This window comes from Monodelphis domestica, chromosome 1 (assembly GCF_027887165.1).
Source record: "Monodelphis domestica isolate mMonDom1 chromosome 1, mMonDom1.pri, whole genome shotgun sequence".
NCBI lineage: Eukaryota > Metazoa > Chordata > Mammalia > Didelphimorphia > Didelphidae > Monodelphis > Monodelphis domestica.
In genome coordinates, this window is record NC_077227.1 from 541,268,308 (window position 1) to 541,412,486 (window position 144,179).

The window sequence follows — 144,179 nt, forward strand, 5'->3', positions numbered from 1 at the left end:
AAAAAAAGAAGGAAAGAAGTGGGAATTGGAGAGGGGAAGGGAGGTATTCTGGGAAATTATACAAACAATTCAAACTTGAGAATTGAGCCCAGAGAGAAATGAAAACTTGGCTTATCTGGACACTGTCATTAAAATGGAATTTCTGGAAGAAAACAAAAGAGCCAATCAGAAAAAGAGGCCATAGGTAAAATTTCAAGTTGTGGAGGATAGTGTGTGGAATTTAGAATATCAATACTAAATATCCCCAAAGTCTTTATATATTTAAAACTATGTACCCTTTCCTTTCAACACATTTGGGAAATAGATAAGGATGGGGAGTAGGGAGATAAAGTCTGAGGGAGAATGTTTTTTTGTAGAGTTTACTGGAAAAATGTACTCCTTCCTTGAAAGGTAGATTGATAAAGTTAAGGGATAAGAAGGATGTCCAGAGTTCAGGCAGCATGATTTGCAAATAGTCAGAAATATTAGACATTTCCTTAAAAAGTAAAATACAGAAGTAACATGAATACAGCTACAGAACACTTTTTATAAAAAGATAATGGGAGAAACATTAATTACTTTCAAGTAGGTTGAAACAATATTTTAAAAATGGTAATGCCATCAAAGAAAATTGACTTTTTTGGTGTCATATATGTCAAACTACCAGAGGCTTACATTAAAAAGCTACAAAACTAATAGTAAATTCATCTCTATAAATAGGTAGTCAAGAATCCCAAAGGAAATTGAATTAAAAACAACAACCACAACAACAAAATGTGAAAAGGGGACCTAGCAGACAAATTGTACTAGAAAGCAACAATCATAAAACTATTTGATACTGGTTAAACAATAGAAAAATCAATCACTGAAACTTTTTAGATATACAATATATAGAAGGAAATTAACATAGCATATACTGATATAGTTATTGTTCAGTCCTTTCCGACTCTTTGTGAGCCCTTTTGGAGTCCTTCTTGGCAAAGATATTGAAGTGCTTTGCCATTTTCTTCTCCTGCACATTTTAAATGAGAGAAAACTGAGGCAAATAGTGCTAAAGTGTTTTGCCTATTCAGACAGCTAGTAAATGTCTGAGGCCAGCTTTGAACTCACAAAGATGAATCTTCCTGACTTCAGATCTATCTATCGGGCCACATAGTTATCTTTACCACTATGTTATTCATGTTAGGGTTTTAAGGTTTGTAAAGCAATTTTCCATATATTATCTCATTTGCTCACAATTACAGAAAGAAGAAATAACTATTCTAAAAAAATAAAAGAAATGAAAATTATTAGGAAAACTTGAAAACAATTTTTCAAAAATTAGGATTAGAGAATTATCTAAAAACACATATAAAGATAAATTACAAATGCAAGCATGATTTAATTAGAAAAGGCCACATAATAAAGAAATTAGACTAGAGGTTCTTAACTTGAAGGCAAATAATTTTTAATGTTTTGATAATTATTTCTCAATAAAATTCATTTCCTTTTTAATTTCTTAAGATTCTTTATCTTTAAAACCATTATTCTGAGAAGGGGTACTTCATCTTTACCAAGCACACAAAAAAAGATTATGAATAGAATTAAAGGAATAAATAACTAAACATTTTTACAACTATGGAATGCTAAAGAGTTTTTATAAAAAAGATAAGAGAAGATAATAGCAAGAAAACATTCATAATTTATATTCCTTAAAATGAAATGTTTTTTTTTTTACCAATCAAAATGTAGTTTTATTTACTGAGTAACAGCTAGATGGTGTAGTGGGTAGACCTAGGAACCTAGAATCAGGGAAAATATAAGTTCAAATCCATCCTTATACACTTTGTGATCATGGGAAAGTCATTTAACTTTTGTCTATTTCCTCATCTGTAAAATGGGAATAATAATAATATTTATTTCCCATGGCTATTGTGACTACTAAATGAAATAATATTTACAGGGTGCTTTGCAAGTCTTTAAATTGCTATAGTGTATATAATGAAAGTTAATATTGTTGTCATAAAAGAAGAAAAACAAAGAAAATCTTTGTAGTTTCTTTTATGAATGTAAATGTAAATATGTACATATGCGTATATATGCATACATGCTTGCATACACACATAAGTGATGATTCAAATATATAGGAACAAGAATCATCCCCCCAAAAGTAAATGGTCAAAGGATATATACAGGGTAATCACAAAGGAAGAACAACAAGATACCACTAAAAATGAAAAAATGAAGAAAAAGAAAAAGAAAAGCAATGTATCAACTCCTAGATTTCATTTTATACCCATCAGATTGGTGAAAATAAAAAATGAAAATAAAATTTTGGAAGGAGCTATAAGAAAACAGGCCCAATAATATGTTCTTGATGGAACTATGAAATTGTCTTCATATTATAGAGAATGATTTTAACTATATCCAAAAAGTTAATAACTGTACATACCTCTGACATATTTCTAGAACTATATAACTGTTAGAACTGTACCCCTAAAAGATAAAGAAAGCATGAAGGTCTTAACACAAATCTATTCAGAGTAGTTCTTACAGTAAAGTAAAAGACTGAAAACTAAGGGAGGGCCCTTCAAAACTAGGGGATGGTTATTAAAATTATATTTTATTATTGTAAAGGAATAATATTGGGAAATAAAACATGGTGAAACATTTTCAAAGAAACCTGAAACTTAAATGAATTAATGCCAAGTGATATGGCCACAATCCAGAATTTTGTTTTGTTTTGGTGTGTGTGTATGTGTCTGTGTGTGTTGTGTGTGTGTGTGTTTAACAATAAAAACATTATAAAGAAAAACAACTAAAGAAACTCAAGAACTTTGACCAACTATGACTTCAGAAAACCTGAGATGAAGAATCCTCATCACTTACTCACCAAAAGGTTATGAACTCAAGTTGCATTCCTACTTCTTCCTTTTTCTTTTTTTAATTTTTTTCTTTTTTTAACTCTATTACTAGTCCCTCTCCTCCCCCCCCCAATATTGTTCACAAAGGAATAGCAAACATCTTGTATGAAATATGACTCATCAAGCAAAATAAACTCATATTTGCCACATCAAAATACATGCTTCTTTCTGCATCTTGGTTCTCCATAAATCAATACAAAATATGTCCAAATCAAATACAATTTGGGTATGGCTAGCAGTTATAAGGAGGGAGTACCATGCCTAGATTGTACCTTATGCATAGTAAATACAAAATATTGTGCTGAAAAAAATGAATGATTGAACCCTTGAGGACCTCTGTGCTAGCTATCTTCTATACATTTATTGAGTAATAACAATAATTCAATGGATGAATAAACAGGGATCTTTGCAGCTGGGTTCATGGCCCAGGGGGGGCTAAAACAATGTTATAAAATAAAAATCCTTATAGTGTTGTATTTTTTTTTTCATTTTCATGCCAAATAAGCCTGAGATGGTCAATTCCTTTAGATAATGCTAATAAACATTTGTATTCACAGATTACAATCTTGGTTGTATCATTAAGGTGATTTGAGTCCACATTATGGCATCTATAATCATTCATATTTCCTGTAACACCCACTGTAGAAATGGAATTATTAAAGAGGATCCTGAAAAATCTTGGGGGAAAAAGGAGAAATAGCTAATTATAGTAAAGTGGAACCATCACCAACAAACCCAGGAAATCCTTGACTTCTGAGCTGAAATAACCCTTAAAGAATCCAATCCTAAAAGTCTATAGATAGCCTTTAGTGTCTAAAAAACTTGGATGAAGGGAAATTACTTATTTATTTTCTTAAAATTTCTGCAATTATATATTAAAAAAGAATATTTTGAAATAGCCTATAGTTTTCACCATACTGTAAAAAGGGTGCAAGATACACAAAACACTAAGAATCTCTGATCTAATCAAGCCAACTCATTTTGCTTTTACTTTGCATTTTTATTATTAACTTAATGATAAACAAACATAAATTGGGCAGCTATTTGGAGCAAAGGAAGAGTGGTGATCTCGGAGTCAGAAAGACAACTTTTTCTGAGCTCAAATATGGCCTTTGATATATACCATCTATGTGACCCTGGGCAACCACTTAACTCTACTTGCCTTAGTTTCCTTATCTGCAAAATGAATTGGAGTAGGAAATGGCAAACCATTCTGTAGGATCACACTGCTGGGAATTGTCTGAATTTGAATTTGAACTCAGGTAGATGAGTCTTCCTGACTTGAGACCCAACATTCTAACCAATTACCCACCTAGCTGCCTAGAGACAAGAAAAAAATATACCACCCCATTTACCATGTCTCAAAATAAATGACTCCTTTTGTACTTTGAGTCCATCATCTCTACCAAGAAGCAGGAGGCACCATTTCTCACCATTTTAATTTTTTTTCTATTTTTCTATTTTTATTTCTATTTTTACTTGCATTCTTGCAATCACTGTGTAAATTGTTCTTCTAAATTCAGTTTTCATTTTTGTCAGGACAGGAAACTGAGGTCTATAAAAAAGCAACTTATCCAAACTCAAGAAGCTAATAAATGTCAGAGTAGGTGCTCAATTTCAGATATTTTGATTCCAAAGGCAGGGAAATCTCCCTTGCACCACTGTGCCTCACATGTCCTACTACATTAAGAATAGATACCACCTTTAAGAAATAGAGGGAAATCAGCACATGCCATAGTGAAAGAAAACACAAGTTTGACATTTATCTATTTTTTAAATGCTAAAAAGCAATTGTCTGAATGGTTTCCAGAAAGTTGCCTTGGTGAATGTCACACTTCACCCCTCTTTCTATATGTATCCTTATAAGACTGCCATTTTATGCCACATTTGCCAATGGATGGCATCCAGCGTTCCTGCCACCGAATTTCACACCTCTAACCTTTGAGCTAAATACAGCCCTGCACTTATTCAAGCTGTTGCCTCTGTTTAAAGAAGCAAGCTGTTGAGAAATGATATAGCTTTCACCATCTATACAGCTCCAGGATGGGGTCCTATCCAATGCAGAATCTGTGCAGGCCTCATCAAAGATGCATAACAGTTCCTTGCAAGGAGTAGGAATCCATTCCTTGTTGGTTGATTCATGTGTGTGTGTGTGTGTGTGTGTGTGTGTGTGTGTGTGTGTGTGTGTGTGTGTGTTGATGCTGGGTATATGTTACTGAAATAATATTCTGATGATATAGTTTTTATCCATTAAAATAGGTTTTCTTGAAAATAATCTCAAGGAATTAAGATAGGCAGGGAAGACCTTTTGGATGGCTTAATATTACCTAAAACAAATTTGCATAGGGGTCTAACAATAAGGAAAGAGGCTTACTTTTAGACAGGATATAACTATTATGAAAAGAAACAACAAAATTTATATGGGATGATCCTTCTTCCAACTTCTTCTATTTTCCATGTTTAACAAAGTTAGAATTGGCATAGATCTATTCAGATACTGTGTTGAACTTTTCTATGGTAGCCTATGAGTTTCTCCATTCTTACCATGAGCATTCTCTCTCTCTCTCTCTCTCTCTCTCTCTCTCTCTCTCTCTCTCTCTCTCTCTCTCTCTCTCTCTCTCTCTCTCTCTCTCTCTCTTTCTTTCCTTTCCTTCTCCCCATCTACCAGTGATTATAAACACCTGACTTCTGAAATTTAAATTTGAAAAAGTCAGAGCTGATGTTTCATCAACCTGCAAAGTGTACCACTTTAGGAAACAGGAAAATGTAGTGTTTGCATGACACATTTCCCCCCCAAAAAAAACAGTGAGGTAAAGGAAAAAAAAGAGAGAAGAGACTGGTTAGCAGGAAAGAGTTTATTTTTGGATTTTTAAAAAAGATCTTAAATTAAAACCTCTTAGTTCCATGAAACTGGCAGCCACTTATGGCTGCTAAGAATGAAATGTAATAAAATGAAATCATAGAATTTTTAGAGCTGGAAGGGACCTAAGAGATCATCGTAAGAAGTCCAACTCACTCATTAGACAATCTAGGGAACAAAGACTCAGAGAGATTTTTTACTTGCCTAAAGCTGCACATGTGGTCAGTAGCAATTCAGATGTAGTGGACAGCAAGATTGATTTGAAAGTCAGGAGATCAGGGTTCAGGTACCCACCACCCCTGTGTAGGCTCTGATACCCTCGCACCTGAACCATTCCAACAGCTTGCTGGTGGTTCTGCCTCCCTCAGGGTTCTCCCAACTCCAATCCATATTTCTACCAAAGTGATTTTCCTCAATGCAAGTCTTAGGACACCATTCCTCTCATTCAGTAAAACTCCACTGGTTTCCTATTACCTCCAAGGTGCAAATATCAAATGTTCTCTTTGGCATTCAAAGCCCTTCATGACCTAGCTCCCTCCTTACATTCCAGGTTTGTTTTCTCCCCAATATGTACTAACTCTTCAATGAAGTGATACTGGCCTCCAGACTGCCCCGGGAACAAGACACTGTACCTCAGCTCTGGGCATCCTCTCTGGTTGTCCCCCTTGCTTGGACTGCTCAATCTCTTCCAGTCTGATGATTTCTCTGACTTCTTTTGAGTCTCAACAAAAAGCTTACTTACTGGGGTTATCTTAACTAAACCATCTTAATTTCTCTTCATTACCACTGTTATTTTCTATTTATCTGTGTATCACTGTCCATGAATATATATGTTTGCATGTTATTTCCATCAGATTGTAAGCTCCTTGAGAGCAGGCATCCCCACTGTTTAGCCCAATGCTTGACACATGGTCATTACTTATAGGCATATTGAACTGAATTGAAAAAATCCATAGTAATGACAAAGTCTTTATTATTTTCCAGCATTTCTCTGAAGTGTTAAATCTCTATAACCTCCTGCCCCTTAAATGAACAGGATGGACTTTCCTTCTGTCCTAATGCCTGTTGACTTCTGTGTGCTATCTCTCTATTAGTGAACATACATACACAGTAGTGTGTCCAATTATTTTCTTTATGACGACGATTCCCACTTCTTTATCTCTGCTGACAGTCTCTCCCCAGAGCTTCGGTCCTCTTTCCAACTGCTTGCTGAATATTTCCACCTAGATCATAAAAGCATTAATTTAGACCTAAGGAAATAAAACCTCAGAAATAATTTGTCATATCCTTGGACTTAATTTATAGTTGAGGGAAATAGGGCTATGAGGGGTTGTGTGATCTGTGCAAGGCTGTATGGCAAGGAGCAGAGGGGAAATTTTAACTCTTGCCCAATCTCAAAATCTCATGTCCTTTATACCATAGTGCATGCTTATCTGGCATTTCAACCCCAGTTTTTCAAAAAACAACTTCTTCATTTCTTTCCATAAGCCAGATTGCTTAATAGATAGCACAAAGTCTAGAAGGCATGAGTTCAAATTTGACCTCAGATGCTAGCTTCAGGAACATGGGCAAATCACATAACTACTGTCTATATAATGCTTCCCTACTGTAAAATGAGGATAATGATAGTATCTACAGCCCAGAGTTTTGTGAGTATAAGATGAGATACTTATAAGGTTCCCAGTATAGACACTTACAAGCCTGTTTCCTTCCTTCCACACCATTAAAATATCTTTGTCAAGAATTAACATATAGAAAATAAATGAAGCTTTTGCAAAGGGAGAGGTTTGCAGTTGTCACATATAGCTCATGCTATGGAGCACAAGAAGGTCACAAGTTATCATTGTCCTTTCACTTTCCTAGACTTATAATCTTGGATTTATCTTTTACCATGACCTCTCCCCTGCTTCCCCACAATTCCTTTTGTTTCCAAGTCCTGTGGAGTCTACTTTTGAAACTTCACTTATATTTAGCCCCCTTCTTTATCCTTACTCTACTTTGTTGAAATTCATCTCTCCTTTCCTAGAACATTGTAATAGTTTCTTTTTAAATTTTTTAATGTATCTAGTATCTCCTTTTCTAATTGTTTAATTTGTTACCCTAATACAACACAACTCTCTGCTCAAAAACCTCCAGTAGATTCCCATTACCTATTAAATCAAATATAGATGTCTGATTCCATGAAGATTCAATAATTTTTGTATTTTGAATCTAATCTGTTTTGTCCCATATTTGTGTCATATTATTCACCTTTACAGATTCTAAGGTCTAGTGAAACTGCATACATTTTTTAATCCCCTACCTTTTTGTGCCCGTATCTCATTTCCTTGTCTTTTTCAGTCTTTCCTCCATACCTAGAATAGATTATCCTTCACTCTTGATCTAAAGAAGGTCCTTTTTTCTTTCAGAGCAGAGTTCATCTGGTATCTAATGCAAGAATCCATTTAAGACTATTCAGTACAGCTTAAAACAAGCTCTTCCACCTCAAATTTATTGTATTAGATTGTATTTCTCCATTATATTTATTACTCTCTACAGTGAATGAGAGTTTTTTGTGCCTTTGTATTTTCTTCCTTATTAAAGCATAAGTTCCTGAATGATGAGATCATATCACTATTGGCATATCTTCAAGTTGAGTACAGTGCCTCGCCATAGTAGATGCTTAATAAATGTTTGTTGAGTGATTGAATTAAACATAATTTTATACTGCTATGAATTATTTTCTGATTATTTTATGTATGAGAGACTTTGTCCCTAAAGATATCTAAAACTCCTTCAGGGAAGAATTATAATTCATATTCCTTTCCCCAGTGGTCCCTAGCATAGTGCTAGCGACATGGAAGGTATTTAGTGAATACTTGATGAATTGAATTTTCCCCACTGTATTTAGATAGAGAGCCATCAGATCTAAACTTGTTTGAACCTCCCTTTCTTCAGCCACTGGCCCCTAGAAGAAGCAGAAAGTATAAATCAGATACTCAGGAAGAATCAAAGAAATGGGGGGAAAAAGACAGAATAGCTCAGTTCTCATTTCTTTCAAGATAGCAATCTGTTGTGCCAAGATTTCTCTATTCATTTTTTTACTTTAAAATGTAACCAAGTAGTGCTCAAACTCTTTTTAGATCCCAGAACTTTTTTATTATCTCAAAAATTATTAGGCCTACAACCCCTTAAAATGTTAGTCAGTATTTTTATCAAAATAGTTTTAGCTTCACGGCACCCAGTGGTTCTTAGCCAAAATTGCAGCCTTCTCAATTGTAAAATAGGAATATAACATCTCCTATCCCACAGGGTTATTGTGAAGACCAAATGAGATAATATTAGTAAAGGTTTAGCACAGTGCTGGGGACATAGTAGGCACTCCATGAATGCTTATTCTCTAGCTCTCTCAGTGGGTAAGAATGAGGTTGGAGAAAGAATTTAGAACTCAAATAAAAGAAGAATGTTAAAAATTAAAAATACTAAATGAAGTAATTTTTAAACTGTTTTATTATTGACAAATGGTCAAGAGATATGAATTGACTGTTTTTGCATGAAGCAATCAAATCTATATATAATGCTATAAAAAAGTTCTAAATCATTATTGATTAAAGAAATGCAAATCAAAACAGCTCTCAGACATCATCTCATACTTCTCATATTGGCTAAAATGTTAAAAGGGCAAAATTACAAATATTGAAGGGGATTTGGGAAAGTAGGAACACTAATAAATTGTTAGTTGAACTGTGAACTAATCCAACCATTTTGGAGAATAATCTGGAATTATACTCAAGGATATAAAACTTCTTATACCTCTTGATCCAATAATACCACTAAAATGTTTATTTCCTCAGAAAATAAAAAAAAGAAAAGAAATTGCATCATCTAACATATTTTTAGCAGCTCTTTTTGTGGTGACAAAGAACTGGAAACGGAAGGGAGGAGCATCAATTAAGGGGTGGTCTAACTGTTGTATTATATGCTTTTAATGGAATACAACTGTGCCATAAGAAATGACAAAGAAGATGATTAAAAAAAAAACTTGGGAAGACTTATACGTAGAGATGCAAAGTTACCTGAGCCAGGAGAATGTTGTACATAGCAGAAATAATAATGTATAGTGATCAGCTGTGAATGAGTTAACTATTACCTACCAGGCAAGGATCCAGGACAACTCCAAGGAACTCATGACAGAAAAGGACATCCACCACCAGAGAAGAACAGATGGGATCTGAATGCAGATTGAAACAAAGCATCTTTCAGTTAATTTTCTCCATGATTTTTCTCTAGTGTAAGCAATATGTGTCTTGTTTCATATCATGGCGAACAGGGATATATGTATTATATGATAATATATGTACAACATATATCATATTACCTGTCTTCTTGGTGAGGAAGGGGGAAAAAGAATGAGATATAGATTTTTAGACCTACCTAATGTGAGAATTTGTTTCTCTTAGATAAACACATATATTATAATTTACTATGTATTTATAACAAATTATATGTATATATCATATTATTGCTATGCTACATATGATACATAAAAATGAAAATAAATAACAATTCAAAAATATTTAAATTGCTCTAACACAAATTAGAAAAATGAAGCTGGAAGAGCTGAGAGATAGGGGGAAATAGTGAGAAAGAAAAATTCTGAACAATCTCGAGGTACTGGATTATAACTTGGATATAATTGAATAGCCCTGGGGATAGTGAGGAAAGGCTGAGAACAAAGAAAACATTAGTATGGAAGCAGAAGGTAGATACCTAATTCAATGGTTATATCGGTTTAAGAAGTCATTTTTCTTTCAATTAATAATAATAATAACAATGATATTCCTGTTATTCATGCAACTGCTACCAATAATGAGACTGAGGAAGAGGATGTAAAGCACTTGCACACAGGTTAGTGATTTATATGGCATGAGGTAGGTTGACTGGAGCAATCACTTGAAATAGGGGCCAAATGATAGAGTTTAGAACTCCAGAATTCTCAAGACAACTGTGAGGACTAAAAGATATCCAAATCTTAAAGAGCAGAATATAAGCACCCCATTGTAGAAAAGAAGAAGTCAAGAGATCCTGAAATAATGGTGTCTGTGCACAAAGTGAGATCCTCACTTCCACAGTCTTGAATTTGGAATTTGAAGGGTGGGAGCTTTTAACAAATAAGTAAATTGAGGTCCATAAAGGGTGAGTGGTGGTTTGCTCCAGATCACTCAAGTAGTATCCTAGCTGGGATCCAAAACCCCATGTGATTTGCGCCATACTCTAACATCTTTCCTAATGATATCTATTCTGTCTATTCACAGGATCAAATATAATATGAGGGTCAAATTAGAATGTCTGTGACATAATATGAAAAATTTATATCTATATAAATGGTGGTTGTTTTATCATCATCATCATCATTTTAGAAAAAATCACTTCTCTTTATTTGATGGAAGTCAGAAATAATTTTCAGATAAGTTGTTATTCTACAATTATTCTTTTATGTTTAATGTTCTGCAAATTATTACATAGATGGATAAAATAACTGGTTTTATAGTTGAATAAAAGTTGAAAGTTTATTATCTTATTTTTATGATTACTGTTAATTCATTCAATAAGCATGTACTAAGCACCTACTATGTTGGAGTTTTTGTGCTAGGACCTGGAGACTTAAAGACTAAACAACATCAGTACAACATGATTTCTGACCTCAAGAAGCTAACATTCTATTGGGGGGGGGAGAAGAATCCATCTACATATAGAAATATACTAAATATTATGTACATATTAAAAATAAAACATTCATATTAATTATACATTATACTATATGAAAAATTATCTATATTAAATATAGGTTATATAATAAAATATCTATATTTATTGTATTTTATATTATAAAATATCTGTATTAACTTTATTTATCTTATTAAGTAAAATATGTACATATTTATGTACATTATACATATTATAAATACACATGGTAAGTGTAATATTTTTAGAAGTGTAGGAATAAAAAAAAAATCTCCTGGAGGAGGTAAAACTTAAGCTGAGTTTTGAAAGAAGCTTGGGATTCTAAGGGTCAAAGAGCTGAAGAGGGAGAGCATTCCACTATGAGAGATAGTCTTTGTAAAGGCCCACAGACAAGAGATGGAATATCATTAAAAGGAAGGCTGGGTAGAGCATCAGAAAGAGCTCTTGTTTTGGAGAGGATTTACATCTCAGCTTTGGCACATGGGCTGGAACTCAATTTTTCTATCTGTAAGTAAAGGGGGTTGTTCTTGATGTTCTAGGACGTAGTAGTAAGACTATTAATAAAATAATAATAGCTTTTATAAAGTGCTTTAAGGTTTATTATTAAGTGCTAGAAAAATTATTGACCTCAGTTGACACATTTTTTAAAGATAATTGAAACTTGTTGAGGTTGACATATTTGTACTTCAAACTTCATGACTTTTTCTATATTTTATTTTTTAAACCCTTACCTCCTGTCTTGGAATCAATACTGTGTATTGGTTCCAAGGCAGAAGTGTGGTAAGGGCTGGGCAATGGGGGTCAAGTGACTTGCCCAGGGTCACAGAACTGGGAAGTGTTGGAGGCCAGATTTGAACCTACATTGTTAATGATGATGATGATAATGATAATTTCATACGTTGATATCATTCTGGTATTTTTGCATATAATAAGTATCTCACTTAACACAGCACCATCTGAGAGCAGAGTTGGGAGGAGACCTGAATAGTAATGTTCTCAATTTGTCCTTTTCAGCCTTATTTCCCCTGCACACTATTATGGTAATAGATGGTTAAAAACAAACAAACAAACAAAAAATAAAAAGGGAAGGTGTCAATGAGGATGACATTTACATAATGCTAGTAAAGTACATGACACACAATCATAGAGACATGAAGGCAATGTCATTATTATTAGCCACATTTTTAAAAGGAGATGAAATGATCTCTTAAAATAAAGCTAGAATGTTTTCTAGCCTCGATACAAAAGAGGTCTCTCCTACTTCTGAGTCTTTCTTCTTTCTGCTTCACTATTGGATCTACCAGATGACTTATCATTTCCTGAGTATTTCTTTTCCATTCCTTTCTCTGTGCCTTTGATTAATTGGTGCCTAAGGGAAAGTAGCATCCATCTGCTGAATCTTTTCCCATTCTCCAACCCACAACCACTACCTCTGGATAGACTTGCCTATTCCTCCAATTGGAAGAAATTGGTCCTTCATTTGAACTTACTTTCCTTTGTTTCTCTCTCTCTTACCCATTCATCATCATCGAGGTTCTGTTATATCTGTTGGTGGAGTATGTCTTATCACCAACTCTTACCACATTAGACTTTTAGTTCCTGGAGGGCATTTGATACGTCTTATTTTCCTTTGTCTTTCATTGGGTCCTCAAACATAATAAAATAGAATCAATGTATTGAAATCATTTTATTGGGTTATATAATACAGAAGCAACCAAATGGGGTTTCCATTTTTTTTTTAGATGTGTTTTCAGACACATACACAGTAAGCCAAAATGCATGTTGGAAAACACCTAATTAGCAGAGCAACTCATCTTCTATACAAGTTAGGCCAACACTGGGTTACTTCAAGTTGGAGTTTAGCTCCTGGGATAAAAACCTGCCAACCCGCCACAGGAACAGCAATTTCACCAGAGGAGCAGCTGTAAACCTACCAGAAAGAAGTCCCTCGTCTACAAAGTATTGAGCAACATGGGATCTGAGGCCAGGCATATTGTCTTTGGAAAGCCTTTAAAACTTGTTGTTTGACATTCCTCCCAAACTTATATGTATGACCCCACACATTTAACTGAGAGCAGAAAACTGTACTTGCTGCCCTAAAAATAGTTAAAAACAAATGTTCGTGCTGATTTTGCAAACTCTCCCCTCATCTACCAGAGTAACTAATTTTTGACAGGGAGGCTAGGATTTGAGAGTTGGAGGGGACTCTAGAGACTGCTGCATCTAGCCTCTTCATTGTAGAAATGAGGAAACTGAGGCCCACAGAGAGGGAATGACGATTCAAGGTGGCACAAGTAATACCTGCTAAAACCAAGATTTTAAAAAGATTGCTTTGCCTTAAAATTCTCTGCTTTGAAGACCCAATAGTGTAAAATAGCCAGAGAAATTAGACACTTTTATATTTATATATAAAATAATGAGAGTCACTGTTGTCATGAATATAGACCAATAAAACATAAATTATAATTTCTGGAGGATGGGAGTGTGACTATCTTCAGTATTTAAACCATCTTGGAGTCAATGTGATTCCTAATAATTCTTCTTTAGCACGAAGAAAAGGGATTTTCTTTCTTTTCTTCATCATCATAACCCCCCCTCCACAGTTTTTTTTTTTGCTTGCTTGCTTCAGTCATACTACTAATTATTTAGTGGTCTTTCAAACCTTTTGTAATCTCTACTGGAGAAAGCCCTGAAAGATATTAATTCTTAGCCATGTGTCGCATAAATGGAGGCCATTCTGCTATACTTAATGACAAGGCTGAGGCAGCAAGATGTCATTTGCTTTTCTCTCGGTTTTTAAATTGCTTTCTAAATGAACTACAGCTGTGAGGGCCAGGTGCTGTGATCCCTTTAGAAAGATCAGGAAATGATGAAATCCAAAATTTCAAAGTGTGATGGATGTCAGCTCCCGATTTGGTGTGTGTGAGGTCACCCCCATGCACCTGGTCCTATCTCCACAGCAGAATCACTTCTCTGTGGAAAAAAAAAAAGCGAGAAAGCAAGCGTGAGAGAGAGATGCACATGTCTAATGTGAGAGTAACAATAAGAGAAACAGTTTATAATTATCCCTTTGTTTTCCCGTCGGCTGGATGAGGATGGCAAAAATAGGCTATTCCTTCCCCCTTTTTTCCTTATAGGTAGCTCCCCTGAATAAAAATCCAAGTTTGCACGAATAGAGAAAGTTGGCTTGTTGGCAATTTGGCCAGCCGCTGCAAAGGAAATGCTATGGAAGAGGTGGGGAGGAGGGAGAGTTTATGGAGGTTGGTCTTAATTAAAATATACACAGAATTACCAGAGCTACAAGGTCAAGGATCCTATTTGCTCCAATGCTGAGTCAGTCCTGGACTGGGAAGGGGGTCATGGGGTAGAAACTTTCCTGGCAATAGCTGGAACAAATCAGGTAGCATTGGGTGTCTGAGAGGATGGAGAGATTATTGCATTCATGTCCCTATTTTGCACAGGGGAAAACTGGAACTCATCAATGTTCGAGTATTTTTTGGATCACGGTATATTGATTGGCAAAGGAGCCTTTAGGAATACACCACCAAGCCAGTTATCATAAGGACAGTAATAACAATAAAAATATCCACGTTTTAAAAAGCACTTTGTGGTTTGCAAAGTACTATATATAAATGTGATCTCATTTGACCCCCCCCCCAAATCCTGTCATTTCACAACTAAGGAAAATGAGGCTGAGAAAGGCCAAGGAACTTTTCCAGGATCACACAGCTAATAAAGGATGGAGGCAGGGTTTGAACTCCTGTCTTCCGTCTCTAAGACCAAATCTCTTACTTACTGTGTTGCCTCCATGTTCCCAAGTGAAGGGAAGTGACTTCATCAAAGACATCCAGTTAGCAAAAGCACATTTTTGAGCCTTGTCTTTTGGACTCTATATTCTTGGCCTGTGCATTTTTCCATGTGACATGATATTACACAGCTTTTATGGCAAATTAGACCTAGAACTTCAGGTTTCCTACGTCATACTTGAGCAATCTACTGAATATATCACATTATTTGTCATGCGTTATCAGGTAAATAATTTTCAATCATCGCTGTATATTTCTTTTTGTTGTTATTCTTTAAGTGATTAATTTCTTAATCCATAGTTTATATCGATAGTGAATAGGGAGCTAGTCTTTTTTTTGAAAATTTTTATTTAATGGATCAATTTAGAATATTTTTCTATAGTTACAAGATTCATATTCTTTCCCTTCCCTGCCCCCAACCCCTCCCATAGCCAACACACAATTCCACTGGGTTTTACATGTGTCATTGATCAAGACCCATTTCCATTATTATTAATAATAATTACACTAGAGTGATCATTTAGAGTCTACAACCCCCATCATATCCCCATCAACCCATGTGATCAAACAGTTGTTTTTCTTCTGTGTTTCCACTTAGGGAGCCAGTCTTGAAGACAATCAGAGCCAGGTTTGAGTTATGCCTCTAACATGTCTCCCGCTGCCTAAGTGCCTGTGGGTACATCACAGCATTCCAATGGTGGAGGAATCTGCAAGTCAAAGAGAAGGCACTGACCTCTGGCAGAGGGAATTTCCTCACCTGGAAGGATCCCATGCTGATTAAACCATTGTCCAGCCTTAACCTTGGCCCCTTCGGATCTACATTGCTACAAATTGATCTGGAAGATGAATTAATAAATGAATTTACTGCATGATCTTAAGGCAGTTACTACCCACTGGGACAAATAGATGCCAACTGAAGACATTAAGACATCAGTCATCCTGCTGATGTAGGTAGTCAACTGCCAGAGACTGCAGCCCATTTACACTTTCTCATCTTCTGTGAATTGTATCCATACATATATGTCCATAATTATTTTAATCAAATAATTCACCCAGGACTTACTGTACTTTAGTCCTTCGTTCCATTTTTTTTTTCATTCAAAATTGCATGAATACCATTGGAATACTCAGGCTGTTTTCAATCATTCATGCTCACACTAGGGGATAGGCATGCTTCCTTTTCCAATCATAGTCTCTGTGATGTCTTTTCCAGAACTTTTTACATAGAAGTCATCAGTGTCAACTTGCTTCAGCCTACCTCTGCCATGTTATTTTTCATTATTTTGGGGGCTGTCTGCAAATATGATTTTTCAAAGGGTATAGAGTTCCATGAGGAATTTGTCATTAGTACTCAGAAGATAAGACTTTTGCATCAGTGGACAGATTCAAATCAACAAAAATATTGGACAGTTAAATCATACAAAGGATAAATAATAGCTCCTCCATGAGTCTTCTCAATGTGCAGTGATATCACTTTTTCTGAATTGTCTGTAACAATGAACTTGTGTAATATTTTTTAATCTTTATTTTGTATTGCCTTGTATTCTAGACAGTTTTAGAAGATTTATATGTGCAGTCCCTCAAAAAAAGTGTAAGCATTGTGATGGCTTACTCTTACTAGCTCTGTGGCCCTGGGTGGGTTATTTTATATCTCTGTGTCTCAGACTCCTCAGTCGTGAAACTGAGAAAATAACAAAACCTATCATAAAAAAGTGATTTTAAGGAAAAAAACTTGATAAACCATAAAAATGTTATAGAAATATGACTGGTGACTACAATAATTGTGATTATGATTATTCTACTTCCAGTAAGAAATACCTTCCATTTAAAAATAATTTTATTTAATTATTATGTGTTATTTTATATCATATGTATTATATATTCCTATATGTGTAATCTTTTAGAATGAAAGCAATGAAAAGATAAAAACATTTAGCAAAATTAACTAAGATTTTTAAAAATCTAATACTATATGTAGCATTCTATACCCATATTCACTCTCTCCAAATGAGCATATCTTTTCTCTTCTTTGGAACTAAGGCTAGTGATGATAATTTTTAATCCTATAGTTCTTGTTGTCTTAATGTCAGCCTTTTAATTTACATTGCTTCAGTTATTGTAGTTTGTTGCTTTCCTTGTTTTGCTTAATTCTTTATACTTCAGTCCTTATAGGTCATGATCTGCTTCTCTGAAATCATCCTGTTCAACATTTTTTCCATAAATAGAGTAATCTTCCCTTGCATGGGCTGCCCTCATTCTGGCCGTCCATCTCTATGATGACATCCCTGCTATCACTCCTGCTCCCTTCTTCCTTGATGATGTCCTGTAGTCTCTGCTTGCCCATCATATACCCTTCCACTGCACTTGAAATAGATCAAACTTTTACTAATAAAAAAAAATCCAGTACCTGTTTAATGATCCTTTTATTCTTATAGAACTCTGAACTAGTGTAATAAGGACTAGAGTTCAAATCTTGCCTCATACACTTCTTGTCTATGTTACTCTGGGTAAGTCATTTAACCTCTGTTTGCCTAAGTTTCTTCATCTGTAAAATGGGGTTAATAATAACATCTACCTTAAAGTGGTCTATCATTATTGTTTATATACATGTATAAAATAAAAGTTGATCCCCACTAAAAGTTTTCAAGTTAAGTATTAAAGAAGATATTATTATCATGGATGAGGAAATTGAGATTGAGATATATTAAGAAATTTGTTATTGGCCACACTGTGTCTGATGCAGGATTTGAATATAGGTCTCTCCTGATTCCAAATTCAGCATTCTAATCGGTCTACCTCTCATACAAGATGGTTTAAAAAGAATTCCACTAACTAGAGCTAATGGATTGGGAAAATAAATTCTCTTCATCTATGACTTGTGGGGTAATGGGACAAAGTTTCATTTGCATTTTTCTTTATAAACTATTCAGCATCCACAATGTCATATGTGGAACTACTGAATTATTCACCTGTCTTTGAAGGACTTATCTGATAAGCAGAAAAATATGTTCACTAGGGTCAAAGTTTTTAATATTTAAAAATATATGTTTGTGTTTAAACTTCTAATTTTATAGGTAAAATCTATTTTGACCAATCTTTCTTTTGCTCCATCCAAGGACTATGTTTTTTTTTTAATCTCATCTATTATGAAACTTCATTGGCTAGGCTTTAAAAATCCCCTTTATCTTAGTTGCAATATATTTTTTGCTTTGATCAAATCTTTTCCTTGGATGAGGCATAGTAATATTCACAGAAAACAAAACAAGTAACCTAAAATAATCAAAATGATAGTCATGGGATGATCTTGGAACCAAATTCTGAGCTGCCAATTAAGAAGCAGAAAGAGAGCAAGAATTCACCATTGGCTATTTCTTAATGGTGGCCACTTGATATGTTGATATAGTAATCCTAAGGGACAATAATATAATAATAATAATAAATACCTCATCATTTCCTTGTCTTAAAAAAGTAAGAGTGATTCATCTACACTTGAAATATCATGAATAGTCCTGAGAATCATACCCATGACCTAATGAAGGAGAAGATCAGGGAAATTATAAGAGACCTTGTATTTGGGACTAGCAAGGCCAGATTCCAACTATATTTGGCCTTGGTTAGACCATCTATAGAGCCTCCATTTCACTTCTGGACATAGTAGTTTAAGAAGAACATTGAGAAAATGCAGAATATATAAGGATGGCAAAAAACTTTAAGAGCAAACCTTGTGAAGACCAAGTGAAGCCAATGGAAATGTTTAATGCTGAGACCAGAAGGTAAGAGAAGCAGGGCATCTATAATTGCCTTTAAGTATTTTAGGGCTATAGCATTAATTAGGGATTTAAATTAATCCATTTGGCTACAAAGTACAAGACTGGGAGTAGTGTATAGAAGTTAAATAGAAAGAGGGTCAAGTGGGTGGCTCCATGGATAAAGGGCTAAGCCTGAACATGAGAGGTCCTAGGTTCAAATTTGACACTTCCTAGCTATGTGACCCTGGGCAAGTCACTTAACCCCAATTTCCTAGCCCTTATCACTCCCCTGCTTTGGAATTGATACTTATTGATCCAAAGATAAAATGTAATAATTTAAAGAATTATTTAGAAATGTATTTAGGTTTTATGGAAGAGAAAACAAGAAAAATAATAAAAAATAAAACTTGTCAACTTTGTGACTCAGAATGGACTACCACAGATGTTAGTGGGTCTCTCTAATTCAAGTAATGGTTGGATGATAATATTGTAGAGAGAATTTATTTGCTTATGGCTTATTAGATGGCCAGCTAGGTCTTTTCACAGGATTAGAAACTTATAGGTTTGTCCTGAAAGAATCACCAATTTTACTCCCTCATTTTACAGTTGGCATATGAACACACAGAGGGTAAATTACTTTCTTGTATTCATAAGGCTGTTGTCTAAGAATGCTTTGCTTTATTTTACACTCTTACCTTCTAACACAAAAGAGTGGTAAGGGCTAGGTAATCAGGCTTATGTGACTTGCCCAGGGTCACACAACTTCTAGATTTGAACAAAAGTCCTCTAGACTCTACGCCTGCTGCTCTATCCACCATGCTACCCAGCTGCCCTTAAGAATGGTTTTTGAACCTAGGTCTTCCTGCCCTCGAGTATAGCCCATAATCCCCAACAAAATTTTGACTTCCTACTGTGAGATCTTAGACTCTCTGATTCTGTAAAGAATTGTAAAATAATCTAAAGAGAAAAATAATAATTTATTTTTCCATTACATTTTTAAAGTTTAAAAAATATCTCCCATGTAAGTTTTTAATTTTCTAGGGTAATATTCCCCAACTCACTCATAATGATGTCCTGGTAGCCAGAGTTGTTACTTTCCTGGCTGATCCCTTCTTGAAGAGTTCCAGTTTCACAGTGTTCATTTTGTTTTTCAGACATGGCGCCAATCACCATAATATTCCTTTGGTGACCTGGCCTGCGCACAGTCTAGGAAGATCTAAACAGCGCATTATGGGGTCAGATGTAAAGAATAAGGGATTTCATATCTAGAAACCTGGTTTTTAGTCCTAGATCTAACAAGAACTGGTCATATATTTGTGACCAAGTCACTTCCTGTGCCTCAGTTTTCTCTTTTGAAAAATGAAGATAATAATCCTTTCATTATTTACCTTCCAATATGATTTTAAGAAAAAAATTAAAAAACTAAAATGCTCAGCAAGGTGTTTTGTTGGTGTGGATGTTGTGATTATTTCCTAAAGTTATACTGTTAAGTTTCAGGCCCAAACCAGGAATTATAGGTGGACATTGCAAAGGGTCTCAGCAATAGGAAAAACAGAAAGAAATTTAAAAAAATATTGGTGAAATGAGCTTCCTTGAAAGGTTGTTGGCTTCTCTTTGTATGGTCAAGCAGTTGCTGAATGACTGTTGAATATGATGTGTGGGAATTCATTTTTTGTATGTTAGATTAGATGATCTCAGAAGTTCCTTCCAATTCTGAAATTGAGTGTATCTGTTATATGTAGCAAAATCAATTAAAAAAAACAACAACCCAACAACACCTTAGTTTCTGTCTTAGAATCAATACTAAGTATCAGTTCTAAGAGATAAGAAAAGTAAGAGCTAGGCAACTGGTTAAGTAACTTGCTAAGAGTCACATAGCTAGGAAATATCTGAGATCAGATTTGAACTCAAGACCTTCTGTCTCCATGGCTGGCCCTCTATGATTTTTGTTTTTCTTAATAAATCAGTAATTTTACATTGATAACTGACACATGGGAATGGTCAGTAAGTGGCAAGCTATATATTTCTAAAGTTTATTTTTTTGTAAGTCACATGTATATTGCCTTATTAAATGTCATGTTAATTTCAGCATACTATTCCAACTTTTTGAAATCTTTGAAAATCTTGGTTATCTTGTCAGCACATTTGATATCCCTCCAAGTCATAGTTATCTTCTAATTTGATGAACATGCTTCTCTGAATTTATCACGAGCTGTGATAAAAAAGTGCTAAACTACTTTCAGGAATTAACGCTACTGAGAGGTAGCAAGTTGTAGCAGAAAAAAAGAGGGCCTTGGAAATAGGAGAGATTTGGATTTGAATCCTGCCCCTAATATTGTTATCTGTATGGCTATGAAAAAGCCCCCTTATCCTTTCTGTCCCTCTGTTTTCTCAATTGTAAAATGAGGATAATAATGTATGAAGTAATTACATGAAGTATTTCTTGTGGAAATAAAATAAAATTATATATGTAGAATGCTTTATAAAACTTAAAAGAACTATGTAAATGTCAGCATTTTTCCTCTTCCTGACTATCAGGATCTAACATCTGGCATTTGAGTGAGGGATGATATTCATTCATTCACTCACTAATTTACTCCACAAACATTTATTCAGCATATACTAAAAGTAATATACTGTGCTAAGCACATACATCAACAAATCCATCAACAACCATTTATTTAGTAACAGATATTATTCTCAGGGAATTTACAGCCTAATCTGGGATTTGGGCTGCATGGGAGAGTCATGTACAGAAATAATTGGATGATACAAAGGAAAGTAAGATAAGTGCATTGGAGAGTCTGGGCAAAGTGCTATGAGGTCAACGAAGAGGAAAAATAAATTTCAATGAAGAGAAGAGAAAGAAATCAGGTAAGGTTTCATTGAACAAGTGACATCTGAGTGAATTTTTAAAAGAAAAAAAGTGATTTCAAAAGACATATAGTAGAATCAACCAATCATAGAGTGGTCAGGGTAACCCTAAAAGGTTTCCAATTTGAGTTGGTTATTAAATATAGAAAATGGCTAGAAATTTGGAAGAAGCCAAAATGTTATTATTTTAATAGCTCTATTAAGAGTTTAAATATTAAAGGGAAATAAATGGAAAGTCACTGAAAATTTCTGAGTAGAAGACCAATACAATAAAGTATATTCATAAAATTGGTCAAGCAGTAATACAAAGGAAAGATGGAAAACATCTAGAAAGGCTGAAAGTTTAGGTACTGGTTAAGAAATGTGAATGGCATAGTATAGTATGTACAGTGCATAGGCTACTGGGCTTTGGATCAGAACATTTGGGTCTCGGTCACAGAATAACAAAATATTAATGTTGAAAATGACCTTAGGAAGACATTTAATCTAAACCATATCAAAACATGGATTTCTTTTCCTAGCCTGGGTTCACCTGCCTCTCCTACATCAATGTTGCAGATTCTATTCTCTCCCAAGAAGGTCCATTTTATTATGAATAATTCTAATTGTTAGAAAATGTTTCCTACATGGTGCTAAGATCTGCCTCTCTGGAAACCCTCCCCATCACTACTGTACACACACACTCTGGAGCAAATGGAAAAAGTCTCATGTCTTCTCTATATGAACATTGTATTTGATACATTTGCACCTGCTCTCTCCATTAATCTTCTCTTCTCCAAGACTCACATCTAATTCTTTCATTCAAAAGTCAAATGGCACAGTTTTCAGTTATCTCACCAAGCAATGGTCTTTTTTTGTCAATTTCCTTCCCAATGTGGTATGACAATTACAACAGGCACAATATTCCACAAATTCTGATTGGAGCATAGAATAAGTACAGTGTGATTGGCTCCCCTATTTTGGATTTCAGGGCCACCTCAGTCTCTTCTTTGAACAAGGCAGATTTGAAAACAGATGATTCCCAATATTCCTTAAACAAATAAAAGCAGGGACACAAAGGAAATGTAAGTTGCCATTATTATGATATAAACCAGAGATTTGTGATTTTTCAAGGGCAGTTGTTAAGAGAAACTATGTGCTTTTAATGCAATATTTTCATAGACCTCAAAAGCACAGATAAGGGTCCCAAATACTGAGCATTATAACCCCTGAGTCACTTCAGGCAGGATACTACAAATGGTAGAGTTGGAAACAAACTATATAAGCTCCCACCCTCTCAAGTTGTGAAGAAAGGGCTTTGCAAATCCTAAAATGCTATAAAAATAAATTAGGAGGCACAGTACATAAAGGGCTACACTTGAATTCAGGAAGACATCAATTCAAATTATGTTTCTAACCCTTACTAGCTGTGTGAACCTAAGCAAGTTACTTAAGTTCTGTCTGAATTTCTTCATTTGCAAAATGGGAATTAAAAGAGCACTTATCCTTCATGGTTTTGAGAATATAAAATGATTGAATTTATAAAATGCTTTGCAAACATTCAGTAGCTAGAAATAAAAATGCTAGTTATTATTATGTAAATAGGAGTGGTTACTATTAGGACATGTCTATGCCAATGACCTGTTTTCCAATGACATTATCCACTCTGACCCTCCATTACATATTTGCCAGGAAAAAAAATTAGATGGAAATCTAGATTATTCATCAAGAATCCTAGAAGTTGGGGCATTCAACCCTCCCCAAAGGTAGTTGACTCTCATATCTAGATTTTTCTGTTTTCTAGTACACTGGCCATGAATCACAGGAAGGGAAGCCAAAAGGTCCTTTTAAACAGGCTTAATCTGTAAAAGAAGAAAAATCATAATGTTGAGTTCCAGAGCAGAGCTGCAAATGAGTGGAGAAATAACTCGGCATATAAGATAGAATATATAATTCCAGGGCCCAGCTATTTAATTTTATTCATTCTTGTATCTAGTTTTTGCATCTCACAGTTTGGGCGCAACAGGAGGTGACACTGTTGACTGTTACTCCTTTCACTTACGTTTTTTCCCCTCGCTGAACATAAACATATCATTACACAGTTACACTGCTCTATATTTAGAGCTGATTTTTAACTATCTATTAAATCCAAGACTGGAGCCGGCCTGCATTACCTGAAATGAAAGGGGACTGCTGGGAAGAGATGGCCTGCTCACTAAATCAAAAATGAGGAGAAATAATTTCTAAACCACAGTGTTTCCCAAGAAACCAGCTTCCTCCTCTTCTCTGAAAATGCTAACACATCACTTTGGCTGGGGGAAGACAAGCTTCCTTCTTTAGTTATACTGAAAACCTTTTATTAGCCAAAGATCCTGCCTCATCTCAAGCTAAACTAAGTAAAGAGACAGGTGCTTGGCATTTGGCACTGGGGAGAGCTTATTCTTCTGGATTGCTTTGTGACTTTTGCATAAGCAACTTTTGTCTTCTGATCTGTAAAATTCCTTCCCAGCTCAAATAGGTTGTAGTGATGATGACATCTAACAAATTGTAGAATCATAACATTTTTAGAGGCAGAAGGGGACTCAGATTATTTCATTGAGCCTCCTCATTTTAGCTAGTATTCTATTATTGTTTATATTATTATTATAAAATATACGGATGAGGATATTAAAAGCAGGGAGTGGGGGTTGGTGGTAGTGAAAATGACATGTTTGAAATAAATCTGAAATAAATCAGATAGTTTGCATCAGATTTGGTGGGATGTCTCTTGCCTCATAGTTTAATGATGATTTCACTAGATCAGAGAAACAGAACCTAAGAGGTGCAAAGAATAGAAGGATTTGGGTAGGGTTAGGACTTGGGGCAGAATTAGTTTGACTAAAGGGAGTGCTGATGAATGGGGAAATTTCTGAGAGACAGAATGATTGCTGGGAATGAGAGGTAATAATAAGGAGAGGTGGACCTCCCACATCAATGGCCACGGCTATACCTCTGAGTTTTCTTTTTGTCATTTGATTATTTGATCAAGTCTAATTGTAAAGTGATTAGTTATATTGGGACCAAGTGGTCCAACTTACTTTCTCCCATTCCCTGTTAGTCACAATAATAATTGACTATCAGCTTATCTGCCAGTGAGGTGGTGGTTTATAAGAGCTGATTTTCTAGTTTGTATTTCTTGTCTTAGAGTAAAAGATTGGATTCCATCTTTAGGGGGTAGAAAGTAGCATTCCTGGTCCTTTCTTTCCCTCTCATGTAGACTAAGCCTTGTACTATACACGCATACACACATGTATCTATGTGTATATAATATATGTGTGTGTGCATGTATAAAAATAAATAAATATATACATAAATATATATATATATATATATATATATTATTTGTCTATACAGGTGAAGCCTGTTTCTACCACAAACTTCCTCTCCAATAGTGTTGATTATCAGACAACTTCCTATTACTTTCCCAATTCATGTGAGTTGTTCTCCTCACCAATTTGGGAGGCTTTGAAATATAACAAATGCTATTTTTAAAAATATCACTAGATAGAAATATAGAGAATTAAAACAACTTAAAGTAACACTGGTCCTATCAAGTATTTTATAAATAAGGAAACTGAAATACAGAGAAGAGAGACGATTTGTCAGAAGTCATTCGAGTAGCCAGAGATGAGATGAACCCTGTTTTCCTAATATATAGCCAAGCACTCCTTTTGTTAAATCAGGCTATTTGACATCTGAAAGGAAAGACAAGAAATGAGAAAAATATACTTGTCAGGGAAGTGAGCTTTGTTTATCAAAACAGATATGCACAATTAGTTGGGAATTAGATTAATCCTGACAACTGGGGATTGGGTCAGTAAATCAAGAAGTATTTCTTAAGCTCCTAACCAAGGACCAAATACACTAAGAAGATAACGTGAAATAATCCTTCTTCTCAAGGAGCTTACATTCTATGAAGAAAGACTACATATACACACACATTTATATAACTGTATATTTATATTTGCATACATTTGTATATATATGTACATGTGAACATACTTTCACATCTATAGTTTTATAAAGTTATATTTAAACTTGTATTATATAGTTTATCTAAATATTTATGAGTATATTTATATAATATAGTATTTATACATAATATATTTATAAATTCTATACTACATATAAGATATGTATACTACATTATAATTCTATATGAAACTGTATGATTATTATCTATTATCAACTAATGCATGATATATATATAAAATATGTGTGTACAGATGCATACATATACAATGAACACATATTATCTATCATCAATATTATATATCAATAATATATAATACACAAATATATCTATATAAATACATGCATATATGCATATATAGGAATGTATACAATATATTGTATGCGTGTGTGTGTATGTGCATGTAGACACATACTTTTTGGTGAATAAGGAAGGGGTTAGCCTCTGTGGGGATTAGGAAAGGCTATTAGCTGCAGTAGGGTTCTAATAAATGGGTGGCCTTTGATTTGAGACTTGGCACATACCAACGACTGTAAGAGGCAAGGTAAAGGAATAATTAATCTAAAGGCCAATGTGGTGGAGTGTTTATTATCCTTGCTTCACTTTTTAAAGGAGAGCCTGAAGTCAAGCATCCAGTTCAGAGAAGATACATAATCTTGTATTTTAATTTATTAAAGTCTTGGTTTTGGAATATCCAAATGATCAAAAGAAATCAGGTCAATATGGTAAAGTGAAGAGAACACTAGACTAAGGTTTTGAAGATATGTTTGAATCCTGGTTCTATAACCATGTCTGTGGCATTGACTCACTAGCAACTACTTTCTTTTTAACTATAATAGTAAGCACCTATACTAGATAATATCTGATATTTGCCTCCATCTCTCAGTATAGCCCATGGTCCTGCTTTGTTATTTAGACTGAACTATTTAGCATTTTAAATGTTTTCCATATTCATATTTAAAATAAATTAATGACTTTTGCCAAATAGTGTGAAAGAAAATCGTGATGCATTAAAATCTGTCCTTTATACTGCTATCTTAAAACAAAATAATTATTGCTAATCTTCTGAAAATTTAGCAAGTTGTTAATAATAAATTCATGTTATAAAACTATTACATATAAGATACTCATTTAATTTATGAGATATAAAGTAAGAGAAAAATATGACCTCAACCCTCAAGTAGTAATAGCAGCATGATAGCATTTATATAGCATTTTAAATTTTAAAAAATACTTAAAAATCTCATCTCATCTTATCCTCATAATAACAATATCTTCACAATAATCATGCTATTATGATCCCAATTTTACAGATATAAACACTGAAACAGACAAAGATAACTTACTTGCCCAAGGTTACACCATAGCCAGTAATTAATTATCTAAACCTAGATTTGAATTCAGGTCTTCCTAATTCTATACACTGTATAAATTATCCACTAAAAATTCCATTCACTTTATAAATTAGCTTACTATTATTTTCTTGGTGAGAGAAGACATGAAAAAATAAAATTCTGATATTAGCAATATTTCTTGAAAGACAACTTTATTTGAGAAATAATTGGAAAAATTGTGAAAGTAATGAGAGATGAAACTAGAAAGAGAAGTTGAGTATTGATTGTGCAAGACCTGAAATTGCAAGAATTTAAGCACCAAGTAATAGAGAAACCTTTTGTTGCATATCTATATTATAAGAACAAGGAAAAATGGTTTGAGCATGTATGTTCAATGGTTATGAGATAATTGATTTTCATCACACTGGCCTCAATGGTTCTCCATCCATTGGTCTAATGGTTCACAGGTTGATCAACTCACATTTCACTTCCTTGTTAGCTAGTAGAGCAGCTGCTTCCATATAATGGCCAACAGGTCATGAATGGGGAACCAATATAACATGCATTCTTTGCCTTTTTAATTTAGATTTTCCAATAGGAATCAGGAAATTTTTTGACTGAGCTTTTTCTGGAAATTCAAAAAGAACTCCATATATCAGCTAGTTTTCCAGCACTAAAACTGAATTGTCATTCTGAATTGCTAATTTGATAAGCCCTTTTGCATTGCCTCTAAATACTAAGGACTGACCACTTTAAATCCACCACAGAGTCCAGACCAAGCTGCAAAACACTCTGGATGCTGGGCAGCCACAGCAATTGAAGCATGATTAAGTCCCCTGAAGGCTATAGGAACAGGATAAAACTGACTTGACATATAGTAAGACATTTCATCTGAGTTTTAACCAGGTCAATTGCTAGCATAGAAAAATTGAAGGTCACAAATTCATAGATGGGCCTCCATCCAACCATAGGTGCCCTATAGCAACCTCAGTAAAGCCCATCTCAGATATGGACTTGTCAGTGATTCTCTTGCCTCCATGCTTCTTCCATAGATCTAGGCCCTGTCATACTGAGAGACTTCTCTGAGCAAAAAGACCTTCTTGTCTCCTTCCAATTCTTCATCCATCCCTTGATTCAAGGCATCTCAGACAATCACTTCCAGCAGCAGGCACCGAGTGGTGGAAGAACCTCCTCAGCAGCCAGGTCACCTGCTGGCCACAACTGGAGAGCCCATCTTGCCCAGCCCTGCCACCAGCTTGTCTGTGTCCTCTAACAAGGACAGAGGATTGGCTCAATCACAAAATATTTTTCAAGTATGATAGAGAGATGAAATAATATCTGATTTTACAATCATCAGGGAGACAGGAGTTTATTAAGTAGGAAAGTAACAGAATCAGAATTGAAATTTAGGAAAAATCTCCTTGGCAGGTGTGCAGAGGATGCATTGGAAAGAAGAGAAACTTGAGTCAGAAAGGGTAATAATTAAAATAAAAACTAATTTTTAGCAGAGCACTTTTTTAATATTTGCAAAGCATTGTACATTTGAACCTCATAACCCTGTGAGATGAGAGCCATTGTTGTCCCTCTTTACACATGCAAAATTGAAGGTGGAAGAAAGTTAGATGACTGGCCCAGGGTTATATAGTAAGAAACTTGCCTAGTAAGAAATTGAGGCTGAATGAGGTTAAATGAATTTGCCTTGGAGTCAGGAAGTTTTAAATTCAAATCTTGACTCAGAAAGAGGCATTAACCTCTATGTGCCTCAATTTCCTAAGCTGTAAGATGAAGAGTGGCATCTGCTTCCTAGGATTGTTGTGATAAATCAAATGAGATATTTGTAAAATACCTCACTAAAAATAAGGCTCACTACTAATCCAGATCAGTCTTAATGACGACATTTTCTTTAACAATAACTGATCTTTATTTAGAGTTATAATGTTACAAAATACAAAATACTTTACAGGGGTTATTTCATTTGACTTTCATAAGAGCTCATAACACCTTTGTTGAATATGGAAATGTTTGTCTCAATGTCCCTAAACAATGACAATCACACCTATTCTCAAATATGGACAAAACCATTCATACCTCAAATTTCCACATCAACAGATATGTGTGTTTCAGGGAAGTTACGACCCTTTTTGAAGGGCTACCTCAGTCAATTCCATAGAATGCCGTCTGTTCATCTTAGGAAGGTCTCACTACCCTATAAGGGATTCCATTTCCTGGGACCTGAATCATTTTCAATTCAATGGTTTCCCCTTCAAAGAGCCTTTATATTTCACCATTCCAGAGAATTGCCTTGCATGCTCCAGAATAATCAGAACTTAATGGATAAAAAGATGACTATGGAGACCTTTCCAGATATAGTTTCAAATTGACAAGTGTAGAGAAACTTTGTAATTTTACTTAAAAACAGATGAAAGCTCTGGTACCATGGCAATATTTGGAAAGGAAGCCTGGTCTCCTTTAACCAAATCTTAGGCTTGATTGTTAAGGTGCTGATTTTCATCCTTCAACTATGGCATGGCCTGGAAAAATCAGAGGGAACAGTGAGCATATGTCTTCTTTTTCATAAAACTGTGTAAATAGCAATATACCCTTTATAGTAGTACTGGCAAACCTTTAAGAGACTGTGTGCCCAAACTACATCTTCAATCCAACTCCCCACAGTGGAACAAGGAAGTGATCACTTTTGGCTACTGGGCAGAGAGGTGGGGCATGCAAAAAATGTCTTTAGTTGCAGTAGAGAGGGGGAACAGAGCATCCCCCTCTGGCACACTAGGGCATGGGTGCCACATCTTTGCCAACATGGCCTTCTAGCATCATTGGTGAACACTTCCCTTTTAATGTTTTTTTTTTCTCTTCAAAAAGTTGTATCAGACAACAGGCAGGATTTGAGCATCCCAAAACTTAAGAGAACTCAGAGCGTTCAACACATTGTTGGAGGCATAACAGCTTTTGATAATGAATTATTGATCACCTAGCAGTGGAGCCATATTTGGGTTTCATTGTGGTGCCAGTGGGTAAGGGAGGGAATGAGAGACAGACAGACAGACAGAGACACAGAGAGACAGAAAGAGAAAGACAAAGACAGACACAGACACAGAGACACACAGAGAGACACACAGAGACGGAGAGATGGAAGGAGAGAGTGGGAGAGAGACAGAGAGAGATACAAAGGGCATAAAGTGCTATTATCTGGTTATGCTGTGTAAACTGCTATAACTTCCTCACTGGTGATTCCTTGTGTGATAATGGAACTTTGAAATAATATTAGAGGATGTGTGAAAGATTTATGGCCAATTTAGCCACTCAAGCAGGGCTCAGAATCTCTGGGTTAAGGCTGCAGAGGGAGATAACTTGCTATAAGATGAGCTGACTGGAACTCTGTGAAATCTATGCTTCAGTGCCTCTCAGAAGAGCCAAGAGCTATGTGTACATTCATTGGGGAGAATGGAATCCACAAGGCAGATGCCAGTGGCTGCAGATTTTCAGTTTGGAGTCTAATGACTGATCTGATGGCTGCTTTGTTAATTTTTCAAAAGCAATTCTGGGGATTGCTCTTCAGCAATCCATGTAAGCCAAGTAATTCATGGGGAGGTCAGGGGCTAGATAAGGCACTGAACTTGGTTCTGAGAAGAGGAATCAAAGAATAACACTTTTAGAGTTTCAAGGGACCTTAAAGGTCATCTTGTCCAACTCCTTATTTTTACAAAGGAAATAAAAATGGTAATGAGAACCCTTAAATTACTGCCTCTGGTCATGAGAATCCAGGTCCCCTGACTAAATAAGATCATTTTTTGTGGTGATGGACAAGTTATTGAACATCTTTGAGAATCAGTTCCTTCAACTGTAGAATAAAAATGACTGCATCATCAGATAATTGATTTATAACTTTAAAAGACCTTAAAATGAGCCTCCCTCATTTTGTAGATAAGGAAACCAAGGTTTAATTATTAGAAGTTGTTCATCACTGAGGTAGAGGAGTGAATGGATTGCTAGACCTGGAGTCAGAAGAGTTTCAGTCTTGTCTCAGAGACTAATTATCTTTGTGATCCTGGAAAAGTCATTTGTTCTCTTTGTTTCTATTTCTGTCTCTGCCTCTCTTATTTTTAAAATAAGGAAAACAATGATTCTTGCCTCCCAAGGTTGTTATGAGGATCAAGTGAAACAATATTTGTAAAACACTATCAAAAATTGTTTTCTCCAGATCATGCTACCACAACTAACATGTATACCAGTATGACTAACTAATAGATTGAATATCCATCCAGATCCTTTCACGCCACATCTGGTACTTTTTTCTGTATTACTAGGCTGTCTCTTATAATACATCCATCAACACATGGGAAAGTCTTTTAAAAACATATTGATCATTCTTCACTTTATTTCCTCCATGAATTTGTCTCTATTATGAGCAATACGTGTCTTTTTCACAACATGACAAACATGTAAACATGTATTATATTATAACATATGTATGTATATAAAACCTATATCATATTCCTAGCTTGTTTGGGGGGGGGTTGGGAGGGAGAGAGAGAGAACATAGATTGCAAAATATCAGAAAATGAATATTAAAGTCTTTATTAACAGGTAATCTGAAAGAAATAATAATAAAAAGCATATGGAGGCACTAAAGAAATGTTAACTGTTATTCCATGAGGTAAAAGAGGTAGAGTGGATAGAAGGTCATATTTGCACTTAGGAAGATCCTAGTTCTCAATCTCTTTGACACATACTGAATGCATGATCTTGAGCAAAGTATTTCCAGCTTTCAATGGCCCCTGGCAGTACTCAAGATCATGTATTGTAGAATTCTTGGCCATCTTCATTGGTGGAAGGTTTGGTTTTTTTTCCACTAGGAGTTTCTTATGCCCACTCGTATATACTCACACAAAAAGACACAGAATGTGAAATAAATAGCTCCTTATTCTAAAGAAGATGAAAAATAGAATACTCAATTTTTAAACAAGTTTAGTGATGATTTTTTAAAAAAGAAGGACTTTTTCTATGGCGCTAAGTACAACTTTTCTCTTTTCCAAATATTCCTTGTAACATAAAAACCCACAATTATAGTCTGATTTAGGGGCAACTAGGTTGCACAGTGGATAGAGCATTGGGCCTGGAGTTAGGAAGATTCCTCTTTGTAAGTACAAATCTGGCCTCAAACACTTACTCTATGTATGGCTCTAGGGAAGTCATTTAACCTTGTTTGCCTCAGTTTTCTCAACTGTAAAATGAGCTAAAAAAAGAGATGCAAACCACTGCAGTATCTCTGTGAAGAAAACCCTTAATGGAGTCACAAAGAGTCAGACATAACTAAAAAACCACTGATAACAGGAAAATTTTAAATGGTAAGGAAACTCACTTCAGTGAGAACATGAAAAGAACAGGCTTCTCTTTACGTTGGGTACAATTATTCCTCCTTTTATTGAATCACATAGCTAGAACCATAAGTCAAAACCCCTTCATCCTAGATGAGGGCAGGCAATCCTTAAGTAAGAAGAAAATGGTGTATGTGTGTTTTTAGTGAGTGGAGGGTACAAGGGTGAAAGTTTTGGGAAAGTAGAAGAACAATGGGTGGATAAGGCAGCAACAGAGAAGATAGTCCAACAACTGATGCATTTCTTTCTTGAAAGGATGTATATCATTCTGTATCCTTAAGGACTGGGTCAGGAAAGTCCATGGCAATCTTAGATTTGCAGCCATTGGAACATTTCAAGCAAATGCTAGATGAATATTGGTTTGGTGTTACATAGAAATCAAACTAAGTTGCCACTGAGGTCCTTTTCAACTACATAATTTGGTGATTCAACCTTATTGATTTCAAAATTTCTACTCCAGCCACAATAAAAGTTTAACAAGTGACTTCTCAGGAGGAAAATGTATACTTAACATACTTTTAGTTTTAATCTGAACTAAATTTTTCTCCAAATGTTCTCAAGTGTAGAAAATCAAGGAAATAAGAACACAACCCACAAATTGTAGCATTTACTGATTTCTAAGGTTTGAATTAATGATCCCAATGGAAATTTAACAATTGACTCGCATTGATTCAAGTAAGTTGGACTGTTCACTAATTCTATTCCATTGACCATTCACAGCCTAGAGGGGATGCTATGCTCTTATCCTACAATAAACAAGAGATATGAAAGGTCTTACTGAACTGAAAAATTTGGGGGGTCATAGAAACACTCTGAAGCTTATCTACTTAATAGAAGAAGGATTTGTAATCTGTCAGTGGAGAGAGTATTCACTGATGAAGACCTTAAATAGTCCATTTAAAATTTCTCTTATTATATCTGAACACTCCTGTGATATTTTAAGTTTATTCTTATCTTTCTTTTTGTTTAATCCATACCTGGTACAATAGTTGTTGGCATTTAGTAGGTAATTAATAAATGCGGGTTGATTGATTCCTTAAGGATAGAGGCTATATGTTTTGTACATTTTAAAATGTATGATTTAAAGAAGAAATTTGTGATTCCTGGCAGATTTTCTTCCTAAAGGACTAGAAATCAGAGCTGTAAATCATAGATATGTCATGGGAAAAGGGTCATGTAATCAATATTATTTGCAACCACATTTTTACCTGTTATCAATAAAGTATCAGAGCAAACCAAAGGCTACTTAAGTTAATAATTTCATCTGAAGTAAAGTCAGACTGAAGGGATAACACTTAGTATGAGTCAAGTCATTCCATCATTTGCCATATACCAGATGGCAAAAAGTAAAATCAGTATTTCAGACTTTGTAATGTAATTAAACACAGAACTACCAAAGACCAGGTGTATTTACATAGCTAAAATTAGTCACCTTATACAGTATAAAACAATAGAATTTTGGGGCCAGAAGCAACCTCAGAGATAATCTTGTCCACACACCACTTCTTTTTTTGCAGCAGAAACAGGTCTAAAACTAGATTCATAGGTTCATAAAATGTAAGAGAAGGAAGAATGGAAGGAAGGAAAGAGGGAATGAAGGAAGGAAGCTTAATAGGTAGTAAATTTAAAAAAATTATTCTTGATCTTTAAAGAAAGAGTGTGAGATATTATTACAAAAGGAAAGGAAAAAGGAAGAAAGGAATGGTAATAATAGTTAAAATTGATATAATACCTTTTATGTTTCATTAGTCTGCTAGGTGATGAAGTGGATAGATAGAGAACCAGGCCTGGAGTCCAAAAGATTCTTTTTCCTGAGTTGAAATCTGAACTCAAACACTTACTGGTTGTGTGAGCCTGGGCAAATCACTTAGCCCTGTTTGTCTTAGTTTCCTCATTTGTAAAAATGAACTGGAGAAGGAGATGGCAAACCATTCCACTATCTTTGCCAAGAAAACCCTAAATGGGCTCACAAAGAGTCAAACATGACTGAAAAATGACTTAACAATTATGTCAGGTGCTATGCTAAGTGCTTTGAAACATATTATCTCACCTCCTTATTAGGATACCCACCAATTGGGACTGATGAAGGAGACACAAATGATGTTTTCTCAGGTCAGTCAGAAAGAATATACACTTTGATATTAAAGAATGTCAGCTTCTTGGTAGAGGGCATTGGTAGAAATGGAGTCATACCACTGACCTGTCCTTTATTAATAGATTAGATGCTCCTATTAGTAAATTATATTACGCTCAGAAAAAAAAATCTCATTTAGATCCTACAGTAATCCTGGGAGGTAGGTACCATTATTTCTATTTTATGGTTGATGAAACTGAGGCAAACAAAGATTAAGGTGATTTGTCCAGAATTACTAGTAAGTTCTCTGAATATTAATAAGAATCTGAGTATCTGAGTACTAATAGTGTCTGCTAGTATAGTATCTAAGATCAGATAAAAATTCAGCCCTTCTGAAACTCCATGCAGAATTCTTATCTACTCTATCTCCTAGCTTCCATCTAGTCCATAAAAGGTCCAGAGATGGAAAGTGCTTGTCAATGTCATATAGATTATAAGGAATAAAGCAAGAATAAAATCCAGCTCTTTAGTCCGTCCCATCTTTAAAGTCTCCTCCCTCTACACAACTGCCAGGATTAACTATGTCATTGATCTGCTAAATAAACTCCATCAACTCCCTACATTCTCCCAAGATCAAATACAAACTCTTCATTTTGGCATGCAAAGCCCTTGGCTCCAATCTACCTTTCTAGCCTTATTATACATTACTTCTCTTACACCCAAATTGGCCTATTTGTTATTCCTCCAGCACAGAATTCTATCTCCCTTTTCCATGCCTTTACAAAGGCTGTGTCTCATGTATCGAATGTACTTTCTCCTTAATTCTGCCTCTAAGAGAACCCTGCAGTTTCTTTCAAAGCTCAGTTGAAATGCCATCTCTGACATGAGACTTTTTCTGAACCCCTGTATGCTAGTGTTCCCCTTTGATACCTTGTAATTTATCTAGTATGTGATTTTATATATCAGTATCTCTCTATGTAGATGAATATGTTTTCTTCTACCCTTCCCTTTCCCTGAAGCCAAAAATAATCTCCTTCAAGTTGGAGATTATTTCATCTTTTGTCATTTTGCCCCCAATGCCAAGTACCGTGTCTGACATATAAGTAAGCACTTAATAAATGTGTGTTGATTGACTAATTCAGACTCCAAGTACTTTAGTGTTTTCTTTATCTAGCAGGTTTCTTCCACCTAACTCTTGGACTAATGCTCTTGTGTGCCCTAGCAGAAATTGATGTGTTTTGATAAGCATAAAGGCAGAGGAAATTTGCATTTTAAGTGTTTCTAACATCTCATAATTTGTTCAGAAAGTGAGTAAAAACACAATGCTTCAGATGCATGCAAACAGTCTATCAAAATGATGTTTTCTATTTTATCAACCAACAGCATTTGCTCATTCCTGTGACCAATAACTGTCAATTTCAGCTTCAATCATTTGTTAGATACCAGGTCTGAATACACAGTTCTACATGTGGCAGGGAAGAGACAAATATTGATTTAAAATTCCACAGTCCCTCTTGCCTCAAGGAATATACAACCTATTGGGATAATTAGAATAATAGATCCAATTGATAATTTTGTATCATGGTGAGATCTCAATTTTTATATTGGCTCAAGATACATTCATCAGTTTTCATTAACGGTGACCCTTTTTCTCTTTTTTTTTCTTGAGGTTTGATAATAAAAAGTAATTCATTTGGTAAAGAGTTAATAACCGTTCATCTGAGTAACTTTATTTTGTTCAGGGAAATTCAGTTAAATTTAAAATACTGTAGAGAAAATTCACTTATTATGGAAAGCAGAAATCTGCTGAACTGCCCAAAAATAACTCAGGCAGTTAACATTCACCAGCTTGCAAACTCTATTGATACACTCAGTTTACTACTTTGAGCCCATCTGCCAGATATACCTGGTTTCAGATGGGGATGTATTTGCTAACTGAATTAATGAAGAACATACATTCCTTTAAAAAAATAAAACACTCAAACATATTCTTTTATACCAAGGTTATTATGCACATCAGCATGGTGCTTGATTTTTCCTTTAATTATTAATAGAATTTATATCCAGGACCAAATACTTCAAATAATGCAAAGATATTATTTTAAATAGCAATGTCTAATATAGCTTAAAATATCACACTATTAAAGAAAAGATATATAGGTCTAAGAAAATGTAAACACTTAAAGACTTTATTTTGCATTATGCAGCAAGGACAAGTGATTCTATAATGCATCCCTAGATAGAATTTAACTTTCTTAAGGAAAGGGACTATTTTTTTTCTTCTATGCCCCAGTGCCTAACACAGGGTAGGTGTTTAATGGTTGCTGATTGATTGATTAAAAATAGAGGGTCAGCCTGAGGGGTACATTGGTATCCACAAAATATTCTTAGACTCTAAGGAAGATCAACAATATATCAGACTACTAAGTACTTAGGTTAGCACTCATGAAAGAACTTAGGTAGCAATCACTGGGGATGAAAAAACATGGGTGAGATGAAATCTATTCTAGAGGAGGGTGTGAAAAAGAATAGCAATGGTCCCTCAGAACTATCAAACTATTACAACTTAGAACAGAGGAAAGTAGATCTTAAAATCCAAAGCTTTGAACAAAAATCAAAAGCGAGGAAATTGCCAAAGGGGTGACAGCATAAGGGAACTGTTGTTACTAAATCTTTTCACCCATCTCCGACTCTTCATGACCTTATAGGAGGAGGGTTCTTGGCAGAGTTTCTAGAGTAGTTTATCATTTTCTTCTCCAATATAAGGAAAACATTAGGAATGCTCAGTATTAGCTGACCTAATTATAGAAATAGAAGCAGCTTATCTTGAAGCTTCTGTTAGTACTTTCATATTCCCCACAATTACCTATTTCCTTTGAATATGTTTTTATTTATAACTATATATCTTATCTCTAATCCACCAAGAGAATATAAGCTCCTTGAGTATCTGGACCATTTGTGTCTGTATGTGCATGTGTTTATGTGCTTCCAGCATTTAGCATGGTCTCTTGAACATAGTAAGTGTTAAATAAATGGATGTTAAATTAAAATGTTGGGTGAGGCAGACTAATCTCTGAAAAAGTATGCATTTATGTGTAATGGAAAGGAACAAGAGAACTGAGTTAGGAAATAAAAGTAAAGTTTCTTGGAGGTAGAGCCTTTTATTTTTTCCATATATGCTTCTGAACTAGTCCAGAACCTAAAACCTAGTAGGTGCTTAAAAATGTTTAATTGACTTGGTCATCTGTTTCCTGACAAAGTGGGAAATGCAGGTTTCAGTTGAGCTGGAGAACTTTTCCAGCCTAACTCTAAATGGAGAGGCAGTCTCTGAAGTGGAGAAATATAATGAGGAAAAGAGATATTGTAAGGAAGAAGCAAAGACAGACAAGGAGAAAAAAACTGATGGAGCCCGAGTGGAGAAGGAAGCATATCACTCTTCACTTCATTTTCTCCATTCATTTTTCTTTATGTGTCTTTTTCACAGTATGATAAACATGGGCATGTGTATTGTATCATAAAGCACGTACAACCTACATCATATTACTTGTCACCTTGGGAAGGTAGGAGGTGTTGGAGGGGTGTAGAGAACATGGAAAATGTCAGAAAATCACTATTAAAAATTATACCAACATGTAATTGGAAAAAAAATTTAAGAATTAAAAGTTAAAAAAGAAAGAAGCAAGGATGATATTATATTCTTTTCCAGAAAAGGCTTAGAAGTAGAATTATATGCCTTACATGGCTTAAATCTCAGTATCATTGTTCTTATTCCTACCAAGCAGGCAATTAACCAGCATTTCTCAAGCACCTTCTACTTGTCCAGCACTGGGTTGGTCAATGCACTACTATCTTCTCACTTATTAATGATATTTTGTGATTTTTCCCCATATGAATAGTTAGTCATACCTAGATTTCCCAAGGCACTATTTGTAATTAGTATATGTAAATGGAGCCTGCTTGAAGCTTTAACAGGTCTACTGGTACCTAACCTCTAAATTTTTCCCAACTTTATCTCTGATCCTATGAATTAACTATAACTGGTGAAACTTAAATATTTTGTTCCTTATAAACTCTTGGAATTCTCCCTAAGATACATCAAAGGGTTTAGAGCTGGGAGGAAACTTAGATATAAACTACATTTTACAGAAGAGAGGGCCCAGGAAAAGATAAGACAAATAATTTGTCCAAAGTTGCACAGTTACTGGTAGTCAGCAGAGGAAGATTAGTAAGCACCATTGCCTTTCTTCAGTGCAAAGACTTAAGGGATTTTTCTTCCTCTAGTCTATAATTTTTAAGAGGTACAATAATAAATAATAATGAGAATTAGCATATTTTATTGTTTCAAAAACTGGCCTCAATGCTAGGAAGGCCTATATTTAAGTCCCTTCTATAACATATTGATTCTGGTCAAGTCCCTTAAATTCTTAATGTTCCAGGCAACTCTCCAAGATTATCAGTTGAAAAGAAGATACTAATCTTAAGTAATGGGGAAAATTTATCTTTGGGAACTCCCTACATCAATGAAAATATAGTTCGGATTAATACTTATATATATATATATATTTGAGTACACATTGTATAAATATATCTTATGTCCTCAATATATTTATACAAATGTATATAATTCCATATATACATATATATCTAATATATGACACCATAATTAAATGTTTCAAATAAAAAAATAGTACTTTGAAAATTCCAGGCATGACTTTATCATTTCCTTTCCTTTTCTTAAACATTTCGTTTGATAGGCTTAATATTTTCCAGAAGTATCACTTAAGAAAAAAGGAGTGATTTTTAATCTCTACACCATTCCTGTAGATAGGCCTTGTAAAGCATTCTCTTCTATACCCTTTCCCTGAATTTCCTGGATTTTATAAACATCACAGAAGGTCCATGATTCTCTCATAAACCTACTACAAAAGTCTTCAGAGGTCCATAATGTCTTCTACAACGCTTGGATCCATGCCCTGGAGCAAGGACAGTGAGTGGGGTAAATAATGGGACAGTTGTTCTTTTTCTTTGGCTCTTAGCTTAAAGTTACAAGGTTATATCATGGAAAAGACTTAGGATTTGCAAAGGAAAGAATCCATAATTTTTAACTATTTCTCTTCCCCTAAACTGGGTAACTCCAAGAATACAATAACAGGAACAACAATAATTATTATGAGGATAATAATAAGCACTTTACAATTATTATTATCTCACTTCCCACAAACTCTGGAAGTTAGATGCTGGTATTGCCTCCATTTTTCTTGTTAGTGTTCAGTCATTTCAATCATATTCAACCCTTTGTTACTCCATTTGGGGTTTTCGTGTCAAAGATAACTGGAATGGTTTGCCATCTCCCTCTCTAGCTCATGTTACAGATAAAGAAAATGGGCAAACAGTTGACTTCCCTAGGATCACAAAGCTAGTAAGTGTCTGAGGCCAGATTTGAAGTGAGGAAGAGGATTTTTCTTGAATACAGGCCCGTTACTTTATCCACTGTGCCATTTATATGCCCTAAGTGTCTGAGATTGGATTTTAATTTAGGTCTTCCTGACCCCAGGTCCAAAGCTCTAACCATTGTGTGCACTAACATATGTCTAGTATCCCTATAGAATGATTTAAGATTGAAATTTGCATTTTAAGTCAAGGGCACATGCTTCCCATTTCAGTTCTTTTTTTTCTTTTTTTTGCTATATCAGTTTATTTTATAACTGTTTATTTTATGTGGTAAAATTTTATCATCACAAGAATCATATCTATTTAACTTTTTTTTTTAAGGAGGCTCAGAGCAGCATCTTGCACATATGAACAATTAATAGCTGCTTTAGTTGGTGGTGATGATTATAGAAAGCTGGGTTTGTAGGAAAAGTCTAGCATTAACGAATACATTTTCCCCCCTAAGGCATAAATATTAGAACAATCTGTGGGAATAGCAAGTGGTTAGTTAATTATGGAAAGTAGATTAACAAAAGTAAATTTTCTGTTACTTTTAATTTAATATGATTAGACAAAGGAGATTGGGTTTTGAAAAAGGTTATTAATGAGATAAAATAGAAGGATTTACAATCCTGGGAGCTGTGCAGAAAGCTATTAAATAAGTATTCAGCAAAAGGAAGTAGAGTGAAGTGAAAAACAGAATTCAAGGAGAAAAGGTGATATATGCACTTAAGGGGGATGAGAAAAGCAGAAGAAAAAGGTAAGATTCTATAAATAGTAAGGAGGGAAAGGAACTGAAAAAGAAGACAATGCCACCCAATGCCTCTAGCAGAAGGGAAGACTCATATCTAACTATTTCACCTTCATAGAGAATCAGTGTTTAAGGGTCCAAGATGGACAGTCTTTATTGAAATCTTTGAGGTTAGAAAAAAATAGCTTAAATTTCATTTTGAGTGCCTCCTTCACTAGGGAAGAACATCACCAAATAAAGATGCATAGAAAACAATAACTGTAGTTTTTGTCCTTCTTCAATGGCCAACACACTTGAATTTCCTCACTGCCAAAAAAGGACATTATGGGTATTTCTCTTAATGCCCTCTAGATTTGAAGGAGCACATCCTCAGAGTGTTTCAAAGATTTGGGCCTGATTATCACAAACTCATTTCTTCCCAGAAGGATTGACCAGTCACGCCTAACCACTGGGAATAGATAAAGTTTAATATTAATAATTAATAATAATAGATTACTTTTATGAAATTCTTACTATGTGTCACACATTGTGCTAAGCAGTCTATAATTATTATCTCATTTGATCCTCACAACAACCTTGAAAATCAGGTATAATTATTATCCCCCCTTACAGATGAGGAAACTGAGGCAAACAGAATTTAAGTGACTTGCTAAGGTCAAATTTGAACTTAGATCTTCCTGACTCTAGCCCCATTATTCATTTGTCTGTCACCTAACTGTGTCACAGACTACACACAAAATGCAGATACCCAAGGGCAAGGAAAAGAATATATAGTACACAGGGCAGCTGGCACTATTGTCAGGTTATTATACCAAGAGAGGCAATGAGTAGCATATCCATAGAGAATGCTCACAAGGATCTTGAAAAGCCAGCCCTGATCTTCTCATGCCACCAAAGTTATCCTGGATCAAAATCATAGCAGGAACCAGTGTTGCCCAAGATTCTATATACTGGCAAGAGGCATCACTTTTCCTCCTTAGATAATTTGAGAATACCAAATCCCAAGCATTCCTAAAAATCATATAATGAATCCCAATCTAGCCAGCCCTGCTGCTTTCTAGAGTCAAGGACCTACCTATGAACCATTCTGTTGCAGCTTAGGGAAACAGGGCAACCAAAGAAGTGGTATCCTCTGGTTAGTGAGGCATTTAAGAAAACAGATGCATTATTTGTCCTCTGGGAGCTTAAATCTTAAAATGGACAGTAGTGATAAAGGCAAAGGTAGGAAAAGATAAATCCTTTACCAACAGGGACAGATAATATGAGAGCATAGTCCTAGATGAGCCATTGGCTTAAGTAAATTTTGAAATCTCCTTCTTGTACCTCTTTACCTTTTCTCTCACCAAAATCCAGAATCTCCAAAATAAGAATCTCTGCTACAGAGTACTGTGGCGAGAATGAAAGAATTAATTCTTGCAAAGTATAAAGAGCACTTTGGAAGAAAGGAAATATAAATGCAGGCTATAATTATCACATTAATATAGCTAGGATAATGAAGGCAGAGACAACTAACATATGGCACAAGGTGCCGGCCTTAGATCTACAATCAGAAAGAGAGAAAATGTTACATAAGGAAACAGAGTTCCCTTTCAAAGATCTTCTGAAGAATATGCGTTGTCCTCTTGAGCTTCCAGAGTGATTGTTACCTCCCTTTCCTCAAAAGGAAGGTAGCAAGTCCTCATTATGAAAGGGGGATCTTCACAGACAATTTAAGGCAAACTGGTGTAGTAGAAATTAGCTTTAAGTATAGCTGGGAATGTTGCTCTTCATTTGTGATGGCTCCATGATAGAATAATAGACAGCTGGAAGAGACTTTAGACCTTGCTTTCGAAGTCCACCCTCAGAGGTCACAAAATTTCAGAATTAGAATTGATGTCAGAAGTTATCTATTCTGAACAAGAATCTGTCCCCACAATAATCTAGATCTGTGTAACATCCAGCCTCTGCTTGAAAATCTTTCGTGCAAGGTAAACAACTGCTTTTTGAGTCAATCCATGCTACTTTGGGACAGTTCGAATGCAACATTTTTCCTCATATAGAAATGAAATCTTTTTATTAATATTTTACTGGCTCTGTGTTCTTTGAGAGCAAACAGAACAAGACTAATCCTCCTGCATTTATTTTGTTTAAGCTGTAAAAGAATTTAAAAATAACTGGTACTATTCATGCATACTTTCACATATAAGATGGCTAATTGGCACAATGGATAGAGTGCTGTATGGAGTCAAGAAGACCTGAATACAGCTCTGACTTCTAACATTCAGTAGCTGTGTAACTCTTGGCAAGTAGTTTGATTTCTTTTCCTCAGTTTCTTAATCTGTTAAATGGGAATAATAATAGCCTCTTCCTCACAGAGTTGTGAGGATCAAATGAGTATTTGCAAAGTCCTTAGCAGTAGTCCTTACTAGTAAATGGTAGGTGTTGTAAAAATGTTAATCATTAATATTATTATAGCTTTGTATTACTTTGTTTTCTCTATGAAATTCATTTGCATTTAAGTCTTTTTTTCTTCACTGAGGGAAAGTTTGGTTCTTTGCTAGAACAGATTTCAGCTATTGGAGCTTTGGGAGGATTTTGGATGACAGTCTCCCTAAAAACTACACTGTAAGCAGCCATCTATTTTAGCTGAAAGGTCCTCTGTACAATTCTAACCCAGCAGTGATGTATCTTCCCTCAAGAAGTTTACTGTTTTGAGGATTGGATAGAAAATTCAATAATAGATTCCTCCCCCTCTTTTATAGCTTGAGGTTACTGACTCTAGACAGATGGCAAATTTTTGTTATCCCATAATAAAACTTCATGCATTAAGTTTCTACTGTATCAGTGTCAAAGTCACCCAAAGTCTTTATCCTATTCTCTTTTTTCCCAAATGGAATAAAAAAAAATAATTCTTCAGATGAAACCAAGTCTTGCTTTCTGACTTTTTCCTCACCATTTAAAAATCCAATCAAAAAAGTGTTCTTTAAACTTCTACGATGTGTAGGAAATCATATAAGATACTGGGATTATGAAAGCAAAAGAGTAAATAGTTCCTTTTATACAAGAGCATATAATCTTTTGGAAGTATGTATTATCTAGAAGGATAAGTATACATTCGGTTATATGAAGAGAGATGAGAGTGTATAGTCAAAGATAACATCAGGAAACTTTCCACAGCAGGTGTCATAGGAGTTGATCCTTGAAATAAATGAAGAATCCTAAAATGCAAAAGTGAGATGATGGTACATTCAATACCCAGAAAATAGATCATATAGAGAAGTGAAGGTGAGAGGTAGAATAGCACTTGAAGGAAACAGCAAATTGATTTCAATGTAGAGTGTAAGAAGAATGTTCGGTGGTCCTGCAAAAAAAAAAAAATAGAAGTAAATTATGTGAGTTTTTAGCTAGCATTTGTATTTATTTGCAGCACCATTTGGAAATCGACAGAATCATAGAATGTTAGATCAGCTCAATACTTTAGAGAGCAAATTATCTGCTTCAATGCTGTTATTTTATAATTGAGGAAATTGGCTTTCAGAGAGGGAAATAAACTAGTATTGGGTCAAAAAGCAAATTATTGTTAGAGACAGCTTTAGCATCAGTTTTATGACTTTAGTGCCTTTTGCAGTAACCCAGAAAAATCTTAAGAGCTTCAATCTGACTCCTCCCACTATGGAAAGGAAGGAAATGGATACTTTTAAGCCCTACATACTTTACCACCTTGCTGCATAATTTCACAGGTTTGATACAATCTTTTTAAAAAATTTAAATCCTTACCTTCGCTCTTAGGATCAATATGGTGTATGGTTCTAAGTCAGAAGAGTGGTAAGGGCTAGGCAATGGGGGTTGAGTAAGTAACTTGCCAAGGGTCACATACCTAGGAATTATCTGAGGCCAGATTGATGCCATCCATCCCAGAATCTCCATCCCAGAATATGGTGTTTTTGTACCCTAGTTAGGCATAGTCTTCTTAGATACTTATGGCATAGCAGAAAGAGAGTTGGATTTAGAATCACAGGAAAACAGGGCTATAGATTTAGGGCTAGATGGAGCCTTGGAAGCCCTCTTATTCAACTACATTCATTTATAGATAAGAAGATTGAGAGCCAAAGAATCTGAATGGCTTGTTCAAGGTCACATAGGTAAATGACAAGTTTAAACTCAGCTCCTCTGACTCTAAATTCAGGGATCATTCCAATGTCCCATGCTATCTCTTAACTGATGTGCCCTAGGTCTGCATCATGAATTTAATGCTATGTGACCTTGATTCAGTTTACTCATCTGTAAATTGGGGATAATACATGAACTATTTATTTCACAGGGTTGCTATAAGTATAAAATACAATCATGCATGGAAAAACCTTTTTAACCTCACCATAATATTTAGAAATCATGTTTCTATATATGTATAGTACATAAATAGAAGAGAATAATACTCCAATACACATATGACCTACTTTACAGGATTGTGAAGAAAAATATAGCAAAGCTAAAAGCTCCAAAGACATGGTGGTCATTAATTTTTTTTTGCCTGATTTTAAGATTCAGTATGACTTCACTACCCACAATCCCACAGCTCTCTTCTACAATCACTACCTTCTTAATTTTGATGACTCTTTCCTTGATTTTTTGATATTTTATATTTAAGCCTAAAATCATAGAACTCCAGATCTTTATAGGATCCTAAACTTAGTACAGTCAGACCTGAAGCATGACTTTCCAAATAACACCTTCAGTAAGGAATCTTCTACCACCATTACTTTTTTAATTTTTATTTCTTTTCCAGATTGCACGTTGATGCAATTTTCAACAATTGTTTTCTTACATTTTGAGATCTGTGTTCTCTCCCTCCCTTCCACACCTTCCCAAGATGACAGGTATTGCAATTTAGATTGTATATGTGTTATGATACAATATGTATTTCTATATTCATCATGCTGTAAAAGAAGACCCATATTGCTTAGAGTAGATAAAAACTGAATGAGGAAATAAAATGAAAAATGGTTCTACTTCTACTATCATTACTCACACCTATTAGCATTGGCACTGTGCATTTTTGAAAATTATTAGAACATCTTTTATTATTATTAGAATATTTTTATTAGGACATCTCCCTTATATTAAATTAAAAATCAGATTATTTACTTATACATAAAATTTACACATTTATTCCATGCTCCTTCTAGGTCAAGAAGAATATAGATATCTAATCCTCTTGCCCTATGGCAGTACTTCAAACACTGGAAGAGTAACCATATTCACCATTGCCATTGACTTTTTGAAGTTGAAAATACCCCCCAGTTCTATCAAGTACACTCTAAAAGATGTCACAACTGATTCCCTCTCAGCCTCCTGATTGTTCTCTTCTAGTCTTCTTCCTGTTTGTCTATATCCTTCTTAAAATATGGCACCCAGGATTGGACGAAATAATGTAGATGGCATTTGACCATGATGGTACTGCCAATGGCATTACCACCTTCCTCTATCTCTTTTCTTTTCTTTTTTAATTTTTTTATGTTTTGGTTACAATAATCACTTTATTTCCCTCCCTTCCCTCCACCCACCTTTTCTAAAGCTGACGCACAATTTCATTGGGTTTTACTTGTGTCCTTGATCAGAACCTATTTCCATGTTGTTGGTGTCTGCATTAGGATGTTCATTTAGAGTTTACATCCCCAGCCATATCCCTTCGACCCATGTAATCAAGCGTATTTTTCTATGTTTTGACATCCACAGTGTTTCCTCTGAATGTGAATAGTGGTTTTTCCTCATAAATCCCTCTGAGTTGTTCAGGAACATTGCATTGCCTCTAATGGAGAAGTCCATTACGTTTGATTGTACCACAGTGTATCAGTCTCTGTGTACAATGTTCTCCTGGTTCTGCTCCTCTCACTCTGCATCACTTCCTGGAGGTTGTTCCAGTCTCCATAGAACTCCTCCACTTTATTATTCCTTTGAACACAATAGTATTCCATCACCAACATATGCCACAATTTGTTCAGCCATTCCCCAATTGAAGGGTATCCCCTCATTTTCCAATTTTTTGCCACCACAAAGAGCGCAGCTATGAATATTCTTGTACAGGTCTTTTTCCTTGTTATCACTTTGGGGGTGCAAATCCAGCAGTGCTATGGCTGGATCAAAGGGTAGACATTCTTTTGTCGCCCTTTGGGCATAGTTCCAAATTGCCCTCCAGAATGGTTGGATCAATTCACAACTCCACCAGCATTGAATTAATGTCCCTACTTTGCCACATCTCTTCCAGCATTATGTTAGCTATGTTATATTATGTTAGCCATGTTAGCATGGCTAGACCAACAGTCATGTTAGCCAATCTGCTAGGTATGATCTAAATACTTTTAAAGGAGACTATAGTTTGTACTTTTGGATGTTTCTAACATATGCAAAAATTCATTTCCTCCAGCTTGTCATATATGCCAGGCAGGTGACTGAGCTGTTTCAAGTGTGGTCCTGTCTAAAAATTAAAGTGTAGGGGGAAGAAAGTAAGAGAAGGACTGGATTAAATGACCTTTTAAGATCTCCTTTGAAACTAATTTGATAACTGATTTTCAGGAATGATTTCACACCCTAAAACATAAATTAATAAAAAAATCTTTAATTGGTTTATTTGGTGATTTAATTTGTCTTAATTTAATCTTCCATATTTTAAATCATATTTTCAGTAAATACATCCCTACTCTTTCCTCTCATTATTAGTTTTCCTAATTAGTGCAGAACTGTTAATACAAAGTAATGCCCACATGTCTTTACTTGAGATGTCTTACTGATTTCTTTTCCCTGCATCAGGGGATAGGGCCTTCCTTTTCAGGAGAAACCCTGGCAGACCCCTGCCTTTTATGCTTTCAGTCATCATCTGCTGAGCCGTTAGTCCCCCATCGTGTAGAAGGCCTTGGTTGGTCCCCTAGAGATGACAGCTCCTGGACTGAAGGACTCTCTGGCTCTAAGCTCCCTTTGCCATCAGCTGCTGTTTATTTCTTCATCTCCTCATTTGGCTCTTGGGAGGATGTTTCAGCAGACTTTTTAGAGAGAAAGGGAAAAAAATACAATAGCTCATTAAGCTAATGACCCTTAGCCAGACTGGCTGCAAATGAACGGAGGCAGAGACAATCACAAAGCTTTCCAGTGAGGTTGTTCTGCACAACAATTTTCCACACATCCTCCCTCCTCCTCCTCCTCCTCCTCATATCTTCCATCAAGAACCATGCAAATGGCTGTTGTTACCTGTATTTAGTAGAGGAAAACCTTAGGGAGCAAGATCCACTTACCTTCTAATTCAGAAAGAGATTAGATTCTTTGTGGGGTGGTGAAAAAGGACAGCATAAATCATAACTCATTTTATATAGTGCCATAAGGTTTATAAAACACTTTCCTTACGACAACACTGAAGTAGGTAGAATCAGTATTACTTTACCCATTTTACAGCTGAGGAAACTGAGGCTTAGACCCTTAATTTGTCCATCATCTGAAATGAATTGTCCATGATGTCACAATTGGTAAGAATAGGAATTAGTATTTGGACAGAAGTCTCCTGATTCTGACTTCAAGGTTCTTTAATCTTCTCCAGACTGAAATGTCTTCCCTTCTGGATAATAATTAATAATAATAATAATAATAATCCCATGCTATTTTGTCATCCCAAAGCACTTCCACATGCCTTCTCTCTCTCATTTACTACTGACAGCAGCACTGGGAAGAAAGCAAGCTTAGTGGGTATTATTCACATCATCATTTTTTAGTTTAGGACATCGAGGGTCAGAGGGGAAGATGGGATTTGCCCAAGGTCACGCAATTAGCAGGTGATAGAGTTGGAACTAGAACTTATTTCTTTTGATTCCTAGAGCAGATTGCAATCTATTGCACCAAGATGCATATCAGAGAAGCTAGCCTTATCCCTGAGACTTCACCTTGGATACCTCCCTTTCAAAAATTCTCTTTATCTTTTTTTTTCTCCCACAATACCCGGTGCTTCTCATTTTAGATTAGACTTTTCATGAGCATAACCCTCCCACCATCCCTGCCAAAGCTCTCTACTATGTTAACAAAGAATGCATTTCTTGGCTTCTTTTCCTTTTTCCCATCAGTGAAAAGCTGTTGGGAACTTGTTAGATTCCACTTCACATAAGCACACATTTAGTGGCTGATTCAGCAGCAGGGGCCGATCTAGTGGCTCAACTCAAATGTCAGCTTTTTCACAAAGTCCTCTTCAGTGGATCTCCTGATATGAAATGGGCTTTAAACTAATATAGTTTGTTTTCTAATGCATTATGATGTACACATTCTACTTTCCTGTGTATTCATTTGTGGACATAATGTGTCCCCCTTCCTTAACTATAAGCTCCATGAACAGTGATTATAAACTCAATTCAATAAACATTTATGAAGTGCCTACTATGCGCCAGGCACTACATGATGGGAATAGAAATAATAAAGACAAAGATAATCTCAGACGTCAAGGAGTTTACAGTCCAGTGGGGGAAGACTATACAAAGACAGATGCTTGAGAGAAAGACCAAGAAGCTGCAGATGGCAAGTGAAGGGAGCTCAAAGGACAAATTCAGCCCTCTAAAAAGTCAGATAGGACAAAACAACAATAAATGTTATTGAATGAATAAATATCTTCTAATCAAAGATATTTTGCCAAACCAATATTCAAATTGTTATTCAGCATTATCCAGACCCATTCTATGTTTCATGCCACTTTTCTAGACTATATTCTGGAAATAGCCTCCAAATGAAGGACTTTGTAGTCATGTCATATGGGATTGGAAATAAGCTAGTATGTTTAGCTTCCAAAAGGGAAGACTCAGGATCTGGTAGGACAGCTTTTTTAAAAAATATTTGAAGGACTATCACACTGAAAAGGGATTAGCCTTATCCTTCTTGGCCCTAGATAGCTAAACTAGGGCCAACTGATACAAGCTAAAAGGAGACAAATTTAGGCTCTTAGTGAGGAAAAATTCCTAACAATTTACATTAACCAAAAGAAGACTGGACTGAGTTGATAGCTGTTTCTCCTCATGAAGCTCTTCTAATCAGACTGTATGAACACTTGTGAAGTTATGTTGAAGAAGAAATTTTTGTTCAGGGAGAAGTTGGGAGAAGATAGTCCCCCTGAGGTTTATTTCAATTCCACTTTCTGTGATTCGGCAATTCTCCCTCTTTCCCAGATATCCAGAGCCTTCCAGGTGACATAGATCAAAGAATTTTGGAGACTTAAGAGAACACTTAGTCCTACCTCTTAATTTTAATGTATGTGTGTGTTTATGTATAAGGACAAGTAGATAGTGAGACAGGTAGACAGACAGATAGACAGTGATATAGAGAGATGTGTGTATAGGCAGATGTGTCTCTGTGTTTATGTGTATAAAATATTAATACACTATTGGTAGAACTATGAACTGATTCAACCATTCTGTAGAACAATTTGGAATTATACCCAGAGAGTTATAAAACTGTGTATATACCCTTAGATCTAGCAACCCCATTGCTGGTTCTCTTTCCTAAGGAGATCAGGGAAAAAGAAAAAGAACCTATAGGATCCAAAATATTTATAGCAACTTTCTTTGTGCCGTCAAAGAACTGGAAATTGAGGAGATGCCCATCAATCAGGGAATAGCTAAACAAATTGTGATATGTGATTGTGATGGAATAAGAAACAAAGAACAAGCTAAACTAAAAAAAAAACTTAGAAAGAACTATATAGGATAATTAACAGTGAAATGAATAGAACCAAGAGATATACAGCTATAGATATGATACTTGAAGAATGACTTGTGAATGTCACCTCTAAAGAATGAACTAAAAAATGGAAACATGAGAGACATCATCTATATATACATAGCTTTCTTCCAGATGATGCCTTCTGTGATTCAAAGAGGATAGGGAAGTGCTGAAACACTTATAAATAAATTCTATTAATTAAAAATAAAAATGTATATATACATAAATATATATGTATATTTTTGTAGTTCTTAAATAAGACACAACTCCTCTAGGCTTCTGCTTATCATATATCATTTATTATATATTTACATGGACAGTGTAGATATTACTTGCTTCATTTATATTTTATATTCATGGTTCATTATGCACATACATAAATTACATGCAAAATATGTAAATATTTCTCCTAATTACATATCTTCCTTGGACATCCCTAGAAATGAAAAAAAATTTTCCTTAAAAAAAAAAAACATGTAAGTAAGTACTCAGGGTTCCTCAGTTCTCAAGTCCACTTTCCCTTACCCCAGACCTCATCAAAACTTTGTCCCGAACTCTTAAGGTCCTGATAAGTGACTTAATCCTTTCAGTCAACAAAGGTGCTAATGGATCCCAAAATATTTCTAGACTCTTTCCCCAGGGCAACATGTACATTTTTAAATGGTCCTTCAATGCCTTAAATCACAGGAGTAACTAAAGGTAGCAGTTCCTGAGACAGAGGCAAGAGAGATTTCTGGGAGGCAGCCCAGAAGCGTCAGGCATCAAGTTTTCCCCTGACAACTCCCGAGCTGCTTCTCCCTGCTGGTTGGGGTATAAAGAGAATGTAAACTAATTTTAACATTAGCCTACACAAAACAGGAAGGGGAACCTGCCTTAACAAAATCTGCTGCTTTCCAAAGATAAATACACATTCAAAAAATTGCTTCCTGTTTTAGATCATCCATGCCACTGTTTCCTTCCCCTCCCCCTGGTTGTGTGGATTATTGAGAAATAGATATATTAAGTTGCTTTCATGAAAGACACAGACTATGGTTCTGCATTAAAACAAACAAATTCACTCCCACCTATGTGGTCATTTGTATCTGAGAGTAGGAGATGGACTGCTTGATAAACTCCATCATGAAACAAACCTGGACAATTTTTCATCACCTGCCTTTATTTTTTGACCATGTATGCCCCCTCCTGGTAAGGTAACCATTTACCTGCCTAAGACCAAGAGTAAAAATTCATATATCATTATCATGTTAACATTTCCAAAAGGTTTTACTCAATAATCCTGTAAGGCAGCTAACATAAGAGTTGTTTCTCCCCAATTTTAAGAGCTGAAGAAACTGAAAACCTTAGAGATGTTAACTGACTTTGACAGAATATTATACCTAGTAAATATCTAAGGCACACTTGAACCCAGGTCTGTAGACTCTTCGTCCAGTGGTACTTCCTCTATCTCTAGCATCAGGCCATGGGATTTCTTTTCACCTTAAAATGAAGCATACAAAGACCTGATTGGGGTCAGTCATAAGCTTCCAATCAAGATCTTACTGTTTTTCCCTATTCCATCACTTAATGGACATTTGTCAGAGAAGATGGAGCTAACTAGACCCCAAAATTATTTTGGTGTATTGTTAGTTACCACCACTTTTCAAGAACATCCATTCCCTGGAGAAGGAGAGAAAACACATGTTTACAGCTAAGGTCCTCAAATAGAAAGCTCTACTGCTTTTTTTTTTTTGAAAAGTATATCTACACACTTTCCAGACAGTAACTGGAGAACTAAGAAAATTCAGGACCCAAGCCCATGACTGATACAAATTCATATCAGAATAGGAAAAGCCTGCAAAGGCCAACTAAAATCATAATCCCTGCTTATATTCTTCCCCCATTTATTCCAAAATGGGTTTTAGGTATAAAGGACCTTTGAAATAATTGACTCAAAATCCTCATTTCTAGAGGCAAGAAAAATATGAATTTTTAATCTCATATGATTCATGAACTTATATTGAGGAGGAGATAGGATCTATGTACTTAGAAGAGAAGAAAGATTGAATCTTTATTTTAATAGCCTTAAAATTACATTTAACTTTTTTATTTATGAATATAGGCAACAGACATAATTATGAGAAAATGTCAATAGAATTCACCAGACTGCCAAAATGTACCTAAAAAAACCCGAAAAAGTCCATTCTATAAAGTTTCTCAGGTTGTAAGTAACTGAGTCAGGATTTCATGCAAGGTTCTCTGAGTATTTTTCCCCCTGCTTTTACAACATGGTTCCAATCTATTCTCTCTCCACTCACATCCTAATAATCTTTGTCCTGGTCTTCATGAGCTCTCACCCCTGAACAATTATAATAGTTCCTCATTTTCATCCTTTCTCCACTGTGATCTTCACTTCCTGTCAAGGCAATTTCTCTTAAAGCAATCTCACCATCTCCTTCACTGATTTTTCTCTTCTCTCTCTTTAATATTTTACTTTCCAGCTGCTAAATAGTTAATTATCATCTCCATACAAATAACTCTCAGATTGATTTACCCAACACTAAGCTTTTTCCTGATGCCCAGTAATTTTTCCAGTCACCGATTGCATTTCTTAAACTGTATGTTCTGGAGATATCTTAAACTCACTATATCCAAAACTGAATTTATTATTTTTGTCCCCAAACTCTACTCTCTTCTTAATTTCTCAAATAATTTTGAAAGTACTCAGTTGCCCACTCTCACAATTTAAGTTATAATTGACTCCTCATTCTCTTACTCCCTTATCCAATCTGTTGCTCAAGTCCCTAAATTTTACTTGTCTCATACATTATTTTTCACTCTTCTCAAAATGCCTTCACACTGGTGCAGTTACTTAGAAGCTCAAGCCCGGACTACTGAAACATTCTGATGGTTGGTCTGCATATTACAAGTCTCTCCCACTGCATCTTCTCAGCAGGCAAAATGATTTTCCTAAGCTCAGGCCTGATCAAGCCACACTTCGATTTATTTAATAAACCTGATTATTTCCTCTCACCTCCAGGATCAAATATAAAATCCAAAGCCCTTCATAACTTGCTTTCCACAGGATCCATCCCCCACAAGTACTCTGATCTAGCGTTACCAGCTTCCTTACTGTTCCTTACAGAAGAACCTCTATAACTGGACTCTCAGCATTAAAAGTTATTTTTTTCAAATTACATGTTAAAATTTTTGACATTCACTTAAAAAAATTGAGTTCCAAAGTCTCTCCCTCTCTCCCCTCTCTTCTCCTTGTGGAGGCAAGAAAACTGATATAGGTTATAAAGGTTCAGTTATGCAAAACATTTCTATTTTACTCATATTGTGAAAGAAAACACAGAACAACAAACAAGAAAAATAAAATTTTAAAAAGGATGCTTTCATCTGCATTCAGACTCCATCAGTTCTTTCTCTGAAGGTGGGAAGCTTTTCATTGAGTTCTTTAGGATTGTCTTAGATCATTTCTATTTCTGAGAATAATTAAGTCATTCATAGTTGATCATGATATAATATTGCTATTACAGTGCAACATGTTTTCTTGGTTCTGCTCACCTCACATGAGCTCAGTTCATGTAAATCTCGGTTTTTTGAAGCATTTAGATCTTCATTTCTATGCTACAATAGTATGACATCATCACCATATACCAAAATCTGTTCACATTACCTAATTAATGAATATCCCTTTAATTTCTATTTTTTGCCACTAAAAAAGAGATTCTATAAGTATTTTTGAATCCAAGATCTTTTTTATCTTTATTTAAAAATCTCTTTGGGATACAGAATTAGCAGTGATTCTCTTAGATCATAAGGAATGCAAAATTTTATAACCTTATGGACAGTTCCAAATTGTTCGCCAAAATGGCTGGATCAATTCACAACTCCACCAGCAATGTATTCACATCCCTATTTTCCTACATTGTATCCATTTGTCATTTTCCTCTTCTGTCAAATTAGTCAATCTGATAGATGTGAGGAAGTACTTCAAAGTGGTTTTAATTTGCTTTTCTCTAATCACTATTTAGAGTATTTTTTCTGCTTTCATTGCATTGATTTCATTTATAATAAACCCTTTTTAATTTTATGGAATCAAAATGCTCCATTTTACATCTCATTATGCTCTTTCTCTTGTTTGATTATAAATTCTTCCCTTGTTCATAGATCAGACAGGTTAAACTATTCTCTGTCCATTTAATTTCCTTATGATATCATCTTTTGTGTGTAAATCATGTACCCATTTTGATCTCATACTGATATATGGTGTGAGATTCTTGTCTATATCTAATTTCTGCCTAATTGCTTTCCAGTTTTACCCAAGTTCTTTTTCTTTTTTCTTTTTTCTTTTTCTTTTTCTTTTTCTTTTCTTTCTTTTCTTTCTTTCTTTCTTTTTTCTCTAGTAGAGAATTCTGGTCTCAAAAAGCTTGGATCTTTGGATTTATCAAATACTGGATTACCATGGTCATTACCTATTGTATATTATATACCTAATCTATTTCATTTATTCACTATTCTATTTTCTTAGCTAATACCTCACTCTTTGGTTGTTTGTCACTTTTTAATGAAGTTTGTGATCTGGTACACCTAAGCCACCTTCCTTCACATTTTTTTTATTAAATCCCTTGCTATTTTTTTCTACAGATGAATTTTGTTATTCTTTTTTCTAGTTCTACAAAATTATTTTGGTAGTTTGGCATTGAACAAGGTAAGAAAATTACTTTAGGTACAATTATTTTTATTATAGTGGTTCAGCCTATCCACAATCAATTAATATTTTTCCAGGTATTTAGATCTGACTTCATTTGTGTTCAAAGTATTTGCTAATTGTGATCATATAGTTTCTGGACTTCTCTTAGTAGGTAGAATCCCAAGTATTTTATATTGTCTACAATTATTTTATTTTTATTTTTAAATATTTTTCCATGTTTCCATGATTCATTTTCTTTCTCTCCCCTCTTCCCTCCCTTCTCCCAGAGCCGACAAGCAATTCTACTGGGTTGTACAAATGTTATCACTTAATAGCGATTTCCATATTGTTCATTTTTGCTATAGAGCAATTTTTTTAAAGCCTAAACCCCAAATCGCATCCCCATATATACATGTGATAAGAGATGTCTTATGTTCTGCTTTTGCATTTCTACTCCCATAGTTCTTTCTCTCAATGTGGATAACATCCTTTCACATAAGTCCTTCCTGAGTGTCCTGGCTTGTTTCAGTGCCTTTACTTGACCATCTTAGCCCTGCCCTCTAATTCCTGGAATTTTCAATGACAGTCTTTATTGTCTGGAATTTTCTCCTTCCTAATTTCTCCCTCTTGGCTTCTTAGACTTCCTTCATTTGCAACCTTTAACAGGATACCTTTCTCAAATCTTCTCATTTCAGTGTCTTTTATCTGTTTATTGCCTCCAGTTAATCCTATTTATATCTTATTTGTACATAGTTATTTGCCTGATAGTTCCACCATCATACTCTCATGTTTAGACTATGGGAATAGGGACTATCTTTTGCTTTTCTTTGAATACTTAATGCTTAGCACAGAGCTTGGAACACAGAAACAAGATATTTATTGAATCACTGACTACACAGAAAATTCCAATTGTTCTCTGTTACTTTTATGGACAAATAAAACAATCTTCTCTGTTTTACATTTAAAGCCTCTTGTAACTTTGCCTCAATTGACTTTCAAGTCTTAATACATACTATTCTCCATATGCAGTATCCAAAGCTGCTACTCACCCAAGTCATATCCCTTCCGCATGCCTTTGTGCTCTCTTTGTTCTATGCCTTCCGGTTCTTACCTACACCTCTTAGGATCCCTAGCTTCCCTCAAGACTCATCTTAAACACCACCTTCTACATGACTTCTTTCCTGAGGCTGTCTCCCATGCCTGGAACATTCTCCTGTCTGTATTCTAGCTGCTGATGTCCTTGGCTTCCTCTAAGTCCTAACTAAAATTCTACCTTATGTAGGAGGCCTTCTCTAATATTTCTTAATTTCAGTGTCTTCGTTCTATTAATGACTTCTCATTCTTCCTATATAAATCCTATTTTATACATATTTATTTGTATCGTGTAATTATATTTGTACCCTTGAACAACATTTCCCAGAATCCCTTTCCTTTTGCCCTCATGTTGCATCTTTACGTTTTATAGATAAAAGTTTCTGTAACTCCGCACACTCTCTCTTCTCCTTTTGTAGTCCAAGAAACTGCTCTTTACTCAGGGTTTTACTTTCCTTTACTTCAAGTGATTATTAATAAATCTTATGAAATATAATACTTAGAGTTGTTGGATATTAATGTTTAATCTTACATTTCATGGCCTGCCCCATCAAGCTTGTAAGCTCCTTTAGGATATGAACTGTCTTTTGTCCTTTTACTTGTATAGTATCTGACATATAGTAGACATTTAACAAGTGTTTATTGATTGATTGATTTATTGACACCTATAGCTGCTAATGCCTTTTTATTTTATACATATATATGTATATATATATATATATTTAAAGAAATATATATATATATATAATTCTGATGTATAAAAATATGTATGTGTATATACCTGCACACATACCAACAGTTCCTGCCCTTTAGGAGTTTCCATTTTAATATTCCATAATAAAATGGAAATATCTTGTGGGTAATGACTGTTTTACTTTCGTATTTCAATCTCTAGCATTGTGCCAGGCACATAATATGATCGAAGCAAATTCTTTTTGACTAATTGACTCAAATCCAAAGCTCTTTCTTCTATATACTGTCCTTGGTCCTTTGAACTCTTAGGAAAATTGTCTATAACATCCAATTAGGAATATGCTAAATTGTGGTATTTCTTCTATTGTTGTTTTGAAATATTAATTAGATTTATTATTATTATTATTATTATTATTAAGCTCTCCAAATATTTATTTATCTTTTCTACTAAACTATCAAGTCCTTAAAGTCAGGAATTATCTTTTATACTCCTTTGTTTTATAAGACCTTATCCTTAAAAGACACTCAATAGATATTCAGTAATTTCATCTTTCAGACCTTTCAGACTCCAAACTTTATGTCCTTTAGGCCAATTTTTTATGCAATGGAATAAAGTCTAATATGGTAAAGACTTATGATTGTAATAGTCATATATTCTGCTTACCAACTGGGTACTTTTTCAACATTAATAATTTCTATTTCTGGAGATTTATGAAGGACCTATGAGATATGGGGACTTTTCAGAATAATACCTGGACAAGGAGGCCACAGAATATGTTATAAAGCACAGAACTAATCACTTCCCTCTAAGCAATTTGATGAAGTCACTGGGGACTCTGGACAGGCAGAGGAAATGATGAAACCTGCAATGAGGGACAGAACATATTGAAATGGACTAGTTGCCTACAGCAGACCCCCATGCCCAGATGGCCTTCTGCTTACAGGTGACAGCTGCCAAGCTTTTGTATCAAAATTGAACATTACATTTTACCTGTGTTCTGATCAGCACTGAAGTAATAAAACTGGTTCTCTCATACACCCTGAAAGAGGGTGTCAGAGTCAAATCAAATTTCTAAAGTACTTGCCATCTGCTTCAGCTGAGAGCTAATCATGAATACTTATTTCTTATGAGCAGTGGCACCAACCCAAATATCAATAAATACTGAGAATTGGATTATCAGCTCAGAACTATTAAAACACTGGAGAGAGTGCCCTCCTCTCTGTTATTTAAAAATGTTTTACTTTCAATTTTCAAGAAAAATATAAATTTTCCCATTAGTTGGCTAACTTTGAAGAAGTTGTCTTATTGTGTCTCTGAATTAAAAACCATTTGCTGCAAGATTTTTGTCATTTGAAGAAAGGTCACAATGAACTATGTCCAGAATTGAAAGTCAGAATGAAAGCAAGCTGAATCACATTTGGGAGAATGTATGGCACTTTAAAGAATCTTATATAGCAACTCCTGTCACAAAATTCCTCCTTTTCACACAAATATTCCTTAGTGATTCTCTGTGGCTGGGAATCGTGGATGATCATGACCACAGAAGAATCACAAGGTTTTGTGAGTCAATGGAAAAATGAAAAGTTTATGAAGAATGCCAGTTGCCTGAAGCAATCAATAATCTCAGTGATGATTTGTATTTAAAAAGTGCTATAAGTAACATCATCATGATCCTGAAGACAAGATGAGAACCTCAAATGACTAGTGCATAGCAGGTTTTTATATGTAGTTGGGGAAATATTTTGAATAGATTTTTAAAATATTTAAAATATTTGGGACTAAATCTGCATACTTCTGTGTGACCCTAGACAAATCACAGCTAATAGAGCTCCACTGTTCTCATTTGTAATAGAAGAGAGTTGGGCTAGATGGCTCCTGAGATCACTTCCATTTCTATGATCTCATTAGATAGAAGACAGATAACTCAAGTGCCCATAGCGATCTGTGAAATCTTAAAGAACAAAAAGCTGAAACTAAAACCCAAACACTGCTTTGTTAACAATCAAGAGTTTCTTTGATTGAATGTTTATAGAACAAAAAGACAAAATGAAAGAGAGAAAAAGAGAGAAGTGAGAGAGACACTCACAAAGAGACAGAGAAAGAAAGATGAAGACAGAGAAATAGGGAGAAAGAGAAAATTCACATTACACACAGGTTTAAAACTTTCAGAAATATGTATGTAAAAACAGATATCATATCCCCAAATAATAGTAAAGTTGAAAATAGTAATATAACATTGGATTTATTGAATGTAACTAAAAATGATTCATCCCAGTATAAAATTTGTGGAATAATGACTATCAAATAAGATCCAAAGCCCTTCCCTAACCATCTTGTATGATGGCCATATGTGCAGTATATCTACAAAGAAGTATTGAATTTATGGTTGGATTATGAAGATTTACAGGGGAGAATATTTTGGTAATTCCAGAGCTGCCTATCAGCATAAGATAGTACAGATGGGCTATTTTTTTTAGCACAGTGCCTAGCACACAGTAGATACTTAATAAATGTTTATTTAGTGATTGATCAAACTTATTAATCAATATAAGTTATAGAAGTGGAAGAAACTGTGAAATACATTACTTCAGGTATAAAAATTTAGGCCCCTATTGAATACCTAACAAGATAAGAAGCTTAAGTGTATAAGACAAGGAACTCTCCAATTCATAAGTAGTCAAAGAATATGAACAGTCTTCAGATGAAGAAATTAAAACTATATTCATATAAGAAAATGATCCAAGTCACTATTGATTAGAAAAATGTAAATAAAAACAAATGTTATATTACCTCACACCAGTCAAGATAGACTAATATTACCAAAAAGGAAAATGATAAATGTTGGAAGGGATGTGGGAAAATTGGACATGAATACAATTTTTATGGAACTATGAAATGAATGAACCATTGTGGAGAGAAATCTGGAACCATCCTGAAAGGGCTATAAAACTATGCATACCTTTTGACCTAGCAATACCACTTCTAAATCTGCAATCCCAAAGATATAAAAGAAAAAGGAAAAGAGTTTCTATGTTAAGAAAAAATTATAGCTACCTTTTTGTAGTTGCAAAGAATTGAAAACTGAGGAGGTGTCCATTCATTGGGGAAAGACTGAACTAGTTGTGGTATTTGGTTGTAATGAAATACAGTTGTATCATAAGAAATAATGAACATAATTATTTCTGAAAAACCTTATAAGATTGAAATAAACTGATGCAAAATGAAGTGAGCAGAACCAATGGAACACTGTAAATAGAAACATAAATATTATAAGATGATCTAATATGAATTACTAAATATTATCATCAATATAAGATCCAAGATGATCCCAGGGGACTCATGATGAAAAATGCTATCCGAAATCAAAGAATACAGAATCTGAATACAGATCAAAGCATGTCATTTTACACTTTATTTCTTTTATGACTTTTTTCTTATAATGTGTGACATTTTTTTCATGGTATGAGGAATATGGTAATATATGTTGCATGATAGCAAGATATAATGTATATCGGATTATTTACCATCTTGGGGAATGTTGAAGGAAAAGAGGAAGTTAGAGAGGTAAGTAGAGATTGAAAAATGTCAGGAAAAATGATTAAAATTGTTTCTTCATGTAATTGAATTTTTTAAAAAAAGATATTAAAAATATATATGGTATCTGGTCTTTGGAATATTTCCCAAAACAGATGATAAGTACCCCAATAGAAATGCCATCGTTAATTTACCCTTGAAAATTTCAACAAACTTAGCCAGAAATAGAATAGTATTTTTTTTTAAAAAAACCTCAACTACAATCTTACAGGCCTAAACAGTATCAATAAAATGCTTAAGCACAATGTTTTTATTATATTTTTTTTCATTCCAAACCCAGGTTCCATGTTATGATGAAAAAGTTTAAAAAATATAACAAAATAAATTAGAGCCATGTGGGACAAAACAAAGTACATAACATTCTCATTGTCCATTCTCCTATAGAAGATATCCTCAAGATGCTTTTGAGAAGCCCACAAATGGTGGGTTTACATTCCAGTATTTTAATTAGTTATAGGAAGCAACTATTTTATCCTCCTTTGTATCCACAGAATGTTGAAAATAAAGAACCAATAGCAAAATGGTGACTTGTCTTTATCTATCTCTATCTGAACTCTAAGAGAAGAATGAAATAACAAAAATAATAACTCTATGGGGTGTGAGAAATCTTGGTGCAGTTTTAAGCTTGTGGAAACATCCTGTATAATAACAAACCTCATTCTGAATCATTTCTATCCTATCCCAAGCACTTAACACAATGCTTGATATATTAAATACTTAATGTTTGCTGACTGATTTATGTATCAGATTTTAATATTATATTATATGATATATTACACATAATATATCAACACATAACATATAGAACCATAAACTATGTGCATTATTTTAATAATAATAGCAGTAGCTCTCTTTAAACTTTGTAATATATTTTACATATATTATCTCATCTTAAGGTTGGCAAAGTGTTAAAGCTGTTGACAACTCGGCCTCTTCATACCTTTTAGCCTTCTCATGCTTCAGTCCCTTCTAGGCATTCTAAAATCCAATTATCCTGGCTGATTCCTCATTACTGGAACATAATACTTCTATCTTCCTTCTCTATGCCTTTGCCCTGGTTGTCCCAAGTGCCTGGAATTCATTCTTTCCTCCCTTCTGCCTCTTAATTTCCCCAACTCCCTTCCAGACTCAGATAGAATTCCCTTCAGAAGGCCCTCCCTGTCCTGTCAGCTGCCGGTGCCTTCACTTCTGAGATTATATTCTAGAGATGATATACATTCTGGATGTTTCTTTTATGTGCCTAGATATTGGCATGTTCGATTTTTTTTTTCTTATTAAAATATATGCTACTTGAGGGTTGGGACAATGGTTTTGCTTTTTTTTTTCATATTTACCCATCTCTAGCTCAGTGATGGGCACATAATAAACAATAAATATTTAATTAACCTGTCACTAATCTCACTACATAATAAAGACCAAATAAAATGAATAAAAGACCTAATTTAAAAAAATGTTAAGTAATATCTGACCTCATTCATATGGGAAAAAAAACTCACCCCATTTAATTTTGAGTCAGAGGGCCTCGGTTTGAAAGCTTCTCATGTTTCACCTTGTTATCAGGGAGGCCTTGGATTAGTTACCTAAATTCCCTCTATATAGTTTTTAAAGTCACTCATCATTTATCACTGAAATTTGTCTTTCTCTGAAAAATGGCGCTCACTTATTGTCACCTACTCAATTAGATTGTAGCTAGTTATTGATGAAATCTCCACCTCCATTATTGCTGGCTTGAGGAGGCCCAGGTTATGTGATGCTGGAAAAATGAAGCCAAGCTATTTCTTAAGAAATAGTTATGCTCAGAATAGAATGGATATATACATATATGTATATAAAATTTTATGTACAAATTTGTGTGTATAAATTTCATCCTATCTCTGAGTTAAAAACCTGTACTATTTGTATGTCAATATATACTCACAGAAATAATATTACTTACATACACACAAATAACACAATATTCAATCCAGACAAATTATTAAATTATATCCATTTGTATATATTTTAATATTATAATAAATACAATAAAATTATAACATATAATAATACTTTAATAGCTATAATTTAATATAATAATAATATTATAATAACATATGCAAAGCTACATTCTATTCATCACTATATTTTCTTTATATAGTAGGAACTCATTTTATACAACTAATAGGTTCCGAGACCCCTTTCATGAGTTGAAAATAATTCATAATAATAAACCCCCTTAAGTAATAAATATTTCTTATATGAATGAACGTAGGCACTTTACGACTTTTCTTAGTTTTATCAGGGCTACCAGCATCACTGCTTTTGTACATTGGGGCCATTCATTTATAATAAAATAGTGTTAATGAAACAAAGAGATAGGTTGTTCTGATGAGGCCATGACTTTTTATAAGCAAGAACTTTTGATACATACTGATGTGGGAGCTAATGTTTGGTCCAAAACAATTTAATGACTCATACTAATGCTTCTCAGAATAAGAATGAGTGTGGTTGGGCAGACTGCTCCAAGACTAAGCTACTTGGGAAAATGGTTCAGATTTGGTACATAATTAAAACTTTTAATTTTATTTTTCTACCTTTATTTGCTTTTGATTGCCAATCAAGTATACCTTAATTTATGTGTGCTGGGTTCACATAAAACAAGGTCCTACTGTAATTTGATTATCCATATATCCGTCTATCTATATATACATACACAAATATAACTAGATCATAATGAATAATTATAAGTAAATAAAATTTGTGAGCTTTCTGCTTTCCTAAATCATACAAGGCCCTTTGCTTTCTCTCTTCCCTAAAAGAAGACTTCTGGGAAAAGTTCAATTTGAAATTAGAATTTTCTTCATTCCTTGGACACATTTCTTCAAGCGGCCAACTCAATGTTTAAGTTGCTACACAAAAGGGCAAATATTCTGGAGGAACTCTAAGCCTAGCATTCATAGCAGAGAGAATGGACTCAGGATGTAGCTCTCTAGCTGGTCACCTTCTCAGTCCGTGCTGTCACACTAGCAGCAATATCCAACCTCATCTGGAGAAAGCCATCATGGAACCATGAAAGGAAAGTCAGTGGCTGGCTTCTGCCATAAGAAGTCTACAGCCAGTGCTGGTTCTGGCACTCCTTCCTCTTGGATACTGATGTGGCACCCGTCTGCTCTGGCAGCTGTATGCTGTCACATTCTTTTTCATTCTCTAGCCCCCAAATTCTATTCAGCCAGAAAGAAGAATGTGTTATAACATAATATCACAGAATTAGAGCTCTAAGGGACCCTAGAGATTATCTTGTCCATCCCTTTCATTTTAAAAAATTAGAAAACTGAGTCATGGAAACCTTTAGTGACTTGCCCAGGCCAGTAAGTGGCAAAATGTATATAAACCCAGATTCTTTGATTGAAAATTCCATGATCTTTTCACTGTCCCATATTTCCTTTAGAATAACTATAGTACCTAAATTACAGAATTGTTGCAAGACACAAATGAAATAATTCCTCTGAAACTCTTTGTCAGCTTTAAAGAATTAGATAAATTTTAGTTATGATGATGATCCTAGTGATGATTCTATTAATTTTTGTAGTAGTCTCTCGGTAACCGAGGATGACGATTATCTTTGTGCGTTTTTGTGCACAAAGACACTTGTGCGTGAAGGAGATTTAAGTGGAAAAGTCGATGCACAGAGACAGTCACACTCTCTGGGCGTTGGAAGCCTGGGTCCAGTGGCACGAAAAGTCATTACACCTGGAGACTTCCTCAGCTGCATTGGATGGCCGTGTTGTTTTTTGTGCTCCAATAGGCCCTAAGCACTCCACAGTGCCTTGCTGAGTCGCCCTCTCAGCTGTTGAACCTTCTTATTGGTTTCTTCTGCCTGTTCCGCCGAAGCAGTCTTCACATGCTGGGTGAGCAAAGCCCTGGTTCACCAGGGGTCCACGACGACCCGATGGCTACCCTCACAAGGTTTGGCCGGCCTGCCAAAGCCGTTGCCCGGGGTGTGGCCGCTGCCGCATGCTAGCAGCTACTGGGAGCCACAAGTGAGAGCTGGGTGTCAGGTGAGGGTCAGAGGCTGGAGAGCTGCCCTAGGAGGGCACGACAAGCTCTCCATGCCAAAGATACTATTCCTCCCTGAGCACCCCATACACCCCAATTCTATCAATAGGAAGATGTCATCAGTATCCTATGAGTGGAGATATATCATCATTAAAATAAAATGGCAGATAAGAAGGACAGACAAAAAAACTGATATAATACATCCTCCAAAGTTTGAGGAAAGAGCCCTGAAGGAAGTCTCTTTGTCTTACTCTCCTTTTCTCCTTCCTCTTCCTTCTTCCACCTACGTTCTCTCTGTTTCTGTGTCTCTCTTTTTCTTTCTGTCTCATTCTCACACAGACACCCCGGCAAAACAAAGAACAAAAAACAGAAAACACCAAACCTTTATTTTCTAAATCCATTGACAGTGACTCCAAAGGCCTCAAAGAGTTACTTTGCCACCCTGTCAACAAGAAGCAAACTGGACTCTCTTTGGGGATCATCCTGTTGATTGCATATATGAGATTACAGACATTTTTAGTGCATTGCATATCCTGCAACAAAATTCCACCATTCCATGAACTGAAAAGTTTCCTGGGATGCTGAGAAATTTGGGTCCCCCACCACCTCCATTCTTTTTAAACCTTAATGCACTCAGTAATCTCAACTGCTCTGATCTCAGCAGTGTGACAATGTGGTTATCTGCTTTATTGCACAACATGCTTCAAATGTACGTTTTGTAGAGGTTTTATTTTTAAATAAAGTAAAAGTATAGAGAAATAATCAGTATGATTAATTTCCAAAGAGGTCTCTAAAAATACACGGGGTAAATGATTAATGACTATCAGGGCTCCGTGGAAAGTGAGCGTCCTAGGCTACCTGTTTATTTTCAACCATGGCTTTAAATGTGTATTTAAGGGGTATAAGGGCAAGCTGGGGGTCTGGAAGAGATTGGGAAGGGATGACAGCTCTGAATGCTGTGCCTTTCCCCCCCAAAGTTAAGCACGTTTTATCTCTATTTCAGTACATGATGGCTAATAAAGGGCTCTTAGATTCTGTGCTCTAACTCCATTTGAGCCTGAGTGCAAAATACAGCACTGCCATCTTCTGTGTGACCTTGGAGGTAATCCTAATAACATTGTTGAGCCTCGGTTTTCTTTATAAAATGAGGGATTAGACTAGATCTCTAGTTTTCCTTTCAAATCTGTACTTTTCCTGGTTTTATTGTTACATTATTTTTCCTCAGTTTGGCTAATTTCATTGGTATTCCTAATATATTGGGGGGTGGCAAGCATGATTTATCTTCCCTAACTTCACATCACCAATAATACAATAGCCTTTAAGATTAGCACAGTACTTTCTTAAAGACAAACTTCTAAGATAGAGAGTAAAAGATCATTATCTCCACTGTTAAGACAAGCAATTTAAGAACAGTATGGGACTTTTCCAGGGTGACACATCTGGGAAACTAGGATTCAAACTCAGATTTCTTCACTTTGAACCTAGAGGTACTCCCATCATCGTGACATGCTTTTCCTGCTTACAAACAGCAACTATCAATCAAGAATCCCTTATAATTGAGGGGAAGAGTAGAAGGAAGAAAAAGTTCTTGGAATAGAATTTTTCCTTGACTTGTATTTCTGCTTCTAGAGTGTGAGAAACTCTAGATCTATGAAGGACACTTCTGTATACTCAGGAAGAATCTAAGAACTTTTGGGATCCAAGGAAATATTTTGGGAGGATCTTCTCTTAAATTCAGTCACTAAAAGATGGAGTAAAGTAGTCAACTGTATGGACATGGGCATCACTTTCCCTTCTTGGGGCTCAATTTCCTTGTTAGTAAAATAAAGGCATTAGAACAAATCATCCATGAGACTGCTTCCAACTCATACATCAATGATTCTATTTAAGCAATAGATGACTTAGAGGTCCTAGGAGCTAATAATGATAATAAAATGGAGGATGATGTTGATGTTGATATTGTTGTTGTTGTTGATGATGATGATGATGATGATAAGATTAAAAATAAATAGTTAAGATTTATATTGTAACTGCTATGTGCCAAGTATTGTGTTAAGTGTTTTGGAAATATTATATCCTTTAACCCTCACAACAACCCTGGGGGATAGGTACCATTATTACCTCCATTTTTTTTTTGGAGTTCAGTGGTTCAGTTGTCTCTGATTCTTTGTGATTCCATGATCCATAGGATGCCAAGTCTTTCATTCTCCACTATCTCTTGAGATCTCTGCAAATTCATGTTCACTGTTTCCTTGACACTATCTATCCTTCTCATCTTTTGCCATTCCCTTTTCCTTTTTTTCCCTAATGAGTTCTATCTCATTATGTGACCAAAATATTTAAGCTTCAGCTTCAGTATTTCACCTTTCAATGAATTGTCTAAATTAATTTCCTTAAATATTGACTGACTCTCCATTTTACAGATAAGGATACTGAGGCAAACAGACTTGTCCATAGTCAAATATCAGGTCATATTTGAACTCAGACCTTTTTGAATCCATGCTCAAGAAGGAAAGTTTTGCCATCAGCATTAAGTACCAAAAGCACAATATTGAATAAGAATATTTAATCCTGTGTGCCCTGAAATGTGTATACATATGTATAACATCTCTATGTATCTATTTTTATGTCTATCTACCTATCTTTATCCCTCCATCCACCTATCCATCCATCTGTCTGTCTGCTCAAAAGCACATGAATGTGATACAAAGTTTGTTGGGTATACTTATTGGTGACCTAACTGGTCCATGATCACACAGCTAGACTATGTCAGTATTGGAGAATTGATGTGAATAGACCCCAAATATGCAGTTTCATGTATTATTTTGTTTCTTTCTTTTATGTATGAAACATACTTAGAAGAAAAAATGACAGCATAGAGCATATATCAGATTATATTATTTTCTGTTTCCAGATATGATTCTTGTTAGTGCAAAACTACTCATAGAATATCATGCATGTGCATAGATTTAACATTATTGTTATTTTAAGAAGCCTTGGCACTTAATCCATCTCTATTTTATAGCCAGGATTTAAGCAAAATGTTCATCAGCTGAGATACCGCATTGGTTGTTTCAATTTACATGTATACTTCACTCTTTTGAATTCTAAATAACTAACTCTAAAAATTAATTCTTGTAGCACAATTTTCTCTTGGGGGTTGGGGAAAGAATCTTGTTTGAAATTTGGAAGATGCATTTTCAAACGTGAGAGCATAATGTGCTCTTGAGATTTGATCTCTTTTCATTCTAATACCTTCCCTCTGTTAGTTATCTCTGATTTGTACTGTATAGAGCTTATTTGTACAGTTATTTGCATGTTTTTCTTCTTATTAGAGTGTGAGCTCCTTGAGAACAGTAACCATTTTTTACCTTTACCAGAATTGAGCTCAAAGCCCACACATATTAAATGCTTGATAAATGTTTATTGACTGACAGCTCTGTAATGTCCTATCAGCAGAATTTCTGTGCTATATGACTATGATTAAAAGTCTATATATAGGGAAGAAAGATAAGAAATTGCAAAAATCATTACCATATAGCTTCTGGGCATTATGTTTATCAGTTGGAAAAAGAATATAAGGATAAACACATCACTAAAAGGAAAAATATGTACCTAAATAATGGCAAAACAGTTTCTTTACATGAGCTTGTCATAATTAAGAAAATGACCTGAACTACACGGGAGATTATTTCTCTTCATAGCCTTCATCAGATTCTAGCTAAATGGTCTAATTATTAGATAATTAAACTTGTAATCAGGAAAAAACAGTTATAATCCTACTTCTGAAATTTACTAGCTGTCCTTAACTTATGATTAGCTTAATCATTTGCCTATTCTCAGCCTCGGATGCATCATCTATAAAACATGGTTAAAATTTAAAATATTACCTATTTCTCAGAATTATTGTGAGGATCAATTTATATAATTTATGTATTTTTCCATTATTTATTTATTGCATTTTGCAAATCTTAAGGTATTCTACATTTTTCAGTCATTCTGGCTGTGTTTTCTTCTTGGTGACCTCATTTAAGGTTTTCTTGGCAAAGATTCGGAAGTGGTTGGCCATTTCTTTCTCCAGCTCATTTCACAGTTGTTGACAGTAGTACTCTGGAACAAAGGATCACATAAAGTACAATATCATCAACTTTTCCTCGTGATCATTCTATGTAATGTGTCTACAAATGCATGGTGAAGAAAACACACAAGTTGGCTCATGTATACACAGAAATGTATGCTTCAGAAGAGTCTCAATTCCAACAATTTTTATAGAACCCCATGAATACAGAGTCTAAGAACTAAACAACACCTAAACAAGATAATTAGTTCAACTCCTATCAGAACAGAAATTTACTATAGTTCTAATGAAAAACAATTATTTTAGCCTCCGTTTCAAGGACTTCATTTACGGAGCATTCACCTCTTCTGAAGGCCTCCATTTCTACTTTTTGACAAGGCCAATTTTATGATTAAGAGAGGCACTATTGCATAGCAATTAAAAAGCTGACATCACTGCTAGGTTCAAGTTCAATCTCTTAGATAACTTAACCCTGGAAAAGTTACTTAATTCTCAGTCCTCTAGGTTACTCTCAAATGAGAATAACAATAAAAAAATAAAAGACAATAATCTACAGAAAAGGTGATTATCTTCTCCAGTAGAGGCAACTCAGTAAGATTCCTCTAAAATTATGTAATTCCAGGTCAGGTTTCCCTCTTACTTTCCCTCCCCCCAAAAGGTGAGTCATTACTTTCTAACATCTGCCACACTGAAATTTTATCCATTGCTCGTAGATTTAACTTATAGTCAATCAGAGTAAGTCTAAACTCTCTCTTACACATGACTACAGTTCAAAAACCTAAAGAACTATCATTTTTTGTGTTTTCTCCAGGCTATTCATTTTCATTTCTCTCAACCATTTTTCATGTGTCATAGTTTCAAGGCCTATCACCAACATGGCTTGTCTCTTCTGCTTACTCCTTAATCGATTTGTGGGATTATTACAAGAGGACTTCCAGATATAAACAAATTGCTTCATATGTTGTTTGACAAAGACAGTGAACAGCAGGATTATCATATGCCTTGCTCTGAAGGACTTGTAAAGTATGAAAGTCTCTTTCTTTCTTTTGCCACATTATTCTTGACCACACTGCATTCCAGAACAAAAATTCCCAATTCTCTAATATGTTATGGTCAGCAAGGTATCTTCCTCAGGGTGATGGATTTCATTATCCTGTAATCTGAGAACAGAATTTAAAGAAATCAAAACTTTCTTTGATAAAACCTGACCTTAGACGCCGGTAAGAAGGAATAAGTTCCTTGCTTAGCTGAACAACTCTTAATGTTTTCCATTGTTGGACTCTATATTTTCCATCTCCTTTTTGATATTTCTATTTTTTTTTCATTTCCCCCATCTTACTTTTTCTCTTTGGCTGCATTTTTGCTTTGTATTATGTTCATCTGCATTAAGTCTGTTTGGTGTTATTTTTGCAGATGGTATCAAAGGGTATTATTGAAATGACGTTTCTAATAGTCTGGCCGCCTTCCAGCACATAACATCATAGGACCAAATTCTTTGATATAATTAAGCTTGTACTGAATTTAATTGATTGATAGTTGGGGTAGTATAATCCAGAGAGCCAAAAATGGCACATGTGTTAAATAATCTCACCTTCTGCCATTTTCAGAACTTATGATCAATTGCTTCTGCTAATCCTTCCTAAAGAATATTTGAATAACTATCCACTAGCTCATTTGAATTATTGCTTCAAAATCTTAATTCTTCATCCTATGTGCTTAACCCTCTGTAGCCAAAGGATTTTTTATTTTTGATGTATAATTTACTAAATTCTATTGCTGTAGTGAAACACAGTTATTGTTAATTTAGATAATGCCTAGATTTGGAGTTTGAAGTCAGAAATATCTGGGCTCAAATTCTAAACTTTTGATATTTACTAGCTGTAGGATCCAAGGCAAGTCACTTAACCTCATGTGATTCAAAAAACTCCCTAGGTCTTTTTCTACTAAGACATGGATGAGTTGCAATCACTTTTGATACAGGGAATTCCCATACCAAGAGTTCCCCATTATGTGGAAATTGCATGGGCTCATAGCTCATTTCACATTAGGTGTGCATTAATTATCACAGAGCCATGTAAACAGTATTAATAAGATCTGATTGATGGTGAGGATCTCCTACACATTATTAAAATAAATTATGCTTTTATCTATGTTTTGCAACCATATGTCTTTAGTCACAGAGGGAACAAAGTTAGAAGTATGAATGTCGCAATATAGCTAAACCAAGTTGTACGATAGAAAAAATGTAGGATTTAGAGTCAGAGGACCTGGATTCATTCCCTTGATCTGTGACTTACTATCTGTGTGATGGCAGTTCACTCAATTAACTTCTTTTTTTTAGAGGTTACTAATCTATAAAATCAAAGACTTGAATTTGAGCATCTTAAATATTATTATTTATGCACTAAATCCATTATCTTATAATTCTCAAGATAACTGAGAATATATTTAGGTCAGTAGGCAGCATAGTGCAAAGGAGAGGGCTTTGGTCTAGAATTAAATTTCTTCTACTTCCCTTTAGGACTAAATAAATCACTTAACTTCCTTCCTTCCTTCCTTCCTTCCTTCCTTCCTTCCTTCCTTCCTTCCTTCCTTCCTTCCTTCCTTTCTTTATTCCTTCCTTCCTTTCTTTATTCCTTCCTTCCTTTCTTTATTTCTTCCTTCCTTCCTTCCTTTCTTTTTCTTTCTTCCTTTCTTTTTTCTTTCTTTCTTTCTTTCTTTCTTTCTTTCTTTCTTTCTTTCTTTCTTTCTTTCTTTCTTTCTTTCTTTCTTTCTTTCTTTCTTTCTTTCTTTCTTTCTTTCTTTCTTTCTTTCTTTCTTTCTTTCTCTTTCTCTCTCTCTCTCTCTCTCTCTCTCTCTCTCTCTCATTTTTTTCTCTCTTTCTAAATAATACTTACCTATCATCTTAGAATCAAAGCTATGTATTAATTCCAAGGCAAAAGAGTTATAGGGTCTAGGAAATTGGAATTAAATGATTTGTCCAGGGTCACACAGCTAAGAAGTGTCCAAGGCTACATTTCAACCCAGGACCTCCAGGTTCTTTGTCTGGATTTCAAACCACTGAGCCACCTAGTTGCACCCCAACTTAACTTCTTCCCAAGTCTCAGTTTTCTCATATATAAAAAGGGAATAGTTATATCTATAGAATCTTTGCTCTTTCTGCCCACCCTATCCTCATTTCAAGTTGTTATACAATTTGAATGAGGAAGTCTATGCATATCATATAATCTGTTATAAATGAAAACTTGTATACAAGACACACACACATTGCAAACAAATTAAAACTTTTGAAAAGTAGAATGGGAAATCTAAGGAAAGAGCAACTCTCCTTTTCCTTCAGGTCTTCAAGGAGAGGATGAGTGAGTACATTTCTTAAGTGCTGAGGGAATTGTTGGTCAGCTATTGTATGGAAACCTTCAAGGTCCATTCCAATATATACATTCTGTATCATTTCTTCTCAATATAAAAATTCTTTGTGAAGTCCTATTCTAATATCTCATTGAGGCATTAGAGAGATCATGGGTTCCAATCTTTTCTTTCACCCTCAAGTGCTAGTACCTTTCTTTGGGATTACCCTCTGTTCTGTATACATCTCACATGTTCATAGTTTGTTTTTCTGAGGATGTAAGATCCTTGAGACAAGGAAGTATTTTTTGCCTTTCTTTATAGCTCCAGTACTTGACATAATACCAGGACTCTTATATTGTTATTGTTGTTCACCCTTGGTTTTTGAAGGGGATCTAGACATCACAGGGCAAGGTCTAATTTTTGAGTTAATTGGATTTAAGTGAGCCAGAGATTTGCAAAGTCATCAAAGTCCAGTGGCAGGACAGAAGTCAGGATGGCTGGCAATGGCCTGGCATACAGTGGCTTATTGTCTTCAATGTTTGACCAAGTTCTACGTATTCCATAGGATCTGCTTCTGCTGCCTATATTGGCATGGGCATTGTACCCCCAGACACTTGGGCAAACTATTATCAGGGAAATTCCTTTGCTCCCTTACATCCTCCTGACTCCTAGCCTAAAATATCCAATGGCCCCTATAGGACCCTGACATGATTGTCCTCCTTTGATCCTCCTTTAGATTTAAGATGGACAGAGAGATGCATCTCCTGGCTACACCTCGATTCTATCGAGCTGTATCTTAGACCTCTCTTTGTTCCCTAGAACCAAAGAATCTTTTATGAGGGTCATTCCCTATGTCTCCAGGCAGACCCCAGACAAATGACCAAACCCCTAACTGAATGCCTGAGTGTTTGCCACTCTAGACTCATGTCCACACCATGACATAGCATGTTGTGAAGAGTATAAAATCCCCAGAATTGATGTCGTCTGGGGGACAGCTTTTCCATCTATGCTGTCCTCCCAGGCAAACAACTTTTCCATTTATGCTGTCTTCCCAAGGAGCAGCCTTCATTCTTGCTGTCCCACCTGCACTATCCTCCTGGCCATTCTGAACATTACTCTCTAAGTTAATACATTTCTCCTTTTGTTTTTAAGCTAAGTTTTGGAGTCTTGCATTCTTGCAGAAAGGTATCCTTCCCAAACCCCAGGGGTGCACCTCTTCACCCCACAACAATATGACCACTGGAAAAATTGTTCTCATCCTTCTATTCCAAAGGCAGGGTATTCATATGGATGCTTATGGATTTACTGGTCAGAAAACTATTGTTTACCTCAATATTATTTAGCAGGATTTGCTATTCTGGAATGGCTTCTAATACTGTGTTTTCTTCCTGAGAAATGTCATAGCTTTGGATGGAAAGGCTCATCCCTAGAACACTGGATCCCTGATGATGAATTCTTTGCCTATAGCAACCTTGAAGCCATAGAAATTAAAATGAGCAAAGATAATGTTTAGGAATTTTAACACTTGAAGTAAAATTATATTTAGAATCATAGATTTAGAACTAGAATGTTTTTTAGAGATTATAAGATCATAGTTCTATAGTTATTGTGGAGTTCAAGCCCATGGAGTCTAACCCTCTGATTTTACTGATGAGGTGCCTGAGTCCCTAAGAAATTAAATTTTTGCACAAAAGGACAAAGGCAGTAATTGGAAAAGTTGGATTTGAATCCAGGACTTCTGAAAGAGCTCTCTCTACTGTAACTCTCTTTTAAAATTTCAAAGTATAGCCAAGTTGTAATCTCACAGAATTTCAACTTGAATCCTTTGGGCATCTATGTGTGCATACAGATATTGGTTGATCTTTGTCTTTGGTTGATGGTTTCTTGATGGTTACTCAAAACTTTAAAAGAAGAAATATTCAAACATATCTTTCAAGAGGAAAGATGAAGAAGACCTATCTTATAATTGATGCATGAAAACCTTGTAAATCATTCATCCCTCCAAAGTCTTCTCAGAGTTATGCATTGGAAGTCTATCAGAGGAATTCTGAAGGATCATGTCCAGTTATCCTAGCTAATAACAAACAACTCAGTTAAGAGACAAGTTCTTTCCCTCATTATATAATGAAACCATCAATATTCCAGAGATGAATGCTGTATCTATGACTTACAAACCTTCTCCGTATTTTATAGTATCTTTAGCAAACAATTGCCTTATGAATGACTGTAAAAATGACTCTGGAAATGAAAGTAGGGTGGGCATACATAAGTCATTTGATTTCTTTATCATGTTAATAAAATGCCTATTAAGAGGCATGAAAATAAGGAAGAATTTTTAAATAGTTATCAAAAAAGCTAAACTTTGCTTTATAATTGCCCATAACCCACTTTAATTTAAATTAAGAGCTAGAGATCGAAATACATACATATCTACATATACATATATATTTAAATCTCAATAATGCTTTGTTATCCTTATAATTTCAATTCCAGCTTTTAAAAAAAAAGCAATTAATTCTGCAACTTACACTCAGTGGCGGATGTCATTCAAGCTACAGAAGCTTATTGGGTAGTTAAAAGGATAAAATCAAGTAGTCATTCTACTAATCCCTTTACAAGGAAACAGCTTTCTGCATAAAAAGTGGAACTTATGTGGTCATTAGCAGATGCTCCATCAAGCAACCAAAAATATACACATTTAAATTCTTAAGCACAATCTATGAGCACTACACAGATGGTTTCCAAGAAACTGTACCTAAATTGATTACTATAAAAATGATCTGCTGCAATTGTTTCTGTCAAAAGGGAGAACAGAATTTGTCCCAATGTGTCGCTCTGCCCACTCATGCAGAGAACCCAGCTGCTGAGACAGATGTTGCTCTAAGCACTTTATTTTAGGGTCATTAAAATGGTTACAGGGGTTAGTCATTCACTGTTTTATAAATTGTGCTTACTAGCTGAGCTCAACAGATGCTAGCAAACTTCTTTGTAGTTGATCAGGAAAAAAAATAAGGACAGAAAAAAGGAAAGAAAGAAAGAATTCCATGGCAGATCCCATTTACCTCGTGTTTAAGACCAGAAGTTTTGAACAAATGGTGATGAACAACCACATAAGAAGGTTTATTAACAACAACATCAACAACACTATACAGTTCTTTTAGGAAAAAAAAGCATGCTTATCTAGACCTATTAATAATCCTCATGCTGGTTCTCTTAATCTGCTGTGAATACAAAAGCTGAGCAGTTTTGAAAGAAGAATCTTTGTTTATTCCAGAGTTAAGTGGGTTCTATTCTCAACATTCTAGTACCTCTCATCTTTTTAAAAGTGTCCCAGGTTTTATCTTATTTATATATGTTTATTTTGTGAATGCATGGATATGGTTTCTATATTAATAATTAATGAATGATTTTGGATCAATAAACATTCACTAAGTGCCTAATTTGCATCAAGCACTGTGATGAATTCAAAGATTTTGGGGCTAGGAATGAAAAAACCTGAGTTCAAGTCTCAGCTCCTTTCTTGCTACTAGTGGTACATTGGGTAATTTATTGAGCCTCTTTGGGTCTCAGTTTCTCCACCTCCAAAATGAAGGAATTGGACTAGATGATTTCCAGCTCTACATTCTATAATACTATGAGCCCATGCAGAGTTCCTTAAGAATCTGTCTTCTCCATTAATAATGCCACAAAAAATTGCCAGACAGCACGCATCTCCCCACTGCCTCTGCAACCTCTGAGCTTTGGCATATCTAATATTCTCCAGCTTTTCTTAGAAATATTTGGCTCAATGCTGTCTTGGACTGTGGCATTCCCATAGTTCATATCATTTATCTATGATTCTGTGTCACCATCTGGATTGAAAAGAAGGGCGATAGCAATAATAAATAAATATATTTTAAATAGATAGCAAGTTTGATTTGGAATCAGGAAAACCTCAGTTTAGATTCTACTCCCAATCTCACTCCCACCATATACAATATGTGTGACATTGGGCAAGTCACTTAACTTTGTCTCAGTTTCCTTCTCTATAAAATGACATTGATGATAATCATTCCACTTGCCTTGTAAAGGTTCATGAGATTTTAAAATAAATAAATATAAACACATACACATGCATAAATACATATAAAACTCTTTGAAATTTTTAGTTTGCAAAATTGCAACTATTTGTTTATTGATTCAGTATCAAATTTGGATCTGTGGTCTCATTGGTGTAGAGAACTAGCAATAAAGAGACTCCCTATACCAGTGTAAGTCAGAACCAGTTCTATAACTTAGTATTAGCTATCTAAGGCAGTGAGAGGGTAAGTAACCTGTCCAGGGTCACACAGTCAATTCTTGTCAAATCTGGGCTGGAAATAAAGCCTTCCTTTATTGAGACCAACTTTTTCCCCCACTACATCATGTTGCCTCTGGCAGCAACAAATACAATGACAAAAAGCAGATGGGGGTGGGGGAGGAAGTGGAAAGATGTAATCTATTTGAATTTTTTAAAAAATAAAATGAAAAAAAAAACTTCAGCAATAAAACACCCCCTCAGCTTTCTTTTGTAAGTTTTTACTTGTTGTTACTTCAAGGAACAAAGACAGATTCTTTGCCTTTTTGACTATAAAAATCTATTTTGTAGATAGGAAAAATGAAAACTTTTTTTTAAATTCTCAAGCTACTTATCAACATTAAAGTAACTTTAAAAAATAATTTTGCAGCTAGGTGGCTCAGTGGACAGAGAGCCAAGCTAGAGATGAGAAGTTCTGGCCTTTAATATTCTCTGGTTGTATGGCCCTGGGCAAGTCATTAACCCCCAGTGGTAAGAGTCCTTACCACTCTTCTGCCTTGGAATCAATATACAGTATTGATTTTAAGGTGGTAGGTAATGGAAGAAGAAGAAATCTTCTAAAAAGCAGTGAACATTCTTATCTTCAGAGGGCTATTTTGGGGAGGGGGTGTTGTTTGCTATTCAGTTGTGTCAGATTCTTGGCACCCCTACTTGCGAATCTTCTTGCTAGAGTGATTTGCCATTTCCTTCTCCAGTTCATTTTCATATGCGGAAGCTCAAGTGAATGGGGCAAAGTGATTGTCCCAGAGTCTCACAGCTAGTATGTGTCTGAACCTGGATTTGAACTCAGGAAGATGAGTTTTCCTTACTCCAGGCCTGGCACTCTATCCATTCTTTCATATAACTGCCTTTTTTTTTGGGGGGGGGAGGTCAGGGATAGAAGGGGGAAGGGTCCAAATCCTTTCCATTTGGAACCATAATTTCCTTGAGAAAGCCTATCATCATCATACAGCCAGCCACATTTTTCCTCACAGTAAAGGAGTCATCCATTGAGTCATCCATTGAAGGAGAAACAAGTCCCTTTGATGAAGAAATCTGTTTCTGTTCGACCTGTGCTTGTCATGGTTCAGACTAACGCTAGTACCGGCAGTCCGCTTAAAAAGTCAAAGGGATACAGCGTCTGCCCAGCAAAGCCTGAGATGGATTGAAAACAGCTGAGCTGGTGACAGCACCGCAGGCGGCCAGTGAAAACGACAGCTTAGCCACTCCGAGGAGCAAAGTCGCTCTAGAGCAATGGAGTGATAGATTTAGAAGGAAGATGGGAAGAAGAGGACATGGGCTGGAGAATGAGGAGAAGGCCAGCGGAGATTCTTTTAGGGATGAGCAGGCAAGCCTTTCCTCTTAAGAGTCAACATTTGATCTGGCCTTTTTCTTCTTCTTGGTCTCCTTTTCTCCCGCTGTTAGTGAAGATCAGTGACTGTCTTGGAGAATTGCCGAAACAACTTTTAGAGACACTGAATGTCAGGGGCAAGAATTGAACCCAGATCTTTCTGGTCTCTGAGGTCAGCTCTCTATGCCGTGTGTCGTGTTGCCCCCTCTGCACCCTTGTTTTTAAAAGTCTTTTATATATGTTATCTTAATCGGTTTATCATAACAATCTCATCAGGTAAGGGTTCCAATTGATTATTATCCCCATTTTATAGATAAGAACTATGAGCCTCAAACTAATGAAGTGATTTGTCCAGGGACACAGATTTCAGAGACAGAAGACAAATCTAGGTCTCTACTCTAATTCCTCTGCTTTCTATAACATATAGTGCTCTCTCATGACTATGAATGTTGGATATGAGCAATTCCCCGGGGGTAAGTTTGTCAATAAATTAAAGAAATTGCTTAAACTACTCCCAGTTACTGGACAATTAATTCTTTCATAAAGAGGGGAGTCCAAGATAGGTAAGGGTATTATCCAACTCAGGAAACTGAGTCCCCACCTCATTTAACTTTTTGACCCATAACTGGATAGTGGTAGAGCAAGAACTTGAAGTCAGAAATCCTCCTCTACTCTCTCTCTGTCTTTGTCTCTACCTCTCTATCTCTGTCTGTATTTCTGTATCTCTGTCTGTCTGTCTCTGTTTCTCTCTCTATCAGTGTTTCTTTCTCTCTCTCTTTTCATACTTTTGATTTTGAGTAGCCAAAAGAAAAGGTCTTTGAAAGACCAGAGTGATTAAAAATTAATGTGATATCAGTAGATCAAGTAGAGGGAAAGAGTTACCCTATTCTGATACTCAGATATTTACTTTAAGTAGGCTTACCTTGAAGGGTTTCTGTGTATTGGGATATTGAATTCTTCCTCCCTAAGGAAGAAATATGAATATAGCGATGGCTTTTGGAGACTATTGTTATAAAAATTAATTAAAACAATGTATTTCCCAATACTTCAAGAATTCTTGTTTGTCAGTATGAATATTGTCTCTGACAAAAATGCCCAACTCCCTATAACTTAATACTTTCTCTTTTGACAGTTGCTAAGCTTGGAGGCAGGAACACCTGAGTTCCAATATGGTCTCAGATACTAATTTTGTTGTTTTGGTCAAGCCACTTACACCGGTTTGTCTCCATTTCTTCATCTGTAAAATGAGCTGGAGAAGGAAATGATGAACCACTCCAATCTCTTTGCCTAGAAAGCCCAAATGGGGTCACAAAGTGTCCTATACAAATGAAACAACTGAACAACCACAAAACACCCACAAAACAGAGTCCTGGCCCTGGAATTAAAACAATTTCTTTGTAGCCCCAACTTTGAACATCCATAGCAAAATAATATGAAACTCTAAAGAGATGTACTTTTATTAGTACTTCCTCTACATAGAGAGAATCCAACTTCCTAATGACTTTTTAAAAATTATCTTTATTAATTAAAATCACTCAAAAATTTCTCTTTGGTATCCAGTCCTCTGGTGTTGAACTTTTTCAAATTTAAAAATTGAACTCAATCTCCAGATAACAGTTAAAAGGACCTGGAGCCATATACAAAGTCTAACAAATTTGATATATCTAAGAGAACATATGTTCTGCTTTTATGACCTTCAAGAATTCAAGATGCTCTCAGTGGGGAGATAAGGCATGAGAGGAGAATTTTGGTTTTTCCCTTTTCCCTACATGCTGTACTGTAAATTAAGTTCATGCTTGTATTAGCTTCTCTAGTAAAAATTTTAGGAGAAATCCTCAAACCTAAGTCTGCTGTAATCTGAATTATAGGGCCAAATAGACTAGTGATCTTCTTGAGTTTCTATGTATTTCTGATGAGAAACTTCTCAGAACTTGACTACATTGAGAGTTGGAAGGGAATATAGAGATCCTTCAGTGGTGGGCACTTTATCATTACTTCCCTTCTCACTTTGCAGGACTTTTCACTGTTCTTTTATGCATGTAGAAATTAAAAGTTCATGACATAATAAATGAAAGCATTCAGGTTTTATTAAAAAAATTCTATTTCTCAGATAAGAGAACTGAGGATCAGAGAAGTTAGTGGTTTTGCCACAATCACACATCTAGTAAGTGATTGATTTGGGCTATAAATTCATTTAGTCTGTCACTATGTCCATCTAATGCCATCTTCTTTCTCCCACTCCTTATTGCCTTTCTATTGAATATACCTCTTTTATTATATTTCATTCCACTCAAAAAAGTTTTGTCTGAACACCTCTATTATTTATTATTATAACTAACTTACCAGTTGCTGTTGTTGTTCATCCTCTGTTTTGAAAAGGTTCAATGGTATCATGGTGATGTCTTGACGTGCATGTTGAATTGGATTTAAGTGAGATAAAGAGTTATTCAAAGTTGTCAACTTCACTCTTTCTTTCAGAGTAATCCAAGTTTAGTGACAAGAGAAATTCATAATAACTGGCAATTGCACTGGATGCCTTGGATGACTTTGGTGTCTTCTATGTGTGATTAAGCTCTAAGTGATCCACATTGCATGCTCCAGCCACCTTCATGGCCATTGGAATGAATTGTTCTCAACCATCCATTCCACTATGGGAAAAGTCTTCACAAGCTTGGTGTAGACATCCTCCTAACTCATCAATGGGTTTGAGAACTGTTGTTTGCTCTCTATTTGGTTTAGCCTGCCTGGTGAGATAGTTTTACTGAAGTATGGCTAGAGCTTCTTGGAGTCACAAGTGGAAGTTGGGTGAAAAGTGGATGAGCACCCCTGAAAAGGGAAGCTCTCACACCAGAGGTGCTCATCCTTCATGATCACCCCATATTTCCCTATATGTACATACATATACCCCATCCTCTGTATAGAAGTCATAAGAAGGGACTATTTCAAGATGGATAACAGATGGAATAGAATTACGCATTTGTAACAAGTGAGATCGAAGGAAATGTTAAGAAGATTTCCTGCAGAATTTGATTATTGTAAACAAGCAATCTGATATATTTGTATTTTTTAAATATTTGTATTGGCATAGATAGACATATTTTCGGTTTAAAATTTAAGTCATGCCTCTCACATGCTATTTGTGGGAACATTGACCAGTCTTTAACCATTTAGTGCCCCCAATAAAATCTCAAAGATTCAGTTGCTGTCAATTAGCTGAAAATAAGGGATTAGGAATCAGGAGATCTGGTTTCAAATTCTGTCTCAAATATTTATTAGTTTTATGATTCTGGGTAAGTCACTTAAACCTGAAAGTTTGATTTCCTCATCTGTAAATAATTGGAATAATCAAATAAATAATTCTTTTAATGAAGCAAGTTTAGGAGAATAAAATAAGAGAATGGATGCAAATTGCTTTATAAACCTTAAAGTTTTATATAAATGCCTTTTGTTAGGGGGTTTTGTTTTTATTTAAAAATTATTATCAGAGGAAGCATGACAGTGCATAGTCAGTTTAGTATTCAAAGACTGGGACTTAAGTCCCCATTCTGACACATCTGGCTGTGCAATTTTGGATAAAGCACTTACTATTTCAGTGCCAAAGGAACCTCTCTAAACCTACAAAATGCCCAGAAGGAACTTATTTGTATTGGTGAAGGAAATTTTCTGACTTGGAAGTTCCTTATGCCAAATTTAATTCTAGAATATGGATTTGAGGAAGGGTGGTAGGATGGAGGTATTATTATTATTATTATTATTGTTATTATTATTATTGTTATTGTTATTGTTAGTAGGGGAAGTTCCCAATATGAGACAATTTAGGTCCAGATTCCCTTGTCTATTCCCCCCACACACACACACACGCACACACACACTTCATACTCCTAAAATCTGCTATAAGAGGATGCCATATTTGGATTTAAAGAAACAAAATGAGACTGCTGAATAAATGCTGACAAGGTAATTGTGCATTTCTGAATCTGTGGCTTTATTGGCATTGGGTATCTAAATACAGAATACTAGAATATTAGAACTGGAAAAAACCTTGGAGATCAAGTATTCCAATGCATTACCTTCACAGAGAAGTAAACTGAGGCCTGGGATGGGCACTTAGGGAAGAAGTGGTACAATTATGTCTTCTGGCTCTTCTTCAACCCTCTGCTGCAGGAGAAGAAAGGGATATAGAGAGGAGCTGCAATTGATTACATTATTAGGAACTCAAAGATAAGGAATCCTCTTCTACTAATGGAGATATTGTGAAAGATACTTAGAAGGGTGAATGGTTAAGAACCGTACCCAGTTTCACAAACCCAGGGAGAGACATGGTTCTTGAACCTAGGTCCTGGGGTTGCTAGGTCAAGTCCTCTATTAAAGAGGAAACAACCAAATTTTTCATTTCTGTGACCAGTAAATATATCTCTTTAGCTCACCAGGTTGGTAGAAAGGGAATTGCCTTGGAATCTTTCATACACTAAGGTGACGGCCTTTCTTATTTTGCTGGAAAAGCTTTTGAACTTCCTGTAGAGATGATGAGTGAAGTAATTTCGGGGAGCAGGCAGTTTTGGAAACAGCAGCCTAAGTGAAAAGGGTAATAGATTAGAGAATTTGAGGGCGGTGGAATCTGTTCTTTATTTCAGGGTTATTACACAGATTAATCATTCATTGTAGGCTTTGTTGTATTTCAGGTAGAACACAAAACCAGTGAGATGAATTTTCTGTGAATTACTCAGTGTTTGAAACCTCTTTATCATTTGGCACCACATGGCAATTCCCATTTTATCCCATTTCTCTTGTTTTGTTTTGTTTTGTTTTGTTTTTTGAGAAGATTTTTCTCCATTCCTCAAATGTTCAGTCCTGTGGTTTAAACAAGAGAATGTAGTTCCTTACAAATGTCAGGTGAATAGATAAAAAGACTAAGGAATGTCCTAAGAAAGAATCTTTTTTTAAATGTCAAAATATGTAAGAATAAAAATAAACAAATTTCTTTCCTTTTTTTATCCTGGATTATTATTTCATAAGTACAGAGAATGAGTAGTATAGAAACTCTCTTCATTAATGCTGATCATATCTCATCAGTATCTTAAAGTCCTAAAAAGTTGTCTCTGGCAAGGAGAAGATAAGTGATTTACTCTCTCACACAACTATCATATGGCAGAGGCAGAATTTAAAACTTTGTTTTCTTGACCTCAAGCCTAACAATCTAATTTCAATATAGTAGTAAATAACTAAAAAATAAATTTCTTTTAAAACACAGAAAAGGAAGGAAGGAAGGAAGGAAGGAAGGAAGGAAGGAAGGAAGGAAGGAAGGAAGGAAGGAAGGAAGGAAGGAAGGAAGGAAGGAAGGAAGGAAGGAAGGAAGGAAATGAAGTCAAAATAAATAAATGTTCATGGAGGGATAATTGATCTAATGCTAGAAGGGACCTCAGTAGTCATCTGGTCCAAATTCCTCATTTTATAGATGTAGAAACTGAGGCCCCACCCAGCTAAATAATTTAACCTAAGACAGTAGTATCTCGGGCAGTAAATATTAAAAGGAATTTACATTTATCTACTGATTCCATGTTTAGGGCTCTTTCCATTATGTGGAGCAGTCATAAGGATATGAACGTTAACTTACTTTTTGTTGTACATTCGTTTTTTAAGTGGTTTCTTCTCAATGATTGTAGAGTAGGTACAGTCAGAATAATCATACTCATTTTACAGATAAGAATATTAGAGCAGAATAAAGTTTAGTGATTTGCTATTTGTCACATGACAAGTAAGTAGCAGACCCAGAATTCAAATCAAGGTATTTTGATCCTAACTAGTGGGGGTTGCATCTGAAGGGAAAATCTTAAACCAGTAAGTTTAACCATGATGGTTATACTTAAGTTTTGCCTTTGGCCATAAACAATGGAAGAAAATTAGAAAGTTAAATTGAAAGTTTTATGAAATGTAGAAAAAAGACACTGATTCTACAAACAAGTAATATCAAAAAGAATGAAAACTTTCAAGCCAGATGATAGAATTTGAAGGAGTAAAAGAACTTCAGACACCTATTTCCAAGCCTGAAAAGTATTTCCAGTAGCTTTTCTGCTATAAAATAATCTATCAGTCATTGAATATTTGCTTTGTGCCTAGATACTGTGCTAAGAGCTGGGGACACAAAAAGAACCAAAAAATAATCTTTGCAGGCATAGCTAGGTGACATAGTGGCTAGAGAGCCTGGCCTGGAGATGGGAAGTCTTGGGTTCAAATTTGATTTCAGATACTTACTGTGTGACCTTAGCAAATCATTTCACCCCCCATTGCCCAGCCCTAGCCAGTATTCTACCTTGGAAGTGATACTTAGAATCAATTTCAAGATGGAAGTTAAGGGTTAAAAAAAATAGTCCTTATTCTCAAGGAGCTCACAATCTAATGAAGGATACAGTTTATAAATATACATATGTACATGTTATTTATACCTCTCTCTCTCTCTCTCTCTATCTATCTATCTAACTATCTATCCACTATCATCTATTTATCATCAATCAATCTGTCTCTCTCTCTCTCTCTCTCTCTCTCTCTCTCTCTCTATCTATCTATCTATCTATCTATCTCTATCTGATAAATAGGAAATAATTAACAGAAATGAGGGACTAGAATTAAGTAGAATTAAGGGGATTTCAGCAGGGCTTCCAGTAAGAGGTGAAATTTATTTCATACTTAAAGTAATTCAATGAAGTCATTAGGCTGAGTTGATGATGGAGAGCATTCTAGCAATGGAGGACAGCCAGAGGAAATATCCAGGGCCAATAAATGAAGTATCTTCTTCATGGAATAGCAATAAAACCAGTATCATTGGATCAAGGAGTACATGGTAAGGAGTAAGCTATAAAATGACTGGAAAGGTATGAGGGGGCTAGATTATTAAGGACTTTGAATGCCAAATAGAGGATTTTTTATTTGATCTGAAGGGTGATAGAGAGTCATTGAAGTATATTTAGTTGAAGGAGGATACATGGTCATACCTTCATTTTAGGAAAGTCACTTTGGTGACAGGAACTCAATGGAAAGAGACTTGAGGTTAGAAGAGCCACCAGCAGGTTTTTGTAATAGTCTAGAAATGAGATGATAAGGGTCTGTATCAGGATGATGGCAATGTCAGAGGAGAGAAGGACTCTATTCAAGAGATGTTGCCCAGGTGAAGTCAATAGTCCTAGGCAAGAAATTGTATATGGCAGTAGGGAAACAGTGAGGCATATAGGATGAGATCTAAATTGTGAGCCTGAGAGACTGGAAGAATGGCATTGCCTTTTAAAATAATAGGGGTGGTGAAGGCAGAGTCAAGATGGCTGTGTAGAAGAAACAAAAGTTCAGAACTCTGAAAACCCTTCCTAAATGCTCCTAGGAGACTGAAAATCAAACCTAACCCACAAGACAGAGTCAAGGAACCCTCCTGCTAGACTCAATCCAAAAGGTAAGCCCCCAAAAAGCCATAATTTGAGAACTCTGGGGTTTAAGGGGAGGGCAGAAGGAAGGTCCCAGGACCCCTCCCCCCCAACTAGAGAACTAAACCTCCAGCAGCAGTGGGAACCTCTGGGCAGGCAAAGGCACTTGTCTGGAGGGTGTAACTTGTGGGCAGGGCTGTGCCAGGCTCAGAGCATCGAACACAGGTGGTGGTAAAGGAGCTGGAGAGGGAGCTAAGAATGGGCAGCCTGGTCATGGAGATGGAGACCCTCCATATTGCTCCAGCCTTCCAGGAAGTTTTGACCTCAGGGCATATCCAGTCCAAACCAGCTGAACTTAATCCCATCAATAACCTTCAGAGGTCAGGGAAGCCCAAGCTCCAACAACCCTCCCCCACAGATTTCTGGACTTTAATCCAATCAAAAGCCTCCAGAGGACAGGAAAGCTCAAATTCTAACACCCCTCCCCCACAGACTGCACAGTGAGATCTTCTGTCAAAATTCCAACAGGGGAGACTTACAGAAAACCTCAAAACCAAAAAAATGAAAGGAGCATGATCACAGACAAATACAGGGAGCAAAGAAGGGGTAAATATGAGCAAATGACAGAAAAAGTAGAAAGAAATTACAATAGACAGCTTCTATACAGGCAACTAACAAAGAGCAAATGGAACAGAGGTGGAGGGATCATCAAATGATAAATCAGCAATTCCAGTGAATTGGATATATGCTTTGAAGAACTCAAAATGCAATTCAAAACACAATTAAGAGAGGCTGAAGACAGTTGGGAAAAGAACTTAAAAACTAAGGTAAGTCATATGGAAACAGAAAATAGTGTCTTTAAAGCCAAAATCAACCAGCTTGAAAATGAGGTAAAGAAGATGAAAGATGAGGCAAAGAAGATGAGAGATGAGGTAAAGAGGATGAAAGATGACCTCCAAAGAAAATCAGATCAGAAGGAGAAGGATGACCAAAAAGCCAAGGATGAAGTCCAGGCTTTAAGAACCAGAAGACAACAACTAGAATTAAGTGACCTCACAAGGCAGCAGGACACTATAAAACAAAACCAAAAGAAATGAAAAAATTGAAGAAAATATGAAGAATCTCATTCATAAAACAGAAGATTTAGAAAACTGTTCGAGGAGAGATAATTTAAGAATCATTGGTCTACCAGAAGACCATGACAAAAGAAAAATCCTGGACACAACACTACAGGAAATTATTCAAGAAAACTGCCCCAATATTCTAAAACAAGAGGGAAAAGTGGAGATTGAAAGAATCCACAGATCACCTCCTGTACTTAATCCCCAACTGACAACACCCAGGTATATTATAGCCAAATTCAAGAACTATCAGACCAAAGAAAAAATATTACAAGCTGCCAAGAAGAAGTCATTCAGATACCATGGAACCACAGTGAGGATAACACAGGATCTGGTTGCATCTACACTGAAGGACCAAAAGGCATGGAATATGATATTTCAGAAAGCAAGGAAATTAGGTCTACAACCAAGAATCAACTACCCAGCAAAACTGACCATATTCTTACAGGGGAAAGTATGATCATTCAACAAAATAGAAGAATTCCAAGAATTTGTAAAGAAAAGACCAGACCTGAACAAAAAATTTGATGTCCAAGCACAGAACTCAAGAGAATCATCAAAAGGTAATAAAAAAGAAGGAAAAAAGAAAAACAAAACAAAACAAAAACAAAAAAGACAACTTTTTTAAAGAGACTTAATAAGTTAAAATGATATGTATCCCCATAAGAAAAGAGGTCATTGGCAACTCTTAAAAGCTGGTATTATCACGTAGACAGCTAGAAGAATTACACTTAGAGGGAACAGTGACAAACTGTATAGGATGAAATAACAAGGCATAAATAGGTATATATATATGCATATATACATATATATATATATATATGCAATGAGCTAAAAAAAGAGGTTAATACTAAAAGGAATGGGAAAAGAAACAAAAGGGGGTAAACTTATATGTCACAAAGAAACTCATGGCAGGAGGGGGGAGAACATCAATACACTGGAAAGGTAAAGAGGTTGGAGATAGGAAATACTCGACTCTTACTTGCATTAAAATTGACCCAAAGAGGGAAGAACAATCCAATCTATTAGGGCAGAGAATAGATTCATGCCCTATAGGGGAGTAGAAGGTTAACAAATTGAATGGTGGAGAGGGAAGCAGTATAAGGGAGGGAGAGGGTGGGGTAGTTTTAAAAAGACTGAAAAGAACATTATGGCAGAATAAGAATGGAGAGGCTTAGATATGGAAGTAAAATAAGGGTGGGAACTAGGGGGACTGATTAAAAACAAACATTGGTGTAGAATGAAATAGAGAAAGAAGAAAAGACAGGACTAGGAGTAAAAATCAAAATGCTGGGAAATACACAGCTGGTAATCATAACTCTGAATGTGAATGGAATGAACTCACCCATAAAACACAAGCGAATAGCAGAGTGGATTAGAATCCAAAACACTACCATATGCTAACTACAAGAAACACACATGAGGAAGGTAGATACACATAGGGTGAAAGTAAGAGGATAAAGCCAAATCTATTGGGCATCAACTGATAAAAAGAAGGCAGGAGTCACAATCATGATATCTGACAAAGCCAAAGTAAAAATAAATCTAGTTAAAGAGACAGAGAAGGTAATTACATCCTGATAAAAGGTAGTATAGACAATGAGGAAATATCAGTTCTCAACATGTATGCACTAAATGGCATAGCATCCAAAAGTCTAAAGTAGAAACTAGTGGAGCTCAAGGATGAAATAGATAGAAAAACTATACTAGTGGGAGATCTGAACCTTCCTCTCTCAGAACTAGATAAATCAAACAAAAAAATAAGAAATAGGTAAGAGAAGTGAATGAAATCTTAGGAAAATTAGAGTTAATATATATGTGGAGAAAAGTAAATAGGGACAAAAAGGAATAGACCTTCTTTTCAGCAGCACATGGTATATTGACAAAAATTGACCATGTATTATGGCATACAAACATTGCAAACAGTGCAAAAGTACAGAAACAATAAATGCAACCTTCTCTGATCACAATGCAATGAAAATAATAATTAGTAAGGGTACATGGAGAGGTAAATCAAAAATTAATTGGAAATTGAACCATATGATTCTCCAAATCCGGTTAGTCAAAGAACATATCATAGAAACAATTAATAATTCCATTGAAGAAAATTACAATGGTAAGACATCCTTTCAAAACCTATGGGATGCAGCCAAAGCAGTACTCAGAGGGAAATTTATATCTTTGAGTTCATATATTAACAAATTAGGGAGGGCAGAGTTCAATGAATTTGGCATGCCAATTAAAAACCTAGAAAATAAACAAACTAAAAATCCTCAGATGAAGACTAAATTAGAGATCCTAAAAATGAGAGGAGAAATTAATAAAATTGAAAGTCAAAGAACTATTGCTTTAATGAATAAGACTAGAAGCTGGTACTTTGAAAAAAACAAATAAAATAAACAAAGTACTGGTCAGTCTAATTAAAAAAAAAGGAAAGAAGAAAACCAAATTGACAGTATCCAAGATGAAATGGCAGATCTCACCTCTAATGAAGAGGAAATTAAGTCAATCATTAAAATTATTTTCCCAATTACATGGCAACAAATATGGCAATCTAGGTGATATGTATGAATACTTAAAAAATATAAATTGCCTAGACTTACAGAGGGAGAAATTGATTACCTAAACAACCCCATATCAGAAAAAGAAGTTGAACAAGCCATAAAAAAACTCCCTAAGAAAAAATCCCCAGGTCCATATGGATTCACAAATGAATTCTGTCAAATATTCAAAGAATAACTAATGCCAATATTATACAAACTATTTGACAGAATAAACAAAGAAGGAGTTCTACCAAATTCATTTTATGACACAAATATGGTACTGATCCCAAAACCAGGCAGGTCAAAAAGAGAGAAAGAAAACTATAGACCAATCTCCCTAATGAATATAGATGTAAAAATCTTAAATAGGATAGCAAAAAGACTAGCAAAAAGACTCCAGCAAGTCATCACAAGGGTTACTCATTAAGACCAGGTACGATTCATACCAGGAATGCAAGGATTCTTTGATATGAGGAAAACAATCCACATAATTGACCATATTAACAAGCAAACTGACAAAAATCAGATGATTATCTCAATATATTCAGAAAAAGCCTTTGATAACATACAATACCCATTGCTATTGAAAACAGTAGAAAGTATAGGAAAAGAAGGTCCTTTCCTAAAAATAATAAACAGTATATATCTAAAACCATTATCAAACATTATCTGCAATGGGGATAAACTAGAAGCCTTCCCAATAAGATCAGGAGTGAAACAAGGATGCCTATTATCACCTCTATTATTTACTTTGTATTTACGTTGTACTAGAAACACTAGCAATAGCAATTAGAGAAGAAAAAGAAATTGAAGGTATTAAAATTGGCAATGAGGAGACCAAGCTATCACTCTTTGAGGATGATATGATGGTCTACTTAAAGAATCCTAGAGAATCAACCCAAAAGCTAGTCGAAATAATCAACAACTTTTGCAAAGTTGCAAGATACAAAATAAACCCGCATAAGTTATCAGTATTTCCATATATCTCCAACCCATTTCAACAGCAAGAATTATAAAGGGAAATTCCATTTAAAATCACCCTAGACAATATAAAATACTTAGGAATCTATCTGCCAAGACAAACACAGGAACTATATGAACACAACTACAAAACACTCTCAACACCATTAAAACTAGATCTAAACAATTGGAAAAACATTGATTGCTAATGGATAGGACGAGCTAACCTAATAAAAATTACAATCCTGCCCAAATTAATTTACTTATTTAGTGCCATACCCATTGAACTACCAAAAAACTTATTTACTGAATTAGAAGAAATCATAACAAAGTTCATTTGGAAGAACAAAAGATCAAGGATATCCAGGGAAATCATGGGAAAAAATGCTAAGGAAGGATGCCCTGCAGTCCCTTATCTCAAACTATACTATAAAATAGTGGTCATCACAACAATTTGGTACTGGCTAAGAGATAAAGGAGGATCAGCGGAATAGACTAGGGGTAAATGACCTCAGCAAGACAGTCTATGATAAGCCCAAAGATCTCAGTTCTGGTGACCAAAACCCACTATTTGATAAAAACTACTGGGAAAACTGGAAGACAGTATGGGAGAGATTAGGTTTGGATCAACATCTCACACCTTACACCAAGATAAACTCAGAATGGGTGAATGACCTGAAAATAAAGAAGGAAACTATAAACAAATTAGGTGAACACAGAATAGTATACATGTCACACCTTTGGGAAGGGAAAGACTTTAAAACCAAGCAAGACATAGAAAGAGTCACAAAATGTAAAATAAACAATTTTAATTACATCAAATTAAAAAGGTTTTGTACAAACAAAACCAATGTAACCAAAATGAGAAGGGAACAACAAATTGGGAAACAATCTTCATTACAAAAACCTCAGACAAAAGTCTAATTACTCAAATTTATAAAGAGCTAAATCAATTGTACAAAAAATCAAGCCATTCTCCAATTGATAAATGGGCAAGGGATATGAATAGGCAATTTTCAGTCAAAGAAATCAAAACTATTAATAAGCACTTGAAAAAGTTTTCTAAATCTCTTATAATCAGAGAAATGCAAATCAAAACAACTCCGAGGTATCACCTCATACTTAGCAGATTGGCTAACATGACAAAAAAGGAAAGTAATGAATGCTGGAGGGGGTGTAGCAAAGTTGGAATTTTAATACATTGCTGGTGGAGTTGTGAATTGATCCAACCATTATGGAAGGCAATTTGGAACTATGCCCAAAGGACACTGAAACACTGTCTGCCCTTTGATCCTTCCATAGCACTGCTGGGTTTGTACCCCAAAGAGACAATAAATAAAAGGCATGTACAAGAATATTCATAGCTGCGCTCTTTGTGGTGGCAAAAAAATGGAAACACTGAGACACTGTGGTACAATCAAATGTAATGAACTTCTCCATTAGTGGCATTGCAGTGATCCTGAACAACTTGGAGGAATCTATGAGGAAAACTACTATCCACATTCAAAGGAAACACTGTGGGAATAAAAACACCGAAGAAATACAACTGCTTGAATACATGGGTCAAAGGATATAGTTGAGGATTTAGATTCTAAATGTAATATCCTAGTGCAAACAACAACATGGAAATAGGTTTTGATCAAGGACACAAGTAATACCCAATGAAATTCCATGTTGGCTGAGGAAAGGGTAGGTGGAGGGTAGGGAGGGAAATAAAGTGATTATTGTAACAAAAAAAATAAATTAATAAAAATAGGGGAGGTGTGTACAGTTTAGAGGGAAAGATAATGATTACTTTTAATGATATATTGAACTTCAGATGTCAATTGAACATCTGGTTTGAGATATCTGAAAGAGAATTAGTGATGTGTGATTGGAGTTCAGCAGAAGTTAGGGTAGGATAGATATATCGGACAATTATCAGCATAGAGATGGTAATTAAATTCTTGGGAGCTGATGAGATCATCAAGTGAAGTAGTACAGAAGGAAAAGAGAAGACCCAAGATAGAACCCCATGAGACACCTCTGGTTAGAGGGTGTGATTTATGCCAGCATCCAGCAAAAGAGACTGAGAAAGATCAATAGAATTGGTAACAAAGAACCAGGAGAGAGAAGTATCCTGAAAACATAGACAGAAGTGATTATTAATGAGAAGAGGATGTTTAATAGTGACAAAAACCAGAGACAAAAAACCAATGAGGAAGAAGATTGAGAAAAGGTCAATGCTTTGACGGCTAAGAGATCATTAGTGACTTTGGGAAAAGCAATTTCAGTGGAATAGTAAGGTTGGAAGCTAGATTGTAAAGAAAGAGTTAAAGGAGAGAAAGTAGAGGAATCTATTATTTAACCTCCTTTTCTGAGTTTAGTTACAAAGGACAGAAAAAAACATAGAATGATGAAGATTGGTTAATTTCTGTCTTGATTTAATAAATCTTCAAAGCTGAATTTAATCAATAATGGGAAAATACTTTTATTTAAAGGGAGAATGGTAAGTTCTTTATTCCAAAATAAACTAGAATTGAACAGGATAGTTTACTCCAAAAATAAACCTAAAAAATGAACAATTACATTTAAGAAGAAAAGATTAAGCTGGGAAATTTGGTTCTACCATATTTCTAAAGGTATTGAAGACTATTTTCATTTTCTAAAGGTTTCATCTTCTTTAACTGTCATGGAGACCACAAAAGGAAAAATAATCTATGAAAACATTCAGAGGAAGTAAAAATTTTAAAGAAAAAAAAGGATAGATAGTTAATTAACCTACCTTAATAATAAACTATTGAAGGTGATAGTGCAAATTCCACAAATCAGACTTTATAACTCAGGGAAATTTAAAAGTGAAAGTAAAATTAAGGGATGGAATGAATTAAATGAATATTTCATAGAAATGAGTATGATTCAAAGTAATAGTAGATAATTTTCAGAGAGTTAGAGAGGAATCTCTAGTATATTCATTCATTGTATGAGGAAAAAGGAGAAACTAAAAATACTGTATATATAAATTCAAAGAATTTGAATTAGCAAAGGGAAATTGTAGGGACAGAAAGAGTTTGCGTGAAAAGACTGGATTCATGATAGTTCAGGTCAAAGAACTTCTGTCAATTTAAAACATGAAGGGGGGAAATGTTTAAAATAATTAAATTGAAAAAAAACCCAAACTTAATCTTTGTAACTCTTAAAAAATGAATAGAATGTGTTCCCTTAAAAATGAGAGAAAATGAATGACATTTGAGTTAAGATTGAATCTGAAATCTTTAAGAACTCCTGTAGATTACATTGTTTTCTGTATTTTTTGTATCATGAGCATCTATTTTGCTAAATGCGTGTATGTGTGTGTGTAAAAGAGAGAGAGAGAAAGAGAGAGAGAGGTAGAGGTAACCAACAGAGGAAATATCTCTAACCTGGACTTTAAATATTTTGAACAAAACTGAGAACATAGCTACCACATCAAGGTAAACTGAGAACATTGACAAATTGTGGACAGGGACAGAGCTTCTGCTTTGTACTGTTTAAGTATTTAGGAATTATATTTTACCTATATGCAAAAACCCCAACAAGATAAGGTCTACCAGGTGATGATATTTTCTAGCTAACTATTACAGGCATTTTTCAATGAGGCATTTACTTTAGAGACAGGACTCCAATCATTTACTTAATTTGCATTAAATTAATTAAGCATTTATAAAGCACCTACTATGTCCAAAGTATGATAGTATGGTAATGGAGATAGAAAGATAGAGACTACATATATCTAAGTGCAGAAAGAATAGGAACTTGCCATGTACATAAATTAAAATATTCTACAGGGTAGAGGATGAAAGGGGCTAAGAAAAAAGTTGAAGCAGTGCTCCAGGAAAGTTTTGTGAGGAAACGAGAATTTTAAATTTGGGGGAGTGGGTTCTCTTGAACAACTAGTAAAGAATCTGAGATTAAGTATATGCTTAGTAAGTTCTCTCTGGTTTTTCTTTTTTTCTTCTTCTCTTCTCTGCCTTCATAGATATTTAAATTCTTTTTGTGTTCTTTCCATATTTCAGAATTCAATGGATTTGTGAACTCCTTTATGTGGACTGTCTCCTCTTCAAAAGCCACTCCATTCAATAGGAGGCTAGTGTCATATTTTTACTGAGGAATAAGGGGCTTTACCCAGAGCTCCCTCTTTTCTCCTTCTCATCTTATCATCCTCTTCAGGGGGGATTGTATTGTATTTTTATTTAAAAAATCAAGGTTTAAAATTTTGTTTAAGAAGAATTTCAGGAAAAGAAGTTTGCTAACTCCTTGAACCCAGAGAAGTGAACTCTTCAAAGAAAAATGCTTGTAGAAACCTATACTGCATCAAGAAGATCGAGAATGAACTTTTTAGTGCAATTGATTGACCACTCTTTTACTTTACTACAGTGTTATGTGAAAAGATAGTCCTACTCTTGCCAAACCTAATCTTTCTATGTCCTCAAGTGACTCCATTCCATCCCATCTTCTCCAATAGATTTTTTCTTCCAATATCCTGGCTCCCTTGATGATCTTAAATCTTTCTGTCTATTGGATCTTTTTGTATTATTTACAAACTATGTCTCTGCTAGCCTGATTTTCATTAGACAGTTCCCCCATTTCTCCTGCTTTTCCTGGTTAAACTCCTAGTAAAGGGAAACTACAATAAGTTCCTCTACTTCATTTCCTCTCACTCTCTCCATAACTCTCTACACTCTGACAACCCTCCTCAGCATTTAACCCAAAATGCTCCCTCTAAAGTTACCTACAATCCCCTATTTTACTAATCTAATAGCCCTTTCCCCATTTGTTTTTACCTCTCTGCAGAGAGTCCTTTAGCAGTATCAGTTCCCTTCTTTTTTTCTCTTCTCTCTAGATTTTTGGGACTCTACTCTAGCTTGATTTCCCTCTCATCTAATGAATTGCTCCTCCTCAGTCTCTTTTGCTGGAACTTCATCCAAATCAGTCTCTCTTATTATGGGTCTCTATCCTGGTCTCTATTTTCTTCTCCTTCAATTCCATTTCATTTGGATATCTCAACAGTTTCCAAGAGATTTAATTATCAAATCTATGCTGATGATTTGCAAATAATTAAATCCTAGCCTCTCTAATGACCTTGAATCTCACATTTTAGATTAATAGTTGGATGTCTCAAACTGGATATGCCATAGATATCTTCAACTCAATATGTCCAAAACTGAACTCATAACCCCCCCCAGCAAAATCCTTCATTTTATCAAATTTCTATATTACCGTCAAAGATACCACTATCCTCTATTCTCATATCTACTGAGACAGTGTCCAAGGAAACATTAGTCCCCTTGCTTTTTCAAAAAACCAATATTACATCTCCTGAATCCAGGCATTTTCACTGTCCATCTCCCAAGGTGACAATGTTCTCCCTCCTGACCTCTGTTTCCTGATTTCCCTGACTTCCTTCAAATCCTAGATAACTCAGTTAAAGTCCCATCTTCTCCATAAAGTCTTTCCTAATCCTTCTTAATTCTATTTCCTCCCTTCTTTTGATTAATTCAAATTTATTCTGTGTATAGGTTGTTTGTACATAGTTATTCTTAATGTTGTCTCCCTCATTAGATTGTGAACTCCTTGAGGACAGGGATTCTATTTTAGCTTTTGTGGAAAATTAATATTGAATTAAAATATTTTATGTGAAATTATTTTAGCAACCCCTCAACCCTGAAAAATAGCCTAATTCTAAACTAGATCTCAAACTTTTCCTCCTCCAGGATAGCAAAATGAGTTTGGTCTTCCTCTTTGTTGAAGTCTTTGTTGAAGATGATGTGTTTAAGAACAAGCAGACTAGTCATTTAACTCTTGAGAGATGAGATAAAGAAACCCCAGCCATGGGCCAAGTGTTGGAGGGCTATGCCGCCATTCTGAATTGTTACAAAAAATTCTTGGTGAAAGGAAGATTTGCCTCTTGTGCTGATTAATGTCTTAGTCCTCCAACCAGAGATGCCCTGGAAAGGACATCATGAAGAACATAACAGGAAGTTGGGGCTTTTTCCAGAACCATGGACTCAGGAGGCTTAGTGGTCTGGCTCTGGGTTTGCTCAGCTGCCAGCTCTCCCAGCTAGGCAACCAAATAGCTTGTACTCCTTTTCATCTCCTTCTCCCTCCTTCTACCTCTTCTTCCCCCTTCTTTCTTCACCCCCTCTTTCTCTCTCTTCCCTTCTACCTCTCCCTCTCCTCCCCTCTCTCTTCCCCCACTCTCTCTCCCTCTCCCTCTCTCTCCACTATGTTTTGCTATTTAATGAATAATACTTATAAAATTAAGATACAATTACAGAGCTTTGTTACCCTTCCTTTTATCCCCAGTTCTTACTTTAATGCCTGACATATAGGATGTACTTAATAAATGTCTACCACTTGACTATTGATTTAAATTTGGTCTTTTAATCTTCTGAAGAAGTGATTACTTGAATTTTATAGGGTAAGAAATAGAATACAAAAAACATGAGAGAAAAAATTTACTTGTTAAACCAAACAAGATAGCTTCCAACATTTGATCTCTCCCCCAGTCCCTGCCCTATCATCATAAGGCTAACTTTTTAAAAAACCCTTATTTTCCTTTTTAGAATTAGTATTGTCTATTGATTGCAAGGCAGAAGAGCAATAAGGGCCAGGCAATGGATATTAAGTGATTTGCCCAGGGTCACACAAGTAACAAGTATCTGAGGTCATTTTTGGACTTAGGATTTCAAGTCTCCAGGACTGGCTTTCAAAGCACTAAGCCAACTAGATACCCCCAAAGCTAATATTCAAAGAATTTTTTCTGATTAACTGATGTCTGTGCAAACAATTTATACTAAAGGGATTCCAGCATAATTAGAGAGCATATGATATTATTAAAAAATCACTTTAACTGTGGCCATATTATATCACTAAGTCTTGGTTTCTTCCACTGTAAAATGGGAATGATATTTGTCCTATGTATGTCATATGGTTTTTATAAGGAAAGTAAAGATTAAGTAATTCACTAAAAGTTGAAGGTAGTAACTTCACCCTATACCAGAGGTCTTCCAAACAGACTGAATGATGAAGAGTCAAGGGCTGTGTGGTGTAGATTCCTGTCAGGTCCTGGCTAATATTAGATGTTTATAATGTTCCATTTTGGAGACTCTGTAGTGGATGATTTTATCACTGGGAGTGTTTCCTCCCCTGATGCAGATAATGAGATCTTTTGTAACTTGGAAGCAATTAGCTCCATCTTTGGAGACTTTCTGGACTGATTGGAATTGTCAGAGTTTATTCTGAGCTGTCGAATCTGGGGTTACCTCAGGGACACAAGTTGAAGAACTTCATAAAATGAAAGGAATAAGATAATGTTTTATGGTTCATAAAGCATTATTCATATTGTTTCATTTGCTCCTCTTAACTGGTAACATTATACCCATTTTACAGATTTTTTAAAAATTGCTCGTTACTTTAGTGTTCTCATACAATTGTTTCTGGAAGAACCAGAATTCAAATGCAGATCTTGTGAGTCTGAATTCAGTAGATTATTTTCCTCCCTATTGCCTGCTATAGTGGTATTCAGAGCATCCACCTCGGGCCCCAGTGCAGGCCCAGACCTCGCCATTCTACCAAATCAAAAAAATTAAAAATACAAAACGACAACAATAAACATGAATAGGTAGATATCTGTTCCCATTTTCAGCTCTTTGAGTATCACAGCTTAAGAACACTCACACAATCACTTTAACAACAGCACATCTTTTGCCTTTCATTCCTTAATGCCATGCAATATTCCAAAGTGACTTTGGATGAATTCATTTCCACACATCTTCAGAGAAGTTTGAAACTTGAATAGCTCAGCAACATGCTAAATAAATGGCAGGGGTTTGGGGGCAGGGAAAGTGACATTGGGCACAGCAAATGAACATGCCTATTTTCCCTCCTCCTAATGGCCTTGGGGACCAACAACATGAGACAGATGGTCCTCTCTAATGGTTCTAATACTAGGATTCAACCTCTTGTTATGTATGCTCAAAGTTGTCAGTGCCAGGCTGCTCTTCTGGCTGGGGCTGATGCTTTGGAATGCACCTCCAGATCGTCTCTGCTTGAAAAGTTCTGAGAGCAGGTACTTGGGGTTATAGATAGAGGACAGCTCTGTATCTGGAAATTATGACCTTGAAAAAAGACCTGGGGGGTAGACTTGGATGTTAGCATGGCATGCAAGTGGGCTCTGTATTGGCTGCCGCCTGGTAGACGTGAAGGGGGATGCGGCTTCTGTTTCCCTGGCACTGACACATGCTAGACTTGCTCTCTGCTTCTGCATTTCTTCTACTATTAATCATAATGGAACTGGGGGCATTCCATTTATTTTGCTTTTATATGATTGTTGAAGATATAATGAGGGAATATATCACTGCCTGGTACACGGGTGAAGCAAGCGCTGACATTCAAAAAAGCCTTTACTCCTCTTTCTTTGAGGACCATAGCAAATAGAACTGAAAAAAAGACCTTAGACATCATCTGGTTCATTTTCCATATTTTACAGGTGAAGAGAATGAGATTCAGAAGGACTGCCTCATGTGGAATAGCTGCTGGAACAATATTCAAATACAGACCTGTAGATGCCACTAAAATGCTCTTACCGCTACATGCTGCCTTTTGTATTGGAGTCACCCTCCTTCCAACATGCTCAGTCTTATTGGCATAGCATATTGTAGTACCAGAAGGTTTTATTAAGTGTCTGTGGTATTCAGAACACTCTATCAGGGAAAGATAAAGTTGAGACAAGGCAAGGTCAATGGCCTTCCTAAGGTGTGATGCTTGGAACTGGGTGACACCACAAATGTTATCTCCCTTTCAGTCGTAGGTAGTGTTTTATCACCTCCATGCATCCTTCTCTGCCTTGTCCTCTTGCTAGAAATGACCTCTCTCTCCTCTAAACTAAAATACTAATTTATTTTTCCTTCACAAACTACCATCTGCAACCTTCAGTAACAATTATATGGGAATTTTATCTCCCCCAACAACTATATGCTATCAGAGGGCAAGGTCTATATCTTGTTCTTGCAATCCTACCCTTCACAAGGGTCTATAGAGAGTATATTCTTAATATATAGGCAATACTTATCTTTCTCAAATCATCTTGATCTGTACTGAAACAGTAACCTGAAATAATATGTACATAAATAACTAAAATAATTATTTTAGGATAAGGGAAGGAAGGGAAGGGAATTGGGATGATTTATCTAAAAACTATAGATAACCTTTCTCTGAAAATCAAGTTGATAACCTATACTATTTAATACTTCTCTACTTACAAATCTAATTCTTACAACTAGCTAAATTAAGCCTTCCTTAGTTGATATATAAAGATGGTAAGGAATTTAAGGTAGCAGGGCCAGGCCAAGGGGAATGAGTTCTCACTGACAGTTGGCACTTGGATCTCTTGAGCAACTGTTGGAAATCACTCTATCACCCACAAGACACACACACAGACACAGGAACCAGCCATTGGATAAGGGATACAGTCTCAAGAGAAGGAGACTAGTCAAACTCAGGAGGTCCACACAAGTAGATAGACTCACTGTTACCCTTAGTTTCAACTGTTCCCCAAGGAAAAACAACTCTGTCACTCTCTTAGAATTCTGAAATCTTCCTGCTTCTGCCTTTCAGCATTGCTCCTGCTCCTGCTAATTTCCCTATAACAGTACTAAAGTATCCTCCCTGTGGAATGTAAGCTCCTTGGGGATAAGGATTGTTCCATTTCTGTCTTTTTATCTGAGTCAGAGAAGGCCTCAGAGTGATGCAATTGTGTCTTTACTAAATCAGCAGAAAATAAAAAGATCTTCAGCTTGTTGGACAAAAGTGTCTGGTGACCGTATGAGGAGATCATGAGCAAGATTCATGTAGTATTGGCAGCCATGGATAAATGGTTTCAACTGTGTATTTGGAATATTCAAATTGATGAGATCATAGAGATATCTGAAACTGGATGAATCATTTAACCTTGTTTGTCTCAGTTTCCTCATCTATAAAATGAGTTGGACAAGTAAAATGGCAAACCATGTTGGTATTTTTGCCAAGAAAATCTAAAATTGGATTATAAAGAGACATAGAGGAAAACAACTCAATCAAACAAAAGAAAAAATTGTCTAGTTTAAAAAAAATTATTTACTATGAGTCTATTATTGTATTAAGTTCTGGATATTAAAAAAAACAATGTAGTGTGTTAAGAGTGGATCAAACTTTGTCTATCATTCAGCAATTTTAAAGTTTATCAATCAAAAAATTAAGCACACCTACTTAACACTAAGCAAGAGTGTTTACAAGTCACTTGCTAAAGTGGGTGACAACTCCAAAGGTGACTAACCACTCCCTGGGCAGTGCTAAGGAAATTGAAAGACTGCAATTGATTCCTGCAAAGTAAGGAAGGGACAGGAAGTGACATGTAAAAAGTACTATAAAAAGTCCTGAACATCCTGTCCAGGGATCTTCGGCTGGTGACTTGCCTCTCAGAGGTGCCTTTGGACCAGGACTTTAGTTTCAAATTGAGACCTTCGACCGTGGCTCTTGGACTGTTTCTTGGAGGACTGCTCCTGGATCTTCTCTTTGGACTTTGGTGTTGGAGGACTTAGCTTTGGGACTTGGCTTTCAGCCTTTTCCTTTGGAGTTCATCTTAGGTGAGTGAGTAGCTGGCCTTCCTTTCCTGGCTTCTGGAGAGATAGGTTCCAGAGATTCCTGTTTTGACTTTGGAGGTGGCTGCATTGGTGGAACTATATATAGATAAAGACACCACTAGAAATGGAGAAGCCCATGTGGGATTGAGCCTCACTTTACTGGAGAAGGGCTGGAAAGCTTATTAAAACCTATCTATTTAGCTACCTTTTTTTTCATTTTTCACTCTTTCTATGTTTTTGTAAATAAAATAACTGAGTCATTTTTATTTAAGTTATAATCACTTTAAATCAATGACCAAAATATTACTATAGAATTCTCATATTAGCATAAAAACCTAAATTTATATTCTTATAAGAGATAGCTCCTATTCCCAAGAAACATATATTCTTATGGGAAAATCAATATACATAGGAAAATAGGATTCAGAGGGTTTTTTTTTTTTACTTTGAGTAGGCCATAGAGGATTAGAAAGGCCTGCCCTTCCCAACAACAATGCCTCTCCCGTTCCTTATACCCCATGTCCTATGACAAACATGTATTTGAAACAATTAGACATTACCTCCTTCAAAGGGCCACAGCATAATGGTGTTTGGCAGAACTCTCCCTCAATATACAATTCTCTGGTCTTGTGCAGATCAGAGTGAAATTGGATTATGAGAGTAGAACATTAGTGTCTGGGGTAATTGCTAAGGTCAGCATGAATGACAATGGAAATGGAGTTAAGAGGCCAAAGTCTTAAGTACTTAGCCAAATTTTAGGTAATTCTATAGTAGATAAGGATTTCTTTCTTTTTCTTCTTAATGATTTTGTTCATGTTCAAATGTTTGAACAATGTTTGACATTGTTCAAATTAGGCTTCTGGCACTTGTTTCCATATTATTTAAAGACAAAGACCAAATTTGATTGAACTCTGTTTTTTGCAGATATTCCTCACCTGGGTATGCTGATCTCACATTTATTGACTATGTCACAATTCTACCTCTTGAGTGAGGATTCAAACAGGAAGCAGTCCTGTTAATCAATGGCTTGATCAACTTGCTTCTGATCAGCAAGTCATAGATACTACATGACAAAGTCATATCTACTAAAAATAATGACACCCCACTACTAAGAGGAGGACTCTAGATGAAAGGTTTCTTGAATATAGCCTCCAGGGAAACTGACCTAAGGTTTTCCTTATTTCCTCCCTGGTGTAGAGCTACCTGGACTTCTAGGTCCTTATCCTCCAGGGAGCTTCATATGCCCTGAGGAAATAAATAAGGCACTCTTTAATTGGTAGGACTCCTTTGGTTAGGTTAGGATCTTTGAATGGCTATAGATAGTTAGGGTAACCCTTTCTCAGGCAGGGCTTGGGAGACCAAAGTGTGGTATTGTTGAGAGAGACATTATTTTCTAACATTTTGGAGGAGGTAAAATGGACTCTATGTAACCAGGATGGATGTGTATATCCCTGGAAGAAAAGTGATCATTTAGGTGATCATTTAATAAACTGTTAGTTCCAGGGAAAAGGTGAAGAAAAGTCTTTAACTGATTCTATGAAAAAAGTTCCTTAATAGAAGTCTTTAAAAAGGCCAGTTTGGGAAAATAGGCAAAGAAGAAGTTCTACCAAATTCTTTTTATTACACAAATATGTTACTGATACCTTAGCTATGAAAAGGGAAAACAGAGAGAATTCTAGAATAATTTCCCTAAGGATATAAATGCAAAAATTTTAAATAAAATGCTAGCAAGGAGACTACAACAATAGATCACAAGATTATTAACTATGACCAAGTAAGATTTATACCTCGAAGATAAGGTTGATTCAATATAAGGAAAACTATCAGCATAATTGACCATATTAATAACCAAACTAACATAAATCACATGATTATCTCAGTGAATGCAGAAAAAGCAACACCCTTTCCTATTAAAAACCCTAGAAAGCATAGGAATAAACGGGCAATTCTTTAAAATGATAAGTGGAATCTATCTAAAACCATCGGTAAATATCTACAATGTGGATAAGTGAGAAACATTCCTAATGATATCAGAGGTGAAGCAAGAATGTCCATTGTGGGTTTTTAAATTAATAATCAATAACTAAATATTATATTTTAAAAGCTTTATTAATAATAACTAGGGCAAGAGAACTGCCTGAATTCAGCCTGGTCATAGGTCCAAAAAAGAGGAAGAGGGGGAAGTTACAGCCACTTAAATACAATCACGCAAAATGCCGGGATGCATGAAAAAGGAATTTGGGGAAATACTAAGGGACTTCTGGGGGATGAAGTTCAAAGGTTCAAAATCTCCATTTATACACCATTAACACCATTACTATTTAATATTGTACTAGAAATGTTAGCATTAGCAATGAGAAGAAAAAGAAATTGAAGATAGTAAAGTAGGCAATGAAGAAACTTAATTATCACTCTTCAAAGATGAAACAATAGTCTAATTAGAGAATCTTAGAGAATCACCTTAAAAACTTGTTGCAAAAATTAATAACTTTAGCAAATTTGCAGGATACAAAATCAATCCACATAAATCATCAGCATTTTTTTGTTACCAACAAAATCTAAAAGCAAGAAGTAGAGAGAGAAACTCCCTTTAAAATAAATTTAGAAAACATAAAATACTCAGACAACTACTTGCCAAGGCAAACACAGGAATTATATGAACAGAATTACAAAATACATTTCACAGAAATGAAGTCAGATCTAAATAAATAGAAAGATATTAATTGCTTATGGGTAGGCTGAACTAATATAATAAAAATGGCAATTCTACCTTAGTTAATTTACTTACTCAATGTAATTTCAATTAAAATACTAAAAATATTTTGCAAAACTAGAAAAATAATAATAATAAAATTCATCAGGAAGAAAAAATGTCAAGAATATCAGGGAATTAATGAAAAAGAAAAAATGTGAAGGAGGTAGCCTCGAAGGACTAGATCTCAAACTATACTATAAAGCAGTAATGGTCACAACAATCGGGTACTGGCTAAGAAATAGGATGTTGGATCACTGAAATAGATTAGATACACAATATACACAAAATACAGTAAAATGACTTTAGTACTCTAGTATTTGATAAGCCCAAAGACCCCAGCTTTTGGGATAAGAACTCACTATTTGACAAAAACTGCTGAGAAAACTGAAAAACAATAAGGTAAAAACCAGATATAGGCCAATACCTCACACCGTATATGAAGAAAGGTCAAAATGGGTATATTATTTAGACATAAAGGGTAATATCATAAGCAATGTATGGGAACATAAAATAGTTGACCTATTATATCTATGGAGAAGGGAAGAATTTATGACTAAACGAGATAGAGAGCATTACAAGATGTAAAATAAATAATTTTATTATAATAAATTTTAAAAGTTTTGTAGAAACAAAAACCAATTTAACCAATATTAATAGGGAAACAAAAAAACTGGGGAAAATATTGAGGTGAATTTCTCTAATAAACATCTAATTTCTTAAATATATAGAGAACTCAGTCAAATTTATAAGAATACAAGCCATTCCTTAATTGAAAAATGGTCAAAGGATATGAAAAGCAATTTTCAGATGAAATCAGTTATCAATATTCACATGGAAAATGCTCAAAATCATTCTTAATTAGAGAAGTCTAAATTAAAGCAACTCTGAGATCCTACCTCAAACCTATCAGATTGACCAATATGACAGTAAAGGAAAATGATAAATGTTGAAGAGGGTGTGGTAAAACTGAGATACTAATAATTGTTGGTGGACTTATGAACTGACCCAACCATTCTGGTTGGACCATTTGGGACTATGCCCAAAGGTCTATAAAACAGTTCATTCCCTTTCATCCCGTGATGATGGTCTTTAACTGCTAGGTCTACAAGGTCTTTAACCTAAAATGATCATAAAAAAGTAAAAGAACCTCTAGTAAAAATATTTTATCAGTTCTTCTTGTGGTGGCAAAGAACTGGAAATTGGGGTGATGTCCATCAATTGGGGAATGGAGAAACAAATTGTGCAAATGGTAGTGATAGAATATTGTGCTATGATAAATAATGAACAAGATGAATTCAGGAAAAGGAACAAAGATCTACATGAACTGATGTAGAGTGAAATAAGCAGATCAATATCTATCAGGAGTCCAATGGCTCAAGTAGGTTAAGATAGTTATTTTTGACAAGAAAATTATCTCCAAGACTTTTTTACTTATGGGACTATTGCCCTGGCTATCTAGCTGAAGCTTGCTGAATTGATGTAGCTTCCTAGTCATCAAAGGGGATAAAACAAGCCTACCATATGGAGTTGAGGCACTTCAGACTTGGATGATGTCCCAAGGATTCGAGCTAGCATACCCTTTCTGCTAAACAATCTTAGTTTCTGTCTAAATAAGTATACCTTATTTACTTCAATATTTCAAAAGACAAAGATGAAAAACTCTGATGTAGTAACCATTCACTATTTCAAAAGATTAATGGAATATGCCTCCGTCTTCGCCACAGATCTTTCCTTATGATGATAAGAGAGGTAGAATAACCTGAACTAAGTACTATATTCTTATCACTCTAATGCAAATATAAATAAAATAGAAATATGTTTTAAACAATGATACATGTATAACCCAATGGAACTGCTTGTTTTCTTTGTGAGGGAGGAGAAGAGAGCTGGAGGCGGGATTATGAATCATGTAACCATGGAAAAATATTCTAAATAAAAATTAAAAAATAATAATAAAAGGCACACACAATAAAAATTATGGTATGTGAATGAAATGAAATACTAAAAAGGTAAGAATAATTACTATGTTCTTGTTAAAGATCTTTTATTATGCTATGTGTAAGTAAATATTTCATTAGAGTTGAATGACTGACTGGTTTCTCATTTTGTCACAGTATCAAATGGTTCAGAGAAAGCATAAGTTGGAGCTGATGGACTAAAATTTTATAGCCCAGGTAGGGTAAAACGTTCTCAAGAATGAAATTGTGAAAACAGAAAATGTAGTCCTGACAAGAAGGAAAAGAGGGCGACAATTTTCTAAAAAGACACAGATATGGTCAGAAACCTGAAAAAACAACTTATACTTTTGAAAGCCATGAACAGAAAATAAGATTAAAGGCAGATAACAGAGAACTAATAACAAATGTAGAATGGTATAATGGAAATAGTGTATGGAGTAAAAGCACAGAATACATTGAGGCTAATGAAATAAGACTATGATGTGAAGGTCTGCTTTGTGGACTTTTTTTTCAATTATATTGGAAGAAAGAGAATTGGATGGAAAGAGAAAGAATAACAATATTACACTAGGTGAATAGGAATGATGGAAATAGAACAGAGAGAAATTAGAACTGTTCTATCCTTATTTCTTGTATATTTTTTCCTCTGCCAAGGGAATTAATCTCTAGAATGCAAAGGACAGAAACAAAATAGTTAATAATGAGTTAATAATCAGTGTAAGTTGAAACATAATGAGACATTCCTTAGCTGTCATTAATGAGCTAGGTTATAATCCCAGAAAAACCACTTCATTGTACCTTAAAAGAGCAGGCATCTTTAATTGCTGAGACACCATGAGTGGTCTTTGAAAATATCACAGAAATTTTAATAAGAGAGATGCAAAATCAAAACATCTCTAATTTGCTGGACCCAACCCATCTATTCCTCTCAGTTATCAAATTGTCAAAGATGCCAAACAATGAAAAAAAAATCAGTGCTACAGACTCTGCAGAAGATAGGCACACTAATATCCTGTCGTTAGGACTGCCCAAAATATTTTGGATAGTAATTTAGAGTTGAGCTAAGAAAATAACTAAAACATCACTTTGCCCCAGAGATCCCACTGATAGGCATAGTAATAATAGCTAATATTTACATAGCACATATTTTATGCCAGACACTGTACCAATAACTTTATAAATATTATTTCATTTGATCCTCCCAAAAATCATATTCCAAAGAGATCAGTTCCAACAGGGAGATCCCATATAAAACAATTATTTATAATGTCATCTTTTTCCTTTGTGATAGAAAAGCAAAGTTTAGAGGTTCATCAATTGGAAAATGGCTACAAAATCATTTTATGTGAACATGATGAATTATTATTACACTGTGAAAAATGGAAAATCCAAAGAAGTCCAAGAAATTTAGAAAGATTTTATTAATTGATATGAAATGAAGTAAATAGAAACAGGAAAACATTATATATAACAATGCAGGTGTAAGGTATGACAAATGAATTTAAAGTCTGTCTAGTTACAATGATTGATTATAATACCCCCAAGAGGAGTTGGGAAATGTAGGTTTTGAAGGTGGGGGCTTAGAGTTATATACTATTACTGATACTCTCAATAAATCAATTGCTGATGGATTGGTTAGTTTTGTTGAGCTATCTTTCATTTCTCTTTTTAAAAGCAACTTGTTATGAGGGATAATTTCCCATAAGAGGGGATATATATTCAGAAATTAGAATGATATAAAAAGAAAAGATGTCAAAAATTTAATTCCTTGACACAAATAGTAGTTTCTAATAGTTCAATATTTGTTTCAAAGTAGTGAAGTTTCTCCAAAATCTGTAATAAGCCTGTGCTTTAAAAAATGTAAAAAAAATTCTTTTATCTAGACTTGGATTAAAGATAGAGACAATACATTTATAGAGTTTGCAAATGACTCCAAACTGGAAAAAAATAGCTAAAATCCTTAATGATAATAAACATTCCCAAAGACCTTGACAATCTGATATCAATCAAACTATAAAATGCTAGGTTTTGAGCCTAGTAAAATGAAATTGAATAATGGATAAATGTAAAGTTTTATAGTGTTATCGTGGTGTTCCAAAAATTATTTTCACAAATTTAAAATGTAGGAGGCAGGTGGTTTGAAAAATATCTGGAGGAGTAGAGGTAGGATGGCAGATTAGAGGCAGCCACCAATCAACTCTCTCAACATTCCCCTCCAAATAACTTTAAAATAAGATATCAAATCAAATTCTGGAGTGACATAGCCAACAAAATGTTGAGGTGTAACATTTTTTCCTCCAAAGGTATTTGAAGGAGAGGTCATAAAACCAGGGTAGAGGCAGGTATATAGCTCATGTGATGGCTATACTAGCATGGACCTTGAAGGAGTCTGTGACAACAATTCCAGGAGCAATGATTTGGGGAATTCTTGTCATGGAGATGTGCCAGGACTGGCAGGAGCTCTAGCACTTGCTGCTGCAGTGAGTAAAGTCCAGAGCACATGCCAGAAGAGCAGTGACCACACCTCACCTGGATCATAGAACCCTGGAAAACATGTACACACAAATACAGACTCTTAGACTTGGCTCTGAAAACAGCAACTTGGAAAAAGCCTGAAACTTAGAAGAATGGGGAAAATTATCTCCCCTAAAAGAGGGGTACAAGGAACAAATTGTATAGTAAAGGGGAAAATGGAATGATGGTGGTAGGCAGTACTTAACCATAGAATTATCAGAATTGGTTCAGAGCAATTAAATAAATACACACTTGCTTGGGTGTACAATTTTCCATTCTCCATAGGGAAATAGCAGGGGAAGGAAATAAGAAATGAGAGAGGATGGTAAAAGAGTACAAAAATTGCCCTCAGGATTTGACCTCAGGAAGATGAGTTTTCCTGATTCTAGGCCTGGTATTTTATCTACTGCATCATGTAGCTGCCCAGCTATACCACCTATATGGTGATCAACTGTGAAACACTTAGCCACTTTGATCAATATAATAATTCAAGACAATTCTGAAGAATTAATGAAGAATAATATTATTCCCTACCAGAAAGAGACCTGATGAACTCTATACATAGTATAAAATATATATATACAGTGTATAAATACATGCATATATATGTATACACCCATAGTAGGACCTTGTAGGAACTCAACATGCATGAATTCAGTTATAGATAACTGCCAACTGAAAAAAAATAAAAGCAGAAAAATATGTAAATTTTTTTAAAAATTAACTGCATGCCATTTTCTCTAGTGATTTAAAATGTCATAGCAGTTCACCCAATCACTCTCATTATTGCTCTGAGAGGTGTTAATGTGAGTCATTACTTTGGGTGGCTCCAAATATTAGCTCCTGAATCAGTCGTTGTTCTGACTTCTTACTTGTAAAAAGATATGTATACATCAGAGCAATGCTTTTCTTTATTTCATTAATGCTAGTTAGTTATTAATAATGGCCCCAAAGTAAAAGAGTAGTGATGCTAGGAATTCTGATAAGCCTAAGAAAAGTTATAAAGTGCCTAGTTATTTTCATATAAGGATAAATAATAGGATTTGCTAGTAAGTGAGATTCTTAACTTACAGGATTTTGGAGCATATTGTGGGTATAAGATGTCTTATTGTATAATACACAAACATTTATGTATACATAGATTTACTTTCACTATTTTCCATGCTTTATTACAACATGTCTAATATGGAAATATGTTGTGCATGATTTTGCACATAGAATTGATATCATGTTTATTGCCTTCTCAATGGGTGAGGAAGGAGCTGGAGGGAGGGAAAGAATTTGAAAGTCTACAGTTTTGAAAAATGAATGTTAAAAATAATTTTGTAAAGTGAAAGAGGTGAAAGAAAACTATCTCTGATTTTTTAAAAACTTTATTAAAAGAAAAAAAGCCATCCAAGTTCCCTAGCTGAAATTAACTAAAAAAAAAAAAACCCACTCCTCTGAATCTTCTCAGAGTCAAAGTTCCCTCCTAGGCACAGGATTGGTCTTTATATAGACCAATCCCATGGCTGAAAGTAGGGGGCATGGCCTCTCCCTGACAAAATTGGTCCAATCCCACACTAGAAAGTAAGGGGAATGGTCCCTCCCCCAGTACGGGTTAGTTCATTCAAGACCAATCCTACACCAGTAAGTATTACTGTGGGACCCCTGAGGAACAGCTGAGGGATGTAGTTCCTCAACCATAACATTTAAAAACCCACAAAAGAAAACTATCTGGAGGTTTTAGAGAATTGTAGGCTCAATTTGGGTCTATAGTGAGATATAGTAGATAAAAAAGGATATTGTACTCTTCAAATGCATTTTGAGACCAAGTGAAGAGGACTGAAATGATGTCTTGATCTCTATGTTTTGTTGTGTTCAGGACAGAATCACAATATTTGAGAGATAAAAGGATCTCAGTGGCCATTTAATTCAAATCATATCATAAAGCAATCTACATTGTTAGTAAGTCAATTTAAAGATATCTAAGGATAATAAACATCCACTACCTCTGGAGGAAGTCAATTCCACTTTTGAACTGTTAATTGTTAAGTTTTTTCTTTCTTTTTTTCCCTGATATAAAATTTAAAGTAACATCTTCTTTTGGTTGTGGCATTGATTTTGGTTCTGCTCTTTGGGGCTAAACAAGACAAGTCTAGTTCTTCCTCCTTATGTTATCCCTTTATATGCCTGAGCATATCTACTATATCATTCCCTATTCTCATGTTTCACTATTCTCTGAGTTAAACATTCCGAGTTCCTCCAAATGGTCCTCATGTGGCATGGATTCAAGGCCTTTCTTTCATCATGCTGATCTTTCTCCTTTGGATACTCTCCTTATTAGCATCTTAAAACTATTGTGGTGTCCAGGATTTAACCTAATATTCCCAATGAAGTCTAATAAGAGCAAAGCCCACTGGAACTACCACTTAATGCCACTCTATTTCTTAATACAGTTCATTATATAAATTTTTGTTTTTATTTTTCTATGCTGCCACATTAGATGTTGATATATTGAGATTTTAGTCCTCTAACACTTCCATATAATTATAACAATGGTGCTTTACAATGAAGCTTCCTTTAGTCTTGTGCTGTGAAGTTCATGTACCAATTCTAGCATTCCTTTTGGAGTGTCATAATTTAAGAAATTAGCATGACAGAGAGCATTCAGAAGTTAGTAACTTGTATTTTGAAGTAGCTCTTGTTTAGTTTATGATAAATGGGAACATACCCATGAATAAATACGTGCATTTAAAAATATGCATGCATGTGTATTGAGAAAGAGAATCTTGAGGAGGCAGCATGGTAGGAGATATCTTAAAGTATTTGAGGAATTAAAACAAGGATATTGTACTCTTCAAATGCATTTTGAGATTGTGCTTATTCTCCTTGTTTCCAGAGACAAGATAAGACAGGGGAAAGGGGATCGGGTAGGAGATCATGAAAAGAAAATTTCAATTTAATTTCAGGGAAATAGTCTTTTTTTTTTTAACCTTAACTTCTGTGTTAGCATGAATACTGTATATTGGTTCCAAATCAGAAGTTATAAGAGGTAGGAAGTGGGGGTTGAGGGACTTGCCCCTGGTCCCCCAGCTAGTATGTGCCAGAAGCCAAATTTGAACCCAGGATCTCCTGCCTCTAATCTACTAAACTACCTTACTGTACATCTCAGAGAAATGGCCTTAACAATTAAAGCTATCCAAAAGTGGAATGACCACTCAGGAGGTTCTCTAAAGAGATTGGAGTAGCCTGCCACAACTACAGTCTTCAGTTAATCACCTTAAAACTGTTCAAATCACCTAAAATCATCTACTATATTCTTAGTCAGCTAGGTGGCACAATGGTTAGAGTATTAGACCTGGAGGTAGGAAGACTCCTCTTTCTGAGTTCAAATCTAATCTCAGACACTCACTAGCTGTGTGACCCTGGGCAAATCACTTTACCAGTTCGCCTCAGTTTCCTTATCTATAAAAGGACCTGGAGAAGAAAATGGAAAATCACTCCAGTATCTCTGCCAAGAAAATAACAAATGGGGTCACAGAGTCAGATGCAACTGAACAATAACACTCTGTTCTAGGCACTCTGCTAGTCCTTAGACAAAGGCTAAAGAACTACTTTGAGGCCGGGGGGAAGGAAAGGCTTGCTCAGGTGTGATGTCCTCAGTTGTCTCTTCCACTTCTGAGATTCTGTGATTTTGTAATTGATGTACAAGTAGAACTGATACGATGACTAAACCACAACCTATTAGAGGCAACACATCTGGATTCTTGAGCAATTACATCAGCCTCATCTGTGTTCCATATTTAACATTATATGGCAAGGCTGGAGCGAGCAAGCACGACGTCCTGACGTGTAGCCCATTTAGTACTGTGTTTGAGTGCTATGTTGGCCTTACTGAAGGTATGGATCAATCAGTCCATCAGCAAGGGTTTATTGAACATTCCCTTATAGCTAGCACTGGAGTATGCTCTGAAGATAAAAATGAAAAAAAAAAAAGGAAATTTCTGAGGGCTCATATTCGAATAATGGAGAGAAGATGTACATCGATAGGTACCTATGAGATACCAAGAAAGTAGATAAATTAAAAAGTAGAGAAAAAAAGGTTTTAGGATCCTGAGAGACTGGGAAAGGCTTTCTGCAGAAGGCAGACATGGAATTTAAGCATTGAAGGAAACATGGATTCTAAGATGGGACAATAGGGTGGCAGTAAAACAATACATGGAAGTGAGGGAAGGAACCTCATCAAGCAGGTCAGTACATTTGATTCAGAGAACATAGTAGGGAATAATGTGAAAACAGCATGGAAAGGATATAATGTCAGGATAATTTAGGGTTGTGACCTAATCTAAGTTTGATTTTTGGTCGCCAGGGGATATCCCAAATAAAATACCCAAATCAGTTTGGAAATCTATGGTGGTTTAATCAATATAGAGGGAAAAAATCAAGGAGAAGAGAGAGGGGAAAGGGTATAGGATTTCACCAGCCTGGCCTGTGCCAGGGGGAGTTCAAAGTCCTCCATCACAAGGTTTCTTCAGAAGATTAGAGGCTTCTAAGTGGATAGTGTTTGGAAAGTAAAGGAGGAAGAATCAGTCTAAACTCCAAGAGAGCTCAGATAAGACCTCTCACCTGAACTAGGTTACTAGGCTTCCTCCAGTATGGTATCAAGGAAAACTCACCACTATCCCGGACAATAGCTGTCTCCACACCAAGATGCTAAAAGGCTCAGCACGCTGCCAGCCACCTCTCCACTGCAAAAGAGGCTGGAGAGAGGAAGTGACGTGAAATATATAGATGATTTTACATCACTTTCCTGCATCTCATCTGTACCAATGGTAGCTTAAGTTTGATTTAGGACATCCCAGGGTTCTGTCAGCTGTTTCTGATTTGTCATTTGCTAGCACATGTCTATCATTAGCCATTCTCCTAGATACTTAATCCTTAAGTATGTATGAAGACATTCCTGATTTTGTTAGACTAAGTAGGGTGGAGTAATCTAAAGTTCACAATAGGAAGGGGTGAAGTTTTGACTAGCATTAATTTTCAAATAAAGGAATTTATATTTAATTCCAGAGGTAATAGGGATGGAAGATGACATGCTTGGGAATATCTTACATTGTCTCCTTTAAAGAGCCAAGTTCCTTTTGTGTTTCAAGAATCTTCTTAAGCCCTTTCTCCAGAATGCACCACTTCAGTGCATAATAAATGCATCCTTCCCTGAATCCTTTGAATGTCTCTAGGTTACAATATATAGATTAGGATTTAGCAATAGATTCTTCTTATTTTCTTATTCTGTATAGGTAATCTTGTCTCCTTGATAAGAGTACAAGCTTCTTGAAAACAGGAATTGCATACTCCTTTGGATTCTCCATTGGGACAAAGAGGGAATTGAGGACAGAATAGGTGCTCCAGTAAATCTTGTGGCTTGACAGAAAATTTGTAATCTGAAAGGAACATCTGAAAAGAGAATGCATGGGTCAGTGCCTTTAGTGTAATGGGGGCTAAATAAATCTTTTTTGTGTTGATTTAAGCGAATAGCAATCCATCCTTCATTATTTTGAAATATAACCTTCCAAATCTAATCCAGACCTTTGGGGAGCAATAAGACTCTGTGAATGAAGTAGCTTTGGGGTTAGGAAAGTCTGAGATCCAGTTGTCACTATGACACATATTGTCTATGTGACTTGATATGGCGTGTCCCTAGTCAATGCTATAACTTATATTATATACTTCTGTATTAGTGGAGGTAATTCCTACTCTAGGAGTTTCTTACACAGCAATGAAATTTACAGCTATGATCACTAATTCTTTTATTACACTTTTCTTGTCTTTTCTCAGCCTATTCTCTTTCATACTTCAACCTTCAAATTCACAAAATGGGCTACATGCTGCCCCTGTAGCCTCTCCCTCCAATTATATGGTTCTTTCTAGAAAGTGAGCCTCTCAGGTCAGTCATGATTTGATTCTTTTCCAGGTAAAGGAGTTTCCTTACCATAATCCGTTGTGGATGTATCTTTCATATATTGTATTATTCAAATACACTAATTAATTATAAAATATTTTATTTATTAAGGATAATAAATGAAAAGTAGAAATAAACAAATCAATTAATTAAATAATTAAATAAAGGAATTACTGTGTCTTTCCATGTCTCGGATCTGGGTCAGAGATACCATCCCATCTAGTCTCCTGCTTTTTGCATTTTTCCAAAGAATGTCTTCCTTTTTGACAGAATTTCATCAAAAAATGAAGGAGGCAAAAGCTCTTTTTTTCTGTGGCTATGACCTATCTATCTGTGGGGATGGGGAAAGGTGGATAGCTATCATCAATTAAAAATGTCTTGGGATGGGTTGAATAATGAGCTCCTAAAAAATCTATATGTAAGACTGCCTGATTAGCTCAGGTTGTCCCTGGTCCCTGAGAGAGCCATGAAGATCTATATCACTTTATTGGTAATAATGTTGGCCTAATCAATAAATCTGATATAATCAATAAACTTATATTCTTACCCCAAAATGTGTCTCTTGAGATCATTTTAATCATAACAAAACCCTCTTTGGAACTCACTCCACATATTTAAGCTTCCTTATATTTGTTGACTTCCCTCATTAAAATATAAGATCCTTGAGGAAAGAGATTGTATTTCTAGCACATTACTTCAAATACAGTAAGCATTTAATATATGTCTATCCACTGATTAAATGGCTAGGGTTTGAGAACTTAAAGTTTTGAGGAAGACTTAAGTCCTTAAGATACATATCTATATCTCTCTATATAACTATATCAAAGAAATATTTGCTCCATCCAGAAAATGATGACATGGATGATGAGGAATAATTGAGCTATAGTCTGCATATTCCATAGATATGTTTTCAGAGGGAGGAGAATTCAAGAAAGGTAGCTAGTAGGCGGGATACATCCCCTATGGTAAAATTCTGGGAGGCCATAGAGAGGAGTCATGCAGGGTAATATGAAATTAATGGATTGCAGTTAGAATATAGAAGAAATTACTCGAATTGATGAGCCTTAAAGGTATTACTGAAAATCTACCTGGATTTGTACTCCAAATTAGTGTTACCTTTGACTGCCATTGTTCTTTCATTATAACAAATGCAAAGTGTTTTCTGTTTGAGATGATTCTCAGACTCTTTTAGCTTATTTATATTGAGTTATTTATATAGTTAGTATTATATAAATATATAAATATGTATTTTATATATTTATTTTTCCAAGAATGGGGAATAATCAGAGTTAATGCCTTTAGTTTTTGCCCATTTTACATTTCCAGATCTAATAGCTTACTTAGAGAAGTCGTTCTGGCTCAGTTTGTCTATATAACTGGAGTATTCAGTTGAGTTCCAATTGCCACATTTTTAGGAAGGACATTGGCAATGTAAGATTAAAATTAATAACCAATAACTCAGAATTATTGGTTATTAATTTTAATCTTACAGCAAGTTGGAATATATCTGTAGAGTGTGACTAAGATAATGAGTAAACTAGAAACTATATTATAGGAAAATGGAAGGATTTGAAAATGTTTTATTTAGAAAGGAGCAATGATTTAAGGGTTACATCATAACTAATTTCAGTTATTTGGTAGCCTGCCCCATAGAGGATGTAACAGGCTTCTGATTCCCTCCTCTCTGTCTTAGGAACAGACCTAGGAGAAGTGGGTAGGTTTTCAGAGGGGAAGTTTTCAGTTATGTAAAAGGGGAGTTTTTTAAATAAAAGGTGCTTCCAAAAAAATAGAACTCTTCATAGTGGTATGGGGTAACTCAGAATGTAGTAACTTCCTTGCCCATGAAGAATTTAAGAGAAGAACAGATAATCACTGCCTCACAATGATTTAGTAGAGTTTCTTACACAGAGGGAACTTGGACTAAAAATCCCTGTGATTCTGCCTCCATGTAAAATTCATAGGAGCACGATTTAGAGCTTACTGAGATTTCAGAGACCATGTATACCCACTCCTTAGATAGCATGTTTCATTTATTAATTTGTTAATTTTTACCTTATATTTATTTATTTTATTTATTTTGTTCAATATATTATGCAGGGAGTGGGAATACTGAACTTGGGAGTTGGGAAGACTTGAGTTTTAGCTCATAACAGACACTTTCTAGCTTTGTGATCCTTAGCAAGTCATTTAGCCTCTCTCAGCCTCATTTTCCTAACTATAAAATGGGTATAATCACAATATACAGGTATAATAATAATAATAACTCCCAGGTTGGTTGTGAGACTCAAATAAGATAATTATGTGCGGTGTTTTGGAAATACATATTAATGTAGATGGTTATTACTCTTATTGTTATTATCTTTATTCTTACTTCTATTATTACAAGTGAAATGACTGACTCTAGAAGGATTAAGTGACTTGTCATAGATCACACAGTTATCAAGAAACAGAGCCAGCATTCTGCCCTAAGTTCTCTGCCTTCCAATCCACTATTCCTTATGCTGTACCATATTCAATCTGCAAGGAGTAGAAAATCTTTAAAAAACACTTACAGCTGGATGCCAAAGAAGAGTTTTTCTATGTGATCTCTTTGGAAAGAAGAGAAGTCTTTGCAACCACACCTGCCCCCCAGCATAATAAGCCTTGTCCTTTAAATGTGAAAATGGCAATTTTGACAATAATAAATATGTGCGCCACATTGTGCCTGCAGTATTGACATCGTGTGAGCTATAATAACAATCTATCTAAACATCATCAAGTAAATACTCCAAGAAAATTAGCATATCTTTAAAATGTGTAGTTAAAGGGTTCCCCTGATGAGTTAGACATGAATAAGATTCAGTCGATTCATAATGAGTCAGTAAATAAGCCAAATTATAAAGTTGACAGAATTTGTTATGTAGCTCAACAAGATCTTCAGTTACCCAATATCTTCAAATAGCATGGCCTCCTAACTGTTCCTCCCACATGGCACTCCATCTCGATGCTGATCATTTTCGTTGGTTCTCTCGTACCTAGGATGCTCTCCCTCCATCTCTTGGTCTCTTAGCATTCCTAACTCCTTTCAGGTATCAGTTAAAGTCCCACTTTTTGCTAGAAGCCTTACTAGCCCTCTACACCCTAAATGCTAGTTCCTTCCCTCAGTAACTATTCCCAATCTTTCCTGCATATATCTTTTGTTGTTGTTGTTGTTATTAATGTATTATTTGCCTGTTGTCTCCCCCATCTGAATGTGAACTCCTCAAAAGCATGCGCTTTTTTGTGTCTTTATTTTTATTTTATTATTCTCTATAGTGAATTGTTGGTGTTTAATAAATGCTAGTTGATTAATTGAAAAATATAAGCCATAGACATATCTTATAGCTCTTAGAATAGCTACTGACAAAAATAAATTCCTAATTAAGGCTTTTTTCCTTGACCTTAAATGATTAGCCAATGTCTGGGGACCCATGCCTTATTTTGGTTCAGATGAAAAAAAAAAACTCTATGAAAAGTCTAATTGATAATCATATAGAGAACTTTAAAGTTTATGACATGCTTTCTATAGATTACCTTATTTGGTTCTCACATTAACCCTGTCAGGTAGGTGCCATTATTATTCCCATTTGATTGATGAGGAAATGGAGGCTGATGTAGATTAAGTGACTTGTCTGTGGTTATAAAGCATCAAAGCAGCACAACAGCTAGACTACTAGACCTGGAGTCAAGAAGTCATGAATTCAAATCCAACCTTCTCTGTTTTATCTCTCTCTCTCTCTCTCTCTCTCTCTCTCTCTCTCTCTCTCTCTCTCTCTCTCTCTCTCTCTCTCTCTCTCTCTTTCTCTCTCTCTCTACCTATCTATCTATCTCTCTATCTATCTGTCTTTCTATCCATCCATCTATCTATCTATCTATCTATCTATCTATCTATCTATCTATCTATCTGTCTGTCTGTCTTTCTATCTATTGTTTGATCATTTTCAATTATTTCTGACTCTTTGTGACACTGTTTTGTGGTGTTTTTTGTTGTTGTTTTTTTGGCAAAGATACTGGAGTGGTTTGCCATTTCATTCTCCAGTTTATTTAACACATGAGGAAACTGGGGCAAACAAGTTTAAGTAAGTGACTCATCCTGGAACTCAGTAAGTATCTGAAGCCAGATTTGAACTCAGGAAAACAAGTCTTCATTACTCTAGCCCTAACCACTCTAACCACTGTGCTACCTTGCTGCTTCTCTATGTGTGTGTATACTGAATTCAAATTTGGTCTCAGATTTTCTATATATGTGTATATAAATGTGTGCATGTGTATATCTGTATATCTATACATTTATATTTGTATTTATTCTGAGCTCTGTTAAAGTCATTTGTCATTTGACTGGATATATATTATTTATATAGGTGGTTGCCAGAGATTTAATTTCTAAATTCCAAAATGAATTACTAAAGTAAATGGAATTTATGGTAGTTTATTTACAATATTTACAATAGAATGAAGATATTAAGGAATGAGAGAGAGAGAAAAAATTCTGGATTCTTCTGATACTAGTTAGAATCTCTAAGCCCCAGCCAAGGGAAGGAGTCTCAAGAAGATGGGCCTTACCTGGAGACTTCAGGCGGGGTCACTAAGTCAGCTTTTCACTCACCAATGGTGACAGTCTAAAAGAAGTCTAGGTGTCTGCCTTCTGGTAGCTACTCAAGGGTCTGTCTTCCAGTCGCTCCTCCTAGTCAGTGCCTGAATGAATGAATGAATGAATGAATGAATGTCCATCTTCCCTCCAGCTCTGAGTGACTGATCCTTCACTCCAAGCTCAGGTGACTGACTGTCCTTTTCAGTCTTTTTTCCCTCTATTTAAAGACCTTTTCTGTTGTGTCACCTCCTCTAAAATTTCACATTTACCAATCACAGCATATGCTTTTCTCCACAACTGCCCATTCTTTACTTCTCCCCTTCTTTGGTTAGATTTTCTCCAGGATTACCCACTCTTTAGTTCTTACCTTCTCTGGTTAGATTTTCTCCAGGACTGCCCACTCTTTAGTTCTTACCTTCTCTGTTTAGATTATATCTTTTTGGGTTACTTCTTTTGGTAAGTTCACCTTTTGTAGTTACTTAACACCATTTTGTGGTTAATTCACCTTTTGCAGTTACTTAACACCTTTTTTTAGTTAAAATCTAAAAATAGATTGTAGCTTACAATTCTAGCTTCACTATAAAGGAAGAACTAAGTGCCTTCATTGTTACAATCAGGAGATTGCAATTTTATCTTCATAATAACCAGAGCTAAGTATCTTCATTATTATTATAATCAAATTTGACCTCAGATTTGCTCTGTTAGTGTGTACATACACACACACTCACACATACACACACGTGTTTAGCATGGTGGAACCTCTAAATGCTGTTGCTCAGCCTATTACTGGGCTATATGCAAAGTGTTTCCCTACTTGGAAGACCTTCCATGGCTTGATGTTTGTGACTGTGATGTTCAATTATGCAGTGCTACCTCCAAGGAACAATAAAACATTTGGGGATGGATTTAATATTAAAAATTCAATCTGAACAAATTGTAGTGTAAGCTTATAATAGAATTCTCCTGTGCCATAAGAAATGACAAACAAGATGATCACAAAAAACACTGGAAAGACTTATATGAAATGATGCGAAGTCAAGTGAGCAGAACCAGGAGAATATTATACATAGTAACTCTCAGAGGTTGATATCTCTGGGTCTATCTTAGATAAAGATCTGAGAGCCCTCCTCAGAGGTTGAATTCTCACAGTCTGTCTGAAAACAGGTCTGAGTGCCCTCGCCTCCACCTTCTTTTAGTTTCCCATAACAAGATTGCTGACCATTCCATGAACCCCGGATGATCCCTGGAACTATTCTCTTGCTCCACCCATTATCCTACCAACTGCACTATCTACATTCTTGTTACACTTTCCCATAGATCTTTCTCACAGTCCATTGTTTGTAATTCCTGTGCTTTTTACCTTTAAAAGATCTAGCAGTTTGTAATAAACTCGAACCCATTGCCATCAGCATTGGATCCCTTCTGACCCTACACTGTGACTATGACTGATTCTTATCTTTTGCTTTGCCCTTATCTTCAGGTGAGGTCCTTCTTACTTCTACCTTTGTATTTCCTCTTACTATTTTCCCCATTCCTTACCTGGGGAACTCTGGTCCCAGTTCTACCCGCCCCCCCCTTGGGGCTATTAAAAGTAACAACAATAAGTTAGGGGGATCAATTGGGAATGAAAACTATTATAAACAAGGCAAGGATCCAGGACAACTCCATGAGACTCGTGATAAAAAAAAAATCTATCCATTGCTACAAAAAGAACAGAGTCTGAATGAAATATACCATTCTTGATTTTATTTCCCCCATAATTTTTTCCAATGTAAGCAATTGGTGTTTTCTTTTACATGACAAATAGGGAAATATATTATACGATAATATATGTACAACTTATATCATATTACCTTCTTTCTTAGGGAGGAAGAAGAGATGACAGGGAGGGGAGGAAAAAAAGAATGGGACATAGAATTTTGGACATGGTTAATGTGAGAATTTGTTTCTCTTGGATAAACATATTTTTATAATTATCACATATTAATAAGAAATTATATCTATTATAATATTGTTATATTTATTATATTCTGTTAAATATTAAAAATAAATGATAACTAAAATAATAATCTCCATAAACTAAGAGCAAAATTATGCAAATTTTAAAAGCTTAGTTATGTTCCCTGTTTGGGACTTAGGGCTTTTTGCAGGAATGGGTTATCATTGGCTCTGAGTTGAGAAAGTCCAAAGAAATTATTACAACTTAATCTGTACTCTCTTTGGGGTACTCCTTCTGACAAATAGTCAACCATCCCATACTAGAATATTTCCTGAGTTAGAGAACTCGCTATTTTAAGAAACATCCTAGAAAATTTTTTGACAGTTCTACTTCTATCAAAGGTTTTTTTTAAGCAAGCAAACGTTTGCTTTCTTATGACTTATCATCACTGTCATGTGAAGACCAAATGAGAAAATGTGTTGTGTTTTTCAAACCTTTTCAAGTCCTATATAAATACTACTACTACTACTACTACTACTACTACTAATTATTATTATTATTATTATTAAGTCTAATTACTCTCTTATAAAAATGATATGTTCTTCAGATTATTGAAAAAAGGAGAAATTCTTTATATGTTCATACAATGCATTGAAATATCATAAATATTTTTTCATAAATGTTTTGGTTTGGGAAGGGAAGTTGCTATTATCTAAACAACTTCTTAACTATTTTACTCCTCTTTCTTTCAAAGACTGGAGATTAGGCAAGACATGGTACAGCAAGAGATGGACGTCTTGCACCCCATTGACATTCCTCTTCTTTCCTTAAAAGCTAGATACATTGAAAAATGGAAGCCACGAGGTCAAATAAATGTCCCAATCCTCTTCTCAATTTGTTTTTAATGACACCATTCTTGTTTTTAGTGATTACTGATTGCCATTTCTTTTTCTTAATGTTCACAACTCCTTCCTCTCATTTAGACATTTGCCAGGAATTGAAATCAAGCTTTCTGTCCTGTCATTTGTAGATTCACTCCCCACCCCCTTTTTAAAACACCAGGACTATATTTACAGTATACAAGACCTCTCTTTTTCTTCACAATCTTCAAAACATTGCTGACAAAAACCATGACTCAGTAATTTCAACATGCTGAAGTGTAGCGCTTCTGAGTCTTATTACAAATTCACAAGGGAAGCTAATTGTCTTTTTCCATGTTGCTACCTCTAATGCTTTTGCATGTAATAAGTCATTTATCTGGAGAGAAAAACAGAAGCAAAATATGAGTCAAGTAGCCCTACCTTCTATAACAAGTATTCAATAAATGGCAATTGGTTGATTGATATCTGTTGCCATTAACATTTTCTCATCCATTTAAAATCCTTTGATACTCAGCATTTTGCATGATTTCTAAAAAGAAGCCCCACCTTTTTTGTTGTTGTTCTGAGCATTTCCAATGAATATCAGTATTTTTTTCTCAGTTCTTTTTGAGTTATAGTGTTCAGTTATATTTACAGGACTGAAGTCATTCCCCACTCACTTTGATTACATCTACCATCTCTTATTTTTAAACAATTTTTAAAAAATTTAAAGATGATCCTTTTATATATAATTAAAATCTGTTCTGTTGTCTTTATGGAGATCTAAGATTCACAGATATAATAAATTTATATATATATATATATATATATATGTGTGTGTGTGTGTGTGTGTGTGTGTGTGTGTGTGTGTGTGTGTTTAAAACAAATAATTTGGCTGATAATTGTGTGGAAAACATCTTGGAAATTGTAAAGCCTATCAAGTTTTTTTGTAATGGTAGATTTAATGGCATCAAATTCTTCCTTCTCCAAAATGAAAGGCAATTGGTCAACATGATTTCCAATGGCCCTTTTTGTTATTTTTCTTATGATTCTATTGCCTCTCTCTTTTTTCTCTTTCTTTGTCATTGCTTTCTCTCTCTACCTTCCTTCCTTCCTTCTTTTCTCTCTCTCTTTTTCTCTTTCTTTTTCTCTTCCTTCCTTCCTTTCTTTCTTTCTTTCTTTCTTTCTTTCTTTCTTTCTTTCTTTCTTTCTTTCTTTCTTTCTTTCTTTCTCTCTTTCTCTCTTTCTCTCTTTCTCTCTTTCTTTCTCTCTCTCTTTCTCTCTCTCTCTTTCTTTCTTTCTTTCTTTCTTTCTTTCTTTCTTTCTTTCTTTCTTTCTTTCTTTCTTTCTTTCTTTCTTTCTTTCTCTCTCTTTCTTTCTTTCTTTCTTTCTTTCTCTCTTTCTTTCTTTCTTTCTCTCTTTCTCTCTCTCTCTTTCTCTCTCTCTCTTTCTTTCTTTCTTTCTTTCTTTCTTTCTTTCTTTCTTTCTTTCTTTCTTTCTTTCTTTCTTTCTTTCTTTCTTTCTTTCTTTCTTTCTTTCTTTTTCTTTCTTTCTTTCTTTCTTTCTTTCTCTCTTTCTCTCTTTCTTTTTCAATTATGCACTGAGACTTCTCTAAGGATACAGGGCAAAGGCACACCCATATTCAAGATCTCACTGCCCTCCACCCCCAGTATAAATGGTTCTCTCTTCTTTTGTGCTCCATGCAGCTGTGTTAGGTGTTTATCTCCAATGAAGATACCACCTGTAAGTCTACTACACAATGAGGACTTTTGTTGTTGTTGTTATTGTTCAACTTCTTGAGCAGCACCTGTTGTTCATCCTCTATTCACAGGGAGTACAAAGGAAAGTACCCCATCAATCACCCAGCAGCCCTAGAAATAATGATTATTCATAGAGCACTGAAAGAAAAGAATCCAAAGCTTTAGCTATGACAGCAGAAGACCAAGGGTCTCTGCTTAGAAACGTTTTGCAGATCTTCACAGGGATCCTAGCTTTGTCCCATTATATGCTACAAATTGAATATGGATTTTGATGTTGAGCTTATTAAGGAGACAAATGGGTTAGGGTACATGCAAAATGTCCCCAAGAAACTTTCCCAGAATAGCTAGGCACTGTAGAATAATAGGATTCAAAGAATTTCAAGGGATTTGAGAGACCATCTAGCCCAACCCACTTACTTTACAGATGAAGGAACTGAGGCTCAGAGAAACTGATAAAATTGACCAGGGTCACACTTTCTATCAGGATTTCAACTCATAATGTCTGATTCCAAATCCATTGATATTAAAGGTCACACAAACTAGGCATTTGCCTATGATCATATATAATGTGGGTCACAACATGAGACATGTTTTATTGTGACTTTAATAAACATGTACTTTTTATGCCAGAAATTCCACTCTTTGTGGATTGCACATAGAGGTTTTGTGTGGACTCAGATTGGATATGCTGCAATAAGGGCTGAATGCCTCCAAATGGAGAAATTCTCATGGGATACTATTTTCAAACACTACCAAAGGCCCACTAATAGCTCATACCAGTTCTGCTGTTTAGTCAACGTTGTTCATATGGCTAGTTAGAGTAAATAGCACAGTCATGAAAAATGTCCTGGAGGAAAAAAGAAAATGAATGCAATCTTATAGGAAATTATAACAATATTAGGTGGAGTTTCTACACTCCAAGGTGTATAAAACATGCCCTGAAGCACAACAGTCTATTGAGACTTATGACACAAATATGTCCACTTTTCAGAAGCTGAGGCTCAGAGAAATTAACTGAGAATAATGCAGGGTTTTGAGTTAGAAGAATTTGGTTCTATTAACAAATCTTGCACATTGAAACCCCAAGTGGTCCAAGGGGTTTGCTTTAAAATTCTTTTCCTCATTGCCCAGGAGTAAAGCAGGTACTAAAGGAATATCTGTCAATCATGATTTGGATTCAATGAAGGAAAAATTTTAACAAAGCTGTCCTAAATTGGAATGTCATGCCTTGAAGCAGTGAATGTCACTGAAGATAGTATAAAGATTTCTGCACTGGATGGGAGGTTAGATTAGATAACCTACACCCTAACTCAGAGATTTTGTGATTCTTTGACGAATTGATGAATAAACCATAGCACAAGAAGAAAGTGAAGAAAATACATGGAGAGAGACGCAGAGAATAACAACTTAATTTCATTAGGCATAAATGAGAAAATGTTAATCTGTTAAGCCAACAACATAGAAAAGATATTCTTTTGAGCAAAGAAGAAGCTAGAGGGTTTTCCAGAAAAGTTGTTTGCCAAACAATGATCACAACAGAAGGCTCTTCATCCTCTCTGGTAGAACACTTTAAGTTTTATTATCTATCCAGTGGGGCGCATCATTATTCCTGTAAATGCACCTACATATTGTTAAAACAGCATGGGTTTTCATAGCACAAGGCTCAAAATTACTTCTTTCAAAACTGAAGATACTTAGGGGGAAAAGGAAGAAAAAAAAATCATTGAACCCAAAGTGAGTCCTTGGCTTGTCTGAATAGATCTCAACAGTGAATAGTGCTGCCTTTTTCAGAAAGCAAGACAGATGCAGTTGAGGGAATAATTCACCTTGCCACTATTGAAACCTTAGTCTAGATGTTCTTAAACTTTTATATGTCATGAATTTCTTGGGCAGTTTTAGAAAAGATATAGATCCTTTCTCAGAATAATATTTTTAAATGCTTATGAATATACAGGACCATCATTTTCTTTGAAATTCTGTTGAAATATATTTATCAAAATTTTTTAAATTACCTACCAGGGATTTAGAATTTTTGCCATAGATGTAGACCTAAATGGAACTTGGGAATAATTTAAGTCAAACCTCTTCTTTTTAGAGATGAGGTTAGTTAGACTCAGAGAGAAAAGAGTGTCCTGCCTTAGGTCATGCAGTAGAAGAAAGAACTGGGATTTGAACCCAGAAGTCTTCTAAATTTAAATCTGTTGGGGTTCTTTTACAAAACAGAAATGGAACAAAAATCATGGTATAAACAAGGCATCAGGGCACTCACTGATTTTCATGGCAATGTTTTGAAATAATCTCAGCTCATATTTATATATATGTCAACCTGGAAAAACACAGAACCACTAAAGTAGTCATCAAAACCAAACTTTTAATTAGGAAAGAGACAGGTCCTTAAATATCAGCCACCACAAAAGCCAAGTGCTAAATTCCACACAGAATTGAACCATGTGGCCTCTGAGGACAGTGTCTCTGAGAGGCTCCCTATGTTAGATGATTCCCCAAAGAATAATAAAACATAGGGATCATATAAATTTGGAGGGAATTAAGCACATTAAACATATACTGACAGGTTGTAATCAGGCTTCAGAAAGAGGCTATAGTAAGAGGCTGGGATATTATGGAGTAGTCTACTACAATGGATACTAAAAGGATGCTTCCAGCACAGGTGTTGGTCTTCTTGGGAACCTGACAGAGTGGGGGTAACTTTTAAGATTAAATGGTGATTGAGAATTTGAGCATTTCTATTATTCCTATTCAGGACACTTACTGAGTGCTAGGAGATCCCTTATTCAGTCTAAGACAAATTCACTTTAGGACTTCCCTTAAAGGTAAGTTCTCAAGGGAAATGGGCAAACTTTGGACTTCCAGGATTCATAATGACATACGTTACACTTTTTATGGATTGTTAGTCAAATTTTAGTCACTCCCCCCATGAGGGGGGAGGTTGCTACTACTTTCAAGCCCCTAAGGGAAACCCTAGAGGTGAATAACCTCAAAATATTAGTTGTAAACAGTGCCTCACAAGTTCTAACTTGGATGCTTCACAATCAGCCAGTAGATGAAATTAGTTCTCAAAGATATTTACTCAAATGGTTTGGCAAGATCAGTATTTACAAAGCATTCCCCCCAACACCAAGGAAAGACTCTCCCACAAATGCACAACTTCCCAAAAAATCTTTGGGAAAAGAGTGAAGCAATGAGATACATGGATAGAAAGCCATGTGTCAAGACAACTCACAGCTCTGGAACTTCAGGACCCCAGTGTCCTTCCTTACTCAGTAGAGGCCTCAGGACATTCTCTTTGAAGCATCAATTTTGGACAAATCACTCTACTGCTTAGCTGGGCTTAACTTGGCTTGATTGACTAGATAGGTCAAGGAATTTCTGTGCTGGGTCAAAATAACTTGGTGATTTTGCTGTCTCATCATTGTAATTAGCTGCTCTTGGACTTCCTCCGGTAGGGCACTTTGCCATTGGATAGGGTCTAAGGGCCAGAGCCAAGAAGATCATTCTTTGCACTGGGCTTCTGTTGTCAGGTTCCAGCAAGCAGTTTGGATGACTTCTTATTTATCTCTAGGTTGGTCATCTCTTTTGGTCAAGTCAATCCACTAAATTCCCTGGTCTCACTCTTTGATGGATAAGTATGAATTTTTTCACTTTGTTCTTAGATCATTATTTTATTTTTAATATCCTTAAAAAAATTCTAGCCTGGAATTATCTCCATCCTTCTAGTTCCTCCCAATCCCATTGAGAAGATAGGAAATAAGACAAATTACACATGTGCAAAACAGATTTCTACATCAACAGTGTTGCAAAAAAAAGGAAGATAAATGAAATGAAAAAAAGTATAATTCAGCTGTACTCAGTTCATTAATTCTCTTGCTGGAGGGAATAATATATAGGTTGTTGTACATGTGTTATTATACAATACATATTTCTATGCTCCTCATGTTGCAAAAAAGACATTTATGGCTTGTGATAGAAAAAAATTCATGGAGAAAATAAAGTGAAGAATGGTAAATAGAGGATTCTCAGAACTTGTAATCATCCTAGTATAGACCTGCACCAGTTCACTTCACCAACAATATATTACTGTTCCTATTTTTCCACATCCCATTCAGCATTTATCATTTTCCTTATCTGTCACTGTCCATGGTAACTTTATCAAAATGGAGGTTTCCAGATTATGTCCTTAATTAGTTTTATTTTTTTCTTTTGCTTTGTCTGAGATCTTGTTTACTACTGTAGTCATTTTTTTTCCTCAGCTAACATATAATAGATTCTGTTCCAGAATCATTTTCCCATTTCCCATGAAAACATTTTAATAGTATTGAATCCTTTATGATTTCTCTTTCATGTTTACCTTTTAATCATTTCCTGAAATTTTGTGATGAATGTTCTCTCTCTATTTCCTACTCCTACTCCCTACTCAAGGGGGTAGATAATATGCTATAGGTAGTATATATGTGCTATCATACAATAAATATTTCCATGTTTGTCATGTTGTGAAAGAAGAAATATATTGCTTATGCTGTAGAAAAATTCATATAGGAAATAAAATGAAGAAAGGTATACTTCAATCTGCATTCAGAAACTATCATTTCCTTCTAAGGTGAGGATTACATGTATGTATGTATATATCTATATATCTATCTATATATATATATATGTATACATATATATATTGTCTTCTAGATCTGGGCACTCTGGAATTTGGTTATACTATTTCTTAGAGTTTTCATTTTAGGATATTTTAAGGTCATAATTAGTGGACTCTTTCAATTTTTATGTTGACTTCCTAATATATTGGAGCAGTTTTCCTTTATAATTTTTTGAACTATAATGTCTAGGCTCTCTCTCTCTCTCTTTGTGTGTGTGTGTGTGTGTGTGTGTGTGTGTGTGTGTGTGTGTGCTTTTAGTTGGTCCACTATTCCTTAAATGATCACTCCTTGACCAAATTTCCAAATAAGTTATTTTCCTAATGTTGCTTGATTTCTCATCAAGTCATTAGCTTCACTTGCCTAATTCTGTTTTTTAGGAAACTATTTTCTTCAGTGAGGTTTGGGCCTCTTGCACCATTTGACTAGTTTTGATTTTTAAGATGTTATTCTCATTAGCATTATTTTTATTTTTTATCATTGTTAATTTGCTTTTCTTATCTTTTCTTACATTATTCTCATTCCTATTCCTAATCCCATTCTCATTTTATTCCTCTATCATTTAAATCTGTTTCTTTAGCTCTTCCAATAATTCTTGTTTGGCTTTTCTCTAATTTGCGTTCTTTTTCTTTGAGGGTTTATCTCTATCTCTTTCCCTGTTGTCTTCTAAATCTGTATTTTTATCTTCCTGTAGTAGCTAACAGAGTAGTGTATTATGGTCAGTTCCTTTTGTTCTTGTTTGCTCATTTTCCCAATCTATTTCTTGACTTTAAAATTTATGTTAAAGTTGGGGGTTTTTTTGTTTGTTTTTTGCTAGGTGTGGAAGGCATTATCTTAAGCTTTAGGCTTTTACATACTGCTATTTTCAGAGCTAGTTCTGGGGGATTCGAATATTTTTCAGTGTTTCTAGTACAGATTAACCTGTAGAGGGTTATCATTACTCTTCTAGCATGAGCTCTGGTTTTTACCCAGGAAGGAACCTTCCTTCCCTATAGCCTTTAAGTGCTCATTTCAGTCCTAGAAAGGCAGGTACAAGTGCTCTTAATCCTCTCTGACCTAATATTGAGATCCAGAAATATTTATGGGCAAAGCAACACAATCCTGTACCTAGTGCCTACTCAGGGGTCACTGTAATCTCTTTTTGGCCAGTTGCCTGAGTCCCTTATTGTGTCTGGGATGAAAGCTCATTGAAGTTGCTGCTATTGCTACTACCATCTCTGAGGGTCCTAATGAGTGCTCTTTGGAAAACGCCCATTTTAGTGACATAGAACTCTTACTATCTCTTAGTTGTCTTGTATTTCACCTTAAGCCTTTTAATGTTTCTGCCATTGCATAATTTAAATTGAAACATTATTTCAAAGTTGTTTGAAGGGCAATATTGGTAGAATTCAGCTAGATTCCTACTTCTATTCCACTACCTTGGCTTTGCCTTCAGGTAATTTTTTATTCAAAAATAATTGATTAACAATCAGTTCCTGTAGGTGTTGTTTTGTTTTGTTTCATTTTTGGTAAAAAACAAAAACAAAAACAAAAACAAAAACAAAAACAAAAACATAACAGGACATCATAATAAGAAACCCCCAGCTTGGGACCTTCTACTAATTTATCTTTAGAAACTTATGACTCTAGGGAATAGCCTGTCATTTCTTGGTGCTCTGAAGGATTTGAAAGTTCCCATTTGAACTCCTTATAATTACAGATGAACCTGAGGTTCGTGGCTCCATCTGTATCTAAATTCAAGAAGTGCTTCTGAGTTCCTTCAAGGAAAGTAAGTACCTCAGATGTTTCTCATGGTTATTGGAATGATTGGAATGGTGGAGAGCATGATGAATGTTTGGCTAGCCAAACCTCGTGTCATCCCTGCCCATAGATTCTCAGCTCTATCCCTGCTCCTAGTCTTCTTCTGTCCTTTCTAGCCTTTCCCCCACAACTGCTTTCAGGGGAGGGAATGGAGAGGGGAGGAGTAAAAGGAGGGGAAGGAAAAGGAAATGAAGGATGGGGAGGGGCTCAAGGATACAGTTCCTAGGCACAAGCTGGATATCCCTATTCAGCAATGAGTTGATGTATCTCCCATGCTATTAATTGGGCTACTATTCTAGAGGAGCCTGCTAAGGTCAAGGACAGGATGCAGGTGCTCCTATACCAGGTGCTCCTATACCTGGTCACCTGTTCCCTAGGGCTTGGAGGGTGGGCGCTGAGGCTCATCCAAGAGCTCACCAATACTTGAGCAACTGCTCTTAGCTTAGAGTCAGCAAAGACCTCTTTCCCTTGACTTTCTGATGGGAGGTGGGAGAAGAAAGGAGTTAGCCCACACACAAAGTCCTTTCTCTTAGCATTAGCCTTGTGTTTGCCCACCTCTGTCAGGCTTGTCTTGACTCTTTGGCCCATATAACACCAATACTGTCCATGAGGTTTTCATGGCACTGGAGTGGTTTGAGATTTCCTTCTCCAGTTTTATGCAATCAGGGGTTAAGTGACTTGCCTAGGGTGTCTGAGGTTGCCTTTGAACTCTGGTCTTTCTAGACTCCAGGTCCAGAACTCCATCCTCTGTACCACCTAGTCACTTTAGGTTATATAGTTCTAATTAGTTCAGTTCTACCTTCCTTACTCCTCAATGGAAATTACATGCCTCGAGCCTAGGAGGTAAAGTCTGAAGTCATTCTGTGCTTTAGGGCAAGTTCAATATCTCTGGGCCTCTTTACAGTAATTGATATATTTATCCCTTCTAAGGCAGAAGTGTTTACCTAATAACTGAATGCTATCCAGAATTTGAAGTCTCAATAGGGTACTACTGGCTCTTACTTTTAACACATTTCATAATTTATTTCATTTGATCATTACAATAACCCTTTGACTTATTCTCATTTTATGAATGAGTAAACAGAAGTATTACCTAAATTACTTAGAAATTTCTCTGGTAAGATTTGATCTCTAGACTTCTGGAACTCTTGACTCCAACTCAGACACTATGCATTTTGCCCAGCTCTCCATTAATACATGGTATGAGTATTAGATAAGGATATATTACTATAATTAGTATGTGTTGGAGTTCAGTGCTCAAACCAGTGGACATCTCTCTCCTTTCTGTCTTGGCAAAAATACTTTTCTCTGGAAGGTTAACAGACATTAAGTGACTTACCCAAGGTCACATAGCTAACAAGCATCTGGGCATGGATTTGAACCCAGGTCTTCATGACTTCAGGCCCAGTGCTCTTTTCACTGAACCACCTATCTAAATGCCCCCTTGAGTAGTATACCATCCACTAAATTTCTCTTTGAAAATCATTTGCACTCTCTGAGCCTCATATCATCATTACTCAAAGGAGGGACATATATTACAGAAGAGGGCTTCTTAAGGCTCCTTTTCAACTCTTATATTCTTTATTCTAAAGTTCCTTTAAGTCTGACATTTGATACTTTTATGCTATCAATGAATTTCAGACAAGTTTGTCCTCATAAAACTATTACACAGGGAACTGTAGTGTTGTTATCCTAATGTCAGGTTTTGTAAGACATTTGACCAAGATAATTTAGGGGATGGTGTTTACTACCGGTTTGGGGCCATGTGTTTTGGTAAAAAGGCCCATTGTTTCCTATTAGGAAGCATGGATTTCCCAATCCTATGCAAGCAGGCAGTCCTTTCTGAAAGCAGCTTTTGTCCGCTGCCACAGTGCAATCACTTGTCTCATTGTTAAAAATGAGTTTTTTAAAAGGGGGAGGAGGGAGAAAGAATTGTCATCAGCAGCTGCAAACCCGCAAAGACTTCTGGGGCTCTAGTTATATTAGAACTGGTGAGGGCATAGCCACTATCGTTTCTAATTATTAACTGAATTTTCCACCCCATCCTCATCTCACTAGCATTTTCAAAACGAGTCTTCTGAAAGTTACTGATTTTATTTAAAGCATATTAAATCATAGCTGATGTTGGCAAGGGGATAGATTCCTTTGCCTATTTTCTTTTCCTTTTTGGGGGGAGGGGAAGTCATAGAATTTAGAGCTAGAAATGAAATTAAAGTCCATGAAGTGATTTGGCAGAGTCCTGAGTTAGTAAGTAATAGGTCTTCTGACTTCATATCCAGTACTCTTTCTCCTACATCATGCCACCTGCTACTGGTAATTTGCTTTAAATTTGAGTGAATAATTAGATTTTGAAAACTTTAAATGAATATATCAGGAAAAATAAGCACTATAGCCAAAATGTTTAAAATGTATATGAGAACCTTCTCCCCTCTGTCACGCTAATTGTAGATTTCTCTAATTGGGAATCTGTGGGTGGGCATCTACTCAGGAAGCCTCCTATATGTCAATGACATCTGGTTCTCTAACCATCACATTACTTTTCAAGAGATGATATAAACAATCTCTTCACTTTGGGAGCTGCATTTTACTTAGATATGTAATTCGCTGGGTATAGAGAAAAGAACATGTAGAGAGATAATGTCTTCACTTCTAATTTGTTCTGTCTAGGATTCAGGTTGACTCTCCCCGAATTATTTAAGACAATCTCCATAAAATCTTCTATGATATAAATGTGTTCTATATAATAGAGTAGATTAAGTGCTTTACTGCTAATCAATGATAATGAGAATATTAGCTCATGTTTCTATACTGTTTTACAATTTACAAAGCAATTTCCTTGAACCAAACTCAGATCAAAAGCATTATTACCATCATTTGGCTTTTAAAGTCTTTCTCAACTTCATTGCACATTAGCCCCCTTCTGACTTGCAAAGGTTAAGTCAAATTGGCTTTCTACTGTTCTTCATATCTGATTACTATTCCATTACATAGGCTGTCCCCTTTCTTTAGGATATTCTTCTCTCCCACTCCTGTTTTGGCATCCCTTGTCATTATTATTGTTCATGGCAACGCCATCTTCCCAGACTCTCAGATTCACCACCTAAGTGTCATCCTAGAGTCCTCATTATGTCTTAACTCCCAAATCTAATCTGTCACCAAATCCAGCTTTGGACACACAATAGCTATGAGACTCCAGACAAGTCACTTTAATCCCATTTGTCTCATTTTCCTCATCTGCAAAAGGTGCTAGGGAAGTAAATTGGAAAACATTGTATTATCTCTGCCAAGAAAAATCCAGGTAGGATCATGAAGTCAGACATGAGAAACTGACTAAACAACAACTGTGTATATTCATGCTTACACACTCAAAATATACATTTTTGTATTTCTGTGCATATACACATATGTGTATATATGTGTGTGTGTGTATACATACACATGCATACACACACATAATGATTCTACCAACAGAATGTAAGCTTCTAATGGGCAAGAATGGTTTCCCATTTTTTTTGACTCTCAATGCCAACCACAAAACCTGGAACAACATAGTAGGTACTGATAAAGGCAATTGATTCCTGATTAAGTTGTTGAATAATACAAAATAATATATATGTATAAATAAATATTACTTTTCACTTCTTTTTTTTAACATTATTTTATTTGGTCATTTCCAAACATTATTCACTGGAAACAAAGATCATTTTCTTTTCCTCCCCTTCCCCCCCCTCCCACCACCCATCCCTCTCCCATAGCCGACGCACGATTCCACTGGTTATCACATGTGTTCCTGTTTCTAACCCATTTCCATGTTGTTGGTATTTGCATTAGAGTGTTCATTTAGAGTCTCTCCTCAGTCCTATCACCTCTACCCCTGTAGTCAGGCAGTTGCTTTTCCTCATTGTTTTTACTCCCACAGTTTATCCTCTGCTTGTGGATAGTATTTTTTAGATCCCTGCAGATTGTTCAGGGACATTGCATTGACACTAATGGAGAAGTCCATCACCTTCGATTGTACCACAATATATCAGTCTCTGTGTATAATGATTTCCTGGTTCTGCTCCTCTCACTCTGCCTCACTTCCTGGAGGTCGTTCCAGTCTCCATAGAATTCCTCTACTTTATTATTCCTTTTAGCACAATAGTATTCCATCACCAACATATACCACAATTTGTTCAGCCATTCCCCAATTGATGGGCATCCCCTCTTTTTCCAATTTTTGGCCACCACAAAGAGCACAGCTATGAATATTCTTGTACAAGTCTTTTTCCTTGTTATTGTCTTTGGGGTACAAACCCAGAAGTGCTATAGCTGGATCAAAGGGCAGACAGTCGTTTATCATCCTTTGGACATAGTTCCAAATTGCCCTCCAGAATGGTTGGATCAATTCACAACTCCACCAGCAATGAATTAGTGTCCCTACTTTGCCACATCCACTCCAGCATTCATTACTTTCCATAGCTGTCATGTTAGCCAATCTGCTAGGTGTGAGTTGATACCTCAGAGTTGTTTTGATTTGCATCTCTCTGATTATAAGAGATGTAGAGCATTTTTTCATGTGCTTATTAATAGTTTTGATTTCTTTGGCTGAGAACTGCCTGTTCATGTCCCTTGCCCATTTATCAATTGGAGAATGGCTTGGTTTTTTGTACAATTGATTTAATTCTTTGTATATTAGAGTAATTAAACCTTTGTCAGAGGTTTTTATGAAGATTATTTCCCAATTTGTTGCTTCCCTTCTGATTTTAGTTACATTGGTTTTGTTTGTACAAAAACTTTTTAATTTGATATATTCCAGATTATTTATTTTGCATTTTGTAACTCTTTCTAAGTCTTGCATGGTTTTGAAGTCTTTCCCTTCCCAAAGGTCTGACATGTGTACTATTCTGTGTTTGCCTAATTTTCTTATAGTTTCCTTCTTTATGTTCAAGTCATTCACCCATTTTGAATTTATCTTGGTGTAGGGTGTGAGGTGTTGATCTAAACCTAATCTTTCCCACACTGTCCTCCAATTTTCCCAGCAGTTTTTATGAAATAGTGGATTTTTGTCCCAAAAGCTCGGATCTTTGGGTTTGTCATATACTGTCTTGCTGAGGTCACTTATCCCGAGTCTATTCCACTGATCCTCCTTTCTGTCTCTTAGCCAGTACCAGATTGTTTTGGTGACCACTGCTTTATAATATAGTCTGAGATCTGGGACTGCAAGGCCCCCTTCCTTTGTATTTTTTTTCATTATTTCCCTGGATATCCTTGATCTTTTGTTCTTCCAAATGAACTTTGTTATGGTTTTTTCTAAATCAGTAAAAAAAAATTTTTGGAAGTTCCATGGGTATAGCACTAAATAGATAGATGAGTTTGGGTACGATGGTCATTTTTATTATATTGGCTCGTCCTACCCATGAGCAGTTAATGTTTTTCCAATTGTTCAAGTATAGTTTTAGTTGTGTGGAAAGTGTTTTGTAGTTGTGTTTATATAGTTCCTGTGTTTGTCTCGGGAGATAGATTCCTAAGTATTTTATTTTGTCTAAGGTAACTTTGAATGGGATTTCTCTTTCTAGTTCTTGCTGCCGAGCTGTGTTGCAATTATATATAAATGCTGATGATTTATGTGGGTTTATTTTGTATCCTGCAACTTTGCTAAAGTTGTTGATTATTTTGATTAGCTTTTTGGTTGAATCTCTAGGATTCTTTAGGTAGACCATCATGTCATCTGCAAAGAGTGATAATTTGGTCTCCTCCTTGCCTATTTTAATGCCTTCAATTTCTTTTTCTTCTCTAATTGCTACTGCTAGTGTTTCTAGTACAATGTCAAATAGTAGAGGTGATAATGGGCATCCTTGTTTCACTCCTGATCTTAATGGGAATGGATTTAGTTTATCCCCATTGCAGATGATATTAGTTGATGGTTTTAGATATATACTGTTTATTATTTTTAGGAACGGCACTTCTATTCCTATGCTTTCCAGTGTTTTTAATAGGAATGGGTGTTATATTTTATCAAAGGCTTTTTCTGCATCTATTGAAATAATCATGTGATTTTTGTTGGTTTGCTTGTTGATGTAGTCAATTATGTGGATAGTTTTCCTAATATTGAACCAGCCCTGCATCCCTGGTATCAATCCTACTTGATCATGGTGAATGACTCTTCTGATCACTTGCTGGAGTCTTTTTGCTAGTAATCCTATTTAAGATTTTTGCATCTATATTCATTAGGGAGATTGTTCTATAATTTTCTTTCTCTGTTTTTGGCCTGCCTGGCTTTGGAATTAGTACCATGTTTGTGTCATAAAGGGAATTTGGTAGAACTCCCTCTTTGCTTATTATGTCAAATAGTTTGTATAGTATTGGGATTAGCTGTTCTTTGAATGTTTGACAGAATTCACTCGTGAATCCATCAGGTTCTGGGGATTTTTTCTTAGGAAGTTTTTTGATGGCCTGTTGGATTTCTTTTTCTGATATGGGATTATTTAAGAAATCTATTTCTTCTTCTATTAGTCTAGACAATTTATATTTTTGTAAATATTCATCTATATCTCCTAGGTTGGTATATTTATTGCCATATAGTTGGGCAAAGTAGTTTTTAATGATTGCCTTAATTTCCTCTTCATTGGAGGTGAGAACCCCCTTTTCATCCTTGATGCTGTTAATTTGCCTTTCTTCTTTCCTTTTTTTAATTAGATTGACCAGTACTTTGTCTATTTTGTCTGTTTTTTAAAAGTACCAGCTTCTAATCTTGTTTATTAGCTCAATAGTTCTATCACTTTCAATTTTATTAATTTCTCCCTTAATTTTTAGGATCTCTAGTTTGGTTTTCTTCTGGGGGGTTTTAATTTGTTTGTTCTTAAGATTTTTTGATTTGTATTTCCAATTCCTTGATCTCTGTCCTCCCTAATTTATTAACATATGCACTCAGGGATATGAATTTTCTTGTAAGTACTGCCTTGGCTGCATCCCATAAGGTTTGAAAGGATGTCTCGCCATTGTCATTTTCCTCAACGAAATTATTAATTGTTTCTATGATTTCTTCTCTAACCAATTTTGGAGTATCATATTATTTAATTTCCAATTAATTTTTGATTTGGCTCTCCATGTACCCTTACTGATCAATATTTTTATTGCCTTGTGATCTGAAAAGGTTGCATTTATTATTTCTGCTTTTCTGCATTTGAGTGCCATGTTTCTGTGACCTAGTATATGATCTATTTTTGTGAATGTGCCATGTGGTGCTGAAAAAAGGTGTATTCCTTTTTGTCCCTATTTATTTTTCTCCATATGTCTATTAACTCTAATTTTTCTAAGATTTAATTCACCTCTTTTACCTCTTTCTTGTTTATTTTTTGGTTTGATTTATCTAAATTTGATAGTGGTTGGTTCAAGTCTCCCACTAATATGGTTTTACTGTCTATTTCCTCCTTCAATTCTCCTAGTTTCTCCATTAAAAATTTGGATGCTATACCATTTGGTGCATACATGTTTATTAGTGATATTTCCTCATTGTCTATACTCCCTTTTAACAGAATATATTTACCTTCCCTATCCCTTTTGATCAGGTCTATTTTTGCTTTGGCTTTGTCAGATATCATGATTGCAACTCCTGCCTTCTTTCTATCAGTTGAGGCCCAAAGGGTCTTACTCCAACCTTTAATTCTAACCTTGTGAGTATCGACCCGCCTCATAAGTGTTTCTTGAAGACAACATATGGTAGGGTTTTGGGTTCTGCTATTTGTCTACATTTTATGGGTGAGTACATCCCATTCACGTTCAAAGTTATGATTGTTACTTGTGGATTCGCTGGCATTTTGATATCTTCCCCTAGTTCTGATCTTTCTTCTTCAGCTATCTCCTTTTGAACCAGTGATTTACGTTGGGTCAGTCCCCCTAGTCCCCTCCCTTGATATGCTTCCCTTTATAGCCCCTCCCTTTTTATGCTCCCTTCCCTCCCCCTCTCTTTCCCTCCCTTTTTATACTCCCTCCCCCTCCCCCTCCTTAATTTTCCTTTCTTTCTTGCCCTGTTGGATAAGATAGAATTCAGGATCCCACTGGATCTAGATGTTCTTCCCTCTCAGATTTGAATTCACTGAGAGTAAGGTTTAAGTAATTCCACTTCACACTCTCTTCCTCTCCTTCTCACATGAGAGTTCTTTTCCTCCCCTTCCCATGTGTATCTTTATATGGGAAAGATTATTCTAATAATTCCCCCCCCCCTATTTCTTGAAGTAAATCTTAGTATTATCGACGGTTCCCCCCCTCCCTTTTCCTTTCTTTGCCCCCACTTTCCCCAAATTTTCTTAATGCCCCAATCTTTCCCTATGCATGTTTCTTCTAACTACTCTTATGATGCATACAATTTTTGAGAGTTACACAAAACATTTTCCCCACATATTAATATATATAATTTGATGTAAATGTAGGCCTTATAGAAGAGAGTTTGACTTAAAGAAAAAAATAACATTTTTCTCCTTTTCCCTTTCTTTCATATTTACCTTTACATGTTTCTCTTGCTTTCTCTGCTTGGATATCAAATTTTCCACTAAGTTCTGGTCTTTTCTTAGCAAATGTTTGGAAGTATTCTATTTTGTTGAATGCCCATACTTTCCCCTGGAGGTATATAATCAGTTTTGCTGGGTAGTTGATTCTTGGTTGGAGACCCAGCTCTCTTGCCTTTCTAAATATCGTGTTCCATGCTTTGAGGTCTCTTAGTGTATTAGCCACTAAGTCGTGTGTGATCCTTATGGGAGCCCCCCTATATCAGAAGCTCCTCTTCTTGACTTCTTGTAGGATTTTCTCCTTTTCTTAGAAGCTCTTGAATTTGGCGATTACATTCCTGGGGGTTGTCTTTTGGGGATTTAGTATAGATGGTGTTCTATGAACCCTTTCTATTTCTATTTTACCCCCTTGCTCCAGAACATGTGGGCAATTTTCTTCAATAATCTCCTGTAGAATAACATTGAGGTTATTGTTTATCTCTGGTTTTTCTGGGAGACCGATAATTTGGAGGTTGTCTTTTCTTCCTCTGTTTTCCAAGTCTGTGACCTTTACAGTGAGATATTTTATGTTTTCTTCTAATTCATTAATTTTTTGGCTTTGCTTTATTGATTCTTGCTGTTTTATTATCTCACTTTCTTCGAGTTGCTTAATTCTAGTCATTAGGGACTGGTTTTCCTTTTCAGCTTTTTCTGCCCTTCTATTGGATGCTTCCTGCTCTTTCTCCAATTGTGCAGTCTTATCTATCAGACTGCTGATCTCTTTTTCCCATTTTTCTTTCCAGAAGGTTTCCATCTTTTGGGTAAGCTCCAGTTTGAGATCTTCCAGAGCTTGTTGATAGTTTCCTTTTTGGGAGGCATGTTCTGATTTTTTTTTGGATTTCATCCTCATTCTCTTCTTTTCCTTGGGTACTCCCACCATAAAAGTTTTCAATAGTCACCTTTTTCCCTTTCTTTCTGGAGGCTTGATTTTGGGCCATGTGAGCCATCCCTTTGGTGGTTTTATTCCACTTTTTTTTTGGTCTGGGGTCTGGGTGATGTGGGCGGGTTTTCTGTGAATTTAGGTTGCTTCAGACTAGTTCTTCCCAGCCTCAGAGGTTTCTTAGAGTGCTGGGGCCCTGATCACAGCAAAACTGCCCAGGTGTTCAGCTCCACCCAGATAATCAGCACAACCACCCTGAATACAGCTCCACGGCCCCTGTGCTCAGCTCAGGATTCTCCCATGAAACCGCCTTGAAATGTTCTTTCCTGGCAGCCCCCAGATCCCAAGGACCCTGGAGTGCCCCCCAGACAGAGATGTTCCCCACTCACTTGCTGTCCCAGTCCTCTGGTAGCTCACTCTGGTTTGGTGGGGGAGATGTGTGGGGGGGAAGGGTGGCTCAGTTCACGTTTCTGTGCAAACTTATCCTCCTTTTTATTATAGTGTGGAAATGTTCAAACCCCATGTACCTTCGCCTCTGTGGGATACTGGGGAGTCCTTCTGTTCCTCCAAAGGTGATTTTTATGCTCCTTTGAAGTAGTCTATTTCGTTCGGTGCCGGGGAGAGGAAGCATGTGGCATCTATATTGCAGCCATGTTTACCCAGAAGTCCTACTTTTCACTTCTTATAGTAAAAATCCTGGAGAGCCTTGGAAGCCATGTTTGGTGGTATAAGCATTTGATATATATTAAAATTTATCATTATTATCATCATTATTAAATTGTGATAATATTTATCATAATTAAATTATTTATCATTAATTTATTATATATATTAATATATTAATCATAAATCAGTTTGGCATTTTCAAAGTGATTAGATTGGAAAAGCTCAATTCCCAACTCAATATTCTTCACCATGATCTACAATTAAGCACGATTTTCAGGGTTTCTCCCATTGTTTGCCTCTCTTGTCCTTTATTGCTCAACACTTAGTGGGATCATGATCAAAGTCCTTTGTAAAAATAAAGCTTTCATCCAATCATAGCATGATAATTATTTTCACAACATATTTTTCAAACTTGCCTAGGTAGATATAAGAGTATTCTTCCTTGATAAAGCAAATTGAAGTTCGGTAACAATTAGTGTTTATACATATGTTATGTGAGATGAAAATATCCCAATTTTAACTCTGATACCTTAATTAGGTGAAAACAAGCTCAATCAACCAATCAATCACAATATCTTGGACTAAGTGAGAAAAGGCCATCAAATAGAATGATATGACCCAAGAATCATGTTTGGTTAGGAAGAGGCAATCTTGCTAAAACCCATAAATTTATTATTAATTATAAATTACTAAATTAATTGAGTAGAGAGGTTCATGGCTTCAGAAAATGTAAAACAAAGTTAATGTTCCTTAGTTGGAGTTTTACTGATCAAACTATAATATATAAATGCAATGGAATATTAAAGTGCTAGAAGATATGATGAATATGAAGAATGAAGAAAAGTAAAGGAAGACTTCTGTGGACTAATGCAAGGTGAAGTAAGCAGACCCTATAATAAACAATAGAGTTACTAAAATAATGTAAAAGAAAACAGGAACAAAAATAAAAAATGAAACTCTTAGATAATTATGCCTCTTTATTAATAAAGATGAGACTAAAAATATGGATCACTCCCTTTGTTGGAGAAGAAATTTGGATGTGAAATAAACACTTACTATCTGACTCAGTTGATGTGTTTGTTAGCTTTGTTTATATGCTTCCTCCTCTTCCCCCTCCCCCTTAGGTATCTTTAAAAGTAAATGAGATTTAAAAATAATTGATAAATAGCAAGGGGCTTATGACTAAAAAGGGTATCTACTGCCATAGAAGGAGCAGATGGAGTCTGAACACAAATTGAAACATACCATTCTTCACTTGATTTCCTCCATGGATTTTTCTCTAGTGTAAGCAATATGTGTTTTGTTTCACAACATGATGAACATGGAAATATGTATAATATGATAATATGTACAATCCATATCATGGAGAGAGTTGGGGTTATTAGGAGGGAAAAAGAGAAAATGGATTACAAAATGTCAGAAAATGAATATAAAATTTCATTGATATAATATGGAATTTTTTTTAAGAAATCAAGTCATAAAAACAAAATAAAATGCCATTAGGGAGAACTGTCAGGACAGTGTAAAGGGCAGGGATATTTTCATATCAAAGTGACCCTGAGAAAAGATACCAATCCACATTTTTCAAAAGGACAAAAAAACTCAGTTTGCACATTAGGGCGATAAACTTCTTAACATACAATCATGTAAGACTTAAACTCATGTAATTTATGATATGGTTAGATTAACAAAACTTACATGCGTAACACAATTAGAAAGGAATTAAGGCAGGAATGTTGACTAATGAAAACCAAAAAGGCAGCAGCCCCAAAGTGACACAGAGCACTCTGTTTATTTCTGTTCATTACATTGTTCGTCTTTTAGGTATCTGTGATTATTTCCCGAGCTATTTGAATCCTCAATGTAATCAGAGAAAGCTGAGGGAAAACCTAGAAGAAATAGAAAGTTTAAGGACTGTTAGGGCCAAATTAAGAGTCCTGATTTTTTTCTCATATACTATTTGCTTTTGACAACCTCTCTTAGTTAGATAAAGGTTAAGAATCAGTTCTTTGTGACATGACCATTTTGTACTTTAATGCAGTTGCAACATACATATATATATATATATATTATAATATATGATATTTTATTTTTTTCCAATTACATGTCCATACAATTTCTTAATATTTGTTTTCTTATATTTTGCAGGCCATATTCTCCTCCTCCCTCCCATTTGTCTTCTCTCCCTAAGGAGGCAGGTGATATGATATAGGTTGTTTATACATTATCCTATAATGCATATTTCCATGTTTGTCATGTTGTGAAAGAGGACACATCGCTTACACTAGAGAAAAATTCAAGGAGCAAATAAAGAATGCTGTGTTTCAGTTTGCATTCAAACTTTGTTCTGTCTACAAAGGTGGCTATCCTTTTTCATCATGAATCCCTTAGAGTTGTCCTGGATACTTGCCTTGTTGATAATAATTGTCATTCACAGCTGATCATCTTACATTATTGTTGTTATTGCATACAATGTTTTCCTATTTCTGTTCAATTCACTTTGCATCACTAGATATGTCTTTCCAGGTTATGTTTTGTGATTATTTGGTTTATCATTTCTTATGGCACAATGGTATTCCACTACAAGAGAGTGCTGAACCTGACCACGAGGCAGCAGATCTTGCCTAAAACCAGTGATGAATATGAATATGAAGAGGACAAATTATACCTTCAACCATATCTGAAAGAGGTTATACATGAAAGAAAAGAGAGAAGAATAGGGCAGGAAATAAACACATCAAAAAATCTATTAATACATTAGCCCTCAAAATATTTTAAAATAAGTATGATTATGCAAAATATGAAATTTAGCTAACCATTTGCATTTTGGGTGCTGTGAATTTATTTAATTTCAATAAATGTCATCACAGAAACTTGTGTGTGAATAGAAAAAAAACCCTATAACTTATTCATCTATTCTCCAATTAATGGACATCCCTTCAGTTTTCAGTTCTCTGACACCATAAAAAGAGCTGCTATAAATATTTTTCTATAAAAATGTTCTTTCCCCTGTCTTTGACCTCTTAGGATACAGACCTAGTAGAAGTATTGTAAAGTCAAAGGGTATGTATAGTTTTATGGCTTTTTCAGTGTGGTTCCAGATGGCTTTCCAGAATAGTTGTTTCAGTTCACAGCTCCACTAGCTGTGTTTTAGTGTACCAATTTTCCCACATCTCTTCCAGCATTTAACATTTTTCTTTTTGTTCATGGTAGCCAGTCTGGTGGGTATGAATTGGTACCTTAGAGTTGTTTATCAAAAAATTGCCTGTTCATATCCTTTGATCCTTTGCCAATTGGGAAATGTTTGTATTCTTATAGATTTGACTCAGTTCGCTATATTTTGAGAAATAAAGCCTTTGTCGAAGAGACTTGCTATAAAGATTTTCCCTCAGTTTGTTATTTTGCCTTTTAAACTTCATTGTATTTCGTGTGTGTGTGTGTGTGTGTGTGTGTGTGTGTGTGTGTAGAAACTAGTCACTTCAATTTTGTCACAATTATTATTTTCCCTGGCACCATAAGATTTTAGGACTTACAGATGAAAGAATGAATGAATACAGTAAGGCCCTATTTCTGTGAGGAATATGTTCTGAGACTGCTGTGAATGGCTAAAACCATGGATAAAAGTTGACACTTGCTAACTCTAATATTTATGTAAAATCTTCTTTACTCCTGCCCAGGTACTCCATGGTCAACCCCACTCCCCCAAAAAAATTAAAAAAGGAAAAGCGTAAGCAAAAGAGATCTCAACTATGTGTTTGTGGCAGGGGGCTACTTAAAGAGGAAAGTGAAACCATGGATAAGGAGGATTTCCTATTAATTTAATCAATGAATTAATTAATGGATGAAAAACAATTATTAGGTACTTATTATTTGCCAGGCAAGCTCAGAACAAAGTGGCCATACAGATCATCTAGTTCAATATTTTGTTTATAGATGAAGAAACTAAGATCAAAAGAGATAATTTACCTATGGATACACAACTTGAAGAGTAGAATTGGGACAAGAGCATACATTCTCAAATTGTCAATTCAGTATTTTTTGTCTTTCGGTGTTTTTTTTTTTCATAAAAAACCTTACCTTCAGTTTTAGAATCAATACTATGTATTGGTTCCAAGGCAGAAGAGTGATACAAGATAGACAATGGGGGTTAAGTGACTTGCCCAGAGTCATAGAGCAAGGAAGTACCATAGGCCATATTTGAACGCAGGACATCCCTTTTCATCCACTCATCTACCTGCCTCCAATCTAATGTTTTTCAACTGTTCTATCAAAACAACTTCCCTAAATACTAATGGTTGAATTTGTTAATACAATGAAAACCAATGTATGTTCTGAAGGCCAAACAGATTTATGTTGTATTTGCAAGGAATACATCAACTCCTCTCCTTTATGTTGCATGGATTCCTCACCCCACCCCACTTTCACCCACCCCAGAAATATAACAATGTAGTTTTTATACTTCCCTCCTGATCTAGGCCTAAGGTTCTGATTATAATCCTCACCATCCAGTTTGCATGCCAGATAGAACCATTGGTCAAAATAAACTCCCTACAAATAAATCATGGTGGATCAGATGTTCAGAAATTGCATTTATGTTCTTAGGGAGCTATAAGCACCTGTAACTGTGTAGGTGTGTTTTTCTACTCTTGTTAGTTTGGTTACTGAAAAGGGCTTTGATGGAAACCACATCCTTTCCCTCAGTTTTGGGAAAGTTTATTAAAATGGTCTCAGCACTCACAATGAAACCCCCAAATAACTCACTCAAATGGGCTTTCCTAACTGTATTTTCTGTAACCCAGTTACAAACATGCCTTTTACAATCAGCTGTGATTTCTAGTTTTAAAAACTATATGGGAAAGAAGGATCAGAGGTAT

The 144,179-nt window shown here is 35.4% G+C and overlaps 1 pseudogene; it reads right to left on the reverse strand.

Annotated features, from left to right (window-relative positions):
* Window positions 1-27,574: 27,574 nt before the first annotated feature.
* On the reverse strand, window positions 27,575-97,385 carry LOC100619041 (pyruvate dehydrogenase E1 component subunit beta, mitochondrial-like; annotated as a pseudogene).
* Window positions 97,386-144,179: the final 46,794 nt, after the last annotated feature.